Raw genomic sequence first — 144,179 nt, 5'->3', positions numbered from 1 at the left:
TCAGCTTTGAAGTTAACAAACAGCCCATTAAGATGCAACCGGGGAGTTGCGGGTTCTTTGGGTGCCATTGTTTCAGTCTGGCTGGCTGCAGACTCAACAAAACAACAGGCATGGGATTTACATAGCGAAGACTATTTTTGCAATTGGAAGGGCTAGAAGTTTTTTTTTCTTTTAGTGAAAGCTCGTATTATTGAGAAAACAGCATGTGGGAAAAGCCTAAATCTACTCATTTCTTCTGAGTCCTGGGATTTCTATTGTCCCTGCTGACTGCTTAAATACAAATCACTCGGTTCCCAAGCAATGGCTCTGTACAGTGATCATCCTATTGCAGCCATCCAAACTCTACCAGATTGTTGACTCCTAGGTGGTATTGCTGGGTACTTGCAAGGGTTAATATAAAAATGCACTCCTGTCAGTGAAAGTTAAAGGTGCTTCAATGATGAAAATTGCATCACATCATAATGAAAAATCCTCATAGTAGTGGCTACTTACAGGACAGGAATAATTAAGAGATAATTGTCGATGGAACAGAATATTCTTCAGGATAATGGGCTCCAGCAGATGCAAGAATAGCACTGCAAAGCCAAAGCATTTATGGAAAATAAATGGCATGGTGCAGCTCAGGTTCTTTCTTCTTCAAAGCCCACAACACTGATCCTGTGACAATGGTCTGTTATTCAAAATCATTGATGTAGACTTAATTATTTTACCTAATGGCGATTGATGTGGGAGTTACTTACTGTGCCACTGTAGACCTATTGCATTTTGCCTCTGAAGAGAAAGGCACTGTGGATTTCAGTGCCTGGATTTCATCAAACATTTTGTTATCCCTACTGTGACTGCTATTCCCTGTACTTACCATGTGGTGTTAACCAAGGAGAGCTAGTTTTGCATTTTCAAAAGGGGAATGCTGTGACAGTTTGATGTTTCTTGGTGGCAACTGTAAATATTGACATTTTAGTGACTACCACAGTGGGAACTTGATGCAAGTCATTAAAGGTAATGGGGCTTTTTTACTGAATTTAAAGTGAATAATTTCAGGCCCTGTTTGGTACATTAGGAGGAGGAGAAATATTCTTAAATTGGCTTTGTTTTCTGCTATCTTCTACAGGACATATAAATGCCGGAACAGTCTCCTCGTAAAACTACCTTCTTGCTGGTTTTGATCCTTTGTGGTCTGCTAAAGGATTTATTAAAAATACCACAAAATATGTACTGCTAGATTTCACATCTTAATTGAAGAAATAAGTGATCAGGATATTTAAAAAAGCCTTCTTCGTGCCAAAAATGTGAAATAGTGAAATAGTTCTTAGTTAGAAATATAAATCAGTTGCATTAAAACAATTTCTTTCAGTTATTCACTTGCTATCTTCATTCTTGTGATGTCATTTCTGTAATTTATTAGAGGGTTTTTTCTCAGAAATATTAGATAGAACTTATCTATTTATTTTGGTGTTCCATCCTGTGTTGACTTAGGGAGAATACCCTTTAAGGGATATTTCCACATCTTACCACCCACACATGGCACAACCAGAAAAATGATGGCTGTTTTAATGCTGCGTGGGCTGTCTGTAGCTGTACAAAAGGGCATAGACTTGGCCCTCTGTATTTCATGCAAAGGCTGGATGTAATAACTTAGCAGGTTGTGCAAAAAAAACCCACAGGAAAAAAGTGAATCCAAAATACAATAATGACATAGATAAAGGGAGATCAATAGTATGATTAAAGTACTAGAATCACACTGGATTTTTTCCAACTGTCTACAGCTGTTAGAGTGAATGTCTGATGATTTTTTAACTAGCCCAGTTTTAATTGGGTAGGTGGCTGAGAAAGTCACGTGAAGCCTGCCTTTCCTTCTGACTCCATTTTTGTTACAAGGACGTTAACAGCATATGATCAGCTGTATAACCTGATGCATCTCTCTTGCTTTAAACTTAACAAAAGCAAGGACAGTCAGTAAAATACCCTCCCCCTCTGCCAAACCTTTCTAGCTGTCTAGTTCAAACAAATTATCTTCTTCACCAATATTCCCATCCTGACTGTCAGGTCATTAGCTAGGAGATCACTACAAATCATGGGGGATTCTTAAGATAAACACACCTCTTTTTGTTACAGTTTGATCTTTCTGTTACTGTAATAACAATGCCTATAAACATTAGTTAGGAGCACACAGAAAAGTTTGCTATGCCTAGCTTAAGCCCTATATGTGAATTTGCCTATTGGCCTTAGTGAAGATTATGCCATCTGCACCTTGGATTTAGCCTGGATTGCTCCTAGAGAGGCTGATGGCCACTTTTTAGTGCAATATATCTATTTCCTTCTTACCATATATGATGTTTTTATCTATGTCTGAGAGTTAAGAATATGTGGATGTTAATTCTGAACAACTTGGCAAACCTGTTTTCTTTACTACAATTTCTCTGGCCTTGTTAAGTGGGTGTTGTATGGATGACACAAGTAGTATGGATTACTGCAGTTTTTCTGGGCTTAAGATTTATTATTGTGTGTTGCAGCATTTTAGAATGGCAGTCACAATCTGGGATCTGCTCCGAGTGCCAAGAATGGCCGGTTACAAACTAGCCCGGTCTGTCTGTCTGCCTGCCTGCTAAAACCACGTGATGTATTTCATGTTGAGGCTGGAAACAACTGCACTGGTTTCTGTAACCTTTTCTTCTGAGCATACTTCATTCTCGAGTCCATATCCCAAAGATGCAACTTCTTTGTTTTGCAGCATCTTGACAAGGGGATTGAAGAGCTTTGTGAAGAACAGCAGACCACCTGAGTAGCTCTATTTTTTTTACGACTCTTCCCAGACAGATAATTTTCAATACGCTCCACTGCTGACACATTTATCCACTGAATGACTAGTGTGCTCCACACCGCCTCTTCTTCTGTCCTTTCTCCTGTGCTGGAACATCAGACTGTAGGATTTACACAGCTGCTGGGAGGAAGTGATAAAACAACACTCCAAAGAGCAGCTTTCAGGTGGGAAGGTATAAGCAGTCTGTAAGAGTGTGGCTGCATGGCATGCAGAAGCTTCTCTTGCTAAATTTGCTGTTGAACACACTCTTAGATGTACTTAGTTGACAATGTTGCCACACTATATCTAGAGAATCTACAGTACTTTTCAGAAAAGAGACCCTATCATCCTTCCTATGCCTGAAAGTCCTGCTTTGAGCATGTCCCAGGCTCTCTCCAAGGTTAGTCCTTGATTTCTGGTTTTATATGATTAGGGGCTAATTTGCACACAGTATGTGAAGGGGCTTCAGAGCTCCCTGTCAGCTGACAGACTCTCCGTGCCACTATTTCTGCATGCTGCACTTACTTGGCCACCTGAGGTTGCCACTCTCCATCACAAGTGGCAGTGGTCCCTAACTCCTTCCTTGTGGAATTTTAGCTGTGCTCAAGAAAGGATGGATCCTGCATTGCAAGGCTTCAGTCTATTATCTCCAAGCCAAGAAAGAGTCGATCTAGGATAGTATGGCTCTGCACTGATCCCATTACCAAGCTGTTAAAAATTCAGACCTTGGAGAACAACCAGCACTGCTTATGGTGGATACAGAGAAATTGCTTCCAGGAGAACAGTTAACATTTGTCATATAAATATAACCAAACTATTTTCTATGGCAGCTATTGACTGTCCATCATCACCAGCTATAGATAAAAACTATATATAGCCATCTCTTCATTTGCCTTATACTACCCAAGGCAGTGCAAAACAATCCATATACAGTCAGAACTTGCCAAAAATGTTGCCACCAAACCTGCAGTAAGCATGATTTTCAAATAAAAAAAAAGCATATTTTAAAAATATTCATTTCTATGTTTTCTGTTTTATTCAAGGCAGAAAATTGATACCAAAATTTTCCTGATGTTTTCCAGTTAACCTAAAAAGAAGGTAGTCATGGACTCTTATCAGAATACTACCAGTGCTTCAGTTTCAGACACTTGCAACCCAAAGAGATGCAAATAAAGACTGTTCATCCACAAAATACACCTTTTAAAATAAAAATTAAGTGCTTCAAAATGTTACTTTCTAGGGTAAGGGTACTCAATGTCCACCCAGCTGTATTCTCACTAGAGGCAATGGAATGGTTGGCATTGACGTCAGTGGAAATGGTTTAGCAGGTCTAACAGTTGCTGCACTGGATATAACAGGTTAAGATCAGCTCAGAAAGCAGAAGATTGGAATTTCCCATGCCTATCCCACTGCTCTGCTTCTGCAGATGAATAACTCTGCAGCACTTTCCATGTGGACGTCATTCAGTGCCTTCACCTCTTTGGCCAGGTCTCTCCTGGTTCCACCATTGCTCTTTACTTACCCTTACCATTGATAGATTTGCACCTTCTTCCTTCAAAAGGGCTAGTTAGAATCATAGAATCATAGAATAGTTAAGGTTGGAAAAGACCCTTAGGATCATCGAGTCCAGCTGTTGACCTATCACTGCCAAGTCCACCACTAAACCATGTCCTCAAGCAGCACGTCTACCCATCTTTTAAATACCTCCAGGGATGGAGACTCAAGCACTTCCCTGGGCAGCCTGTTCCAATGCCTGACTACCCTTTCGGTGAAGAAATTTTTCCTAATGTCTAGTCTAAATCTTCCCTGGTGCAACCTGAGGCCATTTCCTCTCATCCTATCCCTTGTTACTTGGGAGGATAGACCAACCCCCACCTCGCCACAGCCTCCTTTCAGGTAGTTGCAGAGAGCAATAACGTCTCCCCTCCGTCTCCTCTTCTCCAAACTAAACAACCCCAAGGTTTTATTTGTTTGGAATCACCAGTTGCTGGAAGTTAGTCACTAAGTTTAAAAAAGAAACCTTAAGAACAGTTTATTTACCATCTCAGTAAGACAGAGGTAAAATTGTGAGAGGCCATGGGCCCACAGGAAAAGCTGTGGCCTTTGGAAGACCTGTAGTACTGATGTTAGAGGCACCTGCAGTGGAGGAGAGCCCCCCACTGTTGTGTGTGATAGCTGAGTGGGAAACCAGCTGTGCCTGTGACATTAGGGCCCCTCTACAATTGAACAAACATATCAAAGGGCTGCATCAGATTCTGCAAAGCAGAACTACTTGAAGCAAATTCACTCCGCTGCTGCCACTCTGTTTTGATTGATATGAACAAGTCTTATCTTCAAAAATATATATATAGCTAACATGAGTATTTCTATAATCACTTCAGATTGCATCTTAGAAAGGAAAGCAATTTTGCCTCCTCCCTGCCCCTCCTCCTCCTCTCTTGTTCCCTCCACCCTGGAAAAGTCTTACACATGGTTAAAGCATATGCTAAATGTTGGTGGTAAAAAAAGGACCTTCCAAATGTTCATGTCTTTGACAGCCAAAGCAGCTGTATATATCCCTCTTCTTTAAAGGTATGAATTAGAACTGAAGAACTACTATTCCAAAATCTCTTACCTTTTGACAGATCTTTTTTGTGTGTGGTGGCTATGGTTGTCAGCAGCAGTTTGTTAAGGATCTCAGAATATTTGATATTGGAGGGAAAGACCATCTTTTTTTCTTTTAAAAAGGGGGAAATCCAGGAAGAGAATGACTGCGCTGGCCATGCACAGCTATGCCTGCGTTTTCAGTTTGACTCATATGATCTTGCAATCCTTATTCAACAGTACAGATTTGCAGGCTCTAAAAGGCAGAGTTGCACATTCAGGGATGAAATCCCTTATGTCTACCGATCTTGGTATAATACTCAACTCTTGGACCAGATACAGCAGCAGTGCTAGGGGATGACACTTACAATATAAAAAAATTTCTTCCCCAAGGTACATTGAATGTGACTGTGGCTATACAGGGAGTGAATCCAGTCCTGCGTTTTTTCAATAAGTATTAGACCAGTTTTTAGGAGAGCCAGCAAAGATTTGGGTTTTAAAAGCTGATTCACACAAAGAAAAAAACCTCTAAATATCAGGAGCTGGCTACAAAAGTTTTGGGGAGAACAAAACAAGAGACCAATAGCCACAGGAGGGTAGAAAAATGCAGTAGGGAAAAAAAAGCAACCTAAAAGAATAACTATATTTAAAAATAAGGAGGAAGAAAGTAGGCAAGGAAATAAAGAGAACTGACTCTAGGTTAGAGCCAATTCACATAGGTTGACCAACCATAATCAATTGCCCTGTTGGTGGTCTTTAAATAAAGGTCAAACAAAATTGTACTGAAATCCACATGGGGATTATTTAAGTGCTTATTTAAGACAGTGGGTTGCTTGTGGGAGGCAGTGCTCAGTGCTAGTTTCACTGTATTTCTAATAGTGCTTAATTAGTTTATGATTGTATTTGGAATTACTCCTTTCTTAGAGACTTTAAAGTCTTTTTGCACTGTTCAAAACTCTCTTCCATCCACATATCTCCGCAGAGCTGCAACAGAAACATAAGTTTTTGAGTTCAAATTCTATATCATCTTTGCATCTTACCAAAGTTCTCAGGCCTCACCAATAAGTTCCTATGCAAATGATCAATCAAAATATCACCCTCTGCTCCATTTGCCAATGCTCATCTTCTTCCCCTATCATTGAAGCAGCATGCCATGAGTTCCATGCACTTGAGAACCTTGTCATTCCAAAATTGATGATGAAATCATGGCTGTTTACCGTTTGGCAAGCTTAGTTATCACACACAAGGTGACAAAAATATTTATCTAGAATGGTCTGCTGACCTGTTCCCACAGAAGTTGGATAATTGGAAAACATGTGCAGTAACATAGTCTGTATGGTTGCACAGGCAACAGAAGTGTGTGAAGCTTCTGAATGTAACCTACACAGATTGAAAAAAACTTTTGGAGCAGCGACAGCATTGCTGTATATTCTCCTTGTTTCTGCAACACACAACAATGCTTTAAATCAAGTATACAAGCTTGCAGACAGTTTCCCAGTGGTTGAGAATGCATAGCATCGCTTTGCTAAAATACTTCATCTCCTTACCCATGCAAGGGAGAAGCTGAAATCTTCCAAAAGATAGTCCTGTATGTGACTTTAGCAAATCCAAAATACGTTTTCTTTTTTTCCCGAACTTGCAATTCAGACCTGTCCAAGACTTTGCAGCTGGATCATTTAAAGCCTCTAGATACAATACGTGAGCGTAATCGCCCTGTGAAATGCTTAGGTTGAAAATGCTGTACTCCTTAGAGCAAGTGGCTTAAGACCATTTTTTTTTTGAGTAGTCGACGCAGGTCTCTTTCAGAAACTTGTTGTTCTCATGTTTGTTAGGTAGCCTTCAGCTCAGCACATTCAGCACCTAAGAGCACCTCATCCCTGACACCCGGCACCATCAGCCAGCTCTATGCTGCAGGAGACAAGGGGGTTGGAAGGCACTGTTGAGCAGCTGTTGTCACTGCCAATCTGACACGATAAGATATGGAGGGAAGGAGCACTACATGAGAAACATGGAGCCAGCTGCTGCTTGGCTGATTGCCACCCTGCTATCCCATTGTGGTGTCCAGCGTCAGGTTGTGTACACGATTTGGGCTCATGGAATGAAGCACGCTGTTTCAGACAGCTCATCTTTTTCTCTTGGCAATAAAGTTGTCACTCCCTGGGAATGAATTCTTCCTAAAAGTGCCGAAGCTAAGCTTGCTTTCAGGAAAGACTGTGGTTCTACAGAGGAGAAGATATCTTTTAGGAGTATTAGTGTGGAAAGAGAGCCTTGCTTTGTGGAACCAGAAAGCAGATCGACCAAAGAGGCAGTACCTTGACCTAGTGAAAGAGTTAGATGCCTGGCTTAAGCTGGTGCATGTATTACAGGGTCTAACTAGAACTTTCAAGACAAAAATTCTCTGGATTTGAACAATTCAGTCTCCATTATCATTTCTGTGAGTTTAAGCCTAATTTTACACAGGGCCTGAAATGGGAGCACTGTTGGGTCCTTGCACTGCTCACTGTGATATAAATATATAAGGAGCACAGCAACATACAGACCTACTTTAGATTGAAACTACTCTGAAAAGTGTCCTTTAAGGCAAAATTGATTTCATAATATGTGAGTACTTTAGGGAACATTTTCCACTCTTTTTTACAGGGAGTGTGCAAGTTGGTCTCTATTTTTTACAAAATGGTATTTGATATGAACTATTATTAGCTGAAAAAGATAATCTGTTCAGTGAAACATGCTCATTTTCTGGTCCTAAACTGTTTCTGCTCCCTAAAAGCACCAATCCCACAGTAATTCAGAACATAGGCTCTGCTAATGTTATGCTTGATGCACATATTTATCAATCTGATAATTATGCTTAAAATAAGGGAGGGTAACAAAAAAAGGCTGACTGAGAAATAATTCTGATCAAATGCTAGAGGCAGACACTGTTCATGTCTGCTAGCACAGAGGTTTACAAGAAAACAGAAAGATAAAATGCAATTTTACATTTTATTCAGTGCTGTTTATTCAGCTCTTTTACCCTAAGAATCATTATCAGTATTCTGTAGTTATTTATGCTTCAATTTCTGATGGAGCTTGGGCTTGGTCAGCAAATCTTTTCTAGAATAAAGCATTCTTTCTTTTTTATATCTGCTCACAGATGTTTTAGGATGAGATATTGATTATCCTGTAAATGGACAAGAAAGCAGTTGCTTTTGAACCAGAGGCTTGTTTTCCTCCTTACAGCTCTAGACCACTTGCTGTTTTTTTAAACCTATTCAATCCCCTGGTTCTGTTTCAACCACTTCCCTTCAGTGTTTTTTTTTTTTCTGGGCCTCTCCTCTCTCAGGTCCTTGAGGCTGCAAAATTCCTAGGGTATTTCCCTATTCATGCTGCACAGAGCTGAGAAAACTAAGGGGCAAGTGTGTGTGTGTTTCTATATATGCTTTAAAAACTTAGTGATGCTGCCACTCAAATACTATTGGTTAGATACTTTTGTGGTGGGTTGACCTTGGCTGGTCAGCAGGTGCCCACCCAGCTGCTCTCTCACTCTCCCTCCTCAACAGATGAGGGAGAAAATAAGACAAAAACACTTGTGGGTTGAGATACAGAGAGGGAGATCACTCACCATTTACTGTCATGGGCAAAACAGATTCATCTTGGGGAAAATTAATTTAATTTATTGCCAATTAAAAACAGAGTAGGACAGTGAGAAACAAAGACAAAACTAAAACACCTTCCCTTACCCCGCCTTCTTCCCAGGCTCATCTTCACTCCATCAGTCCCGACTCTTCTGCTGGAGGAGGGGGGAGGGAGGAATGGGGAATGCGGGTTGCGGTCAGTCCGTAACCCATAACACTTTGTCTCTGCCACTCCTTTCTCCTCATTCTCTTCCCCTACTCCAGCGTGGGGTCCTTCCCACGGGCTGTGGTTCTTCAAGAACTGCTCCAGCATGGGTCTCCTGTGGGACACAGACCCTGCCAGAAAACCTGATCCTGTGAGGGCTCTTCTCCATGGGCCGCAGCTTCCTTCAGGCTATGTTCACCTGCTCCAGCATGGTCATCCATGGGCTGCAGGGGGACAATCTCCTTCACCATGGTCTTCTCCAGGGGCTTCAGGGCAATCTCTACTCCGGCACCTGGAGACCCTCCGTCCTCTCCTTCCTCTCTCACCTTGGTGTCTGCAGGGCTGTTTCTCTCATTTTCTCACTCCTTTCTCACAGCTGCTGCACAATGGTTTTTACCCTTTCTTAAATATGTTATCGCAGAGGCACCAACAGCATCACTGAGGGGCTCAGCTTTGGATAGCAGCAGGTCTGTTTTGGACACCAGCTGGGACTGGCTCTGTGTGACATGTGGGCAGCTCCTGGTCTCTGCTTACAGAGGCCACCCCTGCAGCCCCTCCACTACCAAAACCCTGCCACATAAATCCAATACTTTTTTTTTTTAAAGCTACAAAAGAGTATTTAACTTGGAATGTAGTGGCCATCAAGGACACCTCTGAAAATCTTAGAAATCTGATTTCTTATCATTAGTATCAAAATACGTGAGCTGAATCTTAAGAGATAATTAGCAGGCTGAGAACAAGAGCCAGTTCATGAGCATCGTTTTCTTGCTAAACCAAGAAGGACTGGCCTCCTGAATAAGTAATTCACAGCCCTACCAGCTTCCTAAAGACTCGTTTGTACTGGATGCATCAGATAAAGCTGGAAGTTCACGATTATGAAAAACAAAGAAATCCCAGGAGTCAGAGAAGTGAGGGCTGAAATATCAGAAGAGTAAATAGGTGTCAGAAGTGAATGGAGGTAGTAACCGGTGTTTATTTGTGCATCTTTGGCCTTACAAGAAGATCTGTCTGGGTGGCCACAGAGCACATATGGGGCAGCGGTAAATTTCTGAAGTTTCTGAACTAGAAAGTTCATCATAAGCATACTCTTATTTGATTTTTACAGTCAAACATTTTTGTCTCCCAAGTGCTGCAAACTTTTGCAATAGACACCCATATTTTTAAGTGAAAATGTGTGAATGAAAAAAAATCTTAGCGCCTTCAGGCTGAAGGGCAATTTGGAGGGTGAGGCAAGCACTGCTTCTAGTAGAAAAAATGCTTGAGCTAGGAAGAGACTTAATATCCAGAAGCTGGTGTTAGAATAACCCACAAGTGTTGTAACACAATATCACATACCATCTAAGTCTTGGGTCACCACCATTCTCTTACATGGACAGTCACGTGCTCAACTTTTGCCTTACAGTAATGAGCATGAATATCAAGGTCTGTGAAGTTACACTTGTGTAAAAACTGTGTGGCTAGAGGTCATCATTTAGAAAAGTGATGAATGGAATCACAATAATCTTTAGAAGTATTCTTGAAGGGAGCTTAAGGCGTAGCATCTCCTAGAAGTCAGTGCTTCCTAAAATGACACCGTTAATGAATGCATGACAAAAGCATTTCATATCACCCACATTAAAGGGAAAGCATTTTGCATCTGCTTGCCTCTTCCATGAGTTAGACTAATAGTTTTCCATCGCAATATCCTACCACATACTTCCAGTCGGTGAGAATAAAGCACATTACAACTCACACGTTGAAATAAAGCAGCTCACCAGGGTGCAGCATGGAGAGCTGCTTCCTCTCCTGGCAAGTGCTATCTAAAAGGCAGCACCCTGCCTTGCTATACGCCCATCAATGTGTGTAGCTTTACACCTCTTCTCTTTCCTTTTCTCTGTTTACAGTGGGGCTGTAATTGACCCCTACTACTTCACACCTCCCTTCCCTTCCTGAAAGCAGCTGAACAGCTTCCAGGCTATGGCAGGACCCAGTCTCCCCGCCAGGCTGACACTCATGCATCAAATTCTTTGACAGAACACTTCATACACACAACTGTTGGAAGAATTTGAAGAATTTGACCAGCAACAAATGATTGGTTTGGTTAAGCTGGGAATCATGGTCCACTAATGTGCTGCTTCGGAGCTTTAAGGCTAATCCACGCCCAGTGCAAGCCAAAAAAAGGATTCACACCCATTTCGCTTTTGTTTCTTGAGGTATATTCCAGGCTGAGCTGTCAATGTAAGACAAAGACCCCTCAGTGAAAGTAATACAGTGCAGTAGGGATTACTTTGCTCTTTGAGGGAAGGACATTCTCAGCTAAAGAAGAGCCATCAGGTGAAAATTCTGTTTTGCCTGGAGTGTTTTGAAGGTCTGGAAAGCACTTTGTGTATTGGGGTGCCCATGAGAGTCTGGAGGGGCAGTCCACCTTGGGAATGCTGACTCCATGGGTAGCCATCATTCTGGGGCTGGACTCAGTTACCATGACAGCCCTTTTACATCCTACATCACTAAAACCACACACTCAGAACTACTAATTGATTGATACCTGTAAATATGAAGCAAGTGAAATAAATCAAATTCTCAGCTAGGGTAAATTAGCCTCGCCTGAATGGTTTCAGTAGTTACGCAAAACTGAATCAAGAGACAGGGGAATCTGCCCAAATGTATGAAATGTTGAACAGTAGAATATATTACATGTATGTGTGTATGTATTCACATTCATATAACCAGAATACTATCACAGCATTCTGTTCTAATCTTTTTTAAACTCACCCTTAAAATGGCCCAAGTTGATGATATTTTGAGGATATCAGGTTTTGTAAAAAAAAAAAAAAAACACCAACAGGGAAAAGCTTGTAATTAATGCATGAAGCTATATCTCAGCAATACTGTTTCCTAATTATTGCCAGAAGTCCATGGGGCTACTATTCAGAGCTGAACTGGAACAGATCTGAGATTGGATGACACCAACATGCCTCTCACAAGATGAGCCATTCAGAGGTGGTGTCATTAAAAAGAATGTACCATTTTCAGACACAACTAAATACAGTACTTTGCCTACCAAAAGACAGAAATATAGTGTTTTACCTAGAACTTTTCTCATTTCTCTCAGAACGCCAATAAAAAAACCCATGATTCCTTCCAGCTACCGAATTATTCTTGCTTTTAAAACCTTCCTTTTCGCTTTAGCATCTGATGATTGACTGTCCCTGTAAACTGCTTTGTAATACTCTGTATGAAGGACAGTATATAAAAATAAATTGCATTGAGTTTGATCCAAACATCATTTGACTCAAAACTACACTGAGGTTTTGGGTTGTTTTTTTCCCCCTCCCCATTTCTAGCTCTGACTTGCAAGCCAAATTATTTCTATTTGCTATCATAAAGGCTAAATAAAAGGGTGAACAACTCATTGCTGTTTCAATAAAATTCATGTTGTTATTTCAAAATGTAGTTCTCCTTTGTCAGCCCCTACTCCCATATACTCATTCATACACAGTGCCACTTGGATCACTGATGTGTTTGCATATTACAGAGTCTGCAGAAATTATGGGATCAGGTTATACCTCTTTTGGTAAACCTGATCACTGGAGAAAGAGTGAGTCCGTTGGAAAATTAGCCTTTATTTACAACATTGACAACAGTGAAAAGATGTAGCTTCTTGCTATCGTACTGCGGTTATTATCTTCCTTGTAGTAAATCTCAGGACACCCAATTAAAGTTAACTTGCAGCTTGGAACAAGCAGCCTGTAAAGTTTGCTAGGAAGAGCTGCCATATTGTCATTCAAAGTACTTTATACTAAATAGTGCAAGACAGTGACAAAACATCTAATTATCTGATTATGCTGCAAGAATAGTTTCTTATATGTACTGAATTTTGCATACCATCAATGAATACAGACTGTGTTCATCACTGACTCATATAAACAAAAAAAAAGAAAATAAGAGAGAACAATGGATTTCAGCTACTATTGTTCCCAAACAACAGAGATATTTTGCTAGTACTTTGAAATAACAAACCTCTCCAGCAAAGTGGGAATTCTGGGGATGTCCAGCTCAGGAGCAGAATTTTCTGTTTCGGATCTGACCCTGCACGAGGTGTGTGGCGGCCAGAGACTGGCCGTCTGCATGGCCAAAACCAGGGCACCACAATGAGAGCTGTGCACTGGCTGTTTGGCAGAGGTGGTGCTTCTTGGAGTAAAGAGACTTTCTATGAGAGGGCAAAAAAAAAAATGTACCCTTAAGCTTACTATTTCACATTTGCCTGCCCCTGGCACTGTGGGGCCAATAAACATTTGTATGGTGTGAACTAGGGTTAGGATTAGCAGCTGCTTCATGAGAAGGGCTTGAATATTTTCTCTTACCCTGGAGAGATCCCATCATAACCATCCAGGATCTGCAGTGGAAGCTCAGACCCAGACAGTTAAAGAAAATGGACACATTTCAGTTTTGTGCCAAGGTTTATTCCACAGATGCTCATTTGTCTGAGCAATACAACCAGTGACAAAGGCCGAAGAGCATCAGTAAGGAAGCTGCAGTATTTTCCCATCAGCTTTTCTTTTTTGCTCATTAGGCTTACCATGGCTGGCCTGACAGCTGATCGCACAGGCAATAGATCTGATACTCCATATGCAAAACTAAACGCGGGTAAGGTGCTCTAATTTCTTTTACTACACTTTGGGGCAAGACAGAGGGAGAAAAAGGGTTTTTTGGATATCTTATGACAATAACAATTTCTGTAGAAGCAGTTTTTTAGTGTGCCGCTACTGCACCGTATCTTCACATCAGCCATAACATAGTCCTGCTTATTCACAGTCCCAACCGTCACACCACTAAACATAAATCACAGCCTCAAGGGACCCTCTTTTCCAGAAGGGAGAAGCAATTCAGCCTCCATAACGTATCAGTCTCCAGCTTGTCCTGAAAAGGCTGTCAATTGTGCTGAATTATGTATAAAATCAATGCGGGGTGCTGTCTGCCAGAGATGGGTTGACATTAGCAATTTCATTTTCACCAAGGGGGGTCACAAGTCTCAAATCTTCGTGACCACATAATAAGTGCCCATTCCTTCCCTGCTTCTCTAGTTCCAAAATTATACCCATTTTGTTGCATTTTTAGAATTAAAAAAAGGTTTCACAACAAGATGATGCTGTCCTGAAACACCTCTTTAATTGTCTGCAACGGGCAAATTTATATACTGTTGTCAATGGGGTACTATTATCATCTGCCCTTTTCTACTCTAATTTCATTATACTCTTCATTAAATTGACATTTGCAAACATGTTTCTTTTGTGGGGGATCCCACACAGTGTTATATTCAAGTAACAAAAAATAGCACTCAAGACTCGGAAGGATTTTCAATGGTGCAGAAAAATCTCCCCTGTAATAAGATGCGCAAATATGCGTAAGTACCGCATATCCATGTGAGTTGGGAGGACAAATAAGTTTGTGATGATCTTCAGGGAAGTCTGATGTTTTATTTGACACTGATTATGAATCCTGTCCTTGTAAAATCACCATTACTATGCTAGTGTATTGAACGAACAGGGACTGAGGCCCACAGACCTACAATAAATATATATGCAGCATATAGCTCATGACCCAGCACTTTACTGTATGCTTTTTTACTACTGTATGTATGACTGGAGCAGTGTTGAAATCTAATTTCACGGAGTGATCTTTTCCCTCTCCTCTAGAATGGCAGGTGCTCTGATATCCCTGTGGCAGCTACTAAAGATCTGAGTGTCTAGTGGTGTTTGACACCATCAACCAACAAAATTGCCATCAACATGCTCTGCCAAATACTCAGTTCTGAAATAGATTTCTGTAAAAGCTCATTTAAACAGGGTCACCTGTCATCACAGCATGGTCCAGAGTTCAGCAAACATAGCGCCTTAGTGAACACAATGAGTTGCAATAAACATAAAGCCATTAAAGAACATTTTTCAAAAAGAAGTCAACTGACAATTCATAACAACTTGGAATTGTTATGCCAGTCTCTATTTTCTGAAACAAACGTATTCATGCTTATATTACTGGTTATTCAAGGTTGGTTAGCTATTATATATGGCTGCAGGAATATTACAGGCATAAATGTTTTCTCTGGGCTAAATGCTGCTTTGAGGGCATCCACAATGGGAGCATCTCCACTGACTCAGGAGCTTTGTATCTGAACCCATTTTTGAAGGGCTGTATTCTGCCACTCTCACTTACGTTCTCGAATTCCTTGCTCCAGTAGATGTTGACACTACTGAGTTTCAAAGCAGCAAAGTTTTTCATGAGAACTTGACCTGATGGACTGCTATTCAGCAAAGGATTGCCATCCAGTCTCTGAAGGACAAGCCTGAAGACTTGCGCTCAAAAAGTTTCTTTGTGGTCCTCGTCCCATATGAAAACTTTACTGCTGTTGGAGTCTTGCCTTCAAAGAGCTGCAGGCTGAGTGGGAATGTCCAGAAAGCAATTTCTTTTGTGAATAAATGCAAAGGATTTGCAACCTGTTTCCTTCAGAATAAAATCTAGAGCTTTCCAGAGATTCTCATGGCAAAACTCAAAAGACTGTTTTCAAAATAACAGTTAGGGCATTCACTCAGCAGATAAAACACCAGGGCACAATTCCCTTTTCCTGAACATGGACTGGAACTTTTTACAACCCAAACGGTAGTTTAGGCTTTAAAGTTTTTTCTCAGGAACAGCAAATATTTAATTAGTCATACCAACAGGGAACAGGAAACACCAAAGCAATTAACTCAAAGTTAGAGCTTGGACTTAGACGTTCTGCAGTCAGATTATTTGGGCTCTAGTCAGTGTGAATTCTTGCCACACAAAAAATGGGAAGATCAAAAAAACTCAGCAATAGCCCGGAATTCTTCTGTTATGAGACATGACAGCAGAGCAGGTCTTTGAAGTTGCCTCTCCCAATCCATGATGAGTTTTTAAGGGTTGGGTTTACTTTTTTTGGTTGTTTTTCTTGGTTGCCTTCATTCTGCCTAAATGAGGAAAAATGAGTTCTCAGAAAGATAGGGCACTGAATATTGCTTCCTGACTAGGTCAGGCTAAAAGATTCATTTTTGTTCATTTTGCAGTTTATCTTAAAATAACCTTGCCGAGCAAAGTGCTCTTTATTAACTTCAAGTCAAAACACACCAGTAATGATTCTACGTTTTTAGTGTAATTCCCTCTAATCATCCTAGCATAAAAACTCTGCTTGTTTTTATATCTGCTTTATACAATGCCACCAGTAATGAATGTTCTAGAATTGGAACATAATTTTGATTATCTGGCCATTACTTTTGATTTATGGAGCACAGAGACAGCTGGGTTTTTATAAGCTCGCCCTGCAGTACTGCAGATAACAAATGTAATGTAATAATCAAACTTCTGTAACATGGAACACAGAAGGGGTGGGCCCACAGATCTGTCTATCTGTATATACCCATACCACATCAACAAATTTTATCTTCAGTAGCAGGAGTATAAAAATAATTTGCACAATGCTACTATTCATTATTCATACCCAGAGCAAAATCTGTTGCTTGCAGAACCAGTATTTAGGCTCTGCAGGCGGGGGTGAACCACCTGAAGGTGGTTTCATGAAATTACATAAACGTATACCACCATGAGGTTTACGACTGTATTAGTGTTAAAAAAAAAGCCTCTTAAAAGAAATAAATTTTAGGAAATAGTAATCAATATAAGCCATTGTGAATGATGCAAAATCTAATTTTTTTTCTGGGTGCCACACAGGAAAATATGAATTCAACAAGAATGTTCCCCATTAGAAGGAAAAAAAAAAACCAACAGCCACTTCAAGGAAGAAGAGGGTGACCATTTAGTTCACTTACAGGTTGATCAAAGGTCTGAAAACAACAGCAAAAGCGCTGGTTACAGAAACTGAAAATGGGGAAGGGGAAACCAGAAACATTCTCTCAGGCTTGCCAAGAGAACTAGGAAAGTAGAATTTGTTAATGCAAACCAAAAGGGCTTTAAAATATACATACTAGGAGTGGGAAATGCAGCAAGCAACAACAGTAATTCATAAAGCAGAGAGCATTCCCTTCCTTAATAAGAGACAAACGGTCCCAAATACTTTCTAAAAATTAGTCTCTCACAAGGTGGGAGGAGGAGAAGAAAGATGGAAGCAATGAGAAAATAATGACCATCTCATCCAGGTAGTGGCTGATTGTAAAGGTGACAAGGGAACAGTGGGGAGGAATGAGATGAGACATGCAGGTGCCTATGAACTCCAGCTTTTGCGTTCCAGGGGTCATAATGTGGGTGGCTTTTGTGTGCTCAGGGAAGACAGGCAAGAGAGCTGCGACTACACTTAAATCCTCTGAGTGCCAACAGTTTATTACACACAGATGCATTCTCTACAGCCAGAGCTCCATGGAGAGCAGTTCAGAGAGCACATGCCCACCACCTCACCCTGATTGATCTTTCCAAAGAGCTCTACGGGGGTTGCAACTTCACATTGTCACCACATTAATGTATGCTCTCTGTGACAGAAAAATCAAAAGAGCAAATACGAAATCTGATTATAAGTAGCTACTGTATTACTGGCAATTGCTGCATTTTTAGATGTTCTAGTAATCCACAAAGGTTGCAGCGGAAAAAATACTAATTGAGGCACTAAAGTTTGAAAAGGAAGAGAAGTCTTCTTCCCAGCGATTACTATGTTGAGAATACATCCTCAAGTCTACAGCAAAACAACCAAACCAAAACAAGACTGACACCTTGATTCTCTGAGGCTGTAAACTGAAGAATATGTAAAGCCTGATTTGAGATTTGGCACTGTTCAGCTATGTAGGTAAACTGAGGGGGAAAATTGGGAAAGCTCAATGGTGGAATTACACCAGGAGCTCCAGAGAAGAGACATCTCCCAAGTTTTCCACTACACCAAAAAAGCTGTTCGGCCAGTACAGAAGCAGCAGGTTGGCTAGAGAGCGCCTTGCATTGATCGGTCGAAGGGTCCCTAACAAATGGGATGCTCTTTCTCTGTCTGTATGACGGAAGGCACCTTGAGTCCCTGTGGGAAGCGCTTAGCCTTTTTTTCTTAGCCATTCTTCTCCTCTTCTATTTCCCAGCTGGGCTTTGTGGCTGAAGTGAAAATTTTTCATTATTGCTGTGACATATATTAAGTAAAGGGCAACTATCCTATGCTTCTTTAGAGAAACTCCTAGGAAAGATCCTTGCCTACAGTAAGAATAAAAAGTAAAGCTTATGTAAAGAAATGTAAAGGAAATGAAAAAAAGTAAGGACATCATACAAATCTAGACCATCTCTGGCTGAATGAGGAAAACTGTGTATAAAATACACCATTGTGGATTAGGTATTAAGGCATTTGAGTGACTTTTCTGCATTTTATTTGAATAACTAATATCGACTGAGGTAAAAGCAGGGACTTTGCTTTCATATTCGTGATCCACAGAGATAACTCTGCCCAAACCATGCTACTTCTGTTAGAAGGAAGGCTCCTTACGAAGGTGGGAGTAGTTGTGTAAGGTAAGAATTGGCAGCGACTTACCTGAGACATCTTGAATGACTACAGACAGGTTGGAGAGACCTTTCTGGGGACGTGTGTCCCATCCCCTGTCAGAAGACATTTTCCCTTGTGTGTTAGGTGAACAGGACCATAGCAGAGTAGATATAAATGTTCTTCAGGGTAAGGAATTTGGTAGGGTTCCAAAAAATACTACATACCAAGAAACAGAACTCCAAAGAAGCAGACTTCATGTGGCTTTTAGCATCAGAGCAACTTTGCTACTTTGGCACCAGAAGAAAGTAAGTGGCTATTGAAAATATTTTTGTTCACAACTGAGAAACATCTTCTGTCTGCAAACGAGTGCATGACAGACACAAACATCTTCCATTTAAAATTTACATGAATTTATAAACATTTTATAAAGCAGAGTCAAGCAAGACAGACTAACTTGAAGCAAGGGGAAGAAGTCAGTGCTCATTGTCTGCCCTATCAAACTGATTTATGTGGGGTTTTTGTATTCGGAAAGATCACAGTGAGCTTTATAGCCAGCTTGTAACAGTGCTACAGCACAGCCGAGAGCACATCACCACCAGTAAATTACCAGGTGAGAACTCAAACATCTGTTGGTTTAACTACTTGGAGGAAGCATGGCAAGTATGTTTTAGACCGTTGTGGGATGAGTATTAACATCCTTCACCCATACTTCACAATCCCAGAGGAAACACAGGAAGCTAGATCCATCCGCGTGTAAGGCCTTATGTATCCATTAGGATGTTTATTCCCTTCTCCTCCTCATCTGCTTAGCCCCTGAAGTTCAGAAGGACATAGGCTATGAAGGACTATCCTTGAAAGGAAATACAAATTGTAGAAAGGCTGAGATGGGAAAGTTCCTAAGGCCATATTTCTTGCTAGTGACTTCCCTTGGATACAGTGTCTGGAAGGCAGAGATAATATAGATCACTGCCAAATCCCATTTCCAAAATAGGCTGCCAGAATTTCCCAAGACAACTGTAGGGTCTAAAGGTCAGCCATCCTCTTCCTCTCAATGCAGTCCTCTGATGGGGATTTAAGCATATATCATGGGTACAAAACCTGGTTGCACCTTTCTAGAGTAAGAACCAACTTGAAGCTTGATGAAAGAGGATCAGTTCAAACATTTTTTTTTCTTGTAAAAACATTTAAGACGCATAAAAATGATTTACCCTTTGTTCTGTTCAGTAGACCTAATGCTGACCTAATGCTAGGTTTGAGAACTATTGCTACAACTTCAAAGCAGCTGTAGATAGAGCTGGAAGATTGTCTGAGCAAGATAAAGCTCCTATTGCTGTGCAGAAGAGCTGAGTGCTCATAAAAGATGACCTCTGCTTCATTCTAACAAAAACATGTGCTATAGCCAGAACTGGAAATCTTTCACAAATCTTTCCCCCTCTCCGTATCTTTTAGCATTCAATGTCAATAGAATAAAATTCACCTAGCATTTCCAATAGGTTGGTTCCAAATAACAATAACAGAATTATTATGCTTAAAATACATTTTTGCATAAATTACAGAAAACAGAAATGTGCTAAAAGTGGCCTTTTGCTTATTTAACATGCATTTCCAGTTTATAAAAGTTTTCCTTACTTAACTACGAATAGCCAGATTTTCATTTTTATGTCCTGCTCTACATCTTTTTTCCCCACACTGATAATTAATATGGAAATAGCTTAAAGAAGCTGAAAAATCAGGGCTTTGTTACAGCATCAACCTATAGTTACGAAGGCACAAGCTAAAGAACAGCCAGGTATGCAGACACGGAAATGCTATATCCCAGTCTGAGGGGACTGCTACCTCTCAACTTTCACAGGCATCATCAGGAACAAGAGGAAAAAAGGAGACATGCTCATGAAAAGCACAGTGAAGAGGAGACACCTCACATGCAGTGTTTAATGCTCTCCAACTCAAGATTTCAGGATTTACCTCTGGAAGCCACAGACAAATTATGTAAATTACTGTTTGAGTGCTGACAAGGCACTGAAGTGGCACCATGCTGAAAAGCATCACCCACAGACTAACTCCCTGCCCACCGAGCCTTCCCAGCGCAGAAGGCTGCTACGCCAGTCCCAGCGCCCGGATCCCCTCCCGCTGCTCCAACTCTCTCAACAGACTGTGGAAATGTGGCCTTTCTGCTGAGTTTGAGCTGTTCACAATTAGGTCCTTAATGAGTGCAAATGTAGACATTAAACCTGAGCAGATTGTTGCAAATCAAAGAAGGCAGAACTGCTGTACTTACTATGTTTGCTTTGTTTGCAAATAAATCATCGTAACAGGCTAGAAACATGTTTAGTAATGACTAATCTCCTAATGGGACTTTTTGATAAAGCTCCATGACCCTAAGCGCCTCCTTGAAGGACACAATCTGATGTGCACTGAAGTTAACAGGGGCTTGTCTTTACTTCAGCGTAAGGAAGTCCAGGTGGCAGATGACTGCCAGGATCTGCAATTTATTTTATTTATGCAACCCGCAGCATAATCACGCAATCATTAAACTGTCAGTCTAGAAATGAGCCAAAAATGATGCAAGCTCTTATTTAGATAATGTACATTAAACCAAAGAGCTAGCCATCGATGTGGCATTGAAAATTTGGAATTCCCCGAAATGGCACAGATCACTCTGCTTTCAGCTGGGAACTTGCCTTCCAAATTTACGCCAAATTCTATATGCAGCTTATTTTCAGTCCAGCAGTACCAAATGCTAAAGAAGTGCACATAACTTCTCCTAAACTCAAATGCACTTTGTGTACTTTTATTTACTATAGTCAGGGCTGCCCAGCTAGGACAAAAAAAAATGCCAAACCAAGCACCAGATCCAAAATTAGCATTTTATTCAGAACGTTGGGGTCAGAGGTGTATCATTCATATTCTGGTACACAATACAGAGGCAAAGCTGTTCTCAGAAGTCTCTCCAGTTTGAAAGCTCCTTCCCCCTTCCCTCCCCGCCCCCAAAACATACTGTATATTTACTCGTGCCACCAGTATCAGGCCAACTCCCCTCCCCCCTCCCCCTTTTTTTGGTACAAATTATGTAAAACTTTTGTGCTAAGAACTTTTCTCCCTCCCCAAACCAAAAAAAATAATAAAAATAAAAATAAAAAAAATATTGAGTACTCTAACTACAGTTCAACAATTGAATCAATGTCACTTGTTTGCAACCTGTTTTGTAAATACTTTATCCATAACGAAAGATATAAACATGCAAAAACCTGAATCCATAGTCCAAATAATACATACACGTGTTCTGAAGTTTCTGCACTTCTCCACAGACTATGCCAATAAAACATTATGTACACATACCATTTTTTACAGTGAAGTGGGAAAAAATACTAGAAATTAAAAAAAGAAAAAAAAGAAAAGTGTACATGGATTAAGACCAAAATGTGTCTAACATTCTAGCATAAGAAAAAAAAAAAAAATCAATTCTGCTACAAACTGGTGATATGAAAACTCCCTTTATTTGCAACCAGCTGCATAAGTTTTAGAATTTTAGTGAAAAAAATCCCCTAACATCTAAAACTAGAAGTAATGTACATTGTTCCACCTCATGGTCTTCTCTCCCAGATAATAAAATTGTTCCATGAGGATTTTTTTTTGTTTATTTTTAACCTCCTTATTTTAATAAAAGCAATGCAATGTAACAAAAGCATGTTGAAGCATATTGTGTTTCACCTTACTCCTCCCCACCCCAACATATTTTGTCTCTTTAATGCATCATTTCATAAATCAGTACCATTAAAGCCTTAAACATAAAACTAATTCCGATCTGAAAAAGGTACAAAAAGGCACATAAAATCCCAGTGCTTCTGTACTGTAAAATTCAAGTGTAACTGAGCTCAATATTTTTTTTCCAAACAGCATTGGATCACTGATATTCCACGGAGCCCAAATTGGTTTGCAGCCTAAGCCAAAGCCTTCAGCAAGCACTTGTGCTAGTAGACTACAAAGTTAAAGCCTAGCTTCTGTATGCTTTTGGGGAATATCAGTTGAAATGTTTGTACTTGTCCAAAAACAAAGTTCACTTTGAAGTTCAGTCATCACCTCCACCATACATATCAGCAAGTTTCTTGAAACGTGGGCCCCAGTCATTTAGGTAGTCATAGTCTTGCTCACCACCACTACTTGAGGAGTTAAGAGAGCTCAAGGATCCAGCAGTGGAGCCGCTTCCTTCATAGTCAAAGACTAAGAGGGAGTCATATGGCGGGGCTGTAGGGTCATTGTCGGCTGCTTTAAGTCCCTGCAAGAAGGAGAGGGAGAAGAAAAGATAAAGTTCTGTATCTGAGAGAGAGGCAAAACATAACTGGAATATCGCAGTGCAGTTATCCATCAATCGCCACTTAAGAAAACCAAGATCTAGTTCTTCTGCAATCCAATTCAAAACAGGATTCAGGTTCTTGTAACTCCAGCAAGAACTTATTTCAATTCCTTTTAAAATGGCTAGGTTTCCAGCATTACAGCACTGGACATTTTGAACGTAGCTGCAAATACAGCTCTAACAAAACCTTAAAAGAACACCACAGCACTGGGACTGATGCTTATAAATACACAGTTTCAGAGCTACACAGCTCAGAACCTGCAGCATGAGCAATATGGGACTGGTTAAACAGACAGATGGGGAAGGAGAAATAGGCGTGTTTGCAAAGATTCACTTTAACAGCCGTCTCACATGGCCAATAACATAGCCACTGACTTTGCTGGCCTGCAGTCCATCTGCGTGTGCCAAAAGCCATATTTAGTTGTGTAAAATTCATGTACCTCTGTAGGCTGCTGTGAGAAAAAGATACAGTATATTGGCTTAAGGCTTATGTGCTTTGCCATAACCACCCATAGGATTCCACCTGCTCTTTAGAAAACACACACAATGACATCAAAACTAAATACATGATTATAACCATTTTTGTTTCCTCAAAGTATTCAAGTTATCAACATACAAATAGTGGGTCTTCAGCAATTTTAAATTTCTGCTCTCTAGAGCTGAATAACCCAAATTAAAACCAAAAGAAATTGAACAAGAGGAAAGTAGGGAAAGAACCACACTTCTTCCACAAAAAAGTTTCTTCCCTCCCTGTTTTCTTACACAGGTCCAAACCTAAACAGTAAGTTTAATTTTAGAATATGAGATAATTGCTCTGTGCTTATCCTGAGAAGATTTACAAGTTGAATATAAAAGGCTGAAGCCTGAAGTTAAAAGCCCTCTTGTGTGTTTTGGATTTTTCAACCTCACAGTTTCTTCCATGGGATTAGCAACGCTTTTTCCAATATCTTCCACTTTGAATAGGATCTACTCTGGCAGCCACTGACAAGGGATAATATATCTTCCAGAATTCTATAAGGCTGAGCTAAGATTTTAAATTGCTCACTGTTAATTTTAACCAGAGCTATTTGTGCTGTTTTTAATTTTTAATGTTTATTTATTTAAAGAATGGCTTTTATTATATTCCCAATTATTTGAAGGCTCGAATGTGCCTCCTTCAAATTATTTAACATATTCTGTTTTTAGAAAAGTATGTTTTACTCTCAATTGTGTGTAGTCTAAATGTGACATAATGGAAACAGATGTTGATTTTTCTTCTAGAAATACGTATATAGCTAAACCCATTAATTAAAGCATATGGCACTGATAAGGTAGAAGAGAATTCTGGTTCTTTATTGCCTATGTAAAAATCATTCAGAAGTGTGCAAAATGTCCCTAAAATAATTTTGCATATCAGTGGTGGAAAGGCCCAGCATATTTATCCAACTAATGACCTCTAATCAAGAACACATTTTGGACTTAAAATGATCATTTCATGTAGTACAACAACATCAACCAGTTTATTAATAGCGTGCATTAGAAGTGCAATTTTGAATTATCTGATAAGAATAATTGGTGATGCTTGTTATCTTTCTCTTTGGAGTTTTCCATCCTGATAGCCATAATAAGGACAAAAGATTTGAGATTCTGAAAGGGCAATTGCAAGTGTTGGAAGACTCCCCTTATGCAGTTTCAAAGCTGGAAACAGTTCTAAGGCTTTCTCTCAATTTCTGCTGCTGAAGCAGAAACACAACTTTACTTCTGAGGCAGTAACTGGGCTTATAGTATTTACATTTTCCCTTAAGACTGCTTGGAGTGACAGACACCCATGCTTTTTGAACACAGGTGACAGGGAAGGAGAATAAATACCACTTGAGCTTAAGGAGTGCTGAGGTATGAATCCCAGGTATCAGTGTGTAAAAGTAATTTAGAAAGACGGTTTGGAGAAGAAATGCTATTTCCCTGCAGTTCTGCCTAGTAACAGCCAGCCAACCATGGGATACTAATTTATTAAAAATCAGTGAACAAAACGTTTTCCTACATCACTGCAGAAATTCTGATACCTATCAGCCATCCATGGCAAGGCAGCAGGCAGCCTCTTTCCATCTTTTTTTCCAAAGGGGAAGTTGTTTTTTTTGCAATTTGCTACTGGTATCATGATAGCATTTAAAAAGAAAACTGGTTTTGAGTTACTGACTTACAGGATAGCATCTCACTAACAAATTCACTGTTTCAAAGGTTGTGCTTACTGTATAATCCATTTCATTCAGAGAATGTAGCTACAGGCCATGTTGTGGAGGTATTGACTCAACTGCACAGCCCAAGTTACGCTGACATTTGCACCTACCTTCTGGTTAAAAATTCCTCAGATTCATAGTGTAATGACTTAGTCTCTAACTCTTCAAACACCAACCAAATTTTGTGCTATATTTGTGTGGCAAGTTACTTATTAAAATGACAAATACTACATTTTTTTCACTTTCCCTTTGCTAAGCATATTCTCTGAACCTACCCAGTGCACTGCTCCACTTTGCTGTTGGGTTCTACAGTATGTCCAAAGCTGGAGTTACCGGATGTCAGCTTTGGCAGTAAAATTGGCTTATGAAGTTCCCTTTGGTTTCAGTATTACCACCTTTTTTGCTTATTATGCCATCCCTTTCAGCGGGTGGTACCACAACCTGCTGTATTGGCACAACTGAAAAGGCAACAAATGGCTGCCAAGAACTGCTTCTACTGATTTTGCTGCCATGGTATTGCCAATTGCTTCTGAAGAGATCTCTCAGTTTTTCCCAGATGTGTTCAAGAATCTCAGAGCAGCATAGTTGTTACAGTTATTTGGTTTACAGTTTCCTGATCTGAAAACCCGAAGTTTTTACTAGACAGAGAAGCTTACTCAACAACAGAATTGCTGGAGCACACACTTAGGACCAGGTGATCCTGCTGGGAGATAGCGAACTATGTCACGTTTCCTTGCATTTGCTATGCCACCAATGCGCAAGGAGCAGTCACAAGAGAGCCATGGCAATACAAAGGTCAGCTTGAGATCTAGGACACACTGAGCAGCAATCTCACTTTTTTCATCTTGCTCTTTTATATGTGTCATGGCAACTTTCACTAAGAAGGAGATGAGGGGCAGAAGAGGAGAAACTACAGTGCCTTGACTAAGGAACAATGGTAACCTTAAGTTACACTTTCCTTAGTATGTGTAGCATTCTCAATTTGTCTCTAATCAAGGGAAAGCAAACATCTCAAAACTTTGAACTAACATGAAACATTATAAAATCTTATGATTTTATTTTCATTAATCCTACTACTTAATCAGATTAATCATACTTTTGATGAGAGGGAAGAACAGAGCCCTATAGGAAAATATGAAAAATTGTTTAAATCTGGAATCTTTTTCTTACTTGACAAGAGAAAAGAGAAAAAAAATCGAGGGACCCTATTCTGCTTGGGGGTGCACTGTATCGATAACCATTTACTAAGAATGAATTGAGGGTACTCCATGTCCTCATGGGATGAGCCCTTTAGTTTGTAATTTAAATTTAATTTACCTCAGGCTATGTCCTCTATTGATTAGAAATATATTCTTAGCCACAATCTCTCCACCACAGTACAATTTGTTTAAGATTTCTAGGGACAGTATAGGTGTCTCCTGAAAACAGGGTTAACAAAGCTACCTCAAACAGGCCTAATTTATGCTGTCCTGCAAATCCTGACTATTTATTCTATGTTAATTATGTTCCACACTCTGCAGGTTATGTTTTAAAAGGCTCAAAATGGAAAACAAGGTCTACAGAGGATTCTTAATAACACATGACTCATTTCACTGACTTGTTTGTACACTGGACTGGAAGAAAAGGAGGTTTTTCCCTTCCCTCCTTAAATTAGAGATTCATCTATCCATTGAAACAGACAAAACAAGAAAGTCCCCAAGGTCATTTAGCTTATGCCTGCAAAACATATTTTGATTACAAGGCACCTCTGGAACCTTCTTATTTTATAAAGTTCATAACTCTGTATGTGTTATCTTAACTTTCTAAGAGTTATAAAAATATTTGAAGTTTTTATCATACTTGTAACTTGTTTTTCAACTAAGAAGTCATTACAACACTACAAAACACTCATACTTATTTATGTCTCTGAGTTAGCAGATTTAATACAACTGATGACAGCTACGTAAAGAAACAGACTACTGCCAAAAGGGAAGAAACACAATGACCCACTAGGTCTTTTTCACATTTTGTTTCTATGGCTCTGTAATAAAAGAAAGAATAAACCACCCCATGCTTGCTCAGTGATGGTAGCTACATCCTCCAATATCTAAAATCAATGACCTATAGTTCTTTTTTGACAAAAGTTGGGAGTAATTCAGAGGCTAATAGGAACAATGCTGGCTGTGCATCTGAGGTGCTGGTGAGCATTCAACAGACTAAATTCCCACACATGGGCTAGTATCCCAAAGGATCATGCTGATCAGCACCTCTGAGAATAGGGCCAAGTCCTTCAAAAGACCAGACTGGTCTCCAAAAGTGCTGCATCTTTTCCAACCAATGGGGTAATGCAGACTTTGCTACCGAGGTACTGAGGACTCAAAGGCAGCCTCTCCCTCCTCAGCTAGTGACTGGGCTAGTTTTGCAGGTGGTTTGGGTTAGGGCTGCCCAAGGGAAAAGTTACGGTATGACTTGTAGTTACAGTGGAAGACAGTTCTTTCCTCATTGATGTTGAAGCTGGATGCAAAGAGATAGAAACTTTGCCCTTTCTTATCTTGCTATGTTGTTTTCACAGCTCAGCATATCTGCTGTATGAAAAGCCCTACGAAAGGTCTGGTATGGGTTTTAACCAAGATGTTTCTTCCATTTACTCCAAGTAAAACTGAGAGGAACTTAAACAGTTTGTTTGGGTATAATCTTGCCAGGACTGCAGGTAAAATTCTCTGAAGAGAGTCTGAAAACCTGTGCAGCCTGAATGTTTATGCTCTAGACACTGATAATTTGGAAATTTAATGGTAATAGTGAGTACACTACTGTGAAAGACTGTTACACCCCCCCCCCCCCCCCCCCGACTTTTTAGAATCACATTTGCCATGGGAAGTTTTAACATAAAACACAAATTAAGATGAAACTGTTTTGGAGAAACAATCTTCATTTTGCTCAGACTTCTGACAAAAACAGACAGAGCATGGACAACCTCTGGGTGGCTACTGTCTGCTAGAGAGAGGGTTAGGTGGAATGCCCCATAGTATAATGATACATTGCTGTGAAATCCTAAGAAAGAAATACCTTATGAAAAAAAAAGCTAAATATATAATGCTTGAAACATAGAAACTACCTCATATAGTTCCTTTCAATCAGAGGATATAATTATTTCTGAGCTAACTTGCAGACAAGAAAATTGCCATGTTTTCTTTAATTTCAGAGTCAATGACGTTATTGACATTATTTTACTGTGTAAGAACAGCTGGGAGAAGCTTTCTCTTTTGGTGGATGGCAAGGGGAAGCATGAAGGGAAGTATTGATCTAATACAATAGACGACAGTAAGAAAATGACTCCATGCTTGTCTGTACTGCAATATAAACATAAAGACAGCACATACTGTTTCTACAGCTGCATGTGTACACATTGATGCTATAATCTTCAAGAGCAATAACCTACTGAAAAATAGTATTGCAAGAACAGATTGGTAAGTAATTAAAAATTGTAGGAGGCTGGCCAAACTCTGGCCCCTTTTTGGCTCTTCAGGAGAATCACACTCATTCCTTGTCTTGGCTCTGTAAGAGAGCTTGATAGCTGCTTTGAGGACAAGAAAAATCAGGGTATTGAGGATCATGGGTTCTTCCCGACCGCCTGCCAGGTGGGTAGTGTCTGGTCACAGCTGTGTGAAAATAGGATGGGAATCTCTGATTGTCTGGAAGAAGATGAGGAAGCACAAGGAAGTTCTTGTATGCATGCTGCCTTGGCCAACAATGTAGGCCTTTTATTGTCCCATGTCTCCACTATTCTCCAGAAACCGATTACAACTGTAATATTTAGAAGTGCAAGGCATTAAAAAATCCTCTTTGTTGAGACATCTCTTTCTAATACAACTCTTCCCCAAACCTGGAGTCTCTTAAAGTACAATGTCTTATAAGAATATTTGTATGTTTCCCGCTAGTCATCTCCCTGTAGGTTTTTTTACAATTGTATCACTGTATACTGTAAAAGGAGCAAACTCAATTTTCTGCAGCTTGCTAACACAAAAGACTTCAGTATATTAGCCTGACTTCTCTTTAAAGCAAACAAGAATAAACACGTTTGTAAAAACAGTTCTGCAATACTCTGCAATACTCGTCCAGCTCTAGCTGCCAAGTAAGATATGGGAAAATGAGAGAAAATAATTAACTACTACTATTCATCTACAGAATATAGCTTATTTTTAAGTAGTAATTTTTGGGTTAGTATTTGTTTTCCTATAACTAGCAAGTACAAGAAGCACATTCTATCTTAAGTACCACAAAACCAATGATTTAAGACTGACCAGTGATAGAAATAATGAAACAAATATCTGTAGGGGCATTTCTTTCAGAACTGTGAGTAATCTGGTATAGTCTGAATCTTACTTACATTTATCTTTATTAGATTGAAGAATCAAAGATAATGCAAAGACTTTTAAAGGTCTATGACAAGACAACTATTAAAAGCACTTACATAACATTTAATTTAGCTGCCCTGCTCACTAATCGTATTGGATGGAATTCTTTTGGTCTTATTGAAGGTACTGAATTTCCACTATTATCTGGATTCAAAGGGTAATGTACGAGGAAAATGAAAATGAACTTCCATTATTAAATTACTATGAACTAATAAATGAATTTAGGCTAAACTATAATTTTGTTAGTCTATTTATTACTTGGAACCCATAGAAAAATCCTGCTTGGAGATACTGTGGTTGCAGCTGATAACATATTATGAATGTAATTAATATAAACGTACAGAAGTTAATTGATATATCTTCCCCTTCTGTTTGAATGAGTTAATTAAATTTGTCTGCACTTTAAAAGAACCTATTTACTTCTATCTAGCAAGAGAATTTTAATTGTCTAAGTAAGTTTTAAAAAGTTATTATGTTCAAACATAACACCTACTCATGCAGAGTACAATAAACAAAAGATAAAAGCTTATCAGATCTTAGGAGAAAACTCTTTTTTCTCTCCTTTACCTCATTAATGAAGTCCCCAATGTCCCCAGGATGAGGAGCAGCTGATCTGACTGGGTACTGAGGTTCTGCATGGATTGGCCTTTCATCAAGACGTCTGATTCCAACAGGTTTGATGGCATCTGGTTCCACAGTGTCAGGCTGCTGGAGCTGGCTCAAGTCATAATCCTGCAAAATATGAAACAAAGACAGTACGTTAGGAGAATTTCAAACAATATCTGTCAGGAGGAAACATGAGGCGGACAAAAGGGAAAATGCAAAGTATCATTTCACCAGAAGTCGTATTTTCAGGATTGTAATGCTTACTGAGAATAAGTCAATAACATTGTTATTTGCATATCAACAGGACCTTATTTGATATACTCCCTGAATCTACCATTTTGATTCTATCCCATCAGATTTATAGAGCTTCTCGTAAGTTTTCCATTGAGAAGCAAGGATTTGAGTAGTGCTATTAAGAGACTAAACACTTTGCCTAGTAATGATGATTTACTGCATAGAGCAAAGATGCCAAATCCAACTCTTATTTTTCTAAGCAAATAAATGCCAGACATTCTCATTCTGAGAAAGAGGCAAGCGCACTGCTCTGCAGCATTTTATAATACCTTCAAAGAATGAATTTAAGACTCCTTGCTGATTTCATGTGGCTTCCATAATATGAAAGCCAAAGGGGGAAAAATGTCATAAGAAGTACAAAGCTCCTCAGATTTGGCCTTAATTCTAAGCACTTTTTAGAGATTACTCGTGGATCTGTTCATTAAGTACTTGATGCCGCAGTTTCAAACTCTGGCAGACTGATGCAGCTAGCATAGCACTCTGAATTCCAATAAGCAGTATGTATGTATATAAAAATTTTAATTAGATGAATGTTTATGCATTTAAGATAGATATGCCTGAATACTATTTGTACAGTGTGATGCGTTTCAGCATTGTCATTCACCTCACTGTTCTCATGTCTAGAAGGTAGTCATGCTCCAGGATGCCTCTGCACTAGGCACTGGTAAAAATGCAGAACAAAGAACCGGGCTTAAAGGCTTAAACTAAAGCCATTCACGAACTACCAGTAGACTGGGGTTCATGCCAACTCTACTGTATGCCAGATCCTGCCCCACAAATAATCCAAGCAGCTGAGGAGCATCCTAAATAAGCTGCTTTATCATCAGTCTCTATTTTGCAACAGTGGTGTTCTGGTAAAAATCTTATTTATAATCTCAACTTGCTGGAAGTCATCTGTGCAGACAATTACATTTTCATCGGTTCCTTACTGGCTCCTAAAGGAAGGAATGCAAGCATTTACTTCTGCTGTCACCTCACGGGATGTAGGTCCTTTTTGAGAGTATGACCTACTGTGACCCCAAACCCAGACTTTTCAACAGGACGTCTGTTGACAGCAGTGAAGGTAGTTTCTTGGGAGAGTTGTAACTATGAAATCCACTATACCTTCTAATTTGTTACTCGGGTCCTCAGCTGACTGCACACAAATATATAGTCAAAAAAGGTGGAACAGCTCCACTGAGATCTGAGAATGCAGTTTCATATCCTCTAATTAGATTACAAGTTCCTTGGGGCAGAGCTGTAACTTCTACCCTTCGGTTCTTCATGTACCAAACAGAATAATAAGTGATCTCCATGAAGCAGTATGAATTGGAGAAAAGTAAACAGAACAGAACTTTTTATCCTTTCCCTTTTTATTACATAAAATAAATCAAAATAGTTTAGAGACATGCTATCAGAAAATCCTATCAAACAGAGAAGAATGTACTGTTTAGAATTTATAAATATATAACACAAGAGTGCTTTTCATACCCACCCAAAAGATAAAGGTGGAAAACACCAACAGGGAGAAATGAAAAAGACTGGGTTTTTTATACTAAGCATTTCATTATGGAGGAATTCAAACAGGTATGGTTAAATAACAATGTATCAAAACCAGGAAAGCCTCTCTGGTCATTTCAGTTTAATAAAGACAAAATGTTTTTTCCACCCACTCATATATGCATACAATTCTTTTTCTGATTAGCAGTCATACAGAAATGCAATATGAATCAAGTCAGTCAGTCTAGTATCTTCACATCTAAGGCCATCCTCTTTTACGTAGGTATAGTTTGAGACATCTCCAGGCTCTATAGCTAAAAAGACAGCAAAGATTGCCATGTGCAAGGCAACAGCAGTGCAGAATGTGTCCTTACGTGGACTGCCACTTTGGTTTTCTTTTCTAGGGTAATTTATGACACTGCCATCTAGCCTTGTATCAGAGGAAATTTATTTTGCAGGCATATGAGTGTGTGGACAGCAAGAGAAGATCCATTGTGCTTATTACCACGGACTCTCAAATCTCTGGTTATTATTAAAATCAATACTAACATCAGCCAGGTATGGGCAAGCCATCCACCATCTCCCCAAACTGGCTTAGTGTCATACAAACACAACATGATGCAATGCCTCCAGCTGTTTCAGCATTCTGTCTAAAGTCAACTCCACTCAATTCTTGCAAAGTAAAAGAAGGAAAAATGTTTTAAAGAGACAGGGTGTAAGCTGTTTAGGGGCTGCTGAAATCCCATCTCTTCACTCAATGCTGCATTCACAGATAGAAAAAATGGGAAAACTTTTCATGTATTACCTAAAGCTCCTGAACAGACTTTAAGGTTAGTCTCAAGCAGAGTTTGTTAAGATAGTTAACTGCAGAAATGTCAGCTAAATGGAAAACTGTGGCACATCAGAGAGAGAACAAGACATGCTGGTGCAGGTTGGGACAGCGAGCTTTGAGCAACATTCTGGGTCATTATTTCTACTCTTAATTTCAGGACCACAAGACAACAATGTTTTGTCTTTGCTCCAGTCTTTTTCCATATAACCTGTTCAGAATTACAGTCTGCTGAGGGACTAATGAGGAACAAGACTAGGCCCTCCATTGGAAACATACTTGAGCAAAGGTTGTGAGCATCTAATTCATATGGCTGACAATTTTTTGTCAGAGGTATTTATTCACTTATTTATGCTGTTTAGCCCTAACTCCAGCAATTTCAGAACAAATACCTCTTTCCCTTCCTTCAGTTTGGATTTAAGCAAATCCAGAGGGTTTGTCTGAGTTTTTCTCCTCAAACTTCTGGACAAGCTTAGATTGTTGATGGAAGGGAGAATATAGTATTAGTTTTTCTCTATTGGAAGGTCGCTAGAACACGTTAGTTTGCTCCCATTTTGCATCTAGCAAAAACTCAGGCCTTTAGAAACCAGAAATTTAAACTAGTCTGTTCAAGTCTACAGTCAACAGGGAAACAGAAACCTTGCAATCTACAACAGGGATCTAGGTGAAGCAACCTGAACGATCACTTATAGATAAGTGATTCCTTGTTTATAAAGGGATCTTATACCACTGGAAGAGGCAATACAGCTCTTTAACCACCAGTTATCTAAAAGGTAGATGACATCCTTAATGCTTTATGCTCTCTTGATATAACCACCAGCACTTATGTCTCTTTGGTTAGCGTCTCCAACATCACTATTTGGTCTTGCTAAAAAAAAACAAAAAACAAAAAGCAAACAAACAAACAAACAACAAAAAAACCCCCACCCACAACAAAAAAACCCAAACAAACTGACATCTGTATTGAAGTAGGAAAACCTCTGGTTTTGATTTGCCTTTGTTTTAAGAAAGAAAATAAAATCATGATGTACTAAAAGGGCATTTTATCAGAAGTTGTATCTTGTGAAATTAAACCATCTCAAGAAAACCCTGCAAAGCCCAACCAACCCCCTCCCCTCCAAGCTGATTACAAACTTTGACCTTATTAGCTATTCACTTAGTTCTAGACAACTTTAAGCAAAGACTTAGACCATTACTAGCTCCCACTTCACATTCCTGAAACATGAGATCCCAGTGAGACAGTGCTGAATGTCAAAAACAGCTAGCCAAGCCCTACAAATTAACCATCTTACTAGATGTGTACACAGAAGGGTCCAAAACCCCAAAAAGCACTTCTTTAAAAACATCTACACAGTAGTTCAAAGCACAGCCCAAGTATCTCAACTTGAATAGAAGAAACATCCAGAATAGAATAAAGGCCATTTTATATTCCCCAGTAACCCCTGACTTACAGAGAAACAAGATAATGCAGCCTTTAAAATCTCTTCCCTTAAACAACTTTGTCTTGTGCAAGGCAGCTATTCATTTAACAGCACTTGAGCAATAATCCCTCATACAGCAGTCATCAGTTACGGCAGTAGGAGAGATTTTTTTAAGAACTACCTTGCTTTCTAACTGACAGTTACCAGATTCTACAATCCCTGAAAAAAGCGGGGATAGGCCAGGAAATAAAGTTTCTCAGAAGCTTCTAGTTTTATAATGCTAACTCCCCCCCCCCCCCCCCCCGATTAGCTGTTCTGGTTGTGTTTGTATTTTAGAAGATTTACTTAAGTTCTTGGCAAAAACTTAACAAAGCAAAATTTTATAAAGCAGAACTGCAAACAACAGAATCAAACCACAAGTTACTAAAACTAGAAATTGCTATGCATAGACGGGACTGACTTTTTTCCAGATAGGAAAACTCTGAAAAATACTGGAATACATTACATCTAAATTGAACTTTCCACTACCAAGAAGTTTTCTCTAACACTAGGAGTGATACCTCCTAGTACATGCAACCTGACTGACATATCCATTAATGATTTATGAATCTGTCTTCTCTGTTATCTCAGGGCTCTCAGTTTATTTCCTGGCCATTCACTGGACTGTGTTATACTCTTTTAGGGATGACTTTTTTTTTTTTTTTTTTTACTTTGTACAGAACTAAAGCTTTGGCTATGCATGAATACAGGCCTGGACAGATGACTAATATAACAAAAACACTACACCTGTTTCCCATTTTCAAAGGATGCAGCCTTTGCAAAGAAATATGAAAGTTCAGATCTATCCCCATGCAAGAAATAATCAATTTAATTGTCACTTAATTTGACGGTGAGAGCTGTAAGCATCAGTTCACTGAACAAAATCAGCTGCAGTGGTCTAAGTGCATGTGAAGCAACGCTGGCAGAAGTCTGCATTTCACCCACCTCTTTTACAGGATGGTGCCTTAGTGTAAACCCAATTTTATTGTTGGCTTAAGAGAACAGAGCAAACTATGACTTGAAGTACCTATGGATAAAACACATGTTCTGCTTTGCCTTTATGTTTCAAAGACTATTATTGCCTACTCCAATAGAGAAATGGGATGGGGAAGCAAGGGAAAAAAAAATTTTTGCACAGCTGAATGTTCCCATCCGCCAAGGTCTTTTAAAAACAAAGAAAAAGGAAGTGAAAACCAATCCTGCTGTATCTTACCACTCTATCCTCAAACCCACCAAACATCACCCTAAAAAACTATGAGAAATTTGCACATAAAATATTGCCCTGAGTTCTGCAAAATGCTCCAACCCACCCTAAATCTTACATCTGCTGAAATAATGGGACTCCAAAAAAAGCAAAGCGAGAAGACTGACTAGATATAGGCTGCAGGTGGGAGGCTAGTTAAAACACCTTCGCTCACAGTTGCTCTTTATTTGCCATTCACTTTTTGATTACTTTCTGCCATATTGCTTTTCCCATTTGTTTTTATTATAGATGCATCTGGAGTATTACAAGTAAATCATTTTTAAGATAACCAAGAAGCTAGCTTATCTTTTTTAATAATAAAAAAGGTGAAAGTTAAACTCCAGCTGCAGATAAAACACAGTAACAGGCGTAGATTCTAGATAGGATAAAATAAAACACAAAACAATTTTGTAATGGAATTATGGAAACATTACTTTTCGTATGATGAGATAAAGATTCACCAAGGAATGACAGTAATTCCTCCACAGGAGCACTGCACGAGTTGCTCATTCAAAAAAATGAAGTTAATGTCTTAGTAAGCAAACACAATCCCAAAAATAACTACCTTCTAATTATAATATTGTATATTCCTAGGGATATCTTAGTAACAGTTATTTCATTATCATTAATATTTCTAAACATAAAACATGTTCCAACCTTAATGCAATGCAAAATAAAGGTTAGAAAGTGAGAGTAAATGATCTGAATAACAGTCAGATAGGGTGGTGAAAATAAAATCAAATGGTTTTATAAAGTTCATTGAGTAGGTAAGGACCACTGTCATGTTTACAACAGAGGTTATGACAAGATCCAAAAGAGAAGACCAATCTTAAGACGTAGGCATACAGAAAGTTATCACAATAAGAGGAAAAAAAAAAAAAAAAAAAAAGCACGATTCGTTTTTATCAATGACACACAAATGCTGGAACAATGTTACCCTTTCTATAAAAGAACAATTTCTGCTTAGAATTTAGATCCTGTACATATAAAAATAAACCATTATGTTTTTATTTTTAATGCTATTATCACCTTTAAAATAAATGCTACTAATTTTCTTTCTATATATAAACATGTAATAAAACATGACAAAAAGCAAGCTATTGACTAATGCCTGAATAGACTTCTAAGAAAAGGTGACGTAGGAACACACAGAATCCTTAGGAAGAAAACTACTTTGAATAATTGTAAAATCACTGCGTTGGAAACTCTTGTGCTGAAGAGCTCTGAGGGCTAAATTAAAATACAGGTTCAAAAGAGCTAATCTGCAATACTTTCAAAGCATACCACTCACTTGCTCAGGAAACTTGCTTCAACAGGACCACCTGCATGAGCAAGTACTACTAAAATTCAGAAAACACTCTAGAAATGGGCTCAAAGGAGATGAGAGGATCATCTTGTGCAATGAGATGTATACAAAGGCAATTAAATAGAAAAAAATGTATCACAGTTATCAGGTTGACATATGCTGCACGTATCCCAGTCGAGCACCCACTGCCTCGATGTAGATCACACAAATGGCCTGAGATGAAATTGAGTTAGTGACGCTTACGGGTTGTGATCTGCTATGTGCGTGAACTATGCTGCAGACATGTGCTAAGTGCTTTAACACTCAGCCAACATGAGGTTTTGGTATTTAGAACTGACAATAGCGTTACAAGTTGAGAGCACATCATGCCAGGGGAGAGTATTCGTCATTTGTATCTCACACCTCCTGTTTGCTAAACAACTACAAGCTCTAGATCACGCAGTCCATTAATAAACAAGACAGTCCCTACCAGCTTCATAATTTGTACCTAAACTAGGCATGTCTATTTCAGAATATAGCAAACTGTAGTGTCCCCCACCCCTCATCCCAATTGCTGGGTTAAAGATTCAGATGCAATTAAAAAAAAAAACAAAACCAAAACCCCAAACAAACAAAAACCAAAGCAAAACAAAAGACGCCACAACACTTCCCTCCTCCTCAAACCAGTAACCAAACCAGTCCCACTGACTTCTGTGGAATCAATGCTGACTCAAAGCCTCTCGTGGCCCAGTTCCTGTAGTCAGGTAGCCAAATTGTTAAAACTAGAAAATATTAAACAAAATCCTGAGAAGAATCCCAGACTTTCTATCTGGAATACCTCTGCTTCTGGCTTCTTCCTCCCTGGTCCCCAGCTTCTGCTAGTACAGTGATCTTTCCCGATACCAGGAAAAAATGTTTCTGCCTGGAATGACAGGAGTGCTGTACAGCTTTCACAGCTAGTTTTTCAGCCCACATTTCTGAGAAACAGAATTTTAGGTGAAAAAAGTCAGAACATTTCCGGTGTTGACAACGCTCTTCAGTGGGGAGCAGGCTGACTTCAGCTGTAACCCACAACTCAAGAGATTTTTCTGGCTTAGGGAATTAAAAGCATTTTTCTCAACTGCTGTGGAGATCACATGACCCTGTGTACATCATGCCGGGCTAGTGGAAGACTATGAATCATTCAAGAACCTCAATTTTCTTTACAAGCATTCAGTCTGTCAGACTGAACAAAGCAGGCCAAGATGGCCTTAAATGGGATTAACAGGAGACCTTCATGATGGAATAAACTGCTCTTTTATGACAGACTTCACATCATAATTCCTTGGAAATGCTAGCACGGGGGGTGGGGAGAAAACCAAGCAGGAATCCCACCTTATTGTTGACAGTTACTATGACTCAGAGAAACTAGCTGGAACTTGGAACTCATCAAATTTGTTGCGGGAGACATTACTCTGATAGCATGTACAAAGAGTTTGAAAGGAACATGCTGAGAACGCTTTAGGAGTTTCTGGGTCTGCCGTGACAGCTAAGAAACCCAACTGCATAGCTTCCAAATAAATAAATAAACCTTCTTAAATAAATAAATTACTCCAAGAGCAAAACCACAAGTCTAAAAGTAGTTTGGTTCAGGATGCAGAGTCCTAAGTTCTACCACTTATCTTCAAGCCCTACCAGCCATATCTTCAAGTCATGTAAACATCTGGGATAAACAAGAAAAATTATGAGGCCACACAGGGTAAATCTTCAAGTATTCATCCACAAAAACAGGTGATTTTAAAAAGGCCTAAGTAATTTGCTTGCTATAAACAGAAGTAAGTAATTTTCAAAGGTATGGATTATGAAAATATCTGAAGCTTTTAAAATACTGTTTTCACTGAGATTCAAGTGAAGCTTTGAGCATCCTCTTCTATTTTGCTGCATGAGATGCACCCTGGGTTGGATGGTTCTGCATTTCTGAGTCACCTTGTGCACTGCCTTCTACCACAGCTGCTTGTTCAATCAATCCTGATGGTTTTGGGGAGAGTGCACCATAAAAAGTTAATATTGATGTACAGCATTTTCCTCTGACATTTTGCTGATGACTTGTGGATGCAAGGTTGACATGAAATAATTTTTCTTGATTTTAATAGAACAGTGGCAGTCTTACCCTATGAGGCCTCATTCTAAAAATAGATTTTTGATGGCAGTCTCATGCTTTTTTAGAACACTAACTTTGACACTTTAACACTTACTTTAACTTTGACAAAAATGCAAAGATCTTTATGGCCAATGCCTTTTGCCCACAATGTTCTGCACACAGCTTTGCTTGTACAGTATTTGGCTAAGCCATGGTTTGCAAAAATAAGATTACTACTTGCAGGGAACTTGTTGGGACATTTCAAAAGCTGAGCATTCCAAGTTCTTAAATCTTGCATAAAATGTGTGCAAAACCAAATAAAGGAGAGAACCAAGAACAAATGAACCTAGGAACTATTATCACCTAGTTAAGCACAGGCAGAAATTAAATTTTACAAAACGTCAAACCAAAACAAAGTAAAATAATCTCCCTGAAAAGCAAGACAGAACTTATTTCCATCATCTATTGTAGACAGAAAATGAAGTGCCTACATGAAAAGTTTGTGCTCTCTAGTCAGCCATTCTGGACAGCAACAAATTCCTAACTTTGGAGCTGTGGGAGAACCTACCCCCTTTTTGGGGGGGTCTACAACTCTTGCTACAGAAGTGGTTATAAAAGCATACTATACTTTGCATGAGCTTTTATTTTCATTTCCTGCAATGTTTGTTACATTTGGAGTGTATAAAGACCTTTTAGACCCTCAGACACTATGGTCTACTGCACAATGGATCAGGAAAGGGACCAGTGTACCTGCACTATGTGGCTGGCAGCTAATACAATTAATTTGCAACAGTGGCCTTAAAATTTGTCTCAAGAAAGCAAGCAGGGGTTTTGTGGCTAAACATAATTCAATTTTCTATAAAGCCCTTAAACCTCTCTGCGTCTAGATGCTTCCTCTGCTCACTGTGAGATGAAATGATCCTAATTTCACATTTCTTACCACTCTACCGCTACTCCACCCATCGACAGTTTTTCCTTTCATTGTGTGCACTATGTGCATTCACTGCTGGTGAAAGGCTGCATTTATGGATGGTTTACATCGTACTAATCTCTACGGCATTCACACAATGTTACCTCCTGCCACGTTACCCTGACTATACCTCTCACAAAGACAGCACTTTCAGTGGAGAGAAGCACAATACAAGATGGACAGAGGAGAGACTTCAGCACCATTTCTAAATTATTAAGTATTTTACTCTCATTGTACGCTGTTACAACAATACTTAAAGTTTCTGATCTGCAGCACCACCTCTCCCAACACTACTCTAGCATCACCTATGACTTCCCAATGAACAGTATACACTCTGAGAACCTTACTGCCTCTGTCCTGAGGGGTTGTGTGGACAGTAATTAAAAATCAAAACCACATGAAAATTGCTGAACAGGTCCTCCAGAGAATTACGGGTGAACAAGAGCTGGGGATATGTGAACTGGAAAATTAGTTCTCACAGGACTGAGTTTTCTTGACGTTTTTTAAGCTTGTAACTCTTCTGTGCAATAACAGATGGACAAACAGGATGCAATTCTTGTACTCAAACTATCTGTGCATAAACATCTGGAATACATACACAGACTCAAAGGGTTGTCTTCAATTCATTTAGTAACATAAGCAATTTTCCAGAACTGCATAAACTGAAGTTTCCTTTTGCAAATTGCTTAAAAGGAAGTTATGCAGAAAAGCCAGGAAGTAGGAACAGTACTTGGGGAAATGCAGGAAGCATGGAAATTACTAAGGGGAACACAAATTTCAGACAAACAAACAAACAAGCAGAGGGAAGCTATTAATGTATGTACCAGTGAAGGGAGACACTTTTCAGATAGCTCAAGTGCCGGATGACTGTGACTGGGGATGTGTGGAAGAATTACACTTAATTTTTCAAGGCTTTTTGCTGGAAAATTTCTTAGGCTCTATTATATGCACTGCTCCGTTCGTAATTAATACACTTACCACTAACAATGTGCATAAATCTACTATTTGTCATGTTCATAAAGCACTTAACAAACCTCCTCTGAAGGAAGGAAATCACACTGCTTGGAAATTCACTAACTTGGAGAGAGAGGGAAAAAGAAGCTATTCTTAGCATATACACATCACTCCTAGTCCTCTGACTATCAGCAGTGGTTCAACCAGAGGTGATGTGAGAGTAAATGCATATGGCACCTGCCTGAAAAGGCATTTGAATAAACACAGATGTGCCCTGACAGCTACTTGAAACATAAATACTTTCCAAGCTGAAGTGGCCAATCTGTCAATAGCCAGCATTACCGTATATCTAGAAAGGCATTTACCCACCACTAAAAAAGGGTCATATTTGGAATAGACTCTTAGTCTATTAGGCACCCTGCACTGGTGATTCTGTACAACAGGATCTCAGACAAGGAATGAAGAAGGTTTACAGACTGCAATGAGAGTGGATGTTAATTCTCACTTAAATATAACAGCCTTAATTGGAATATGGTCAGAATGCTGTGACTGTAAGTGGACAAGATACTGGTTTTACATCTCATCCCAAAGGCAAGCAATTGGTATTTCTGGAACTACAAAAAACAACATGAGAAAGCAATGTTATATTTCAGGTTTTTAAAACATTACTTACTGCCTTCTGTATTTAATGCAAGAATTAGCTATCTATCATAATGTGCCAATGGAAACAAAATAGATAAAGTGCAGAGTGAAGTGCAAATCTATACGTAAAAACCATTACTTATTCCTCACCTGATCTTCTTCTCCACCGCCTTCTTCATCGTATTTCAGAATGTTGTCTCTCACATCATCTTCTGGATCAATCAAGAGCTGCTTTGCCTGACGCTCTTTATCACGGCGTTTCATCCATACCACGAACATTAAAACTAAAACTACATTGCAAAAAAGGAAGACACAAAACAACATCTTGATTCTGACGTACAGTCACAGAAAATTGTAGAAATTTAACACCAAGATTAAAAGAAAAAAAAAAAAAGCCAAATAAGTTGGTTTTGACTGTTTTGGGTGAGGTTTCTTTTTTTTTTTTTAAATAAAAAGTTTCATAGAAGGCAGCTTAAGCAAGAGATGTTTAAACTCAGGCTACTATAGGCAATTTGATTTGGAAATCAGTCACATATTCAAGGTCATAAGTCACAAATCCATTCCATGTCTGCAACATAAACTTGTCATGAAAAGAAGTAAGAAAGACCAAGCTTCATAAACAACTGGATTCAGAAGGGAATCTCTCCAGTAGTGGCAAGAATTCTAAAAAATTATATTATTTATATTTTTTTCTGCTATGTCCCAAGAATGTATAGCAATTTATACAGTTCAAGTAATTCCGATGTTTGAACATCACCAAGCTTAGGCCATTTTGGCATACAGCTCAGCAGTCCACGAGAACAGACCATATTGTTGCCTAAGTTTAGATTTATGTTTAGAAGCAAGAGGAATTAAGGTTGAGGAAAATGCCGTGCCATTTAAAGCTATATATTTTTAATCTTTAATCTCACCAATTTCAAGTTATACTGTTTATTTACAAACTAAAGCTTGTTAAAGAAAACCAAAAGAGAAACAAAATAGAATAAATGTGAGTAAATTAATTTCTTATACAACAGGCATGCTTCCAGTTACAACCATCTTCACGGAAAGAAATTCCAGCATATCTAGAATGTCAATATATGAAGAGTATCTTAAAGGATTTGATAGTTTCAGTAAGGCTCTGTTAATTCAATACCTAACATTTTTAAGAGTGTCCTGTATAAGAAAAATAATTGTATTGTGCTTTTGTACAGCCATGGGCTTAGCCAGACTCAAATTTTTTTTTTTTTTTTTTTTTTTAAAATTACCCCTTTCCATCATTTCATGTGTTCCGGACTGGTGCACAGTATACTCTGAACAGATTAATCCCTTCCTTGTGTTCCACCACAATCAGAAATCAGTTAACCATAATGTGTAGGAGAGCTAGCATTTAATTTACTACACTGGACAGACACTTAGTCATGATGTTTAGTCATCTCCCTTATTGAACGCACTTGACAAAAATAAAATACTAGCACAGCTTTATGTAATGCTTAAACACACATACACATTGCTGTTCCTGCATGGCTGCCCGCTTGTCAGGCCTTATATGAAGGGCTGTGATGTATTACTTTCCAAAATCATCAAACAGCCTACTTATATTAACCTGAAGCACAATAATAGTAACACCAGAGCACTCCCTCAAAAGGCACTGTTACCTGCTGTGGGTGGCGTCAAATCACACAGTACCAGCAGCACAAGAGAGACAAGATGTCTAGGGGCTTAATCACATCTTTAACCTGGTCAGTCACTGACGTAACTTAACAAGTGCCCATGGACATAGATGGAAAGCCTCTTTCACAAACCCACTGTGGGGCTTGACTGCCATGCAAGTGCTAATTATGATCCGTCTCATAGACTCCTAACCCTTTACCATCAGAAAGTTTTCATACTTGTCCGAGACATTAAAATGAGCAGCAACAATTCTTGGACTTGAGTCTTTAATCACTCCCCCGTCTTTGTCAAGGTACATGGGACTAAAACATAAGATGGTACTTGCAAAACAAAAGAGTTAGGATTAAGAGATCTATCTACTCACTGAGCAAGATGATGATACAAAGCAGAATTGCAATGATGGCACCAGTGCCCAGCCCTGCGCCAACGATCCGGTCAACGTCAGTGCAGTCTCCATTAATGTCACATTGGCAAACTTTCACTTTCAGCACGGAAGTGCTAGATGCATGTGGATTTCCAGAATCTGTAATTACTATGGGCACGTCATAGATACCAGCCTCCAGGAACCTGATCCTTAAAGAGAGCTGGGCGTGATCACCTGTGTGTGAAAATATGGCACTTGTTAAAAAGTAACATACTGTTCATGTGGGTTTAAAACAATATTGGCAAAAATGGCTCATCTTTGAGCTCTGTGTTAACTTATTGTTCAACCCACTACATGACACTCAGGATAACAGACTTCTTTGTTACTGTGAACATCTTTTTTTTGTAAAATTTCTTGTTCTTTGGGGAACTTACACGAAGGTGCTTCCCCATTCATATTAATCAAACTCACGTATGTTGCAGAATAACAGCAAAGTAAAATACAGAAAAGTATATGCAATAGTTTCTTTAAAATAATTAAGATTGCTATAATGTTAATTACCACTAATTCGAACAATAGTCCAATTCCTCTTAATACTAGCAGGTGTGTCAGGCAGTTCAAAGGCAAATGGGCCTGCATTTGGATCTATGTCAGGGTCTACAGCAGTGATGTTAATAGCATTAGGCTGTAGTGTTTCACAAGTTGTGGCTTCTTTCGGATTCACTTGGGGGGCATTATCGTTGATGTCCAGCAGGTGTATCTGAAGTGTGCCAGTTCCGCTCATCGGGGGGATTCCTTCAAGAAAAGAAAATGGTATTGAGCCTGCTTCCAATTGGAAAGTTACTTAACTGAAGCTATACCAACACTTTTCAATTACCACATACATGCGTTCACTTCAGTTTTGGGATTGTGTCTTTACCAAGCCAATCTAACACTGACACTGCTCCTGCTAACACACAAATTCTTATATAGTCTGTCCTCAGAAAAACTGCCCTACTTAGCAAAAATCAGTAAATAACTGCAGATCCACAGATTAGAGACTCAACTACTTTACTGACTAGACAGCCAGTTCCTCTCCAAAGACAGTCCACATCAAATACTTCAGAGAAAAAGGTGCAAAACTGGGATAGTTTATCCTCTGGAGAAATTATTTTTTAACTTTGAAGACTTATGATAACCCTTTACCACAAGTGTGCTATTTAAATTCTTTCTAATACTGACTTTCAGCACGCTACTTCTAGACATTCTTGCTATCCATATTGAATGTGTGATGCTTCCATAAACCTTGCTAAAGTCACACATTTATGTGAACATGTGGCACTGAATTTCTCAGTATAATTAGCAATGGTTCTCATTCCACCCCCACCCCCCCATAATCTTCCAGTTCCATTTAATTTTGTTCTCCAGAACAGAGCCAAAAGGATAGAAGTAGCTGATCTAGCTTTGTTATACTATATCAATTCGCAAAATTTCACTGTTTGTCTTCTCTCCAAGGTAAATAGCCCCAGTGTTTCAGTTTCCCCCTCTAATGCGAAAGCATTCCTAACTGCACCTGTCCATCTTTCTGGTATCAGCTATTAACAGTACAGCACTCCAGCTGAACTCAAAGGACTCGTTTCTGAGCAGAGACTGTTAATTGTCATTAACACACTGACAATGAAAAGACACTTTTCCCTCTGCAGTGCTGTAGCCTGAATGTGGAAAAACACAATACCCCTCCCTCAACACGTTACTCCTCATAAAGTCCACTCATGCTGTGCATTCACTCAGCCTATTGCACTCCTGTGCAGGTTTTTTCAGTTTTCTGTAAACTTGACTAATGTAACTAAGGCAGTGCCTTTCTCCAAACTCATAGAATTATTTTTCAGCCCATTTCCCAAGCAGCTGGGAAATATACAAATCTGATACTAATACAGACTTCCGACTGGATGTATTCTAAGCATATCTTGTTTTCTGCCCCAGGTAAAACTGAATGCCATTCAACTACACAGAAGAAAGCCTTTTGAAAACATATACAGTGTTGACACATACCATTATCAGAAGCAAGAAACGTTGCATTATACATATTGTTTTGCACATATATTGACTCTCTGTCCAAAACAGCTGTAGTAGTTATTTGTCCATTAACAGGGTCAATTTTCAGCCAGTTTGCAGGATCTGAAAGTTTTGAGTACCTGTGTATTTGATCACAAGATGTGTTATTTATCTGCCAACGTAAATATTGACAACAAAGACAATATTAATATTTTAATTAGTATTCTGAACACATTTTTGGAATTTGGAGACAATATTTCACGAATTTCCATTTATTAAGCTTTGTTGCTAAAATTCTTAAAAACACGTATTAAAAACAGTCCTACATTTAGATTCTTGAAGTGCCCATGTAAGTTATCAAATAAATCATACAATTACTATAAACTATATAACATTCATATTCAAACTAAAGTAAAATAATTTATTAAGGACCCCTCTTGCTTGTTCTATACCTACAGAGCTGGTCATACTAACTTTTACCTTACCAGAGCGCTAAGAGCAGGAGAAAGGTAACACTGGATAAAGAGTGTTAGAGCAGCACTAACTCACGTTATTCTAGCGCTTCCAATATCACTTAAAGTTATTTTTTTTAGAGGCCCTGGTTTTACTGCATGCTTCTCATCTTAATTTGAAAGAGGAGTGTCTTTCAAAAACATCCTTCTATCTGATAAATTTGCCCTCGGACATTAATCAAGTGCAAGCTATCTTAGGTCATTAAAAATGCATATACCCTTAAGTCCTCTTGCTATCATGTCTATGATGGTTATGTCCAGAAATGAGCAAAATATCAGCAACAGCTAACCAAAATAAAGAGAAAATAAAATTGTAAGAACCTTGATTTTGAAAGGAAAGACAGAAAGTAAGTTCTGGAGTTTCCTCCACGTGAGCTAAAAAAGCTGTTGGATAAGCTAGGAACCTGAGTCCTGCCCCAAGGCTAGTCGCTGTGCCTTAGCTTTGCAGTCAATGACCATGTTTTAAATGAGGTATGCGAAAGTACGCTTTAAGATTTCCATGTTTTATCCTCTTTACTTTTCTCATTTAGCATAGTTTTACGTATTAGACAAATTATGATCAAATTATGATCATAGCTATCAGCACAAGAGTTCGCAGATGGACAACAACAGCACTTTGCATTGCTGGAGAATAAATGAGAAGAAAACCCTTACGGTTTGGTCAACAATCTGACATGGTTTTGCTGCCTTGTCAAAATTATTCGTTAATTTAAATTGCAAATGATCTTAGTTCACACAAGCATGTGTCTGCTCTGACTGAACTTGTTGGGATGTCACGTATACTTTAACACAGGTGCATAACTTCATTCTACCTTGATGGAGTGGGACTTAGCATTAGAAGATGACCCAGTTTACACATCTATGAATGCTGGTCAGGTCACCTTCTCTACAGCCAAAACTCCCTTTAGAAAGATCTGCACAAAAGCAACAGGAGGCATCGGTATAACTGTGCTATGGTAAATGCAGTCATTTCATATGCAGTCTCTTTGCTCCCCACCCATTCTGTAACACGGATATTGCATTCCATTTGTAAAATAACTGCAAAATGTTTATATAGACCTTAGAGAGGTTTGCTGCATGTAACGATCTGGGTCCTGTGCAGTGAAAGTTGTCAACATGCTACCAGCAAGCAGTCCTTCTTCTTGACGTATGAGCTTAGGGTTTGGAACAAAATATGGGCTCTCATTCACATCAATGACCGTAATGGACACGGTTGCTGTTGACTGAGGAGGATGCTGAATCCCCTTAGCCAAAGGCACTTGATTTTCCGCAGCTACAGTAAGTACGAACATCCTGTTGGTCTCGAAGTCAATAGGCTAGGAAAAGCAAAGAGCAGGAAGTGTTAACATTTACTTACAATAGTGATGGACACACAAAACCATTTTTACTTTAAAGCACATTTTTAAATATCACTTGTACTGGTTTTCTTAAAAATGAGCACAGAACCTAAAGAGAACACAATCAAACACCTCAACATGACACTGGGTTGGGGCTTTGCTTAGCAGCAGGAGCACTCGAAGTCAAAACAGCTAGAAACCTTGTTATTATTGGATTTAACTTACTCTGGTACTGCCATTAGTGGTAACTGAGGAAACAAGTAGTTTTCATCAGATGATGATGCAGAAACTCCCACCCTTGTGCCAGGCACTCATATGAGCAGATGTGCCTCCTGAGGAGCTCTCCTGGGGAGAGAAACCTGCCTCTCTCTATTATGAGGAAGGTTTCCTTCAAACAAGATCATGACCATACCTAGCGCCGTAGATGAGAGATTCCCATGCCCTTAACGTTTCACTAGGAAGACACTGTAATCCCAGCTAATCCCACTGCTGGTATACCTATAGCTGCCACCTTCACAGTCTGGACAACCTTCAATTTGGGGACTTCCTCGCTGAGCCAGAAGTCCAATTTAAGGAGGAGTAAAACCAGTTTGAGTTCCTCTGTCATGCTGCACAGGGGTGAAGCATTCCCCGAGACCCGATTCACTTTAATACTATGCACTGTACTACTCGCAGTGATTCTACGCTTGAAGGAACCCCGTACCGTACAGGGGCAGTTGGCACGTGGCAGTATGAAGTCAATGACAAGAGACAATCCAACCTTCATTACAGGTTTACAGATCAACTCATTGCACTGCCAATAAAAACTGTAGGCAGGCTTCCAACTCTTCCCATGTCTGGGTGCTTGAAGGAGTGCTGCTGGCCAGACTGCAGAACTGCCATTACCATCTCAGGCTGATTTTCCTATGCTGTTTAAGAGCCTCTGATTTCAGATGGTATAGCTGGCCCCCTTCCGAACAGGTCCATCCTTCCCTTGCATTTGTAGGAAAAAGTTCCTCTTCCAATGAGGCTCCCACATGCTGCTACTCTGTTGTTAAACCAGGTCAGATGTAGCAAAGCACTGAGATACTCTGGCAGTAGAGGGGATAGAATTTGTTAATAATAAATTTTTAAGTGAGCAAAGCTATATGGAATATATGGAGATGTGGAATCTTAGGCTTGCTTCTCTTTACAATAGTTTAGTTTAATCTAAGCATTTTTAAAATTCACTTTTCCAGACATTTCTAGATTGATACCATTCCTAGATCTGAAAAAAATGCTTATGGGGCTTATTACAAAGCCCACTCACGTAATTCTTGCTAGAAGACTGCAATATAACAATTGGTACCTCTGGGGAAGTGCAGTTATAAAACAGTTAGTTCTTAAAAAAAAACAAAAAACAAAAACCCAAACAAACAAAAAAACCCAAACAAACAAAAAAACCCAAACAAACAAAAAAACCCAAACAAACAAAAAAACCCAACAAAAAACCCAAACAAAAAAAACCCCAAAAACCCACCAAACCAAAACACCCTAGTGTGAATTACCACTATAGCTGTACAAAAATTCTATCTTTTTCTCAACTACATACTGAGAAGATAAAAAACAAAACAAAAAAAAAAAGGGGGGGGGGGGAGTCCGGGGGGGTAAGTGAATGCTTTAATTTCCAAATGGGAACACTGGCATCTCACACTTGACTTCGTAAGTGGATCAGCCAAAACTAGAACAGTCCAGCTCAGAGACGACACACTTATCAGAGGGCTGTGAGGAAAGGTGGCTACTGCCTGGCAGGTTTAATTATAGAACCACATTGTTATTATCACTTGAAATAAGTCATCCCTCAACACAGAGCTGTGTTGGCTAGAGAATGAAGATATTTATTCCATAAAAGGTATTTAAATGAGGTTTTAAAAATAGCCAGTCTTTAAAAGCCTCTTGTAGAAGTAGCCTCCCACCTACCACTTTTTCCTCTCTGATTGTGCCTTGACTGCCTATCTCAGTTCTGTAATGGGCACATGTTGACATAAAACCCACAGACAACAAGCATGACTACTCATGGAGGTCAGAAGGTAGGAAGCTGTTCCTTTACACTAGCAATAAATACTAAGCAAATGCTTTTTCAGAGCCTAATTCCTATCTTTTGGCAAATAAGGCTTCAAAATCTGTCATTTTCAACAACCTAGCCCGATTTTTAAAACTGATCAGCTGGAATAGTCCTGATGGCATAAGCAAGGAAACGCTCCAAGAGACTGATTGCTTACTCCCACAAGAGAGACGGTGCCCATCCATTTTACTTTCCAGACTCGTGCTCGTCTCAGGAGTTCACATCTTTCCCTCTCGATGCTCTCCCCCTTCTTCCATCTCTGCTTAATTCTCTGAAGCGCAAGTATCTCTTACCTTCACAACAGTCACCAGCCCATCGTTGCTATTGGGATCGGTCAGGATGGTAAATCGACCTGTCGGGTCTCCTCCGGTCATTCGGTACATCGCATTCCACGCAGGCGTGTGGGGCTGATCTTTATCCGTTACCGTCAGATTCGCTACGATCACATCCACCCTGTTTTCCGGTACTTCCCCATAGAACTGCAAAAACCAAGAAAGCTTTTTACCTCGGCTGCAGAAGCACACAAGAGCCATGCCATACTGAACATTCATCAACGTTAGGGAGCGCGTGTCTCTTCACTGGAGCTCTAACAATTTATCTAATGAAGTTTACCTGAGGCCACCTAGAAAAACGATGGTTTGATTCCCTTGTCAGCTTTTGCCTTTTGGCCTAAGCAGACTACTGTATCTAAGGAATATATATCCTGCACGTATTTCAATTCTGCCTAACAGTACACTATTTAATAAGTAATAAATATTTACTGTCTGTGAATTTAATGAGAAAAGCGGAGAAGGGTTATAAATATGCACATCCTTCAGTTCCTCCCACCCTGTACTTACAGTCATGGCGGTGAACTCTGGAGGATTGTCATTGACATCTGTCACAGTGATGACAGCAGTTGCTGTGTTTGAAAGACCATATGTTGGGTTTCCTTCCATGTCCGTAGCTTGAATTATTAATGTATATTGTTGTACTTTCTAAAACACAAAATGACACCAACATAAGTTTTAGACAAAACTAACATTACCATAGGACAGCAGGTGTTTCCAAAATTGCATTTTGCTAAGCAATGGAGCCTATCACACTGTTTATTCTAGTTAGCATCACCTGAAATGACAGGAGCAAAGTTTGTGCCACAGGAATACAGCACCGGGTTGCATCTCACTACATCGAACTACGGCTCGATTTTCTTCAAATATCACTGAGACAAGAGCAGACTGCCTGTTTCCTACTCTCAAAATCAAAAACACTTTATACAGTTAATGCTATTATCACGGATTTAACAACGCTTTTCAAATGGGGAAAAAACAAGAGTGCAGTTTATACTAAACCAGGCTAAGTCCTCAAAAGCATTTAAGAGAACTGAGCCAAGGTACGTTTGTTGGCCAAACGGCCGCAACTGCCAAGGTTTTGTTTCAGCTGAGCCCAAGTATAAAACCGCTGTTGCAACTTGTGGCGATCGCTATGGAAACCGAAGATGTCAAGGCTAACAGAGACGAGTAAGGGCACTGGGAGAAGGGGGGGGAAACAACCACATGGGCTATTTCCATAAATGTTAAACACCCCGGCCAAAGATGGCTGCCGCCGCCTCCTCCTCCCACCCCACCGCCACACCTGCCAACACTAACGGCCCTCGGAGCCAGCTCTTCCCTCACGGTGGGAACGGGGCCAGGGCTCCCTCAAGCACAAGAAATGCCCAACTGAGACCTGACCTCAGACCGGTTAGATGTTTAAAACAAAGCGACAAGGTTGTGCTAAAAAAAAAAAAATTAAAAATTAGAATGATGTTTTTTGTGTAGAGTTGCCGAGAAGCTGATTTTAACTCATCAACGGTTTCTACTGTGAACTGCAAATATTGTGTATACTTTTTCATTTGCCAGTTCAGTTTCCCAGTTCAGAGAGACCTAGGTGTTATCATTCAGTTCTTTCCAAAAAAAACCGCACAAACGTAAGAAGCTGCTATTACTTGGAAAAATGGTTTACTAACACTGGCAAAAAAAACTCCTGGCAAAATAAAAACGCTTAAAGAATCGCACAGTTTTTCTACTCAGTACCTTATTTTCTCCCACTACTTAAAGACTGACGTATATGACAGATGACTTCTCATGGAAACTGTTTACAAAAAGGGACTACGGATATCAATAAAAAAAAAAATAAGCAAGGACAATTCCACTCATAATGTCTAACTTTCTTTCAAATTTTGGCCAGACACCACAACAGACATTAGAGATCTAATGGTTATGCACACTTCCAAGCAGCAAATGAGCCACTGAATAAAAAAAAAAAAAAAAAAAAAAAAAAGTTTTTAAAATGAGCTGTATGAATCCTTATCTCCCACTGAAGATAATGTATGCTCATGTCCCCTTTCACAAAGGAACCCTCACAACACACCTCAAACGTGTATATGCATCCCACAGTTCTTTAGAAAAGCAAGACTAGTACCATTTATACAGAAATGCAATATATATGTTTAATAATGTATAAATACGTATACGAATTCTGGCTTGGAAAAAATACTTGCAAAGTGACCTTCAAAAGGCTTAAATAAACATCCTAAAGGTCTCCTTCATGACACCAACAAGAGAAGCAATCACAAGGGAATCAAAGAAATATTTTTACTACTTTCACCCAGGAAAAAAAAATATACTTTACTTATTGTGAAGCAATAAAATCTAGAGCAGTATTGAAACAAATCCTGCAGCCAGATGATTCTACGTTATTGAAACAGCAGGTGCTTCTGATTCATCTGGGTCTTAACACATCGATCCCAAGAAGCAAATTTCATTAAGGAAACTCCATTATTATTACATGGAGACTCAACTTCCATACAGTCTTCTTATTTAATTCCAGCTGAAGCAGTACTCTAGAAACTGCCCCCAAAAGTGTCCCAAAAGACAGCATATATGTGTTTTTGTTTGTTTTCCTCCCCTTCGAGCGCTCACATACAGAAGATCAACTGCTGGGAATGTAATTTCAGAAATCAACAAGTGCACAACTTTCCAAGCATGGCAAAACTGGGGGAGGTGGCTCTCCTCTTTTAACTGCGGGTTGAGAAGGAGCCAGGAATAAGCCGTGGAGCCTCTGTCAGCAGCCTGCCCGGAGACTTTGCAGCAACACATCTGAAAACGAACTGGCAGCTTCAAGAAAGAATGCAGACCTCATCAGATCACATCTTTCCACTTCAACACAGGCCAAATAAAAGAGCACTTCGCTGAATTAACCTCACGTGAGGCAGGAATGTCAGTGTGTAAATTTAAAGTACCCTGCCTGACTTCTTCGGCACCTCCAGCAGTAAGGCAGATGTTTTAATGCCGAAGTGAATTCCACAGCAATAGCGGAAGAAATAAGAACAGCTGGATCTCATAAAAGAGCATCTTTTGGGATAGCAAGTGAAAGACTTCTTCTGCCTTTAGCTGAGTCCCCTACCTAAGCAACTCTCCTCCCGTGCGTGTTAGCATAGATAGTGCATTGTGCGTGTTAACCTAAAATACTAGCAGATGAGGAATGCTATCGGAGGAATCACTTTTTTTTTTTTTTGAGTGCCTACAACACTTACGATCCCATAAATAACGGGTCACAAAATTTAAGAATTTAAAATTGTGTCTGGTACTTTATGAGCCTAATTAGAGCTTTACAAAGAGAGTCAAGACTTAGAGAAAGGGAAGAAAGGCAGAAGTGGGTAGCCCCGCCGAGGTTCCTGGACAACAAGGAACCTCGTGCAACAAGGCACTCCCCAGCCCTGTCAGAAGACCTGCTTGATTCAGATCTGGCTTTCTAGGCTCCTGGTCATTTTAATTTAATTGACTTCCACAAAATGACTCAGGAAATGAAGGAAGCAGAGCAATGGCTTGGGAAGGAAACTATTTTATCTCATATTAGTCTAATTTAATATTTGAATGATTTAACATTAATCATTAATATTCAACATGTGCAAGAAATGTTTATAAATACTCATTTGGGTATCAGTACAGTGATCCATCAGGAAAACTGATGGCAAATGACAAGGCTTTTCCAACTGTTAATGCGAGGGCCTAAGCTCCGCAGACAGCTGGCGTCTTCCAAGTTAAATCGCTCCGGTACAGATAGTCACTAAGTAATAAAACTCAGAGTTATCACTATGTCCTTCTGAAAGTTCACCTGTCAAAGGTGACCAGGGGATTTTAAAAACAAGGGCAAAGCTGCCCATCGTTCTTTTAATTTAATAGGGCAATACTGTAAAGTTCAGGGTTTTCCTTTCCTCAAATACATCTTCTTCAAAACCAACTTAAAATAGAATGAATGTTAATAAAACTTTAAAAATTAATTGCAATATCTAACAGTCTGTTTAGCTTTTCAAATCTTCTGATTGCCCCTTTCAAACTGAAATGCATCAGAATATTAATAGCCAACCCAGAGCATCAGAAAGAATTTTTGTTCTCCATTTTAAGTAAGTATAAGCAAACAGCTAAAAGCTGAACAGCAAATCCAGTTCAAAAACCCTTCAGATTTAATTAGCTAAAATGAGGTTAGTAAAACAGAAGCTGAAACAAGATGTGTTGAAATAAGATTTGTTTGGATTTTAGTTTGTTTATAAAATAATGCTTATCTCTTCCAAAGTTTTCAAGTGGTTCAAAAGCACAGTTAGTCCATGTGACAGATCTGGAGTTGGGAGAGAAATATTTTTATTCCCACCTCACAGATGGGTGAACCAGATGAGAGGATCTGGCACCCTCCTTCTCTGGTGGTGGGCACAGTGAAGAACTGTCTAGGCAGAATGGGACTTGCCCGGCATGTAGCAGGGAATTACTGATAGTTATTTTTTTTTTTTTTTTTTTTTAAAAAGGTTTTGAATGTGTGTCCAGGCCTTGAGACAAGTCTCTATCTATGCAGTTTATAATACCGACTGGTTTATTTCTTAGAAACATGCTTTTCAGATTTTAAAAGTGGTAATATTTTTCCTGGTTTACTTCAATAAGCAAATTACTGCAAATTTAGCAACAGAGCATCCAGAAGATTTCAAGTATTTACCACCTCTCTGTGAAGAGCAAGGAAGAGGACAGAGGGAGCACAGCAGCTCTCCTGGAGCTTTCAAAATAAATAAAACATATAGCCAATTCCATTTTCCATCTACTGTTTCTTTTCCTCAGCAAGAGGAAACAGCTGGAGCTGAGGAACACCTCCCATCTCAGCACCCAGGCCAAGAATCCGAGGTCCTTATCTGCATCACTCTGCTTCAGTGTGTACCTTACAAACAGGCTTTTGAGACAAGATCCCTTCCACAACCCCATGGAACCAAGACTAACACATGTACAGAACACGTGGGTCCAATTTTCACCCTCATCCTAATTTCCTCTTTTCCAGGGAGAAAGTTCTGACTGGGGAGGGAGAGAAGTATTTGTAAGTTACTAGCAAAAAATTTGCTTCTTCACAATATTAAGTACAACCCAGCCTATGGGATTAGGACCTGCCGTACCTCTCTGTCAAGCCCAGCTGCTACGGTGATAATGTCACCAGTCTCGTTGTTGATTGTAAACATGTTTGGAGAGGGGCTGCTCGGGGCCTGTGACAAGATTCTGTATCTCAGCATCCCATTCTGTGCATTGGGATCATCAGCATCGATGGCAGTAACAGTCATCACGTAGGTTCCTAGCAGCAGGATAAATAATTGATGTTATAGGAACAGTTTACTCAGATTACATAAGATGACTTACAAGCAATGGTCAAAGCATGTATTTCTTTTGGTAAACTCTGCACATTCCTTCTCTTACTTAAAACAAACTGGTTAAATCCAAGACTCACAAACAGAGTAATTAAAATACATAAGAGGAGATAAAAATACTTTGTGTTTATAAAATATCAGATTTGCTTAGAATTGAAGAAGCTCCATAAACAATGAAATCCTACAATTCTGCCACAAATAACATTTCTGTAACAACACAGCTCCTCAGTTTAGATAAAAAAGTTACTAATTGGGCCAAAGGAGATATATTTAATTTTCAGAATTGGTGCACAAACTAATAATGATTGAAAATCAATGTAAATAACACTCTTTCAAAGGTCTTTGAGATGCATGTTCTTTTCATTTCAAATGCCAAGTCAACACTGCAAAGTGAGAAAATACATTTCTTGTGCTAACCTTTCTAAAAAATTCATTTTGCACTACTGACAAATTAAGAAAGTGGTTTCAGCCATAGTGCAAACTTTAGTCTGAGCCAATTAGAATTTTAAGGAGATGTGAACAACATTTAGGGTTTTCTTGAGAATTCAGATGAAACTGTTTGATTTCAAATCCTAGTATTTCCAAAGCCTCTGAGATTCAGAACTAGAACTCGATCTGCTGATATTTCAGAAGCCTTTTATACCCTGAGCTGTCAACTAAATGAATGTCAACGGCTATCATGAACATAACTGTAAGAACTGTGACACTATAAATAGGGTTTTCAAAAACAGGAACCTAAAAGTCATATTCTTAAAGATTTCTCTGTTTTAGTTTATGAACATAATGCTTTATTCTTTTGGAAATTAATCCTGGCATGCTAAAAAGTTAATTAAAAATAAGGTGAAATAGTAAGACAGTATCTGAGATTTTGCTCATCACATTAATAAGACACCTTTAAAAGTGTTACAAGGCCTGAAAGCACCCCCTTCATCACCATCAAAATGTTATTGCATACACTTTGAAAGCCCATGTATTACCTGGCTTTGATCCTTCAGGGACTGTCCCATTCCAAACCTGGTGTAAGAATTCAGGTCTATTGTCATTCATATCAATGACATTAATAACAATATCAATAGGATTTTCCACCTGGTTTCCATTTACATCCACTGCGTGTGCTCTCAGCTGCAAAAAAAATGATTAAAAGTATTAGAATTTGCACAACATACAGGCACAAATAGATATAATAATGGTGGCAGGAAGTTTCAGGCCAGACATTTTCAGCTCAATGTATTTTGTTATCTGCCACTGCTCCCTCATATCGACCATTTGAGCTTTCAAGTTGCTAATGGAACTGCTGTTCAGACTTCTAAACTACTCTAAGCTGCAGATTTACTACTTTGATTTGCTGAAAATGATTCTGAATCATGTAATTTCCATTAATACCAATGCCTACTGTCATATATAAATTTGTTTTTAATAATGACCATTAGAAAACAGACTCTAGAAATATGCAGATTTATATCAAACAGATAGCAACTTATTAACAATCCACAGGGAATGAACACTGGCATCACTTTCAAAAATTCGTAACTCATATTATGGATATTGAATAGACATGAACTCGTAGGAAAAGCATACAGAACAGATTTGTGTTACCTGAAACACTAAGGTAAGGTTTGTGATAAATCACTGCCAGTAAACATACTGAAATTCCAGGCTAAAATTAAGCTAAAGTTTATGGACTGAGTTTCAAAGATACTGAGACACTTAAATTTAATTCCCTGATTGTCAAAAAGGACTGAGTAATGACCTTTGACAGTCAAGTTTACCTAAATCATCTTAAATTGGACAGCCAAAAAAAAGGAACACAGTACTTTCTGCAAATTTAAACCTATGTATCCAGGCCAGTGCCTGGCAATTGCTAAGCAAAAAAGCAACTTTCTCCTATAGCAGTCCTGCTGAAGCCCATTATATATATATATACACACGCTCACAAACACACATACATCTTCTGGCCACAAACCTACTAGAAAGGAGCAAGCAGGCGTTATTAACTCACCACTCCGGAAATGACTCATGTAAATTCCTAAGTCAGTAAATCTCAACTTGCCAATGCCAAATTCTCAGTAAAAATCTTACGGATGCCAGAGCTGTTGTGCTCTTGTCAGAGCCATTCCCCCCGCCTCCCCCTCCCACCGATGCCTCCTGCTGCCTCCTCTGTTCGGGAGCAACACTCAAAGGGCTTCCCGGAGCACGAGGCAAGCAGTGTTTTAATCCACGACATGCTGGAAACTCTCTCTAGGAGCTGAGCGACTTCTGTAACGATTTCAGCATGGTCTCTCAGAAGCAGAGACAACTTCAGGCCACAGCCTGGTCTCTCGCCTTCCTTCAAACCCTTCTTTTCCACTAATACTGGAATCCGTGGTCTACTTTGTCAATTTCTTTAGAGCAAAGAATATCATTTTCATAAGTTGACAGACCTAATTTACAATTCCATTAAAATGCTTAGATTTGCCCCTGAAAATGAAAATTGGTAGGCTATTCTTCCCATCCATTTCTCAAATCACAGCTGCTGCAATTCTACTAGCAGTCATGTCCTAATTTAAGTTGCTGAATTAAAAGTAAACTTTTGAAAAAATATACAATACAGTGGAGACTGTGATCAATGGTCTGTATTTGAAATATAAGCTACAGTATCCGTATTTCAATCTTTTAAAATTACTTTATCTAAATACATTTAATCACTGTTTACGTATGTTAATATATTTAAGCTGCTTACACATAGTAAGAGTTAGCCTTAATAAGTACAATAAATACAAATCTGCCACAAACTCTTCAAATTATTTCTCATAGAAAACTAAATGCCGGCTGCTCAAGTCATATTTGAAGCAGATGTTAATCTTCAATTTGATAATCTGATTTATGGTAAATTAAACTCTTACATGAAAAGAAGCAATCTGCTCCCGGTCTAAAGGCTTTGTCACAGACAGCTGTCCTGAGATGGGGTTGATGATGAAGATGCCTGTTGGAGGTTGGTCAGCTCCTGGGCCAGTCACACTGTACCGTAGCGAGAGGCTTTTATCACGATCGGACCTAATCTATGTGTAAAAAAAGATAATGTTTACATTAGCTACAATCAGTGGATGGGACTGTTGCTGAGACAAGCAGCAGCTCTTTTTTCTTTTTTTCCCATCTTTAAGCTAAACTTGTAAAAATAATTATTCTAGAAATTATATATAGTTAGTATAAAGCTTGAGGTTTTCAACTGCACTCTATGTTTGTCAGAAAGCTGGTCAATGAATTTTCAGGAACATAAAAATATCCCCTCCTTATTTCTCATAACAGGACAAATTGTATTAAACAAACACAAATAAGTATTCTTACCTTAAACAAAATTTAGATCCTAGAGAAAACATATACTACCATAAAACTACATAAGAAAGATAAAGTCTGCTTTGGGTTTTTTCCTTCTTCCTGCATCTTTCCAGACCAAAGCTACCAACTCTCTTCTGCTGCTGCCAGTAGCCCTTTAGAAACTCACCGTTTTTGTTTAAAGACTGAACTTTGGTCTCATCTTCCAAGGAAAAAATTAAAGGTCAGTGCATCTGTGAGGGGCAGGTGAATCACCAGCGTGCCCATCAGCAAAGCAGAGCAAAACTATATCCTATCACCTTGGGCTAATGCTCCCACCCGAACCAAGGTCACCTTACACCAGTACAGGAGCATGGGGACAACTTAAAAAAAAGCTAGTCAATACAGCCCAGCCCAATATGCACAGAGGTAGCAACATAAACCAGCCCAAAAGACTCTGATAAACGTTTGGACTATGAACAAGACATCATTCACAGAGAATCTCTTCAAGAGGTCTCCAAGGGACACCGAAACCACATTCCTATTAACTTTCTTACCCTAACTAATTCCTGAGGAAAAGGTCCTCTGGAATTTTCTGGTAGGTTGATTGGAGGAATAACCCAGTCTCTCTTCTGCCTCTTCAGAGGGCTGCTGTGCTTGTATTGTTGCCATGGAAATATGATGTCTTCAATTTTCTTTTGGTCCTTTCCCAGGTACAAGATAAAATTAAGCACATGTTAGAAGGAGAATTGCTAGTAGATGTTAAAAAATAACTCAGATACAATTACATAATTGACTGAAAGGCTGTTTTTGTGTTCATAGAACTGTTTTATTTGCATTCACAGAGCAGTATGAAAATAACCAATAGTATTTACAATTGCACTGCAAAATTTTAAGAACTCCTTTTCTTCCTTCCTTATTCAAGTTGGAGGAGAAATGGAATTATAAACCATTTATAACATGGCACTACTGTGTAAACTATTCTGCACTTTCTGAAAAGTAGTTAATATTTTGCAGAATTTAATATTATGCCTTTATGTATTTCTCATTAGCCAGAACTTCAGTTCAGGTAATGTGCTACTGTACATTAAATTTAGATCTGGGTGTGCTAAAGTATAATTTGAATTCCAAGAGAAGTTTAATACATACTGGTAAGGAATGTCTCAAATATTTATGACCCTATTAAATCCCATAGAATTAATGCTGTAATTATTTTAAACCTATGTCAGCCATGATGGATGCAGTAGATGACCCACTTTACACATTGGGCATTAATCTCTGCTGGGTGTCAACATTCCCTTCCTATTCCCTTCTATATTTGCACTCATTTCAGCCTTTGGATGCCAGCACACACACAGCCATGCTGGCTCGCTTAAGGGCGGAGACAGGGCGACAAAAACTTTTTCCAAATCTTTCAAGAGAAAAACTTTTTTAAAAAATCTAATCAAATATGCCACAGAGTAAAAACACATGCCCAGCTGAAGACCAGATTCCACTACTCTACATTCTGCTGATGGCAAGGATGCCTGAACTGGATCTTTGGAAAGAACAGGGCACGCCCTGGCATACCTAAGCATCTGCTCTTTTACTAGACTTTTACAGACAAAATGACATTTCCTTTGTTAAAAACATGCCTTAGAAGATTTAAAACAATCATCAAGTAAGCAAACAAAAAATTGAGGATTACACAGCTTTGGTCTCCAGTGTGTTCTCAGGAAAAATGTCTTGCATAACCACACCGTTTATTTTGACATTATGCTTAAATCTTTAATGTGTGCCTATTATAGGTATGTTAATCTATGAATAAATTTTATTCGTTATTTCTGAACTAAGCACTTTGTAAGAGAAGGTAAGAAACAGCAGGCAGCAAGTAATATAACAGAAAACGATAGTAGACCTAATGCTGTTTTCCTAAAGGAAATGCATTGTTATTTGTACATCGCTAGGTTTGATTTTTGTTACAGTATGTGGTTTATCCTATGGCAGCTTCCAGCAGAGGGAGACTATCTTCCTTACCAAGTAGTGCTGGAATCATGAATAATTTACCATCTCCATTTGATTATGAAGGGACAAGACAAAGCCAATATTCCCTGCCAGAAATGCTTTCCTACTACTGCTGTAAATCTACAGCTCCCATCTAATAAACGTGACTGATGCATTCTAGCACAAATTTGTTTGTTTTGCCGTTATATTTAACTGCTTGAATAAATACTGTAATACTTTCAAGCAATTTAAAATAAAGAAATGACCGTGTCCGACTTCAATTCAGGTATAAATCTCAAACTAAACAAACAAAAAGCTCAAACATAAATGAATCCTATATACTTAAACAGGCATGCCTTTCCATGCCTTAGCAAAACTCCAGAACAGGCTATAAAAACGTTCTTCCTGAGGCTCCAGCTATGCATGCGCTAGTTGTCCCTTAATAAAATGCCTCATGGAGAGGTACATGACAGACAGAATCAAATCCCCATTTTTAGGCTTGTTTGTGGAGATACATGTATACAGGCTGCGTTTAGTTGTTGTTTTACCTTTTCCGAAGCCCCTGCGAAGGCTGGTTCAGGGGTTAGCTTCACCCTCATTTGCCATTCTTCCTGGGTTTCCTTGTCTTGAGCAGACACGACGAACTCTGTGGGCTCTGCTGAAAGTTGAAAGCTTCGCTCTGCATAGACCACACCATCTTCACCTACTCTGAAATCTTCTGGCTCACTGCTTCCAAAGTGTATTTTTTTGTTTCCATCACAGCTTCGAAACCTCACTGTAAAACAGACACAAAATGAAGAACAAAAAATGAAAAAGCAGCCCACTTGAACTCAGTGTGACATAAAATGCATTAACAACAAATATTCAAAAGCAGAAAGACTTAACTTGTTGCTGCTGTTATCACATGCAATTATAAGTTAAGACTTGTAATTTAGGGGTCACTCCACGTAACAGCGATATCCTTCTGTGTATTGCTAGGGAAGAGTTTTTAACCCTAGTAGACTGCCTCCCTCCCAAAGACCCACCCCCCCCAGTAAGAAAACCATTTCCCTCCACATCCTACGCTACATTTCAGTCTGTTTCCAGTGGAAAGGCTGCAAGCATTTTCACCTCAAGCCTCACCAATATCCAGTCAAGTCAATTCATTAAAAACACTCAACAAATCTAATTACACTGCAACCATAATCGCAAACACAACTGTGCTTCCAGCGCTTTCTCTGCCAATGGGGGTAAGGCAGAAACCCAGAAGTCCATTAAGTGATTAACTTCTGTGCCCAGCTCAGCCTGCAATTCAGCTGTATCATCTCAGGTAGGTCACTTATGGGCTCTGGGCCCGAGTTTCCTCATCCTTCATCTCCAAGACAGAGGCAGCATAAATACTTACCTCACAGAGAAAGTCTAAGTTAAAGACTTCACTTTTTTTAAAAGCTATTTCAGGTACCCCACATGTCCATTCATCTACTTTGGAGTTACTCATTCTTGTTTAATCCCCCCCTCGCTCCTTCCTTTTATCCTGTCTGAAATATGCACATTGGAACAAGAAGTCAGTAAACCTGATTGTATAGATAATGATGTGAAGTGCACGAAGTAGAACTGATAACTGGTTGCTGCTTTCTTTACCCAATTGCTTTCACTACCACATATCTTCTGGGTTACTGCAAATAATAGTAGGTAAAAAATGAAAGTGTGCTTTTATAACCAATGATTGTTCTTTAATGTTTCCAAAATATTATGAAATATTTTGATTGTATGGGCAATAGAAGTGCAAAACATCATTATGAAGGTTGTACTGAAATGCACATAGTTAGATGAAGATGAAATGAGGCTTTATGCCTCATTTCAGTTATTGGACTTTTTCTACTGTGCTAAACCATGCACAAACTATTTAGCTTCAAAAGCTAAAGGTCCCTCTCAAGAAAAATCACTACTAAATGCCATGCATCATATGCTTTCTTCTGTAATGCACTGTTTCCAGGAAGGTATAGAGAAGAATCATACCTTTTTGTATTTGAACTTCAAGGACCAAGATGATGTTCAGATGACATATAAGATTTCTTTCTTTACTGCACCCTTTCAGTTATCCCAAATCCTCCCTCTGCCCTCTCCTGACACAAAGACTGTACAAAATACTTCTTTGAAAGGGTCCATCATGTACAAAAATAAGACAAAGCACAGCACTCCTCAAAATAAATTATAAAATGTGAACCTTCTTAATACTGATCTTGCTGGGCTTGGCAGGGATGCTGCTCTTTCTTTTGCAAAGTTTGAAGGTCTCCCTCCATGAAACGCCAGCCTCACCTCAGGGAGAAGAGCATGCCAAGTCCCACAAAGCACTGAACCCGGGAAGAACAAATCTGCTTGGGTAAAAGGCTGAAGCCTCACTGCTAGGGCTCCTCCTGTGGTCCTCCTTGTAGATGTTGTCTCAGGTCTTCCTCATTAGCAGTGAGAGTGCTTCACTGAAATGCTAATAAATACTCAGCCTCTTGCATAAGTTTTCATATATGTTACTCTCTAGGCAATCCCTATTGCTCCTCAAGTCCATCCTACCTGGTCCATAAAGTACAACTGACTTCCTTTCCTATGGATCTACAGATCACAGGTCTGCAAGATTTGGAGAAGGTGACAGAACCTCTGGCTTGCTGTTCACGTGGGAGCAGAAAATTGAAGGCAGAAGGTCCAGTTCCCAGGTGTTGACCATCCCAGTGATCTCCCACTCTTTTCAACACTGAGCATCGCAGCTTGAGTCTGCTTACCATGATAGTATGCTGAAATGCAACAGCCAACTGACAAAATGCACGACTCTAAGCCAAGGATATAAAACTACCAGTTAAAACAACTATACCAGTACCCAAAAAATCATTACCACAGTCCCAATTCTGTAAATCTGATTAGCCAACCTTCAGAGCTGGATATTCTGCATTGTTTAGCACACAAATAAAGAGGTGTCCAAGAAGAGATTACTCAAAAGTCACTACATCTAATGACTTCAGAACTTAATGACTGGACTAACAAATAGCGCTGTTTAGAGGCACAGACCACCCATACCCCAGGCAGGGAGAAAGGTGGGCCTCCTCCAAGCATCATCTCCGTCCACAAAAACAACTCTCAGTTACAAACAGTTCACATTAAGAGATTAATGAAAAAAACAGCCAGCAATATATCCCATAGCTCAGTGCCTCTGCTGACCTCTCATCTCAGCTACAGCTGCTCTCTAAATCTGCTCTTCAAAAGAGTGTCTTGACCGAAAGGACAAAGAACAAGCCAGATTCACCTTTGGCTCTTCTCAGATTTACTTCTACAAAGTACGGAGTGGGAAAGAGAATTAATATTAATCTAAACTTTGATCATTACTGTTTTTCAAAAAGGTGAAATTTAAAATCAGTATTACAGCCATTATGGTCCAAAAGACTAAGATATCACAACAGTATTTTATAAAAAATTATTTCTCAACTGTTGCACAGTAACATAATATATTCATTTTTTATATATTCAAATTCATAAAGAAGAGCATTTCTTTCCCCCCATCGTCTTACATATAAACTCCAGTAGCCAAAAAAAAACCCCAAGAAAAAACCACCCTGCTAGCCACTTCATTGATATTCCTCCTCCAGGCAACTGTATATTATGAAATTCAATGAAAATCCCTTTCCTTTGACAGTATCCTGGTAAAAACGTACAAAGTTGCCAATGCTTTGTGAGAATTATTCTCCCTTTGCAAGGAGCACACATTAACAAATTATACTCAAGTATAACCAACCATAATTAAATTGCCTTGAGAGAGTACAGGTTATGCAGCAGCTACTCTCCCCCCAGCTGCATGGTTATCAGTCTTGTAAATTCGATTTAGATCACTTTGCTTCATTTTTCAGTGTTCAACTGGTATGAACAAAGAGTGATTTCTGACTGCAGGTTTTTAGGCAAAGATTTTTGCAAAAATGCGTCAGGAAACTTTTTTTCACTGAGAATAATGACTGTTTATACCAGTCGTGTTCTTTCTAACAACCACACGGAAGGGAGGCATGCTTTCCAAAAGTCATTTTGTGTTGACAGATCAATCGTATGGATTCTTTTCATTTTAAAAAGGGTTAACCAGATATACTGTACAGCATCTAGTCACTTTATATGCAACAGAAAGAGTAATCAAGTATCTTAATTTTACTGCCTTTTAGTAACATTCTCCACATAAATGATCAGATACGAGTATCTCACAATCTGTAAAAACAACTCACTGATTTTTAAGTATTTCTCTTTTGAGTATCTTCTGCACCTTCAGAAAAGTATCTGCTTTTTAAAAGATTAAGTATATTATTTGAAAGTGCTGGGAAGTATTCAATCATGATCTGAAATATAACTATTCTGGTTTTAAAGAGAATACCTTTGGTCCTCTCAGAACAATACCATGCACACCAGCTTTGACGCATGGGAGTAAATGCAATTAGTTCACATGCTCAAAATAAGGCCATGCACAAGGATTTACAAAAACCAAGGTATTTAAACAGAAGAAAAATTGTATTTAGTATTAGCATATGATTATTATTATTAAACATTAGACCTTAAGACAAAAGACCATTAGTATCCTAATTTAGGACTCTTTTCTTGTCCTAAAACCAAGACAAGTATAATCTATCAAAAAAGAAAAACAGAGAACCTCTGTGACTACAACATTCTAAAACAAAAATCTGCAGCTCTGTGGTGTTAAAGCAAGCTTTCAAGTCAACACTCTTGCATGGAAGTAATTACAACATATGCATACATGTGTAGTGTACGAAACATTAAGAACTAAACATGCAAATTCATTTAAAGTGCACTAGAGAGCTATACCACTCATACTCGGGTCTAATGAGATAAGTGATTCATAGTATCTATAAAAGACATGTCTAACCTCATGTACCTTACTAGTAATCTTCAATTAACGAGAACCATTTCTCAGACAATAAAAACCCTTTTTCAGTTACTCATGTTGGTTTGCACTCTTTGACAACTTGCTTCTGCTCTTTTTATCTCAGGCAAATAACACCAGAATTACTTGACCCAAGGACTGAGCACAGAATTATATAATAGGCTATACTATTAACAGCATTTTTTTGTGAAAATATTCATTTACAATACAGAATATTAATACAGAATTTTCAATACTCGCTTTGCTCCCATGACAGTTGTGTTGAGTTTGTCATCTGGATTTCTGCACTTTGAAAATATCCAATTCACTTCTAGATAACATCCACATACACACAAACAAAAAAGTGTATTTCCTTCTGTAAATTTGCTGGAATGGTATTACTCCTCTTGAATGCTATTCTCAACGCCTAAGCGTCAACCTCAAGGCTAAGACTCACTTAGAAGACATTATGGAAATTGCAACAAATTCCAAGTGCTAACAACATATGCACTCCAGCAATACAGTTAAGAGCGCGTATCATAAAATGGAAAACCCAAGTATATTTAATCCACTCAGGATCACTCCGCAACAGATAAAATAAATAGAATAAGAGAGTAGCTTACATACAACTACCTGCCAGATACCACTTTTACCTTTCACAGAATGAGAAATTATATGGAAACATTCTGCTTGAACTGTCTAGCTATCTGCATACTTAATATCTGAACACTACCTTCCCTAAGAACACTCTGTATTTAACAAGTCTTCCTACTTTTCAGACAGAGAAACTGTTGAAACCTACACTGAAACGCCTGAAAAAAAATTTAACTGCTTCATAAATTAGTCATTTGTTCGGACTGGTTATTTCTGTAAGGTGATCTGTTAGTCCTACTAACACAGAGCACACGCTCATATTTCAGCTCATGGCTTGTTAGAGTGGCACGTGAAATGCCCATGAGACATCCTTTACTACAATTATAGATAACCTTCAAGAGAATTGGGGTTTTGACATCACGGTGGACCGTTATAATCACAAAGAACTGAACTACATTCTAACTTGTCTTTTCCATTACCAGCAGCACTTTTAAAGTGGGTCTGATTTTAGAACTTCCTGAGACCAGCTTAAGTGTGTTATTTAATTTTTGATTTTTTGATACATGGGTGGTCTACAGCAACCAGGAAAATGTCGTCTTCTGATCCGTAAGCTGAGAAAATTAGCTACAGAAATTGCTGATGCAAAATAAATATAGACTATAATAAGGTTATTTTAGACAACGGCATTTTCCTACGTGTATAATTCAATTTGTCATTAGATCCTTTAGAGATACTTCAGTACAACAGTGTTGTTTCTAATGGGCTCTTCTAGTCTTTTTTCTAATCCCCTTTTCTACTTTTATATTCGTGCACTGTCCTTTATCCCATACTCCAGACCATCCAGAAAAATCTCCAAGTGCTACTCATTTTGAGCCTTTTTGCAGTAACCAACCTGCAACTCTTTAAAAGAAAGCCTGGCTGTCAAAAGGCAGCGGCTTACCATTTTCTGAAAAGCAAGCCTGCTAATTCAGTAATAGCTTTTGAAAACCTCTGCCTCTGTGCTGAGCACTGCGTTCCGCCACCCCAGCCCACACCGAGCAGAAGGCTGCTTCAGTGGGTCACACGAAACCAACTGGAGTTTTGCCACTTACTAAGGGCCAAATATGGCCACTTGCTTCTAATTCCTGTTTTCACTTGAATTCACAAGCTTTACAACCTGGTGCCAAGTGAAAGCCAGGCTATGAAGCTCAAAAAAAGGGGGGGGGGGGGGGGGGGGACCAGTCACACCAAAAATTTCAACTGAGATAAAACTGGGGATACATTCAAGCTATTTACCAACTTTAGTTGTTTCATGATCTGACTCACAGCAGCTTAACTTTCCACATTTCCATGCTGTGCTGTTTGCTTAATCATTTGTCTATTCGGTTAGGAAAACAATAATTAAAAGGAAAAGTGATTTGCAAGAGTTATAGTTTAATTCATACTGTACACTTATTTCATTAACTGAAAGCAGTTCCAGAGTGATCTGCAGCAGGCATTAGGTAAAACTTAGTACTAACATATGACTTTGTGGAATTAAGATGCTAAGTGAGTAGTCTACTGCTAAAAAGCTATCGAGTTGTATGAAAAGTTGTGTAACACGCTGGTAAAAATAATTCGTGCTAGTTACTGCAACTAACGCTCATTCAATGCAACTCTCTTCCCTGCCTCACTCCCCAGACTGCTTGTTCTCGAGAGACGAATATGCACGTTTCCTAAAATAACATACTTTCAAAGCAATCTGGCAGCCTACACAACAGCAGGTCAGTGGACATAGACCTCCCTCTCCCTATTTCTGCAGCATATATTTTTCATTCTTTTGTACAGTTTGTACAAAATTTGTACAGTTGCATTTTGAGATTTTTTTTTTTTTTTTATTTTCAGGAATGTTGTTGCAGGTGCAAATGGGAAGTATTTAAAGCCTAGCCCATACTCTGTCTACATTAGAGGACTGCCTCCTCATAAACCCTACTAACTCAAACACTAAGGTCTGTTTTTAAAGTATTTTCTTTTACAGGTAGCTATCACCAGACTGTCCGATTCCTGCATTCACAGTGAAAGACTCGCACAGTTCTTTAATAAAATGCCATCTAGTTTCCAGTTCCCATAATCCTCTTTGTTTACAGAACAAAGTCGTAACAGGCATGCCAGAATGAAAATGGGGATAATGTTCTTTCTATTCGATAGAAATGCCTCTGCAGCTTTTCAGAACAGGAATACCAGCCATCAGCAAAACACAGGACTGGTATCTCAAACAGAGTCCAAATTATATCTGATTCACTGATCCTTTTCAGTCCTTGCCTCTACCACTCACTGACACAAAGATCTTTTGCGCTTTGACACCCCCTTTGTCTTTATTTTAGAAAAAATAAAATGCAGAAAAAGAGAATAAGCATCTTGGAGAAGGGGAAGTACTTATATTTCGACAACTGCTTTTGTTTTAAAACACAAAAAGGTTTCTTTCCCTCTGCTCTGTATTGTTTAAGGCAGTTTCACTATAGATGAGCCTATAGGCCCCTGCAGAGTTCTGTGTCAGCTTTTTTCCTAAATGATGCTAGCTGAAAGAAAACTCCGTAATAAATGTCATTTCTGTACTCTGGACTATGCAGTGCGCCTTTAATACTTTCCCAAGTATACCAATCTACACAGTAATAAAAAGAAGGATTAAACACTAATCTCTTATACCCATAATGCATCAACTGACTACACCTGCTAAAATCCAATTTGGTAATTAAAAAATATATCTACTGAACAGCCAAACCAGGAAACTAAAGGGAAAGTACTGTCTCTGCAGATAGCTAGCAGAAAATAGTTTCAAAATTCAGGCACTTAACACAAACCTATTTTTACTTCTATTCATTTTTATGTGACCTTAAGCAGTGTAAGAAACAAATACCTACAATTATGGTGCAGCAATTAAAGGGCAGTTTTATTGCTACAGTAATGACTTAAATATCTAGTAAAAACTAGATAAGCAGCTTTGCCTTTTAGTCTATCTTTAGAAAATGCAAAAAAAAAAAAGAGTTAGCTTCTTTTTTCCTTCTAATCTTCACGCCCCCCCCCCCCCCCCCCCCCCCCCGTTGGCAATAAGGAGAGCAAGAAGAGAATAGATGCTTTTATATGTTCTCTTTGCTAACTGTTAGTGGCCCAAAGTCCTTCTAGGCTTCAGGTTTCACATTTTTTTTTCCTAGCTCTTCTTTCTTTCTTTCTTCTTTATTCCTCCTCCTCCCTCTCTCTCTAGGTGTTCTGTTTTCTAGATTTTTTTTAAACTTACTTTATTGCCTGATGCTCCCGTTTTTCCTGCCTCCTCTTTCAACTGTGTTCCTGACCAAGGCGCAGAGGTGCTGAAGCGTTACTAATTTCAGGCTGACAACCCAGACTGAAGCTCAAGGCTTCAAGCACACCTAGGCAGAAATAGCCTATCACTGGAGGGCTGTCTTTAAAAAAATAAACAAATTAACTAACTAAATAAAAATGCAGGCTCCTGGAGTTTCTGTAAAGAGCCGGGACTTGCTGAAATACCAAACGGGCAAGTACTTTCAAATAAGCTGATAATCTGTTTCACCAATTCAGCTGGTCAGCAGTTTTCCATGGTGGCTTAAGCCCCGCCACTAAGAGGGGTTTAGGAACAACAACAGAACATAGGGGAGAAGCATGCATATATCATGGTTAGGCTGTAGGTTACTTTTTACCATGAAAAGAAATAAAATAAAATTAGGGATTTTTCTCATTAAATTACAGGACTGCTCAGGCAGAAGAGTGTTGTATTTGCATTGCATTGCAACAAACAAAAATTCCCAGCTCTGACAAAACGGCAGTGATCCTGCCAACACTCCTGCTTCCCATTTAAACAAAAGATGTGGGACCATTTAATATTCTGTATTCTGCTGCATACCCTAGGATACCACCCATTGCTTGTGAGCACGTTTGGCAGTCCCTCCCAGGTGGTTATGGATGCAGCAAGGGGAAAGGGGGCAGTTTTCCCTAAAGTTGCTCTTCAGCTTCATGAACCAGTGCACATTTGAGCGTGATGACCCTCCACAAACATCAGCGCTGCTTCTCTTCTCTCCTCTCCTCCCTTCCTCTCTCTGGTCTGTCCAACACTGGTCGCTTTTGTCACTCCCCTACAGGTCATTCCTCTGGGCACACCACGGTCTAATTCTCCAAAGCTGCAATTATTTTTAATGATTTTTAAAAAGGTCCTTTAGTCATCCACAAGTTACCACGGCAGCTCTGCGTGACGCTTCTTTCCTAAAAAAGGACTTCTGATATCTCTGGGGGGAACCTGGAGAACCTCCCAGCCAGCAGAGCTGGACATGGACACTCAGACACAACTGCACCAGCATCCCCACATAAACAGTGGGCACAGCTGATCTCAAAGCAGAACCACCCTATAATACAGAGGTGCTCATCACCTTAGCAAACGGATAATGATTAAAAAAATATCCTATTTGCTTCAACACTGTGCTTTTGGATCAAAAAAGGCCAAGAAACCTACCAGTTGCTGAACACGGTGGAAGAAGAGCAGAGACAGCCTAGCAGTATTCACACTGATGTGTTAGATAGCAATAAGAATCATAAATCCCAGGGATTATACCATCACTGGATCATGTCCAGTAGGCCTCAGGCAGAAAACTTAATTGCTATGGCAGCTCAATGTTATCTAGTCAGACCTCAGGTTTTTATTATTATTAAACACAGATAACTGACCTTAAAAATCAAAAAAAGCACTTGGTGACTGGTGCAGGCTAGCACAGCGTATTTCACAGCCGGGCAACAGCGGTACTTCCCATAACAAAGCAGAGGACTTGAAAAGCTAGGGTGATATGTCTATCTCATTATAAGGAAGTACCTGGGGGTGAAAGTAACCTCTAAATAGGTATTCTCACCCTCTATGTATCACTTTCATCATTTAAAATGGCAAAGGTACCGTGCTAATTAATCATTAATTAATTAATCATTAAAGAAGGGGAAATGCCAAGAGAACTGGCAGGAAAATGCCTTATTTCATATATTTGAAGGCACCTCTATCACCTGGGTTGTTCATTCAGTAGCTTATTACAGCATCTCTCCAAATACACCTCACATTACCCCCAGATGCAATAAATGTGTGTAGATACCTTAAAAATAAATGAAGGACCACTAGTACTAGCCATCCTGTTTAAATGAATTAGAAATATATAGGGAATCATTTGACACTGCTGACCATGGAAGTTCACCTGAAACATTGCAACACCATAATGAAACCTTAAAGTTGTTTTCAGTCCTACACATAGCAGCAAAGAGTAATTAGTACATATTTTACATGTTTTTCCTCTTGAGCCCAAATAAGTACAATGATCAGAAAAAAAATAATCCAGTGCTGGAAAACGTTTGTAGTTACTGGCACTTAGTGAATGGTCCCAGATGATTATTAATTACTTTTATCTTCTTGGTTGATTACTTAAACCATATTGTCAATGAGATGAAAACCATCCATCGTTGCGCTGTTACCAAATCTCAACAGCACAAAAGGAAAAACCAAAGAGGAAGAGGTCTTTGGGTCTGAGCTACGGACTCAGGACCTCAGACTTGATTCTTTTCAAATCACTGTTTTATTTCATTTAAGGTACACCTGGCTATAGGTAAATTAGAAAAACACTGGCTGCAAGCAGAAGTAGTATCACTGCCTCATGTCTGACTGCACCATATAGTGCAAACTCTTTAAAATGACCAGCATGAGGTCGCTTGCGTACAGCTGACACAGTTTAAGTCAAAATTCAAGTGATGCTACTTTCCTTCAAGAACGCTTACCATTCTTTGCATATGTTGTCTAGGGATTACAAAATTACGAGGCTCAAATAATCCACTTAAATTCAAATTGACAGTAATAAAATTGACAGGAGTAAAAAAGGTGTTATGCTAGGAAAAAACACTGATAAAAACTGTTTTCTTCACAAAATGCAGACAAGTGTGACAGCAGCACAACATGGTACCCGGATTAATACAAGAAGGGGAAAAAAAAAATAGTCCTCAGATACAATATGCAGGCAAATGAGAAGGATACAGACAGACTTCATTCAAGAGGCAACTTTCAATACAGCCACTGCAAAATTAAGACATACTTTAGGATCCTATGCCAAGACAATGCTGTGCAAATTAATGCAATTTATTCCAGGTGGGAACAGACAGAGACAGACCTGGCTGAGCAGCATCTCGTTTAACAATCATGATTCAGTCCAGTCACAGAAGAACAGAAAAGAAAACGAACAGACCTTCTGATATATTTGAAGATATGCTTCTTATGATAAACGCAATGTATTTCTTTTCGTCTAGACTTTCCTGTGGGCCTTGTGAGCGCAAAACGCAAGACACTTGACATTCAAATTGTGTTAGAGTGGAATAATGCCTGAAAATGGCAGGGGCTTGACTGATTGAACTAGAACTAAAAATTCTACTTTTAGCAAAGCCTAAGGACGGGATCAGGATATTACCTTTCTGAACCCTTTTGCTGGGTTGAACAGTTACATGAGCTTCGAGACCAAAGATTAGAGTTATAAATATCGCAATGAAAACCCTACATGTGATAATGGCTCCTAAAGGGAATCATTAGGATTTGTTTCTGGATGTGGCAATTAACTATTACTGTCTGAGTCAAGATTATTTTGCTGAGAAGCAGTGAGGTATTGTACTCTATTCAGTCTTGATTTTTCAATTATTAGTCATGACATCCCAAGTTTCTTAGTAAAGATTACGCAGCATCACCCTCCAAATGCCTAGACCGCAAAGTGTCTGGGGATTATCCCTACAGCGATCGGTATAATGGGAGTGTGATCTTTGACTGAGAGTCTTAGGTACTAGATGAAAATGGTAATAACTTCTAACACTTAAATGAATCAAACACAGTCCAAGCACCTGGATAATGGAAACACTCAGTGGTAACCTGCAGAATCAATGCATCACAAAAACAAAACTAAATTTGCCTTTAGAAACCCAAGTAATGTCTTATTCCAATAGGAAGGCATTCCTCACTTTGCTTACCAGAACACTAAATATTCATTTCCAAAAGGAATCTGAGTGGAAAAGCCCCATTGTAACAAACATTTCAACTCTTCAATGGCTATTTCAACTGCCATCTGTATTCCTCTCAATGTTCCTCAAATGTTTGAATTCCCTGAAAAGACACCTGTGGCATTCACTCATGAGAACAAACATCTCTTTTCACTCCCTCTCCGCCAAAACAATGCCAGTTTGCAACGGGAATAAAGAAAGCCATGCTACACTTGCTATGCACTTCAGAAATACTACCCAGTGTGTCCTACAGTAATGACCACTGATGCAGAGATATTTTTCCTTAGGAGAAGCATTATCATGAACATCTTGTATAAAGATCACCGGAATGCTGTACTTTGGTAGCTAATATAAGCAGATTCATGATCTATCTAAATGATTGTTAAATTTACCTATGGCAAAATTCTTTGCTTTCCTGCTACACGATGTGCGGTTCCTCTCCAATAAATCTCAGACACTTACTATAACCGAGACGTGTCTTTGTATGCATATGAAAATGCTTTTGGTCCATAAATGCAATAGTTTCACCTATCGAGAGAAGACAAAGTCATTCAGCGAGACAACATACTGAATTTCTGTTGAAACAAAACTGTAGACCATGAAATAGCAACCTGTCATCAGATGTTGGGAGTCTGATGATCAGCAACAGCAGCTAAAACCACCCTCTCCTCCCACCTATGTCTGAAGGAATTGACAGCCATCTGCATGCAGGTCTGGCCAGTCTACATCCTGCAGGCGAGGACTAGAATCAAACTCTGCAACGCTGTTTAGGATCTATTTCGCTAGGGTTTAAGGCTATGTTCTAGGAAGCATAAAACAAACAAAACCCCCAAACAAACAAACAAAAACCCACCCCCAAAAAACACAAACAAAACCCCAAAACAAACCAACACAAAAAGCAACAAAACCACCTCCTCTCACAACACGCACACCCTGAAAACCAAACCAAAAGAAAACCAAGGCTCAATGTCTTCTATTCATTTCAACTAACTTCAGTGCAGGTGTTCTCCACTACAATATACTGTCTATTAAAATGCGCACACTGTAATTGGAGAACGGACCCATATCCACATCACCCTACCTCATTTTACACTAAAGGCGAGGAATTCAGTTGCCCTCAGGAGGAGGCTCCCAATGAATACAGCCTGAGAGCCTGCAAACACAGGCTCGGTAGTCGTCCGAAAGGCACTATCCAGAACACATGGCATCACGAGCCTTCAGCTTTGTTTGGACAGGCTGCTCACAGGGACGGTACTGCGGACCTTCCTGCCCAGTGGAGAGAGTCCACATGGCTGGTACATAACACTGACAAGGTAATCAGACAGGTTTAGCAAGCAATATAACCAATTTCAGCAGCTGTCTCAGCCAAGAGCTCCGAGTCCAGAGTAACTCTTAAGTTGGGCAATGCCTATGGTAAATGAGTGATGCGTTGTTTTGATTTGCCTCTCAGGGCTGAGATCGTGGTATCTAAAGCTCACCTTCCCATGAGAAAGGGACTTCTGCAAACTAAAAGCAGCCTCTGCAGCAGCAGGAGGACGCAGCAAGTGAAATGGAACAGATCTGACCTTACACTAAACATCTGAGCTACATTTTAAAACACTGGCACTGAGACATTATTACTTTGCTTTGATATGCTGCCAAGGGAAAGCAAAGAGCCATTGAAAATTGAACTCAATTTAGAAGTCGCGTCCATTTTTCAATAACCCTTGTAATACTGTGTACATAACTTAAGGATGTTACAAAAGACAACAAGACTCTGATGTCATAAAATAATAATATTCATGTGAAGGTCTTAACAGATTCATGCTTAGCAGTGTCATAAATCAGAAAAATTACGAAGGAACATACAAGTGATACCATGAATTAATGATGTACAGTAACTTGGGTATAAAGAAAGGCATTTGGGTAAAATTAACAAGACTTCTGGCTCACAAGCACACGACATGGCTGCTGTTCTTCATTAGAAGTTAACGTTTTGATACAAGTTCACTACAGTGCTTCTTTCTTAAAAATGCAGAGATGTCACTTTTAATGTGCAACTGTTGGCATTTTTCCCATTATAGACCCAATCTACATGCTTTTTCCTTAACTCCTTTGTTGCTGGATGTCTCTAATACTACAACTCAACTTTTTCTTTGAGGACCAAGGAAACAGAATAACTTGAGACATCTCACATTTTAGTCATGCAACTGTGATTTATCTGTGGTACTCAAAAAGCCCTCAGGATAAAAATCAGTAACTGCATTCAGTCTATTTACAAATCACATTCAACTGTCTCATGTACAGCTGCATAGCTTTGTTTTTACTTTAGCTTACCTTCAGATCCGCTGGATTTCTCTCTTTTGCCCAGTATTGCAATGTTAACTTGTTTTAGTATTAATTAATCTCCCTTTCCTTAACATACCTTGTCTCCGCCATGCCTTTTCTTAACCTGCCTTCTACATATGACATAACCTGATCCTCTGCCTTCACATTTTTCAACTAGATGTCTCCCAAGAGGTGTTTGCCATAAAATGTGTCCATGTTGTTCAGGGCAATACTATTGCTGTGTAGGTCCTTGTCTGTTAGGTGCCAGTGAGTTCTCTTCTATTATTCTCCCAAATGGGAAAGATGGGGACAGAATATAAAAATCCTCAGCTCCAAAGGTGGCAGACACAATGGTCTTCCCAAAATCTTGATGTAGGGTGGCAGAGCCAAGACAAACAGCAATGCCTGAAAAAATGGATCTCCCTCACCTGGGATGGCTTACCGCACGGTATTTTAGGAGGCAACAACATAGGACACATCACTTCTTTCCACTATTCCGCCAAATGCTTTCTCCCCATCACAACTAGAGATGCTCTTATCTAATGATGGATGAAGAGTGAACGTAACTCATGCTATCTTCACAAAAGATTCAGAAACAATTCTTAAAGCCATTCTAACAGACAGGCAAGACCCAAATTCAGAAGACTTCCACAAAAGAATCAGAAATCAGCACAAAGGTCTGTAAAGAAAAATTGGAAAGTAATACTGAGTAATCAAAAAATGAATGAGGAAAACCAAAACACGACTCCCAAAACACTGTCCTGAAAACCTGTCACGACCTAAACTATGTATAGAAATCTTTGTCTTCTTATTTAAAAAAAAAAATAAAGAGTATGATTCATATAAGTGTTTCCTGTCTTGTCAAATAGGACCACTCTCTCTTTGTAGCCTCATCAGGTCAAAAGCATAGTTGAGCCTATGGTGCTCATTGACCTGATGGGAAAACTGAATGTTTAAGAGTAAAAAAGCTATGTCATTGCTCTAGATGAAAATGGAAAGGATTTATCTTTCCCTAAATGTCTTTTCAGTCAGGAAGCACTTTTTTATTTTAAAAATATTTATTAATAATATTTGATACTTTTCCTGGTTGCAGTCATCAACTGCAGAAGGCTGAGATGTGGTGGTTTTTTATTAATGTAAGAAAGGCGGCTTTCCCCTTTACTTTTTTCATCCAAGCCTGAAATACATTTAGAAGGCCTAGTCAACAAACGTGTGTAACTTTGAATTAGAAGACTAGCTTATCAAAACTGAATACAGTTTTGATACTGTTTGATGCTGTGCTGTAAAATATTGCTGCTTTCCAAAATTAAATTTACCAAGTTTTTAAAAGGTGTATTTATGTTTCCTGACACAGTACTTTATTACATTTACTGGACTAATAGCCAAGTCTACATTTCTCATCCGCTCATAAACATCGTGCACATGTAGTAAGGATTTGACTATTTCTTTTCCTTACCATCGATGACAAAATCAAAGAACAACAAACAACAAACTTCTTGGGGGCTTCAAATGCGGCTACTACAGAACATGATCTGTAAATAAAAACTGTCCAGTAAAGGAGGCAGGGAATGGGGCATAAGGTCTATCCCTGCCCCTATTAATGCTGCTTTACTGGGTGACCCCAAGGAACATCCCTCCCTGATCAAACAGGAGGAGTTTCCCTGCAGAAGCAAAATGGAGGTTCAGAGATGAGAGGTGAGGAGGATCCTCTGCTACTGCTGCCAGGGCTGAGCCGGGCAGTTTCACACAGCGCAGGGCAAGCAGCACCTGAGCCTGACCACACGCAGTTTCTACTCCTCCTGTAATCACTGTAGGCCTCTGTTTTTCCAAACAAGAGAAGCCATCTCAGCCTCTCCTCGGATGAAGAATTTATGCTCTGACACACAAACACACAGCTCGAGAATACAACATCAAACAACACAGAAATGCCCTAGCCCTGAGTTTTGCAGTGACGCCGCTGCAGGGGCAGCTCTGCCATGCAGGCAGGACAAGGGGTCACGCAGGGCAGCAAAATATCAAGGGCAGCAAATTGTTTAGTGACTATTTTGTTTACTGTGCAAGTGGCTTTTGACTAGGAGGGGCGATAATTCTTTCCAGCTTGCCTTGGGCAGTGAAAGCTATAAAAGCATTTGTACTTGACTGGTGTCTAGGGAAATCAGACCACGTCCTAGGTCTGTTTCTTATCAAGTTTGCCAAGTGGTAAGCTACGTGTGGCACACTTTCGCATTTTTCTTCTCCTTCTCCCCACCCCAATTATTCCACATAACGTGTCCAGAAAGAGTATTAAGCATGCCAGTCTGAAAGCAAACAAAAAGCAAGTAAACAAATCCCTCCAACACTCAAAGTATTTAGCAAGCTACTTTTGCAAAGGTTTACAATTTGAGCAAGAATTTGTCCTCATCTCCATAGGAAAACACAATGCCATGCAGATCACAGTGAGAAAAATCTCTCTCGGGCTAAAGATTTGCGTGGCAAGTTGAAGGAAGCAATAAATGGCTGAAAAAGAGTTTTATTTACAGTTTGGCAGAAGTTAAAGTGGCAGCGCCCACTAGCAGGCATTACCAACGATAAAAACAGAAATATGGATTTTTTAAGTTAATTTATAGGCCATTATGTAGTTTATGCTGCACCACTATCACATGTTAAATGTGAAATTACAACACAACTGGTGACAACAGGGAATTTCAGTAATAAACTTGAACAATCATTTTCTCTCCCCCTGCCCCTGCCCCCCCCAGCCTCTATCGAGGTGAAAGTGCAATTTTTGTCAAAACTCCTAAAACTGAAGTCAACTGTAAAATATTACATTCTTGGAAGAACAAGAAGGTGACTTTGGTTAATACTGATCTACTTACAGAAAGGAACAATCCACCTTTCAAAACAAAAATGTTCATTTAACATGAAACGCTGAAATAATTAAAAATTTAACAGATTATAAATTATGATTAAGTGCAACTACCAACAATAACTCAGAGAAAAGTGCTTTGTCTTTTACATTATTTTGATAGCCCACAGTAGATTAAAACTAATTATAGTTTCAAGGTCTTCATCATTACGTAACTCAATGACTACCATCAGCCAATTTACTAAAAATGTTACATACACATGAAACAAATGATTTATGGTGCAACTGAACAACTAAAGCAGGGCAGCCACAATATTAAGGTGAATTTAAGCAAGACATGAAAAGCCTGAACCAACCAGCCATAGCCTGTTAATGTAGCAAGTCCAATCAAATCAACCTTAAGTTCTTACAAGTCCATATAAAATTCTAAAACCTGAAAAAAAATTAAATAAGCCCACCCCCCAACTTCTAGGTATTATTTACTGCACTGTTCTGTTAAAATTGTTGGATGGCATCTACCGGAAATTTGAGTTCACGTTGTTTTCCACAAAACCCCAAAGATTGAAAGCATTCAAGTAATCTTGCTATTATTTATACTTCCTTTATATGAGACAAGAGAGGAGAAAATGAAGAGACTGCTACAGAAAAGAGAAATGCGTGAGTTCTCAGTTGTGATTTCATTTGAAAGTTAAACAAAAGCCTTCCTGGACAGGCATCTCAAATTGATACTTAATAAATAAATAAAACATCAACAACCAAAGACCAGCTTTTCCAGAGTAAAGTCACTGTGTTTGCAAAGAAAGCTCTAAAGGGAAACAAGTAGATACCAGAAACCTCTCTGTACTACACACTGGTATTGATCTGGAAGAGTTTGGTATGCATGAGAACTGCAAGACTGCATCCTAGGGAAATGAAAAGGAGCCACGACACGGTTTCTGCTGCCTGGAATCCTTCCACCGAATGGAGGATTTGCTCCTGTGGCTTTTCAAAAAATTTCTCATGGCTAACAGAAAAAGGGGGGGGGGGGGGAATCAAGGCTGACAAAGCATGAAGCATGTCCCAGTCTCCCCCCTTCTTGATAGTGTATCCCCTTGCCCCTCCATTAGGCCGCTCTGCCCAGACCCCAGTACAATCAGCAGAAAATGAAAGGAAATGTTTCTGATCAGATAGGGCTAAGGGAATACACGACTGGTCTCAACAACCGCATGCAGGCAAGGGGGAAATGCTTCTGTAAGTTAGTTATGGCCCTGGTCATACCCATCACAGGTTGCTCTCATTCGTTCCACTGCAGACTACAGCTCCACTAATACTGTCTTACTCCCAGTCTTTTCTCACTGTCTACAGGCAAGTCCTTACTATCTTTTCACCTGTACCAACACAATGCTTGCAGAAATCAATTTATCTTTACGATGCTGGATTCTGACATATAAATAAATTAATGGTCTACAACAAACACTAAATGGATACAGCATCTTCAGGATCCAAGATGGATTTGAAGCATATATAATACAAGCAGAATTGACAAATGATTTTTAATAAAGATTTCACAACGTACTTAAATATGTTGTCTATCTGTATGTTTATCTATATATTTTTACAGTACATTGGGGTTGCCAATAGAACAAAATTGCAACCACTCAGGTTGGAATTTGCTGTGAGATAATTTTATTTCTTTTTCTTTTGTCTCAGCACATGGGTCTTGGCCATATCTGAAAGTGACAGTAGGAAAAACAGTTACTTTACTCCTACAGGTGCCCATGCTAACTACCTTGACAAGGCCCATCATAGGGATGGGGTGCTGTTCTTGACTGTTGCAGCTATAAACTACAAATAATTACGTATCTTTAACTATTCTTCACTTTAGCTAAAAGATCCAGCTTCTCCTGAACAACTGTAAGGAAGCAGAACAACTGTAATTCCCAAAGCCCCTGCCCTCATAGGAGACAACATGCGCTGCCCTTGAAACCACTTTTCATCACCCATTTTCTCTAAGCAAGTGGCAGAGAAGTAGCTTACAGAGAAGGGGCCATAGAAGCCACAGTTCTAGGGCAGATGAGCACTGGAAAAGCCTTGTGAGGTTGCTGCTCAGAGAACACGTACCATGAGTGATTCCCCCCACCTCCAAATTCTTCACATTTGCAAATCTGCAAGCTGACAAGACAACTATACAGAAATCCTAAAACTCTAAGTATTTTGACTATCTGAACTTAAATTTGAAACCAGCAACCATTCAAGAAGGCAGGACACATGGGCAACAAAGAGCACGCAGAACACAAGATTCAGTACATCTCTATTCAGTGGCAGGAAAGCATCTATTATCAGATGCAGAATGGGCCTGAAATGCAAAGAAAGCCAGCATTGTTGCAGACATTACCAGGAACAACATCCTAACTGCTCGTTACAATTATTCAAAGAAAGATGAGCTGGGACAACCCCAAAATAATACCTTTAAAACTGAAAAACCAAAGCTTAATTCTTGCAATAAAACTGAAACTGAAGTAAGCATGTAAAATACTTAGGTAGTACCCAGAAAACTCATGGATAAAAACAGCTAGAGGTTGGCCTTCACAGCCCATCTCGGCAAGCTCACTATAGAGCAGCAGTGAAAGATGCAGTCAGCCTTTTAGACATGGTTGTCTTGGAGACACCAGAACACACTGTATTGATGACAAAGGAAACAAAAAGCTGGATGCACTTTCTAAGGCTTTTTAGTCTGCTCTCTTTCATGTGGAGTTTACGGAGGAGGGCCTCCCTGGGATGGGTATGCGGAGAATGCTGGCAGCAGGACCAGCTCATTGAGGTAGAAATCTGCACTTGCTTCAGACAGACAGCGTTTCATGCAGCCCCAGAGCACCCTTTACCCCCGAGAACGGGCGACATGGCAGCTCCAGCAAATAAGACTCACGTTTGCTCACTTTGAAGGTTTAGCTCTGCATGAGCTTTAAACCCTTCCACCTAAGGATCTTTAAGAGAAATAAAGCAAGCAGTGTCTCCTGGTTTGTGCAAGGGCCCTAGAGCTGCGCTGGGGACTCTCTCCATTTATCCAAGTGGTCTTCTGCTAGGCTTCGTTCAAATTACAGGCAGAAATCCAGCAACGTACTTTGAGATAACGGAGACACAGAGTTTCCAGCAGCTGGCAGAGGAACGGCTAGTGGCATTTAGGCTTAACTATGAAAACAGCAATTTCTGTCTCACTGCAATTGAGATACACACAGAAAAGAAGTTCAATGGAAGTTTACTTTTTAAAGAGGCCATGAACAGTGAATCCTTCCTATTCCAATTACTGAGTAACTATTCTAACTCTGTAACGGGTAACTTCCATACCAAACTCTGTCAGATCCTAGGTTTGTGAGGAGATAGGCCAAGCATGTCATTTTTGTCCCCCTTTAACCTGCTTGGAGAGGAAGGCTATCACCATGAAGCAGCACTCAGTCTGAATGGACCTATTCTATGATGTGCTGTAATATGTACATCGTGTACAAGGATCTTTTCAATTTGCAGTATTTTTCACTGATAATGTAATTCAGACCTACATCAGAGGATGCCATGACAAAAATAGTAACTACTGGCTTTAGACATATGCTGTCACATGCACCTATCAGTCCTTGAATTAAGTGCCAACACTTAGGTCTAGCTAGACAGTGTGACAACACAACCCTAAATACATATACGCTGCAAGGGTTCTGGCTCCCTGTCTCCACATCTAAACCTCTTGTAGGACAGGCATGATACTGCCTGCTACTTGCAAAGACAGCGCAGGGGTTGTAGCTATTTCTCACAAAAAAAAAAAAAAAAAAAAAAGATGGAAGGTCTCACCCTGCCACAGGTCGTCTGCTTGCATGAATGTTTATAAATTTCCTGATTTCACAGGCTGCTGACTTTTATATGCCCACTTTAAATTCTGTGAATACACCAAAAATTGTGCATGATATATCAACATTTAGTTCTGACTGACAGTAGGATGGGTGAAGATGAGATGAACAGGGAAAAATTGATAATTTTTTCCACATCATAACCTCTTCTTCCTTCATGCTGCTCCTCTCCTTTGTCTGTACAGTTGATTGAAAAAGAGGGAAGGAGTGAGGCTACACAAAGATAGGTGTTAACTCCTTGCCTTCCCAGTCTGTTCTGAAGAGTTATAAAATGGAAGAGATATTATCTGACCTGACAAAGGTATATTGGAATAATCACAGTACCACCACCATCACACCTTAGAAGACCTCTCAACACCTTTACTTAAAACTACATATCTGTAGTAGATGATTGCTGCCCTCTCAGAAGTATGACTGGCAATAGCAGAAAACCTGGATCAAATGATGCAAAAGACACTCAACCTGATGGGATCAACTGCTGCTGGTGTCTTTCTGAATCAGATCTGCCTATGCAATAAAGCAGAGTTAAGATCACCATCTCTCTGAATTTTGGCCCATTTCTCTTGCCACTAAATGCAAAACAGTATATTGTATTAACTGAACTGCTGACAGCAGCTGTGTTTTTTGGTACCACTAAAAATCAAACTATTCATAGATACCACAATATAGATTTTGGAATCTCATTTCGGGCATCATATAGCTTAGGCATATCCAGACCAGGCCAAACATCATCAAGGCAGAATACCTCACAGTTGGAGAGCCTGTGATTTCAGCAAGGTTAAAAAAAATCCAGAAATCCTGTCCCCCTGTAAAGTGTACCTCAAACACCACCCAGGACACCAGCTGACTGTACCCTTTCCAGGGCTCAGTCTGTGGTGCTTGCTTTTCTGCTAAGGCTTCAGTATCCTGCAGCAATGTCTTCTTGCAGAGGCATGCCACAAATAGGGCATACTGCTGTCCATATTGGCTATACCACTTTACACTCACAGCGCGAAGCTTACTTAACTGGTTGACACTGACAAGTCCCTTTTTTGTATGTCTGTAATGTCATGGGTCGGTACTTGAAACAAACAAGATCAACCCAGCATCCCAGCTTTCTTGGGTACAAACCAAAAATCCAAGGAATTTGGACTGACTACTTATGGCTGCAGCATCCTAATGACCTAATGAGTGCTTGGTCGTTCTTTCTGAAGTGCATTCTTTGACTTGTCAAACATCCAGACGTGGAAGTGGTGCACAGAGTGTACACCTGTTACATATAATGCAAATCTGCCACTATTGCCTTAAAAAAAAATTCAGCAGGGCAAGTACAAATCTGAAAACTGTGTTAGTTTTCCAGACTGAGCCAATCTGGCAGAATAAAAATGCCTCTTTGATGCATCATTTAGAGTTTCTTTGATGATGAATAAATCAATAAACTCCGTGTATAGATGGCCTGTTCCTTGGTGTAGCTACCTTGTGTACCTGAAACATCCATGACAGTACAATTCAGTAAGATTTACAAGGAAAAAATATTCTATTCCCTCAGTTAGGAAAATTAAAACCCAAACTATCCAAGATCATTAGGGAACACCACTGGTACAGTGAAAGATCCTGCCTCCCACAAAGGGGTCCTCTAAGATGGATACAGGTGAGTTCCATACTCTTGATATCATGATTCCTGCTGTGAAGTTTATACTAAGTTTATAGGAATCAAGCTGCGCTATGACCATTTTGTATGTTGATCCCAACAGTAAAGACCAGGCTCACAAACATAGGAGTATGTTTTGATGATGACGCATGAGGCAGCACGCAATATATAACGTTCCTTATCCATCTGCTTCCATTTTGTAAATAAATGAAAGAAATATTACGGGAGATTCATATAGACAGCAATTGCACCTATTTTGCAATGTTCCATTAGAGACACATTCTAACACGCAGGCAGAGCAACTGGAGGATGAACAAGCTAGACACTTGCATACACTTCTGCATCAAAACCACTTTTCAGATTTGATGCCCATCCGCAGCCTACCTCATTCTTTTAGAGGATGCTCTCAAAGGCAGCTTATAATTGGGGCATGAGGTGTTTTTACACATCGAATCCATGGACCTTTGGTAAAATAAGTAAATGATCATGATGTACAGCCATGGTAAGGAAATTTTTAGCAAGCCCTTTAATCTTTCCCTACATCCAATTTAAAAACCAAAAACCACACAATAAAGTCTCCTCTTGACTCCCAGGGGAAAAAAAAAAAAAAAAAAAAAAAAAAAAACCCAACCAAAACTGAAAGCTCTAATCCTACTTTTAAGACAAACTATAATTAAGATCTTCTACCACATCTATTTATAGCCAGGTGCAGTTGAAAAGATAACATACTTTTACTGATAGCTGAATTGTTCCATTGTGCCCTTGGCATACCAGATATTTATTAAAATTATTTCACCATAGCAAAGCTGGGAAACAGCAAATTAGAGGTTAGTTCCTTAGAGAGCATTCCCCTCTGCCCCAGCTCAAATCTAGAGTATCACTGCAGCTCAGTTTCCCAGACCTTTTGTAAGGGTCTGTGCTCCATGTGGCTGATGTACACAGGCTGCCAAATTACAAAGTTACCACTGACCCACCTACTAGGTCCTGGTACAACAAAATCTAAAACCAACAAAAAGGGACATAACTGCAAAAACTAGAACCTGGAACATTTTCTTCCTTCCTTTTCTCATAGAAGAGAATGAAACTCTGCACACCTGTTACCATCTGGGTAATAAACCTCTATGTTTTCTTTATCATCAATAATCAGCCAATGGACTAAATTTTCACAAGATTGATGCCCAAAATAAATACTTGCAAACTAATATACTGAAATTTTTATTACTAAGTGGAACAGGTCTTCTCATTCTTTGCAGCAGGAGCCACTTGCTTCCATTAGTCTGTTTTATGTGAATTCTGTTCCCTTATTTAGACTTCATGCATGGTTTATGGATACAATTCTAAACCCAGTTCTGTTTCCCATTTTCCAAAGCCAAACCTGCACCTTAACAGACACAGTCAGAATCACAGGAACAAAGGGTGATCATGAAGGAACAGCATGTTTGTAATGTAAACACACACAGTATTATACCACACAAGCAAAAATCGTATTTTGCAGCCCTAGCTAATACATAACACCATAAGGTCATTTGTAGGATTTACCTGATTGACTGGAAAGAAAAGCCTGAACCAGCAAAATCATTTTTGTATTAATATAAATACTCTCAGTCAATAGGACTACTTATGTGCTTCAAACTGGACATATGTAAATTCCTTGTGGAGATGCAGTCCTGGACTGTTAACACATCTCTGTATTCATACAGTAGATGAAGTACTGAAGTTTTACACTCCTGCTGCTAAGATCACTTTTACAGCTCCAGCTGGTATTTACATCCATGCTGTTCCTGTGGTAGAAACTAGCAGGATAAAAAATTTGGTAGGAGATGCGAGTAAAAAGGTACCTATGACTGATTGCTTTATTTAGTTATCCGCTTCCAAAATAGCAAAAAATCACTTCAAACCCATCAGAGCAGGCTCTTAATACCATATTTTAACATTATTTCCTCTAGCTCATTTTCCCCTTACTTTTTTAAATCTGTGTATTATATCCCTTCCCCATTTTCTCCAGCTAAATCCCTTTTCTATTGTGCAGATGCAAAAAAAATGCAAAACGAGCCTGTATGCCTGCTGTGGGATTGTGTCACCGAAGCAGAGGGAAGTTCACTAGAATTATATACTGTCAGCTCTGCTCTACTCCCACCGATGCTCACAGAGAGTCTTACTGTACAGGAAGGAATGGAGATGCAAAGCTCTAGTATACAGAAAATATGTATGGGGGGAGAAAAGCAAAATGGGAAGCTTGGCATGTAATAAATATTACAGACACCGACTGTGTGCATAACAGCTTGCTAAGCAGAAGCAACAGGAATGCTAGTTCTATAATCAACAGTCTTCCGATCTGCTTCTAAATTATAGGTGTGGATAACTCATGGAGTTGGGGGTAAATCATTGCTTAAACTCAGTAATGTCAAATAAACTATACATTAACAATTAAATGTTTTTCCCCTCTAGTGCAATATTCATAACATCAAGTCTGACAAGTTCCTTTTCAGCTAAAGACACAACTAAGTACACTTCACAGAAAAGATATGGTTGCCTATGAAGTTGTTAAATAGACTCGGAACCAGTTCAGTTCTCACAGGAGAGTCATTCAAGTTTCTGATGGATGGGAATATTATTTTCAAAATCCTTTCAACATTTAAGTCTCCAAAAATATATAGGTTATTGCTACACTGATTTTAAAGTGGTCACATTCCTCTATCAGAAATTCTCTGGTAAAGAGTCAAAGTTTGCTAATAACACTGATGAAAAACTTTGATTTTTTCTTTTTTTTAAGACAATATCAGTAATTGATATTAAAAGCTCAGTTTCCATTTTGAGAGCAGAACAAAAGAATAAAAGAGCAACAGTGAATTGAAACTTTTGTATTAACTTGCTTCCATTAAAAAATGTTTTCTTTGTCCTTTATCCAAAGACAAGTACTCGACACATAAGAGAACCTCACATACATTCAGAAGGTCCATCAGAAGCATATTTTCAGAATTACAGCTTACCCCTAACAAGATTGATATTGTTAGTAGCTAGGGATACAGAAAAATGCAGAATGTACTCAGAATGTAAAACAAGTTTTTTGGTATCTTAGGACATTTGCATGGTCTGTATACACATGCATACTCTATGCACACATACTAATAAAGATATATAGATGCATATCAATGCCTTAGGACAGTGAGTGCTATTTATCCCAGCCCTAAGTGAACTATATATTTAAATCCTTGATATGGGGATGCTGTTGATGTTGTAGTATTCATGTAAAGGCTCTTGTCTTCAGCTGATCCTCCAAAGAACCAGACTTCTAGAAAGTATCTGGCATTATTTTTTAGCCCATTTTCCACTCAATTTATCAAATAAATATAAACATTTTAAAGATGGCAATGACTGGCTGAAGACGGTGGAATTCATTTCAACCAACTGCAGTGAGTCCAAACATCTCATCGTCTGGAAGCTTTCTGTACTCAACTGAAAGACAAATGGCTTTCCTAAAGGGTTAAGACAGGCTGGGCAAACTGCCATCTAAAAATAACTCTTTCTCCACTGGAGAGGCCAGAAGCCCAGACAACATACACTAGATGCTTAACAATGAAGGACAAGTTTTATATGAAGAAGTATATTTCATTAGGCTAACTCGTATAGTTCAAAAAAAATGACTTAAGATTTGGGGCATACAAACCCTTTTTTGTTTTAAAATCCTCCCAATGTTATTCTCAGCTGGGCAAGTATTCTCATTCTGGAACTAAGGAAAGGCGACCATACAAAGTCGAAAGATTTGCCTAGGGCTACTGTGCAAACCACCAGCAAACTAAGATTAAAGATCAAGTGGTTCTGGACGTACATTGGGGGGTGGGGGTGTGCTCCTTCTCCAGCTAACACCACTTCTCTGATACTTCTGGAGTGCTTGCACTGAACAAAGAGAGACTTGTGAAAATGCCTTAAGTGAGTTTTTGCAGGGCACATTCAAATCATGAAGGTACTTTGGTGTCATCCACCAAATGAATACATTGGCTACTGATGGTAAAACAAACCAGTTCAAGTCACAAGAAAACCCCATGCCCCACTAATACGGTGTAAGGTTTTAAAATGGTCTAATCCACCTATGCAAGTATTTCCACAATGTCAAATAACAGCCACCTGCAAAGAGGAAGAAGGTTTTTTTGTTGGGTTTTGTTTTTTGGGGTTTTGTTTTGTTTTCTTTTTTAATGATAACCTTATACTGAAACAGATTCATTCTTAATAAGATTAACTGGACTGAAACGAGAGCCTGTTTTTAGGCAGTGTTTCTGAAAAGGAGAGAGTGAGTCAGTACAGATCAGAAGTGGTTTATACATACAGATACCCACAGGGAAAAATTACTGAAAAATTTGTTTACAGTTCGGAGGTTGAAATTGCCTACAGGTAAATAGTCTAGATGAAAATTAGTGTCTGAGGGTGACCGGTCTTTCAAAAGTCCCTGATCTGATATAACCCTTCCAGTGAGCTATAGCTAGACGTCTGGGTACTTGCCCCTCGGGGACTTGTACACGAGTCCTGACCTTGAATGGATACCAGCTGGCCTGGCAAAGGCTCCTACCACCGGGTCCGAAATAGCCTTGACAATATACCCAGTGTGGGTCGCAATTAGCGCTGCCACTTGACAAGGAGTAACGACTTCTCTAGTTTGTGTTGCAGCTGACGGGCGCAAACAAAACGCTTCCCATAAATTGTTGAGCCGTACCCAACTGAGCAGGAAGAATCCAGAGAGAAGCTTTAATAGGCCATTGAAGAAAGCTGTGATGAGCTAAGTATGAAACAGCAATAGAAATAATAGTAGAAGATTGCAAAACAAGGGCATAAGGCCTAATATATGAGAAAATGTGCCAGTTGGAAGCAGGAAGGAGCTAATGCTGGAAAGGAGAGATCACAATACAATTCCTAGAGCAATGAGTCAGATAAAAATACCAGGTTCCCATTGTGTTTAGCCTGCAATGCGTTTAGCTTCACTGCTTATGCTGCCCCGATATCTCACCACGCTCCTTGCCTCGTTCTCAGCAGACAGCAAGCAGCACGCTGTGCCACCAGCTCCCGCTTCCCTCCCAACGAAGGGGCCCCACAAACCTGCACTCAGACTTGCAAGAGGCTCACCCAGAAACAGACTGCTGATTGCTTTACCTTCTTCTCCTCTTTCCATAACCTGTAAGATATACCTGTAAAACGTAAGTCTGAAGTTTAAGAACTGGACATCGTGCCACTAAGCACTGCAGACAGGCTGGGAAGCAACACCTCCCCAAAGAGCACTGACTACACTTCGTAGAGGCTCTGCTTCATGCTTGGTACAACCTCGCAGTGCTACGGTAGCAGTGAAGCTACTCAGCCTAAAGAACATTGAACACAACTCAGTTAGAAAACAGTGCAAAGTTTCCAATTCATACATTTACCATTTATGGAAAAAAATGACTTGTGATTACAGAGGGAAGTCAAATATGACGTGGAAGACACGCCATAAACTTTTTTCTAATTGTCTGAACCTTTGGATATATTTCTTCCCTCTGCGTTGTTAAGATCTTGCGTAACCATTGAAGCTAGTGAAAACACAGCATTTCTCTCAAAATGCCCAAGCAGCCAACCAAAAGATAAATTTGGACAACTATGACAAGGCACTTGCCAATCAGGACCCGTCCAGGTTTAAGAGTACCAGCTACTGAATACTGGCTAATGAAGATACACTATCTAGCACTCCTAGACTTAGAGAAGCCAGCCTTAGAGAAAGACATTTCCTTCTTTAGAGAAGGAGCCTTTATTCTCTTTGAAAATTTCTGAGATTTGAGGTAAGAAATGCACACAGACAGAAGGGAGCAAAATTAGCAGCTGGAAGCTGAGCCCTTCAGACAAGCTGGCAGAAGAGATCATGTACTTACTCCTAACAAATATCTAACTGCAGAAGGTCCATGCAAGTTATGTATGAGAGAGGCATCCCTGCTATTTGTGTTTCAAGATTAAGAAAGAAATCGTGTATGTTTGAATACCTCCTCATTTATTCTATTCACATTTTTAATTACTTCGACACAACCTCTTCAAAAGTCATTCTTCCACTGACTAACAGGAGGGAGATAAACACATGCCAGGACACAGAAGTACCACCCCGGTCCTTCCACAGACACAGACCTGATAACTACAGACTTAACTAGGCTCATATTTTATGTACTTCAGTATATTAGATTAGCATCAGATGATGCAGAAGGTGGGACGTGAGGGACATAGGCTGTTACAGCAAGGCTCCTAGGTCTGCTCCAGGATTTGCTTCTCAAATGATTTATATAGTTCATAAGAGTTCTTATTTAATAAGCATTTCACTAAATGGCCTACATGGTAAATTGATTGACCAGAAAGAATCAGTGCAGAATTCTGTCCTGCATAAAACAAGAATTACATCAATAACATCTACAAGGCTATTCTCAGCTGTCAGCATTGCAATGAGAAAAAAAATGGGCTTTGTATCTGTAGAAAACATTCTCACAATCTGGATATATGAAACATTTAACACTGGTCATGCAAAACTGTTATTGAAATAAATATCCACTATTCCTTCTGCATTCAGAAACTACCTTTAGCGGTAACAGTTATGCCCTTCCAGCTGCATGGACAAACATGGTCTCTTCCATCCTGTCAGTAACACATGATCACTGTGACGATGATTTACAGTGACCACACTTAATGAATACGATTGCATAGCAAAGAATGCAATGTTTCCCTATCAACCTGCTGAAGTAACTGATGAAGCTAAAACAAGCCAAACAGTTTGAGATAAGAACAAAAGAATTCACTTTGTTCAAAGAAATCACTTTGCTTTTTCTAGGACACCTCAGAACAAGTTACGGTTTTATAGTTCTACAATAGCATAGACGGAAGACAGCTGCTTTCAGAGTCACCCTTAGCATTTCCAGTAGCAAATATGCCTGCAGGTAAGTATGTGCCTGAGGGTTTGATTTGCCTCTCGAGTATGAAAGTTGGCGAAACTGTTTCTGTCCTTTTTCGGTTGTTACTTCAAACATAGTTTAAGGGTTAGAATATGAGTATCAATTAAAAATAAACCCAAAAGTAATTCTTAAGAGCAGAGCAGATCATACTTTTGCTTTAACAGCAGCCCTCACAGACATGCAACATTTGTTTCTCCTGCATTTCAAACAGTGATATTCCAACTCATAAACCCTTTTTACGTATTCTGTAACACATTAGGTGTCAGTTGCCCAAACTGACCATTTCATTATATGTTTTAAACTCGGTACCATTTTTTTTCAAGGAAGCCTGAAAATTTACATTTCATTAATATTTACTCACAAGTCCTTCTGTGTCCTCCCCTTTCTTCCCCCTGCTATACTGCCTTCTGAATGGTGCTGAGCAACCTGCTGTTTTGTTTCTTTATTAATACTTCAATGGCTTTTTGCTGGAGAAAGTCGAAAAATAAGGAGGCAAGACCACAAATCCAGTCTCTCTATGTATATCCAGCCTTGTTACTTACCAACATTATTATCCGAAGAACAGAAAACTATTCTTAAGAGAAACAGTATCAAAGTTACGGAAAGATTTACTGTTTGGCCCTAAAAAGTATTCATTTAACAGTCAGATAGATAACAATGCAGGAAAAAAAAAAAAAAAAATTCACCATGGCCATCTCCTAGCAATAAACCTGCCCCACCATTTTGTATTCTTTACAACTAGCTTTTCCTCATTAGATACCAACATTCAAAAACAAATCAAATGCTGCTTTAAGTAGTCCCATTTCTTTTAGTCTCTCAAAAACAACTACTCCATTGTCTTTCCTCTGATCATTCAGATGTTACACTAATATGTTACTTCTGAAATCAACTCAAGAGAGGGAGGACAAAACTACAAAGACTGTTTAGTGCGCAAGGCAGAAGCTTGTTAGTGCTACCACTGGACAAAATCCTAGCAGAAGAAGGAAGATTGTGCCTATCGTTATTCATTATTGGGGTGGACAAAAAACATGCCCATGTTCACACTATGGAAAACAATCCTTTCAGCTCTGAATGTGAAGCAAGCAACAAGCAAAACTGCAAAATGTTTTTTAGAAATCCTTTTCAGTAGATTAAAGCATCTTTTAAGTCATACATTTTATATATGGTTAATTTTGCAAGCAATGGAAAAAACCCAGCATTTAATGAAGGATTGTCAGCTTCAACTCAAATTATTACCTCTTCTTGAACAGATACGGGTATATTCATTTATTTCCTTAATGCTTTTACATTTCTGCTTCTAAAACAGAATTTTCAGGACAAGGTATGCTACACAATATGTAATAGGCCTAATATTTTTAGCCTATACATGATAAAGACATGCTAAATACTATGAGAAGCCCAGGGCTATCCCAGGACCATGACAAGTCAGGAAATATTTTGGTTCTCTCTTTGAACTTCTAAGAATTAAAGGCTAATCTCCTTTTTAAAAGGGAGATTGCTTAAAGCTTTCTGCAGTAGATGAAATCTTTACTAGATGAACTACATCTGTTCATCACATCATTTAGAGTCAGCCACACCGATCATCTTGGAATAAAGCATAACAAATCTGGGTGGAGGTTAAAAAGTGATTATTCCGACTTCAGTCCTTGCACACGCACACTTCAGTGTGAGCTCCCCGAGTTCAATGGGGGATTGTGCTCAGCCACCCTTTCCCAGCCCATGCCCTCATCTAATTACAATTTCTGCATCCTCTGGTCCTGCAGAAGTCCCCTTACCTTCCTTTGTGTTAAGGCACTAAGGACAGTAATTTACGTCTAATTAACGGAACTGAGTCATAACGAGCTTCTTTCTTTTACAGGACTTGAATGCTAAATATCCAAAATAACCAGTGAAACTCGGCTTTTAGTCCTGCTCCACGCGTTAAGTTTCTGCAGCACAAAGCTGTTATTCAGGCCTCCTTGCTTTGCATACAGACAGAGGGTCGGGGGTTATTCACACTGTCAAATTCTTAAGATGGCATGCACAGAGGGGTTTCGCCGCCCGCCACCAGCTTTAATATTTCAGCTAAGCAGCCATGTTGTCAGGCTCATCCTTCGGGACCTCTCAATTTTTCTCCTCCAGCTTTGAGATGGCATCCTTTTACCACCGGCTGAATTTGATGGCGCTCTTTATGAAGGATCCATTTCCACGCCGAAGAGACAAAGGCAGGATGAAAGGTGGAAGGCAGGCACACAAAGGGCTGCGCATCTGCCCAAAGAAAAGAATGATAAAGCAGTTCTGCTGCTGATCCGAGATGAACTGCCAAGATGTCACGAGGTAAATCAAGGCTATCAAAGAAACCAACTAAAGCGGGAACAAAAGTATGCACGAAAACATAACAAGAAAAGAAACTGAGCTTCTCACTCCAGGAAAGAGGAAACTGTTGGCCGATTCAGTGAATCGAACCACAATAATACAAAACAAATAAACAACATGTTTAAAGATACTGACCAGTCACCCCAAAAGTCACCCCAAAGACAGGCCAAATTCTTCTTCTGAATTACCCTATTCTTATCATTGTGTTTTAAGTTATATAGACAATTATGACAGTGCATATATTCTGCAAATACTAGTACGTTACTATAAGCATGAAGATGAAAAGCAGCCTAAGCAGGACCAGGTAGACCAGCAATCCTTCACTGGGAGGACCAACGTCCTTCTTCCATGTCCATGTAAGGTACCAGAACTTTGGAAGAGAAGTCGTCAAATGGGCCCTTCCACCTGCACAGTACAGATGCCTCCACACATGCACTCAACTACGAATGGATGCATGAAAGAAGAGATCCCTATGCTACTTTGTAGGCTTGAACCTCCCTGCTTAATTTTATAGAAAATAATAAATACAGATGCTTTTGTGGGCTACTAAATGCAATAAAGACTTAGAATTGGCTTTTTAATAATTCTGTATTAAAGTAATTCTATGTGTCAGTTATAACATTAGATTTAAAAACTATTTTTCCCAAACTAATTTTAAGAAGAGTATCATCTTTAATGTTAAACTATCACGCCTGATGTCAAGCGACATGTAAATAGTTACACATCCACCTACTCATTTTTATCTGTACTCTACCAGAAGTGCAAAGTTGTGACAGCAAAACAAATTCTCAGACTAAAGTTATTAATATTGAAATCAAGTCAGTATGGAAACATTCAGAGATTAGACTTCGCGTCAGTATGGTCACCTTACCTGCAGCAACCTGCGTTTTTACATATATGCATCTAACTTTGCAGCCACCCTGTCCAAATATGTCATGGAGCAAAGAACAGCTTACACAGTCATGGCGTTTAGTTTTCAGCTGATATGACTCACCTCCCGACTCCCTCTACATCATTCTTTTTATGTAAACTTGTGCTAGTAAGACAAAATGATAAGTTTTTATACTATGAAATTAATGCAATATGATTTACTGCATAAACTTTTAGGGTTTTTTGGTTACAACAGATTGACTATATTAAGAACTACACAGCTTTCCCGTCCTCCTCCATGCTGGTCAAAATAACTGATGCATATTATGCTAATAATCTAGTTGCTTGCTAAAAATATTTAAATTGCTTAATAGAAAGAAAAAGTTATTATTTTTCAATTGGTTAAAAGCACCATTTGGTGAAACTGAATTACACTAAAAGCGCTTTCAATTTTACAACCATATGAAAAGAAAAAAAAACAAGGTACATTTAAAAAATCATGCTTGTCAAATGTTTATTTTGTTAATGTGCTATTCTAGTCTTCCATGTTAATAGCTTATTAAATGTAGTTTTCAAAGAAATTTACCATATAAAGAAAACAATTTAAGTGCATCACACTATATTAAAACTAATCCTCATTTGAAAAAATACTGGTAATGAAGTAAGTTCATAAGTGGAATTGCTTTCAGAAGCAATACGACGTTTCAATCAATTAAAGAATTTGTTAATCAAATATTAATATTCTTAGTGAAATTACTCTAGCCTCTTTAAACCCAAGCACAAAAAGCAAGATATGTAGTTTTCCTTTTTCCCGCCACATATTATTTTTCTTTATATGAAAACATAGAAAAAGATGCCATATCAAGAACTGCATATCATGAGTTCCTCTTTCTTCAGTCAATCCAGTTCTGCTCCTTTAAAACTGAGTCAAACGGATTTGCAAAGGTTGATTAACATCATTCGCATGTAAAATGCATTTTTACTGGCGTAGTACACAGTGCAGATAAGAGGACAAGGGGGAGGACAACTGCTGATAAAAACATACACCAAACATGAAAAACTATTTCCATAATCATCTTCCCCCAATAATCCAGGTGAGCACACAACTAAAGCACACACCACTAAAGCACAGAATTGGCGATTTGCCAATGAGACCACTTTGTGAAGAGCATAAGATTCAGGCTGATGTGTACCATTTCTCAGAAGTTCCCAGAGTACAGTTGCCCGGAAAAAGTATTTTTGAAATAGTACACACAGTGTTTCTACCCACAGAGCACAATGCAAGGTGCATCACAGATTACACGAATCTTTCCCTGAAAGAACAAATAAAAAGCCTGACAAACAAAGCTACGCATAATTTTCTACTTCAATATTTGCAAAGGACTTCAATAATATCAAATCTGGTTTCTTTAACGTTCATTTTATTCGCGTTGTTTTCTACTCTTCCATTTTAACAATTTTTTAACACCATTTATGCAAGTAAACTCAATTACGAAGAAAACCTTGGCTGACTGACAATACATCAATGGATGACATCGTTGTGCTAAACTCAGATTGCTTCAACATGTGCTGTGCTAGCCCTGAGAGCATCTTACCTTCTCCTCCACTATGAAAACTGAATGTAAAAGCCTACTTCCTCACATAGATAAAAGTTTAAGTGGGTATAATAAGAATTTACTTCTAAAATTTAGCAGTGGTGGTCAATGAAATTTTAATGCTAGACAAAGACGCCAGACAGGATTCATTTCTGCAATTTTAAGTCTCAAATTTGTTTAATTTATGGGCAATGTAGTCATCCATTTAACAGTCTGCCAAAGCAAAACTTGCAATTCTATGGGAAATTCAATTTCGAGACAGGGAGAAAGATGGCTGGAACACTGCTAATAAAGTGTGTGTGTATGTCCGTGTCCGTGTGTGTGTTTTGTTTTGTTAGTAGATGCCTCCCAATGGGAAGCTCCCCTTCTTCTGGCTCTTCCAAATACCAGGTCCTTAATTCTCAGTTATTGGTTCTACCTTGTTAGAAACTCTATTCTTTAGTTGGATATAAAAGCCCTTTTGTTCCTATTTTTAGAGAATGACCAACAAGAACAATGACAGCGACAAACATTCAGGCTGGAAAGAACTAGTTTTAGGCCTCATCTCTATGGAGGGTCTTTTTAATTGCTCGGTCAGGTTTTTCTTTTCTTTTGTATTTGTCCACCAATGCAGCTGCACTGATGCCAAGCTCACACAACGTAATGGGTGCAACATTTTATAGCAGGGCAAAACGTGTGCATCACTATTTCTACAACATTACAGGGGGACAGGATTTGCAATGAAACATCAGCATTGTTTCCCACCCCCTGAAGTTTTTGCCTTTGTAAGACTTCTGTTTAGGAAATGCAAATCATTTCAAGTAGATTAAATTAAGTGTTTGACAAAGGCTATCTGTATGGGGGTTTTTTTGTGGTATTAGTTTATTTCTGCATAATACAGTTTCAGCAGAAAATGTGCAAATGTTCTCAAGAGCAAAGCTGTGGCCGATGCATTTTTCCATTTCTGGGAACAAGGAAATATGCACTTTTCCTACACACAGCAAGATAATACCTTGCAGCTGTTTACATAGTCATAATAAAAAGCCAATATCCAAGAGCTGGATATCAGATCCAACTTTAAAACATTACCTCTCAGTTCAAGGATAGTTAAACAGTAATAAATTTTGATCAAAAGAAGTTCACCATCAAGGTTACATTTAAAAAAATTAAATAAATATGGACTTTTTGCCAATATCAACCCCAAATATTGCTTTAAAGGCACTCATCTCAGGCTTTTTTTAGATCATAATGATGACCACCGAGTCATCCAATCTTCTCTACTTTGGAAGGGACTCCAACTTAAAACTGGAAAAAGTCTGAAATATAACACTAAAGCCATTTAAAAATACATTACTTCAACAGCTTGGGACATGGTGAATCGAAGGGTTGACTTTTTGTTCTTTTTTTCGTTTCTGAATAATTATATGAACAGAAACAAGCAAAACTTCTTTTCAGAAAGGCAACGTTTTGTTCGCTTCAGAGCAGAATTCACATGCCAGCACACATTTCTTTATGAGTATAGGACTCTGAGTAACATTTTCACAGTATTGCAGATCACAGTATAAATCCTGGGTCACAATTAAAGTGTCCCCTAGGTCCATCACAATAGCTAAATATTCCTCATGTGACCTAGCACTGTACAGTGTTGGTATGTGCTGAAGGGACAGCTAGGGCAGAAACATCGCGTGTGTGACTGAGGCGGAGAAATATACTGCATAATACATGGTTCTCTCTGGTGCTCATTTCAGAAGCAGGGAAGACTACCTGTCAATGATTATACATTCTCAAATACCTCTTTTGAGTCACAAGAAAGGAAACACAAGATTTGGAAAGGGGCACTAATTTCAGGAGGGAATTAAAAATTCATAAGGAATATCCAGAATGATGACTTTTTTTTCCTTCTTTTTTTCCACTCCCCAATCCAAAAGCAAGTTTCCATAGCAGGTGGTGGCGGGAAATGGGCAGTCATCATATCTCTTCCCTCAGAACATTCAAAAAGAGCTAGGAACACATGGAAGCGAGCAGTTGTTGGAAATGTTTTTTCCTTTCATGGAGGCCTACAACATTTTCCACTGGACATGTACATCTCCATGTAACAAACAAGCCTACTGATAGCGGAACTTCTTTTCTTAACACCACTCTAGCAGACCTTCCAAGATCTACAAACAACAGACAGAAAACATAGTAATTAAATAGCTATCTTCATTACAAGTGAGATCTAGAACTGACACAAGGCAGCTGGCTGTAGAGACAAGGAAGTCACGGTTGTTCAATGCATTTCAAATCCTATTTGTTGCTTTGCTCTGACATAAGATGTTTTTTGGAAAAAAATCTGCTATGCCAGAAAAAAAAAAAAAAATCTGAGATTGAGAGATTTTTATCTATTAGGTAACACTTCCGGAGGGTAATGATCCTTTTATTTGCTTCAGTTTGGAGATCAGTCTTTCCTCACTGGTGCTTACTTGCACCCAGTGGGGGCAATGAAATTCAAAACACGTATTTCTTAAAAGTCTGCTGTTAAATTTGGAAAAGCATATATTATTTGGGGGATATAAAAGATCATTCTTGCTTGCAGTGATCTCTTGCAGACAGCTGCCAGATGGGACAATTCCCCAGACTGATCTGCTTTCCCATTCTGTTTCAGATACCCAGCTTTCCTAAATAATTTTAATTGTCTGACATAAAATGTCTGGCAGTAAGTCATACATATTTCTGCTGTAACTTGCTGTAAAAAGTCTACTAGTTCTCACTAGAATAAGAGTTATCATCATTTACACATTTGTAACAACCTCCACCTGTCAACCGCTCCTTGATCTTTGTTTTAAAAACACCATTCAAACCTATAAAGTGACTAAGGGTTACCAGGTCAAGAAAATATACCTACAAAAGACTACAAATCCACAGCCTCTCTCATAACCAGAATATGGCTAAGTTGCTATGCTTCTTTAAATCATTTTCCCCTCCACCAAAAGAAAACTTAAATTCATTGCATCTGCTTGATGCTGATGCTCCCTTGTAAGTCAACACAATAATACTGGCGATGATTTTCTTCTAATGACCTACAGGAGAAAAAGAACATGGCATACGCTGTTTGTGACTACATCGCCCAGGAAGCCTAGAGGCAGGATAATTAGTGATAAGGGCTCAGTCTACCCTATTATCTTCTCTTACTAGTCCTCCAAATCCTTTGTTTGTCCAAGTCTACCAAAGAGAAGAATAAAGACAAACCAAAGGAAGTTAAGCAACAAATCTAAGAAGGAGCCTGGCAAGAGCAATTCATATTGGAAGATTAAAGAGCTGAACATACTGTATATCTTGGCTAAGCAACAAATGAGGGAGTCATAATAATTATCTGCAAAGTATTTGAAGGACACAGACTAGGGAGGAGGAGAAGGAGGAGAAAATCTGTAAGGCTGCATAACCCATGAGGGTACCACAAGAGCACCAGCCTGTGTAGGTAAGGACAATGGAAGCAGAGTATCAGGAAAAGTCTTGAATAAGAATCACTTACCACGCAGTTGTGTTTAAAGAAGTAACCCTTCCCCTGACTCTCTCAACTTCCAAAACCCTGCACCATCTCTGTAGAAAAACGTCCTTTCAGGTGGGAACAGCTCTTAGCAAGCTACGTGACAGCAGCCAGTCTGTGTCGTTCACCTGCAGAATTTGTTTTCTTCTCTGCAATTTCAATGTTTTCCCACATGGGCTTTGCTGGTACAGCAGGAATTATAAAACATGGATTTGGAAAGCACTATCACTGGGCAGATGAATAAGAGAGGATATATATATATATATATATATATATATATTTTAAATTAAAACCACGAAAAGGAATCGCAAAGTAAGAAATCCCTTAGAGAATCCTTCTCAATCATGAAAAACCCCAAACCTTAGAATAAAAAACCCCACCAAAACCACAAAACAACAACAAAACCCCCACCTACTTCCAGAGAAGAATCTGGAGGTAATACTCTGACATGCTTCAGGAATTAACACCTTACCACAGACAAAGGGGTGAGAGAAATAAGAAGCACGTCCCTTTTTCAGGTGTCGAGTAAGATTTAGTAAATCTTAGTCCATCTTTTTTTCAGTTACATCAACATCTGAAAAGCATCCATAAAGCCGTTTTATGAACCACCTTCCAGAGACAGCACTGAACAGGGCAGAGGCAAAACAGTAGGGTTGCTGAACCTGCATATTCATGCACATGTCAAAACAGCGTAAGATAGAGCAGATGACAGAATTGTTTAAAATCCAGCAGTTCACGTACTTCTACATAGGAATTTCCTCACATCGGCTTTCTAACTGGCATTGGTTTAGAAAAAACTATCATGAGAAAGGAAAAAGACAATGTTTTTGGCTACATCTCACTCATGAAAGCCTGTACACGACTCCACAAGATCAAGGTGGAGATGTCTGCTGAGGCTCAGGGACAGCAAATTTACACCTAGTCTTTGAAAGGGTCTGTGGTTCTCAGATTTACTATACTGGAGAGGGAGATGCAAAAATAAATCTAACAAAAATATCTGGCAATAACAAAAGTTACCTAATTGTCCAGGGAAAAAACCCAGCCCCTAACAACTAAACAAACAAATGCATCACTGGATACATACTTCATAGGTTCATAGGGACAAAGGAGACACTTATATATATATAGAAAAGGAAAGGCAAAGAATGGCATTATAGCATCCTTTCTAGAAAGATCCTTTCCTGAACAAAGTAATACATTGATTATAAACTGTGAGCCAAATGCAAAAAGCGTACACCTAGGAGAGCACAAGTAAAATTATTTTTGGAGGGTGATGGAGTGCTTTGATGAAGTACCAGGCGAAAGCAGGTTTTTTTATTTATAAGTATATAAACAATATAACTGCACCAGTATCACTGGACAAACTTGCCAGAACTACAGCTACAAAAATAAAGGCTTATCTGAATCCACCTTTTTTTAATATTGAAGATGATAAAGAAAAATGCACTTTAAACTCAGGTTCCAGACTGAAAATACAAGGCTAGCAATTAGAGGGAACATAATTAAAGTTCTACAGTAAGCATATTTTATGTAAATCCCACTGATGAACAACACACTGAGAAGTACAATGCCATTTTTACAGACACGCTTTCCAGAACACACAGATTTTAGGGTGAGAACAGAATATAGCATCCTATGTTGACTTTTTAAGTTTGCTGTCTGAATCCTGTACATACCACAGCTTTCAATTCAACTTCTAGAATGAGTTCCATTCTATGAAAAGTTACTATGCTTATAAGAGCCTCCAATTTTAGACAAAAGGCCATTACAATACCTTTTATAAGGTTTCCCTCCACCCTAAGGGGCTGTATTTAAAAAACTCACCCCTTAGGTATGGGATATAGCCTCCTAATTGGTAACAGCTTGTTCAGATATCCTAAAGAGTTTTCTGGTAACACTGACCTTTGATGTTTGCTGCTTACAGTAATTATCTTTTAGAAGGAGAAAAGCATCATTACTTTCCTCTAAACGTGATAGCTATCTGTTAATAGCTGTAAATACAAATAATGTCATAATTGTATGATGCTTTTCCCTCAAAAAACAAGAGAGATTTATTTCTAAGGTCAATTTTATTTTAACAACGTAACATCATCATTTTTGCCTACTGCTTTTACAACGGGGTGCCGTCCCAAAGAGCAGCCCCCACAGCCACACAGCCCCCACAGCGCCCCCCGTCAGCCTGCCCAGACTTTGCTCCCTCTGATTTTTCCCTGTAACTTAGGCACAGTTCACAGAATTTACATTTCCCTTCTTGTAGTCTGATTTTAAATCTTTATGCAATATAGTGCCCCTTGGCTCCATACACTAGATAGCAATTAGATTTTACCCTGTTTGAGGGATGGCACTCAGACTACCATGTGACCACTCCTTAATTTGACTGCTGCCCCCTTTAATAACCAAGTTCTTAAGCCAAAACCACATTATTTTACTTTTCTTTCTATTACTCAAGCAATGTTTGTTTGCAGTCTCCAAAACAAACACAAAACTAAGAGAAAGAACTGCACCCAAGTTAGCTGATCCCCAAATCCTGGGCAGGCTGTCAAGTAAGATGCTTACTTACAGCTTGTCCTTTTAGAAAGTACCAGGATTACATTTCATCCTTTTACTACCCTCCCTCCTCTCGCAAAAGTACCTTTGGCAGAGGCTGTCAAGTACAAGTGTCTTAAATGGGCCGTCTGAATGGAGTGAATTTCATCCACAAATCCCATTTACTGCTGCTCAGTATTTGTATATTTTGTGCATGAATCTTCTACTATATAATTTATGCAGTCAGTTCAAAAGTACACAGAAGTCATTAGATGAAGCCGAACATTTAGTCTACTCAGAATTATGTTATGGAACTCTGAGCAGCATCAGAAATGAGATTATCTGAGTCGCAATGGAAAAGGGAAGAGAGCATAGAGGGTCTTCGGTCAAACAGACCCAGGCCTTCCTTAGCTAACATTATGCACTTCAAGTTTGCTCTTTGAGAAAGAAATTTTAAAAATAGTAATTGTAATACCACATAGCACAGCATTTTGGCCACTTCCTTTTTGGATTACTAAGCTGCTCCTTAAAATGATCGACATCTCAAAACTTCATGGAAAGCAAGAAGCTTTAACCTATGCCCAAACAGCTGACGTAGATGTTGGGGAAAGCATGGTTTGGTGTCAAAATGACCATAACAGAATCCATATAAACTTCAACTAAAAAAAAGCCTCTTGAACAGTTTTGCATATACAAGCCATTAAAGAAATTATAACCTTTTATCATTTTTCAAGTTAATATACCTATGAAAAAATAATTTATAAAAGAAACCCAACAAGAATGCTTTTTTTTGGTCATTGTATGTTTTACGAGTATAAAGAAATTAATTTTAAGAAAATAATCTTTTGCTGTATTAGAAATCATACTTGTTTGTAAATTTCTAGTTCTTGTATGCATATAAACATGTGCCACAGACAATTATGTATGTACATTGATTAATTTATGTTCCCAAAACTGCACACAACCTACAGCTTGCTTCTTTAGCCCACCTGCACACAGAAAAAAATTAGTGTTTGCAAATGCCTCATTCTGAGGCAATGCTTTCTTGAAAAGGATAAGCAAAAACTTTCTTCATACATTTTGGTTAGCCAGCCTGCAAACCAGAAAGGAGATGAAGACAAACCATTACCATCTTCTGTAGCTCACCCTTTGCTGTCTACCAAAAGAAAATCCTCCCACGTTGGGCCTTAAAGAGTGGTTTTCCTTTAGTATCATTCTTGTAGCTACTGACAAGATTTATCTTGAAAGAACTCCTTGCTTACAATACAGATATTATTCTTCCATGCGTTATCCAGATTTCTTTTTTAATTGAAACTGTTTAAAAATCCACTAACGCCGTTTTGGTCAACAAACAAAACAATAACCTGCAACTAGCAGGGAGGGGCCGGGGGGGATTGGGAAGTGAGAAATATGGGGTGGGAGGGGGCTTGCAAGGCAGTTAATTAAAAAAAAAAAAAAAAAAAAAAAAAAGAATCTAGATGTTCAGTGAGCATGACAAATGGTGAAGAGATAAACAGACTCATTTTCTAACACTTTATAGTCTTGGCATTTGACCAAGAGGTCCCTTCCCAGCAAGGAAATAAAGCCCTGCAAGCTACCAACCACTCAGAACATCTGTAAGTATAAACTTCTTTTGGACATTTATTCATTCTTAACATATGCCCTCGTTAACTTTTTCTTCTAATTTTTATTTTTTTCAGCCAGTGCTGAAGGACAGAGGGGAAGTGCCCAGCTAGACAGGTCCAGCTGCTGCGACAGCGAGCAGCTGAAATGAACTGCCCACACTTGGGGCTCTGCCAGTGCCAGTGCACCCCGATGGGCCGGTGCTTGGGGTCTCACCAAGCGGCTGCTGCCCAACTCTTTCCAGACCGTTAGGAGAGACCTCAGCAGCAAAGACAAATGCAGGGCTACTGAAAATCGGGTTTGCTCTGAGCAGAAAGGTGGTTGGACTTCTGTGCTTTGCTTGTACTTGAAAAAGGTATGGCGTTTATCTAGAAACTTTTCAAAACTTGTAATATCCTGGTCATCTCAGACACCTAACTCTAGTTAGCCTTATCATTGTTAGAAAGAAAATTAAAAGGGGGAGTGAATTTCCCTCCCTATTTTTAAGCCGACACCACCTCTCCCCACCCTGTAATCTCGCTTGGAGAATGAACCCAGCCCTTTAGTACAGCATCTCGTGGAAAGGCTTCCTACAAAGCAAAACCGCAAACATTTAAGTAACTTGACAGATTATGGGTTTTATGAAAAAATAAGTTAACTTTGGTCTTGCACCACATCCCAAGAGAGCAGGAGACAACTGCAGCATAACTTCTCACCATTCCTGCACAACTATTTATGCCTCCTCACTGTGGAACCCCTGCACTTCTGGTCTTTCATTACCCTCTCAACAATGCACACCATCTCTTAAGAACAATTCTACCATTTGGCATATTATTTACATACTACTATTGAGGAAGAGCAAGAAAACAATCCCTACTCCACTGTGGGAGTGGGATGCCTAATGAGATGATCTGTTCTTAGCACACAAACTGCATGTGGGCCTGATGTCTTAACTCCCAACAGCACACATCTCACAGGGCTGTCTCATACAGGAGATGAGGAGGCTGTACAAGAAAGGAAAGGTACATTTGCAGCATGATCTAGTTAGAACCAATAGCACTAGAAATATCTACCTTACCGCCTACAATGTTTTTGGCATATGCTAGCAATGGATGGTACCTTTTGCTTTCCACCATCTGGATGTGCCATAACTTAAACATACGCACAAGGAGGTTGCCAACTGCTAGATGACAACGGTAACCTGTTCCCGTAGGAGAGTACCACTCCTATAATGCTAAAGCAATGGTGCATTTGGCTTTTGGGGTACACACTGAAAAGATGAGGACTTTCTGGTTTGGCAGGTTGAGGATACAGAGGAGGAGGAGGACGGCAAGAACACTAGCGAGAGCAATGCTGGACTCTGCATCTAGGAAAGCAGGATGAAAACGTGCAGAGGGGCAGGGCTGGGTCCTTCTTTCAGGAAGGTATGAATATAGTGGGAGTATAGGGAAGACAGATTTGGGAGTCCTTCAAGTAACTCCAGAGCCTCTTGATGCATGGCGCAAACTTAAGTCAAAAAGGTCAATTTAGCCTACGTGCAACTACTCTGAAAACAAGTGAAGAGCGGAGCAAGCCTCAATCAAAGAAGTTTGGGGCTATTTTTGTAACACTGTCATTAGTTCTTACATACAGAAAACCCTAGAGAATGTCTTCCAAGGTTTGCCACGAAGCAAAACCAGCTTTTTGAAGATAATTTAGCTAACTAGTAAAAAGGATGGAATGAACTTTACGTGGCATTTCAACAGCCCTGTCCTGTGAGAAGATTATAGACATCACAAAATACGCGTACTGTGCAATGGTTAGACCACGGATAGCGATAATGATAGCCTGCGCTACACAGGGCTTTTCATTGTCAGTGAGCTTTGCGAACAAAAAAAGCATCACCACAAAGGTCCTTCCTAACAAAATTTTGCCTGAAAAAATATGAAAGAGCCTTAAACCCCTGACACCTTCCTCCCAACTTTCCTTCTTGACCACATCCCTCTTTAGACTTCAGCTGGCAAATAAGCATGCCAACTCAAGTCTCTTTGCTCTCAGGGAGTGTAAAAGATGACAGAAGACCATCTTGATTTAATGCAATGGCGCATTAATTCTCTCATGCATTAATTCTGTATCAAACCTCTGAACCACACTTGCCAGTGGTTCACAGGCCTAACACTGGCAAATGGAAGGTTTCAGCAGGGAACATCAAGGCAGATTCTACAGAATTGTACAGCTGCTATAAGCAGCAACTTGGTAAAACCCATCCCCTCCAAGTCAATATATTTCAGCAGTAATCTGGACCTGTAAAAATAATAAAACAAAAAACCCTGCACCCACAAAAACTTCAGTTGTAACCAAGTGCTAAAAACTTCAATCCCCCTACCAGAACTGTCACAATTTCTATTTTCTGTTCTTTCTACATCAAAAAATAACTTCCAGGGTGCTGTACCGCAGTGTAGTACTCTCTTCCTCTTAAATATTTTCCTTGGGCATCTTAAAAGCTGGGTTAATTTAGTAGGCAAAGGGTACAGACAGCTGGGTTGTATGTCAGGTCTACCTACCTAAGGACCAAAGATTCTTCGTATTACTGTCTGGTAACTTGAAATTACTAGATCTACATGATTTTACATAGCCAGACAGACAAACAAATGAGAAGCACAAGACTTTTTCTCACATTGTTATGATTTTTCTTTTTTCTGCCCCACCTTAAGGTTATGTTTTTCTTTTAACAGTATTTTTTGTGTCACCTTTGCATGTTTGATTGTCATACCTTACAGACTGTGCCAGTGGAGAAACAAATGACTTCTCCATCAACGTATGGCAGGATTTGACCCCAATTCTTCCTCTTTTAGCTGTAAAGGATGCCCACAGAAACACACTCAGCTACTCACTATGCTATTAAAAGTATTCAGCACTTCAATCTGCACTGGTTGTTTCCCTTGATGTCTTAAATTTTGCTTCAATTTTGACTGAAAATCTCCCTTTTACATTTTAACTTTACTTAATGCACAAAACCATAATGACTACCAATTAATAACAGATCTAGTGGAAAGGACAGCCAATATCCACATGCTGAAGTTTATGGAAAACCTTGTCACCTGCAGATAATTTCTTAAATCACACCCACTACACGCTCCTGGAGGCACGCAGTCCTTTTTATTTCATATCTCTGCTTTGTGGCCAGAATCAAAGTCACTGGACCAAAATAAACCACAGCCGCTTTCTGCTGTTACCATCCTGGGAGCTGCCTGGAGATGACCAGAGATGCCTTCAGCATCTGACCTCCATGCAGCTGCGGCAGGACAGCGGCTGGGCGTACGGCACTCGTGCCTGCGCGCCCAGGCCCCGTCGGATCCGACACTGAGGTGACGGCTACAGATAAGGGCCACCAACTCTCTGCCACACCTCTTATGTCATTTACTTTAAATAGCCTTGGTATCTGTAGCGCTCAAAGAGAAGTTTGATGCACGTGCACTTTCTGGTCTCACTCTGAATTCACTCAGTCGATACTTTTTTATTTGTCTTTATTTTCTGTGACTTAAAAGAAGTAAGAACTGTATTAAAGAACAGACACTAACTGGTAGCAACAAAAAACTTCCTTCTCCAATATACAACACTAGATTAACAGAGGCTGAAAAACTAGAGAGGAAAAAAAAAAGAAAAGAAAAAAAAAAGTTAAACCATCATCCTCAGCTTTCTACATGCTAACAATACAGACAGCAAAACGTCAGCAGTTACTGAAATTTGTCTTCTATCAGGAGTTCAACTCTGAGTCTCTGTTGAGGTGAGGGGGGGTTTCCCCATTTTTCTCAGTTTTCTTTACAAAAGACTATTTCAGCTGAACATGTAAGAAGACTTTATGTTAGGGTTTCTTACATTGTCTCTTATGCTCCAAGGAGCGAAACAGAGAGCTGCTCTTTGAGAAGACTTATTTTTCTCTCTAAAGGCTATTCTACTCAAGATGGTCTCTGGGAGCTTATTCTATAGCTAGACCCTTCTTAAATAGGAAGATTATCTTCTTTGAGACTTTGCCTTTTTTTCTGTTTTTAAATGCACTTTTAAGAAATGCACCTCAAGTCACCCAAGACTTTGAAGATTGCAATTGAGCCTTCATTCCCAGTGCAAGGGTGGAGCACACGTCTAATCTCCTTAGACAGAGATTAGCTTTGCTTGGTAGAACTGGTGGCACACTGTGCCTCAGTAAGCCCAGCTGCCCACTGCCCTCCCTCCCACAGCACACAAATGCCACCATGCCTGGGGGCTGCCCGTGCCTCTGCCTCCAGTATCATGCCTGTCACTGGGCAGCAAGACCTCACTAGTACGTGTGGCTCTGTTCAGAGCGATCTAGTCCCAGAGCTTTCCTTCCCAGGTGCACAACACAAAGGTTTCTACGTCAGCCCACCACACTCATAGTAAACTCAGATGGGCCACTGCTGAAATAAATCTTGCTATGAGCTACAGTAGTGCTGCAGTGCTGGTAAGACAGAGAACCAATATGGTACAGAAGCAGCAATAGGACACAAGCTACCTTGACCAGTAACACACACAAAGCCAAGCAGTATGACAGACTGTGACAAATTACGATATTTAAGGAGACAAAGTTTTGTTTCAGTAAAGGCAACCAAATGACTTCCAAATAGCCTTACACTTACTTTGAGCTAGATACTTTTCATCCATGTGGTAGTCTGCTGGATGCATGACTATATCCTTTTAAGAGCAAAGGTTTCAGTTTGGAAGATGACAAACTGAAGTGGGTGTCAAAAACTGGTATTACATACTGAGCTGTTCCACGAAGAATGGCAGGAAACGAAGACAAAGGCCGAACAGCAGATTACATAAAACCAAAGTTTTTGGTTTTGTTTTAAAAAAAAAAAAAAAAATTCAAAGCCTTTAGTACACAGCACATTTATTGCATTATTGAAAAGTCCATCTGTGTCTCAACATTTTCAATAGGAAGCTTTCAGGCATAACTGCTCTAAACTGTGAACGCTGCTCTGAGTTTTTGAAACCATTCTTAGCATTTCATGCTAGAAATCCTGTTCTTCAGACTTTTCCAAAGTTGTGCTTATCTTCTAAGTCAAAGTCATACAGCTATATGTGTTCCCAAATACCAAACACCACTGCTTTTGAAATTTAGGTAGTGATCAATTTAAGCCCGCACCCAAGTATAAAGACAGACAGCACTAATACCTGTGCTGAATTTGTGACAGGGGGAAAAAATATGAATACTTGCACTAGTTTACCTTTTTTTCTTACACAGTTATGAACGACATACATCTTGACAGTTAAGTGAACTCTGAGAAGAAAAGGAAAGTAGTAGTACCAGTCCTACGTACGTGCTCTGCAAAACCCTCAGATCATTTATAGACTCGGTGAGATGCTTAAATTGTCAGGGCCTGGCCTTCCAGTGCTCCTCACTCCTACAAGACTTTACCTCGCTAAGCAGAAAGCAATGAAGTAGGTAGGGAAAAAACAAAAAAAGAAGGGAAGGGGAGAGAGAAAAAAAAAAAAAAAAAAAAAGAAGGGCAGTTCTTGGCCCTCCTTTTTGGGGAGATGGAGAAACCAGGCAGGAAACACTCCTGAGAGAGCAGGGGGGCTGAACAAAGGAGGAGACCTTTTTGGCAGCTGCCACCCCACAGCCAACCTCTCCTACAGCAAGCACAGCAAGCGCTCCACCTCCAAACCACCTCCAACCCTTTTACATTCCCTCTGACGCACCAAAGGATGTGGGCTCTAGCTCCCAACAGCGACCACGTTTTTCTGGAAAGTGAAGGGATTCCCGGAAAGTAGCATGATGTTCCCTGCAGAGTTCCCTGCAGCTCCTGCACTAAATCAGCTCACAAGGTGATCTGCTCTTCAGCACTGTATGGCAAGATGCATCTTCAGTGTTAAGCATGAACTTCTACGAAGTAAAATTAATTTTAAGCTTTGAACGCAACTTCTGTGCTGACTGTAAATGATGAAATTTTGCTATTTTCTGCTGCTTTGAGAACGTAAATGAGAAAAAACAAAATCCTGCATTTGATGAAAGCTGAGCATATATAACTTCATAGTCACTAATGTACTGCATTTATTGTTCGAGAAAAACAGACCTCCCTCGTTTTCAGATCTATTGCAGTTTGACTGAAATATGAAAACATTACAAAACTAATGTGTAACTATCAGTCTTAAATTGTAATGGTAAGTACACATGAAACTGCATATTTCCACACTTTGTCTCACTGTGAATTTCTCAGTTTGTGACTTGGAACAGAAGAAAAACCCATGGTAAAGTTAATCAAATCATTGAGACTTGTCACCCAAGTCTGTTTTTCCCCCGTGCTTTCCTCCTTCTTCTCCCAGAATACTTGCAATAAGACCAAGATGCACGTTAACTGTCATGAGCTATGTACTGATCTCTGCTCAATAGGTGCACAGACGCAGGTATATAGAAATTCTTTCTTTTAAAATGTAAGCTTTGATTTTTATCCTCTTTGAATATTCACATTCAGTGCCTTGTACAGGATTCCAGAAAACCTAAACATTATCAAGTTTCTAGCACTCCTTGAAATTGCTCTACTTTTTCCAGTATTACAGTCTACTTCTGAAGTTTTGGACCATGACAAGTATTCAACCATGCAAGGCAGGCAGTCACTGAATTCAGATGAGGAAATCATTCTGTAATACTTCTGTCTAAATAGCGCAGATTTATTTTCACAACATTCTCATAAAAGCACAAAATATTTCAAATCTTTGTAAAGGAAAAATAATAAAAAAGAAATGCCTCTCATTAATTTTTTAACTCAACAATGAAGGTCCGTGTCCCCCCCCACCCCCCCCTTAAAGTCTGCTTAGGAAATTAAAATTATTGGCAAAGCCACACTGTATTGCATTGAAAAAACCCCTCTGGCCACAGCTGTCAGCTTTTACTTTTAGTATCAGGATCTGCCCATGGGCACAGAGATAGCTTGTAGCTAATAGGCTCATTACAAGTCAAGGGCAAATAAAAAAAATAATCCATGTAAACCAGTATGAAACGCTAATGTAACTCTGGATCTTTAAATTATGCAGTTGCACATCAGTATTCTAATTAAAAAGAAAAGGTGCTATCAAACATCCAGCTTTACGTGAAAACCCATACATACGAGGAAAACATCAAGTCACAAGAAAAAGCAAGCAACAGAACTCCTGACCACTGCTTCAGATTAAAATAAAATCAGGTATCAAAAAAATCTTTAGCTGAAGAAACACACCTATGCCATCAGATACATTCTGTTCTTCATCATACAGAAAAGTGCACTAATTATTAGGCTCCGGAGACATACTTATTCCCATTCATCCCTGAACAGGAAACCAGCATCACTGTCATTCCCTGTAATATTGATATAACATATATAAAAATAACTTTCAAATATTTTCCAGAATATAAGATCTATAGAAGATTCTACAGCATCTCCCTTTTCCATTTGAGATATTCCAAAAAAGCAAAAAATCTAAATACTAGAAACTTACGAAGTTTGTGGTTGATTTTAGACTAGCCAGATTTGCCTCAAATTTCAAGTATTCTCAGAAACTCTGAAACTAATTTTCCTCTTTCTTATACCACATTTATACTTACGTAAATCCACCAGTTTTGATGAATTACTTTTATGCTGACCACTAATTTCAGGGGAGAAGTAGATTGTGCTATATAAAGATCTTTGGAGTAGATAATTTAAAAGGCTGCTTCTTTTTTTTTTTTTCTTAAAGGGAAGCTTTAAAAATGCTGTCCAAAACAAATCACAGTCTTCAGTTTAAAAGGAAGCATTCCTGTTGTTTTCAACCCAAACTTAATCAAACTGATTATTACAGGTCACAGGGAATGTTTCTGTTTTTTAACCCCAATTGCCACAGTAGAAATACCTGGAACAAGACTTCAGCCTTAGCTCTGGCTATTTTGTGCCTGAGGAGCAGCAAGCCCTGCCACCACAGGAACTTACTGCAGAAAAGACCTGTAGACCACTTCTGAAGACCGCTTTCCAAAGTCCCTGTGACAAAATGGGGAGCCCCAGGGTTCTTCTGCCTTCCCCCCACAAAACGCTACCACCCTCAGCCACCTATCTTGCCTCTCTGCTGCAAGAGCCGACGGAAAGGCACGTGCATCCTTGTCTTGCTGCTCTAGTTCTGCTGCTGCCTTGGCGTCAGCACATCTTTATTGGTAATTCACAGGAGGCTTTAACCCCCAGAGGTGAAGCCCAGGCAGGCAGCCTATGTGATGAGCCTTGCTGCAAGCTGGCAGCCTCCAGCAGAGAGCCAGCATGGATACATGGAGGCAGCGGCATCCTCAGCTACAGCAGGAGGCTCCAGCAGAGCTGTCCATCAAAGCTCTTCACGCAGAAGAGTTTGAGAAGCGAGCATGCCGTGGAAGCTCCAGGAGCTGCCTGGGTAGACTGTCATGTTTTACATGAACCCAGGTGACTAAATAAAAGAGTTCAAGAGGGGATGCATGCAAAAGTGGCTTGCAACTATGGTAGTCAGCTTTGCTTGCTTCACTTTGTCTTGCTGATTTGCAGTAAGACATACGACTCATCTTGTCTGAACAGACTGCTGCTTGTTTCAGGTTTTACTGCTGGATTGTCCCCGGGAGAGGGAGAGACTGGATGGACTGAAGAAAAGATTAAAATGCTGCACATCGTTCTCATATTTCACAGAAGGGTTTGAGTTAATGGTGAAATATCCATGATTTATACATTCATAAAAAAAGTAATCATAGCAAAAAGGTCATCTCATTTGCAGACTAGATGCTCAAATCAACGACTCTGGTTCTGCAGACCTAAAATGACAGTAAAGCAATACTGTTGGCCAGTCAGAGACACAGGATGAAGACCTCGGTAGAGCATGAGGGATATTTACAGATACAGCTAGGATGCACTTCTGGTATGACAAAGTGATTTAGGCAGAAGATGCTGCCAAAGGAGGTAGTCTTGCAGTCCGTGGTCCCATCTCCCTCCTCTCCCAGAAGCCACTGTGGCACAGCCACGGGACAAGTTGATTCATCTGGCTGATCCAAGGGAATATCATTCCTCTTTCGCTCCAGGGTAAGCCTGCCGTTTGATTAGCACAATGCATTGATTCATACTGAGGCTGCACAACCACTATATCCACTGCACAAGAAGAATTTGGACCGCCTGGTAGGGCTAGGAAGAGATGTGGGACTGCCCTCTCCAATGGTAATTTACCCTTAGATCCCTTTAATTGTAATACAGAACTTCAGCCTTAGATGTCAGAAGGCAAATCTGCCCAAGCTCCTCTATCACCAGTGAAGATGCACTGGGTTGCCTTCTTCTCTGAAGTGTGACTCGCAGGAAGAAAGCAGTACCATTCAGTCCTGCATCAAAACAGCTCTTTCCTCCCGCCCCCCACTCCACCACCCTTTGGTCCTGCTACCTTCTACACTACCAAAACAGAGACCAAGCTTTAATTTAGCCACCTCGTCCACAGCAATGCAAGTGCCTCTGCACCAAACCTCCCACTGCATTTGTGTCTGGGAGAGCGAGGCACAAGTAGGACTAGTATCAGCAAACCTTATTTTACTGCACATCTAGTTTGTTTGTCTCTCACTAGATATGCTTCTCCATTTGGGAGCTGCTGCTGCTGCTCTGCAATTCTTATATGCTCTAAATTGGGGAAACTGTACTCTTACTGTGAGGGAGCTTGGGGCAATCAATCTCCTAAATTGGCCTCCTAATCTTCCTGGCCATTGTCAATAACCCCACGTGCCAGCATCTTTTAAGTCTTTCAATCACAGACGAGTTAACTGTCTTTTTCTAAAAGCCACGATACTGCCTGGAACCTGCAACATCCATCTCGGAGGGCTTTGGACACCCGATGATTCAAGTCACGGAACGGCTAAAAATTCTGCAGCCTGCAGCAAAAACATTTTACAAGCTAAACTTTAATTTTCATATTCACTATAGTGAAGAAAATTTATTTTGAACATTTTTTAGGAGCATCAATTCAAAAGATGAGAAATACCACATTCATCTGCATGCACGTGAGTTCAGAAAGGCAGTAAAGAGACTGTATAAATGAGTATTAACCCCCCAATCATTTTATCAGAACTAAGTGGGTACATTCTGAAACAACCCAAAACCACTTGCCTGTCCCTTATGGAGTATGACAGACCTGACTGTCCCCTTGGCATCTCCAGCTCTTTCTGAAGACTCGTCTAATATTACCATTTCGTTAATAAAACATTTTCCCTTTTGTTGCTGGTAAAATTAGTGAAGTTAACATAAAGTATGAGATATAAAATGAGTAATGGTATCAACACAGTTTGTATTTATCGCACAAAGGTGACCTTGTTCCCTCTCTTGGTTTATGGCACAGTACACTCAGAATTCAATTTGTCCTGTGGCAGATCAGTGCATGGCTAGCAAAAATTTTAAAGTGAAAGACAGTAAGATTCTTACTAAAGCAATAATACAAACAGAGACTTGAGAAGTTTAGCACCAAATAAAAACAAAGACCTCTACACAAACAAACCATGTTTTGACCTTCAGTGACATTTTGACACTATGTATAGCCTGGAAAAGTCTCTGCATCATAAATACATGTGGCTGACAGACATTATCAAAACACTTGTGTAACAGCTTATCAAACCATTTATCTATCTCTACACCTCCTACAAAACTACGCTTTACAAGAAGGTACTGCAATTTAAAAATATGTATAGGGAACTACATAAAACCCTTACCAGACTCTGCTCATCTGCTAGGCTCACATTCACAATATTTTAATTGTTTGCAAATTAAAAACATCAAGTCTGACCCAGAGGAATAAACACAGACCACTTCCAACAACAATCAGGAAACAAATCAACAACAAAGTATTCCAAAACTCTTTCAAATTTCTAACTAAAAGCAGTTATCAATTTATTTCACAGTATTTTCAAAAAGAAGTCATCATGAAAAATATGTAACATCCAGTTCACAGATAACCTAGGAGTTCATATTACAGGATTTTCAGAGTTTGTGAAGGAAACCAAGAAAGGTTATCCAATCCCTACATGAGAGGAAAAAAAAAAAATCTGCAAACATAATTTTCATTTTGATTCATTCCAGAAAAATGGGCACCTTCCTATCCCCCCGCAGTAATCCTTACCAGGGAAGTGGAGCACCGAGTTCATTACAGCGTATTGATCTACCAAACAAAGGGGCCCGCGTCCATCGATCGGCTCCAGCTAAGCCCCGCGCTGCTTGGGAGGCCACGCGTGGTGCACAGCTGTGGGTCGCTCAGCAAGACAGCAACACAACATGTTTTCCTCCCCAAGTGGACCCAGGCAGGGCATTCTTCTACGGTATGCAACAGAAGTCACACAACGACCTTCTAGCAGACAGCAGGCAGCCTTCAAAAATAGCTTTTTCCAAGATCTTATTTGGTTACCCTACAAAAAGTTTAAGTACCATGTGAAAGCTGATATTCACTTACAGGAACAAACATTCAGAGCTTACTTCTTTAGTCTATTATTGATGTCCTACAACGCTACAGGCTTGGGGAGGAGTGGCTGGAGAGATGCCTAGCAGAAAAGGACCTGGGGGTGTTGGCTGACAGCCGCCTGACCATGAGCCAGCAGTGTGCTCAGGTGGCCAAGAAGGCCAATGGCATCCTGGCTTGTATCAGGAATAGTGAGGCCAGCAGGACCAGGGAGGTGATAGTGCCCCTGTATTCGGCACTGGTGAGGCTGCACCTCGAGTACTGTGTTCAGTTTTGGGCCCCTCACTACAAGAAGGACATTGAGGTGCTGGAGTGTGTCCAGAGGAGGACAACGAAGTTGGTGAAGGGTCTAGAGCACAAGTCTTATGAGGAGCGGCTGAGGGAGCTGGGGTTGTTTATAGTTTGGAGAAGAGGAGGCTGAGGGGAGACCTTATCACTCTCTACAACTACCTGAAAGGAGGCTGTAGTGAGGTGGGGGTCGGTCTCTTCTCCCTAGTAACAAGTGATAGGATGAGAGGAAACGGCCTCCAGCTGTGCCAGGGGAAGTTTAGGTTGGATATTAGGAAAAACTTCTTCACCGAAAGGGTAGTCAGGCATTGAAACAGGTTGCCCAGGGAAGTCGTTGAGTCTCCATCCCTGGAGGTATTTAAAAGAAGGGTAGACGTGGTGCTTGAGGACATGGTTTAGTGGTGGACTTGGTAGTGATAGGTCAATGGTTGGACTCGATGATCTTAAGGGTCTTTTCCAACCTTAGCGATTCTATGATTCTATAAAAGAGGCCTCAAACATTAAGTAGCATCTTTGTGTACTTTTATTATTTTTTAAGAGGAACAGACAACTCAATACTACTATGACTCAGTAACTTTCCTTTTCATTTGAAATCAGTTGGAATATAAAACCCACAGACTCTGAGACAGTGGCCACCTTAAGCCAAGCTTCATCCCTGTGCTATGACCTGCCCAGCAGACTGGAGCAGCCACGCAAAGCTTTGCTGGGATCACAACACGTATCTCTCTCTTGCAAAACTGGGTCCTAAAGCCAGGTGCACCTGTGCTTTTGCAGGCTTTGCTTCCTTTAAATAACAAACTCACTGAAGACTTAAAAAAAAAAAAAAAAAAAAAAATCTTTCATTTTAGTGACCACTGTGGCATTTCGGGGTTTTTTTGTTGTTGTTGTTCAGCATCTGTAAATTACAGAGCCTTTGTTGCAAAAATCAGAAGGAGGAAATAACTAACAGATCATTTGCAGTTGTAACAACTGATAAAATCACCTCCTCTGGAGAAAATGACCCATTTTTATAAATATCATGTATCATTCTTAAATATTTAATTTGCATACAGGCATAATGACAAGATTTTAATTAAATGAGACTTGACACAGGCAGAAGTGCAGATAGTGACATGCAGCGTAAGAACGAGAGGCATTTCTTTTGTTGTTTGTTTGTTTTTTAACTTTCAATGCAATATGGACTTCATTCCCGTTCTGGGAAACATGCTGAATCAATTACAGGTAGGCAAAAACACCTCCAACACCTGAAACGCTAGATGTGCTTTTTGCTCCAAGCTGTTAAAACTCCTGCCCTAATAATTCTCTGCATAAATGCACTCCAAGAGGTTAAAATGTCACCCCATTTCATTGCTTCTCTCTCCTCAACAGTCTGGAAAGCACTGTGATACTGACCTTCTCCAGCTACCTTCACACACATGAATGCCCCCTGCCTGTATGTGCTGCCCCAGTTTCCACTAATTTCAGCTGTATTTCTGCTTTTACGTAATAAGTACCTTTTCAACATAAACTCCTTCAGAAGAAGCTAAACCAACCAAAGCTCTTTTTGCATAACCTACCAAGCAGCTATCAGTTAGTGGCTACTGGATGCAGATGACAGACTGGATCTGAACCTGTGACCTCCAAGGGACCTACACTCCCCCATTAGCCATCCCCTGAGAACCGAATTAATCAATTATTTATAAAAGCACAAACATGCACTAAAGCACTGTAAAGGGAAAATTGCGGTTATTTGAACAGAAAAGCACATACTGAATTAGAAAGCCAAAAACTTTCACTGACGTATTATTTCTACAGTGTAAAGAGCATACTAGCTGCTTTACAGAAAACTCTTAACGCAAGTGTTTTGGGTTTTGGTCTTGTCTGGGTTTTTTTTTCCCCTTGAAGAACTCAGACAATAACCAGAACTGAAAGCTAAATCTATGCAAACAATAATTGGATTTAATGAATGCGCAGTGATAAGGAATTGATTTAGGGAAGTACGTTCCAAAAACTTCTAGCATAAAAGATTATGCTGACCAACAAACACAATGGACAGCTGATGGAAGGAGTATGTGGGGATGATAAAACCACAGTTAACCCACGGATGTAGTCACACTTCCATCTCTCAGCAAACAACACGCTTACAGAGGGTAGTTAGCACGTTATTAGTGTGTCAATGACAGAGATGTTTTATAGATTAAAGAGTTTACAAAGACCCTGAAATCCAAATTTTAAATGTATCATCTTTATTTACCTTTCCCTGAAACATTCTTATGCAACAGCTTTGTTGTGTGGTTCTCCTTTGTACAAAAACAAGTTTACAAACTACTTAAGCCTGGCATTAAGTTAAATTCAAGTTTAAGAACCTGCACTCTATGCAGCAGAAAACGCTACAACACTAACACCAATAATATTTTATGCATCCAGTTTCTGGCACAAGGCTTGAAAGTTAAATGGCTACACCATACAGCAATGATTTTAATAATGAACATAAACATGATCCAAATCCAGGAAAGTCAACAGAATAATTTCCACTGACTCAGCTACGCATCAAATCCTATGTACACAACTAGTTGACAAAACCTGAAAGAAATGAAGACAGGAAAAACCTCATATACACTCAGTATTATGTTACTGATGTTTAAAAGCCACTCACTTGTGGAAGAAAAGGAACATTTTTTTCCTCTTTTCATGTGCTTGAACCAAAATATTGACCTAATGTAACCAGTGAGCCACCATTAACAAAAGCTCCATGCTGAAAAACTTACTGCCACCCACACATAATTTTGATACAGGTATGCTAAATGCAGAAACGAAAGTCTATTTACATAGATGTTTTGCTTGTATTTGATTGCCAGTTTACTTGTATTTGAATATCAATTTGCAAGCTAATTAGAGAACATCGCTGAGCCCATTACAGAAAAATAGTGCTTCACCATTAACTGCAGTGCCATCTCACTAATTCCTTTAAAGACAGGCTTCAAACACCATCTTCATCTCCATTCAAAACAATTAGTGTACATTTATTTCACATTTTAAACTGCAGAAAATCAAATTTTTAAACACTTTAACAGATTGCACTGCTATTTTGATAGCCTTTATGTTACAAATTATGCTTTTAGGGATTCGTAACTTTCCTATTTAAGAGAATGTTAAACTGGAACTCACAGAGGGTCTTAAATAATTCCTCTTCTCTACAACCTGAGAGGCATGTGCCATTAACTTCCAAAACCAAACAAAACCTACTTCTTAAAAGGCAGCACAGTGCACAAGAAAGAGCTTGCTCCTGCAGGCAAGCAGACAAGATCATAATATCTGCCACTGCTCACAGGTCTGCCAAAATGCAGCAGACAGTAAGAGAGGAAAAATTCAAAACGGACCAGTTTCTGAAGCTCTGCGGGCAGCTCAGAGAAGGAGGAGATGCACCCGAGCTGTGCTGTGCTGCACCTCTGCCTGGAGCATCAGTGCCCACCAGCAAGCAGGGGCTGCAGCGGGGCGAGGGACAGCAGCCACAGGCATCGCTGGGTGCCCTGGTTCTCCGGGACGATCTGCAGCTGGGCTGGCGGGTTAATGGGATTGCTCGCTGTCATCTGCAACCCAGCTAAGAACCGCCGGCACAATTTGCCACTACGCCTGGACGGGGCTGGGACGCAGCAGGCAGCAAGGGACAGGCAGGGAGCTGATCCCCAGCTGCCTAATCCTGGAAAAAATTAAAACAGCAGGAAGAAAGCTCCCGGTTGCACTGCAGGGAGAAAAGGGAAAAAACAAAACAAAACAAAAAAGCCTAACAGAGAATGTAACATAGTGCAGTCCCACTCAGCTATAGCCTCCTTTTCTCTCATCACCCCTAACAGACCCCTTTTCTCATTTATTTATCTCCTTTTCTACAGCAGGTCCCAGTAAATCCACAAAGCAAGCTGACCGAGGGGAGAACTAGCCCACCACAAAAAGCAGGGATAGTCTTGTGTGAGATCGGCTTGCTGATCTAACTCACTCATCCTGCAGCCACATCAAGGAAAGTAAGTTGCATTTTTGGTATAGCCTCTCCTAGTTTTACTTAAGGCTGGTATTTTCACATGCATTTAAACTGCACATCTATAATCAAGGTGATAAACAATGAAAAAAGCATTATTAGTATCAATTCACTTGTAGCAAGAAGCAGCAGTGGGTTTCGAGACCACTCTAAAGACACTGATGGACTCTGAGCATTCAATCCCAATGCTGCCTCCAGAACAGTGAACAAGCCATGATGTACAGCTATAGGTACTTCTTTAGTGAACCTCATATCCTAGTTGTAAGACCAGTTTATCTCCAAAAGGCTCTTCTTTGTGCATGTTCTGATCTTGGCTGAATACTCAGAAAATTAAGTTTCTTGACATTAGCATAAATTGCAAAAAAATGGGAGATGTTGGCATCCTGTTGTCATTCTAATGTCGAAAATGCCTAGCAGTTTCTCTTAGAAAAGCTTCTCAGCACTATCTGCTTACTTAATTCACTTTGGTGAGCTCCACTGGGTCTCTGGCATTTCCCTCAGGACGGATGTCAGCTATCCATGACTAGCTCAAACTGGATGTCATAAGGAAATCTGAAAGTACTCCAAAATACTTTCCTTCCTACCTTAGGGTGCTTCTGCCCTCTTTCAACCAATGCCAAGTTTCTCTGTTCTTTCTAGAGCTGTGAAGAACCTGTGCTCTCCTTTCCCCCTTGAACTACACCAGGGTCTCTATTCATTCCTCCACCCATTCCAGCATCCTTCATCACCCGGATTCTTCTGCTTCTATCCTTTCCCCAGCTTCAGCCCCATTCTCCACTCCAGAGTTTCACTCCACTCATCCCCCAACATTGTTCTCCTTGCTCTCTGGAGGACAAATCACTCAGCTGGGGTATATGGAGAGGAGTGGAAAACTATCTGTGTTGTGTTAAACTGGAAAGATTTAAAGGGTGCCAAAGGCCAGTTACTCCTACAGCCTAATTAGAAGATAATAGCAACTCTAGTCATTTTCCTTACATCCACAATCTGACACTGTTCCCTTGCACCTTCCTTCTGCTCCTCCTGTCTTCTCAGTTCAGCAGGGCTGACTCTGATGCCTAGGACATGTCCTGAAAGTTTGGAATTGAACTATTCCAAAAGTTATAATTTCCAGGTTAAAAAATGCCCCCATGTTGAGTGTTAGAAGTTCAATCAAAAGCAATGAATCTGCCTCACTGCATTCAACCAAAATCAGAGCTGTTCAAACTGTACTTGGATTTGTTGATTGACATTCAAATCTTTGACACAGTAGTATTTGATTTAATGTAGTCATTAGGTGTTTAAATACTACTGGAATGTATCTCTATTTAGTATGGTAATATGTTCTGTAATAAAGGGCATTTTCCTAGAATATGGGTTCAATAGGATGCTCTAGTAAATTTGTCTTCTGGATTGCCAGAAAAATGACAAGTCAACAAAAGATGTACTGTAGTCTTAAGCGAGAATTTGAATGCGTAATTATACATACCATGTGTCTCACGTTATGCTAACACAGATGGCCCCACCCAAGTTTCTGCTCCATGTATTACATATACCGATCTACCCACATAAAGAATTTTTTTTTTTTTTTAAATGCAGCTGTTGCAAGCAACAGCAACTTTTCTTCTATCACTAAATAAATCTCCCATACCTAAGGGCACCTTTGTCTGCTGGGGAGACTTTCGGCACAGCTTTGCAACCGCCATTCCTCCCAGCCTCCCCGAGAGCACGGGTCAGCCTTGGAGAAGGCTCGAACTATAACGATTCCAGGTGAAATAATGGCCCCTGGGGAATCAAGGCCAGATGGCATAGTTTAAAACTGAGCTAAGGCTACACTCAACGGTGTTAGAAACAGTATAAAGCTAGAGCCAGCTTCAGAGGCAGAAACAAACACCTACTTTGCCATCCCCTGTTGAGCCATGCCCAGAGCTTACTGGAGCAGCTGACAACTCGGCTCTCGTAATTCATATTTCTGCACACAGAAAGGACATTACATTTGAGATCCTTGTAAGTAACCAGCTGAATATAGGAAAAGGGAATAAGTACTAATTAATTCAGTGCACTCCAAGTAAATGCACCATAAACAGAAATGACTATCAGAGCTGGACTAATTAACTAAGATAGTAATTTACACTTCCCAGAACACTGCAACCATTCAGAATTTCTATAATTTCTCTGTAAGTATATTTTTCTCTTTATCAAGATGTAGTTATAAGAGTCTACACTGGAAAAAAGCAGCATTCCTTTTGCAGGGAATAAAGGCGAGTCAAGTTTCTTCTCTGGAAAAAGTGGACAGCCCAGCTGAAGGGTCTCTACACCAATGCATGCATCATGGGCAAAAACCAGGAGGAGCTGGCAGCCACCGTGCTGCTCGAAAGCTACGACCTCATTGCCATTACTGAAACTTGGTGGGACAAATCCCATGACTGAAGTACGGCTATCAATGGCTACAGGCTGTTCAGAAAGGACAGGCAAGGAAGGAGGGGTGGAGGGGTTGCTCTCTACATCAAGAAATGGATAGAGTGTGAAGAGCTGTCTCTGAAGAACAGCCACGAGCAGGTAGAAAGCTTATGGGTAAGAATTAGAGACCAAAGCAACAAAGGGAACCTTGTAGTTGGTGCCTACTACAGGCCACCCCGTCAAGGGGAGCCTACTGACAAAGCCTTCTTACTCCAGCTACAGGAGGCATCACACTCACAGGCTCTCCTCCTGCTGGGGGACTTCAACCACCCCAACATCCGCTGGAAAAGTAGCACAGAGAGCTATAGGCAATCCAGGAGACTCCTGGAATGCATTGAGGATAACTTCTTAAGCCAAATAATAGACAACCCTACCAGAGGGGATGCAATACTGGACCTGTTGGTCACCAATGCAAGTGAGCTAATTGGTGACATCAAGATTGGAGGCAGCCTGGGCTGCAGTGATCATGCACTGGCGGAGTTCGCAGTCCTGAAGGATGTGGGTCAGGCAAAAAGTAAAGTCAGGACCCTGAATTTTAGGAAAGCAAACTTCCAGCTCTTCAAGGAATTAGTCAATAGGACCCCCTGGGAAACTGCCCTCAGGGACAAGGGAGCAGAGCAGAGCCAGCAGATCTTTAAGGACACTCTCCATAGAGCGCAAGAGCTCTCGATACCCAGGTGTAAGAAATCAGGCAAGGAAGGCAAGAGACTGGCATGGATGAGCCAAGACCTGCTGGTCAAACTAAAGGGCAAGAAGGAAATGCACAGGCAGTGGAAGCAGGGACAGGTATCCTGGGAAGAGTACAGGGATGCTGCCCCGTTGTGTAGGGATATGGTCAGGAAGACCAAGGCATAGATGGAGCTGAACTTGGCAAGGGATGCAAAGAATAATAAGGGCTTCTACAGGCATGTCAGCCAGAAAAGGAAGGTCAAAGAAAGTGAACCCCCTGATGAGCAAGACTGGCAAACTGGTAACAATGGACGGGGAGAAGGTCAAAGTACTCAATAACTTCTTTGCCTCAGTCTTCACTGGCAACCTCTCTTCCCACACCTCTTCAGTAGATGGACCACAAGGCAGGGACTGCGAGAACAAAGTCCACTGTAAGAGAAGATCAGGTTCATTACCACCTGGGCAACATGAACATACATAAGTCTATGGGACCTGATGACACGCATCCCAGCGTCCTGAGGGAACTGGCTGATGTACTTGCCAAGCCCCTCTCCATGATATTTGAAAAGTCACGGCAGTCAGGTGAAGTCCCTGTTGACTGGAAAAAGGGAAACATTGCACCCATTTTTAAAACGGGTAGAAAGGAGGGCCCCAGGAACTACCGACCTGTCAGCCTCACCTGTGAGGTGCCTAGGAAGATCATGGAACAGATCGTCCTAGAAGCTATGCTAAGGCGCATTGATAACAGGGAGGTGATTCGAGACAGCCAGAGTGGCTTCACCAAGGGCAAGTCCTGGACCTGTTGCAGTGGGTCCAAAGGAGGGCCACAAAAATGATCAGAGGGATGGAGCACCTCTCCTATGAGGAAAGGCTGAGAGAGTTGGGGTTGTCCAGCCTGGAGAAGAGAAGGCTGCAGGGACACCTTATTGCAGCCTTTCAATACTTAAAGGGGGCTTGTAAGAAAGATGGGGACAGACTTTTTAGTGGGGCCTGTTGTGGTAGGACAAGGGGTACTGGTTTTAAACTAAGAGAGGGTAGATTCAGAGTAGATATAAGGAAAAAGTTTTTTACAGTGAGGGTGGTGAAACACTGGAACAGGCTGCCCAGAGAGGTGGTAGACGCCCCGTCCCTGGAAACATTCAAGGACGGGCTGGACAGGGCTCTGAGCAACCTGATCTAGTTGTAGATGACCCTGCCAACTGCAGGGTGGCTGGACTAGATGACCTTTAAAGGTCTCTTCCAACGCAAACTTCTCTATGATAATAATGCATTTAGGATTTTTTTTAACTACAAAATATATTTCCACCTCTAATCCAAATATTCCATAAAAGAAAAACATTTTGTTTAGTACGTTTATAAGTTTCTTTTAGAATGACTTCTAGGACTCAAGTGATAAATTTTTTGATACTGGATATACAAACTGATCCAAATACCACAATTTCGTAACAGCTTTAGGGTCCACCGAGGGATAATGGGAGTTACATTTCTGAAATATCTGTCCCTAGCGCACATCCAAAACATTGCTGAATTTCATTATTTACATTCATTCTCTCTTTTTATGTATATGTAATGTTCTACGTACAAGCTTGCAATGAGAAAATAACATTAATCATTAGCATAATACTAAAGAGTAAAATTGGATATCACGTGCAAATCAGCCATAGACCTTTACAGAAACTGAAGTGAGACAAAAGGAGTCACCATTCAAATAGATATTTTACCACACCACCTTCAGTAAAGGGAACATACGTTATGTATACTCTAGGATATATTCTATGTCTAACTAAGGAGCAGGGAAAAAGGAATAAGGAAACCACATCTCAAGAAGAGAAGCAAGGTTGTCTTGCTTCAGCAAAAGAAAGCTCTGATTTTCAGGGGACAAGTATCTGGGAATAAACTAAGAACTTGGTACGTGAATAGACAACAGGCATCATAAAACAGGCACTGTGCTAATGTAGTTAAACAGAGGCAGCTCTTCCAATCCAGGATAGTAAGCTCAATACTGACACAGGACAATTTAGGATGCTGTGTGGTACAGAAAGAGGCCAAACAGGAAAGTTGTTTGAAAAAAGAAGAGGAAAAGGATTAAAAAGGCAAGAGACTGAGAACTGGAAAATAATATAGAATAACATGAAATAAATCAACAAGGCACGGCATCACCAGGTAATGGCATTAAAATTTACTCTGCTTCACATCGAAGAGGGCAAAACTACACCTACTAAATGTTAAGCAGGACTGGGGAAAAAAAATAAATATATTTCCAACATAAGCTTCTGAAAAAAAAAAATTTTCACTCCACTAAGGCTTAAAAGAATAACTAGAAGGATGGTGGTTTGTGTGGTTTTTTTTTGTTTGGTTGGTTTTTTTTTGGGGGGGGGCAGGGGGAAGGGTACAGGAAGAGAATTTCAGGAAAAAAAAAAATATACATTTGGGAAGAATTGAAACATTTTTTCCCAGCTTGCCAGCAGCTCAGAGAGAGACCCCATCCATCTGAGATTCTTTGGCTGTCTGCCTGGAAGGAACTTGTCAACTTGTCTCTTTGCTTAAGGCAAGGAGACTTCAAATAAAGTGCTTACCATTTTCATTTTTTTTCATGGGGAAAAAAAAAAGTCCAAAATTTTTTTTGCGGGGAAAGACTGATTTCCCACTTGGAAAATATGATTCTGCTAAAAATACTTTCCTTAGCTCTACCGTTAATGTGCACTGCGATATCAAACCCACCAGTGCATGCTACTATAGTAAGAATACAATTGTATGTAAGTTGTTTATAGAAAGAGATGAGACGTAAGCCTTAAAAGATACTCTCCTGACTTCAGTTTTAAGCGTGACGACTTTTAAAAAAGAAATTTTATTCTTAGCTGACAATGGGCATTTTTATACGTAGAATGATAAAACACCACTAGCAGCAAAAGAAGCCGAATGGCTTCACCTGGGACAGACAGCACCCATGTAACCTCCTACATCATGAAAAAACATTAGTTACTTTTAAATGCCAGGCAATTCCCAAGTACCGCATTCCCAGCAAAGCGTTTCTGGGTTGTTTCAGACCAACTGGTATTTTCAATAGTAAACTACAAAATAAGTCAGTGGGAATGCCAAAATCAAGTTTTGTCACTCAGTTTGAAAACATCGAAACAAATCTTATGTTCTAAGCATTTCACTGCTAGAAGAGAAAAGGCAGCAGGGACACCACAGCTCTGTTTAAGCATACAAAATCTTTCAGCAAAAGCCTAAGGAGTAGGAGTGTGAGTTTTATCCCACATAAACTGGTTAACCCCGTTCATTTTACGGTTTCACGAGCACTTGGTACCAGGCTCAAAGAGGAGGGAAGGCGTAAGCATGCCTCTCTTGGCAACGCTGTCAGCTCGCTCCAGCTTAAATGGCTCATGAAACTGCACTGCTACTCATCCATAATCACCGCTTATCTCGGTGATCAACACCAAAACATTTTTTTGCTTTACCATTGTGCAACTCTAAGAGCTTAGAAGTATTTTATAGCTACACAATGCTCAAAAGGATATATTTAAGAATCTTGTCTAGACAACGAATTTGCTTAGCAGAGAACAAAAAATAATGTGTTTAGTAACAGGACAGACTGTTAAAATAAAGTCTTTGAAAGGTAAGAAAGCACTAAAATAAACTATCGGAGTAAGAATCTCTAAGATATAATTCTGCAAATAACCGTTCAAGTAACCTTCCTAGGTGAATGATTTTAGTAGAAATGCATTATTTGTATCTTAAAACTTGCAGGATATAGAACAAAGATTAGATAAACAGGCTGGACATACATATGAAACTGCCACAACTACTTTTTCTTGGATGAACTACAAAACTGCGATAAAACCAGCACAAGCAAGGGCATTTAATATATTAAACATAACTCCCTCTAACTTAACCTCTTCTTCTCCAAATACTACATCTTGTGTATGGTCCTCCAGACAGTAATCGTATTTTATTTACGGAAACAATTCAGAAGTACTGTGCCTGTAAAATTGGGTTAGATATCTACTTCTACTAGGTGATGGCTGGTGAGTTGTTACCAGCATACAATTTATTTTCTTTTTTTTTTTTAAATGTTGGAACATTTAGTCCTAAAAAACTTAAAGGTATATTAAATTCTAAAAGATCTGGAGGCCCAAATAACTCCACGGTTTTATCACTAAGACACTTTCTAGAGATGCATGAAGTTTCTTTTAATTTTGTTTCAGAGATTATTATTTTCATTTTCCTTCCTTTACAGAAATTAAGGTACTAGTTCTGAGCTCACCCAGTTCCTTAGTAAAAATCACCATAATTTCCCTGAAGTGACTGGTATCAAGTGGAACAACATGTAAAACATTATAAATAAATTCAAAATTAGACCTATAGTATTTAGCTTACACGCATCTAGTGACCTGAGAGCATTGCATCTTTAAGTCAGACTTCCCAGGCTTTGTGCAAGACCAAGTGTAAGACATCAGCTTTGAAGAGTCTCCAAGGCCATAACCAGTGAAGTCTGTACTAGGGAACACAGGAGCACAGGACACGGGTGACACTATGCCAGAAGGAAGCAACAGGACATAACCCATACTGCAGGCTCTGTACTGCAGGCTCTGTACTGCAGGCTACCTCCTACACAGCTCAGTCAAGACCTACTAAAGGAGTAGTTTCCAGCTTCTTTTGCTGCGCCTTCCCAACTAACTGCATCTCTTCCCTACAAGAGAGTCTCTGTTTTCTCATCCTGAAACCAAGGGCAGCTATCTTTCTCTTTCCTTACCTCTACCCACATTAATAAAGGTGAGTTTTGTTCCCTCTTCCAATTTATGTTATTCTGAATGTATTGCTCCACCGATTTTTTTGCATATTATGACAACTGAACATATAGTGGCCTCTCATTCCCTCACGCACAGAAGAGAAATTAGTAGAGGCTGACACACTATCCTAGCCATATGAATGAAAAGACAAAGCCATCAGCAGAATGAAAAGACAAAGCCATCAGCAATTATAAAGACTTTTTTTTTTTTAAACGTAATAGGAACAAGTCTGACCCTCTCTCAAAAACAAGCACCACCTGAATACAGAACGAGAAAGAGAAACCTCTCCAGAAAATAGAGTACCCTGTAGTGCATGGTGGAACCCTGCCCCATACTCTCAGGTAAGTATTTCTTATAATAACACTTTAAAAACCAGATATCCTATGTTATTGTAACAACAGAAAGGCACAGAACAACAAGTCATAAAACTCTAATTTTATTTAAGTTTTGGTGAGTAAGATAGAAACTGAAGACCTTAAGAGAGGCTTGATTCCCACTGTGCAAGACAAAAGGAAATGAACAGGACAGATAATAAATACATGGTCATTTTCTTGGTCAGTATTTTAAGAAGTAACTTGCCAAGAAAGCACCAAGTCATGTTCAAATTATTCTGCAGCTGGTTGAGAGGACCATAAAGCCTCTGTGCTTGTGGTATCAATGCACAAAGAAAATTAAAGCTTTCACCTCTAAACCATATAGAAAACCCACAGTTACACGCCTTACTTCTGAATTCATACTAATATAAGCATGCAGTTAGGCAGGCGAGGCAGCCGAGATCAGAATCAGGCCCATGGTTATCCCCAAGAAGCAAATGTCATGCAACTATACTTAACTTGCAGCGTCATCTGAATCTAGTTTAATAACCAGAAAACAGGCTTTTGACAACAATAGTATCTCAAAATGACAGTGTAATTAAATTTAAGTCAAAGCTATGCAATGACGGACCATATGTTTATGTGTAACCAGCAAATTATATGCTTTTAAGCATGTCAGAATTTCAAAAGAATTAACCATTGCAGTAATTCAATTGAGGAAATAGTGGTAGGAAACAAACTCCCCCAGGTCATTTTTCAACCAGCTGATATGATGTGATACATACTGTATGCCTTGTACAGTTTTTCCAATTCCTATTTCCCTAAAATGCTATGCGTTTTAATACCATTCAAGGACAAAACAACAGTCATGCTTCACTTACTTCTGAGAAGCAAGGGAAGGGACTGTGTGAACGCGATGAGTAATGAGAAAGGAAGTCAGTCTGTCATCCTACATTACTAGTTCAAACTCAGTTAAGGCTGGTCAGTCATTATCATCAGATTTGCATGAGCAATGCCAACACAGAATGAGTGGGGAGTCCACTGTAGTTCCTAGCTGGTGGGAAAAAAGGAGGAGAAATTACAGAAAGGGTCTTGATTCCATGAAGAGTGAAGAGAACTTTCACAGGACAGGGTAGATCTCAAAACTTGTGTGATCTCCATTTTAAGATGAACTGGTGGCATGATAATTAACCAGTAGCAAAACATTTGGTGGTTTCAAGGCAGAACCTTTGGAAATCACTTGCCTGCTGTGCCCTCTGTCCGTTTCTGCCCCGGTCTCCGGGTTTGTGCATCACCTACCAAAGGAGTACTCAGTACTGACGGCTATTGCAGGAGTCTACAGTAGAGTCACCTATTAACTCCCGTTTGGTGGGAAAGCAAGGAAAATTCTCTTTCCTCTTTATTATTTTCTCAATTGGCAGAACATTTACTTTAATACATGAATTTCTAAGCTATTCTTTTATTGAAGTCTGTGGTGGTAGAATATACTTCCTTGAAACTGAGAGGGAAAAAGCTTTAATAACTCAAGTTTAAATACACTAAAGCTAATCAATTCATCCTGCATTCAAGTTTCCATTATACTTCTAAAAAAGCACAAAACAGGTCTGTAAAAATATAATTAAGGAGAGAGACTGCTACATACACCATGTAAAATCAAGACTACAGCTTTCACTTCATTTGTTTTGCAAACTCATTAGAATTTTTTTCATTTAAATGTCTTGATCTGTGTAACCATATTTTTATGTGAAAGAAACAACAAATTAAATTAAATTAGTCCTTATTTAAGATGTATTTGAAGCCATCTAAAACTGATGTTCCTAGTCAGTTCCACAATTTCCAAATTATATGGGGAAAAAAAAAGTTAGCAGTTTAGAAAACAGCCAAATCAATGCACATTTTTAAAAACGTTTTAATTTTACAAACCTATATACTGAACCTTAACTGGCTGGGAAATCTAGGAAGGATTCAGAGCATGTGCCTCTGTCCTACAGATGACTACTCTATCCCTAAAAAATAGAGACACAAAACCAGCAGAGAACTGAATTCCCAACCTGGATGACCCGTGGGCAGATGTACTGACTGCAGTGCATCCCCGGTGGAGGCAAGGGCTTGCACTTGCCGAGCATACTGTGAGCTCGGGAGCAGGTCATCCCCGGCCTGGGCACTGTGCCATTCAGACGCAGATAGGTGCCAGGGCGAGAGAGCAGCACGCTGTCCAAGAGACCGCACCGGCACTGTCCTGCCTCTCCTGGCACGGCTCCCTGAAGAGCCCACGGTGCTGCGGTCCCTGACCGAGAGCTCACGGGTAACCACTCTCTTGTGTTTCTGCCCGTCCCACATCTTGCTTTCCATAGGCGTCTCTCCTCGGGTTGCCAGGAAAAAGCAGTAAGGGAACTATCTCTGCATTAATGTGAGCGCTAGGACGGGATGTAAGTGCAGTACTTCTATGGGAGATGTAAAGCAGAATGGAAATCTTCTTTACCTCCTCGTCACTCATACATGGGCTCCAAGTATAGACTGATGGCATATGTATTGTTAGTGGTAATAAGAAACATCAACGTGAATGCTGTGCTGAGAAGCAGAATTACTGGACGAACATGGGAAGGTTCGCAACACTCAGTATTTTCAAATTGCGGTCAACAGAGGTGCGTGTGCTACCACTAATGCCAACAGATTTTACAAGTCCTATGAGAGTAATCAAAAAACAATCACAGAGCAGCTGACGTTCTTTCCTGCAAGAGCCTGTGCCCTATTTAAGGATGAAAACGCTCCAGAGTGATTTATGGTTAGGACTAAGGGGGGGGGCGCAGTGGGAAATCAAAACATCTTTTCTAACCATACCATTGAGAAGAGGCTGTCCTCCATGTACACTCCTTGACACCACTGCACTGTGAACATCTTCAGGAAATCCAGTCTTGCATGACATATCTTCACAGGTTGCTTTTATCGGTGCCTGAAATGCAAGACAAAATTTATGTAATACTCGCAATTCTCATTCACTGGAGAAACATTCCAGTTGGCACATACTCCATTTTGCTGCTGTCTTGTACAAGCAGCATCTTTGTTTCTGAACCACTGCAATTAGGACTGCAGGGGCAAAGGGTTAATCTTTCTGATAACTGGAATGGAAGGAACAAATCCCACTTGTCTGGTAAGATCTAAATAATACACAATCTTGATTCTTCTGACAACTGAACATTTCCACTAAGCCAGCCATCGAGACTGAAGGGGCATCATAAGGGGAACAAAAACATTCCTTCCTCTGGAAATAAATGTTGCACAAAACCCGTCGGCAACTTTTTCATAGCCAGATTACTTGAGAGGAATGACTTCAACCACTGATTTAAAATGCTTTATTTAGAGTATTTCTATGTGAGGTTGCACCAATACAAGTAAACTAAGATAAAATGCTACATTTGCAGTAACTTAGCAGAACTTATATTTGTGTTAGCATTCAAACAGATACCATATAAAGGCAAATGTTTCCAATGCAATCTCCTTCTATTTCAAAGGGACATTAAGTTGAAAGGAGAGCAGCTCATTATTAAATTTGCACAACAAGGGAAGAGCCGAGTCAGTGAAACCGTTTGTTCTCTCACTTAGTAAGAAAGTTTCCCCTCAAATCACACTCTTAAAGAGTTTCATAAATGCCTTTTTATTAAGAAATATAATACAGCATTTGGAAACTTGTTTGTTCTGTAGTGTTCCATGTTTAGAAGATACTTCTGATGGCTAAGCTGGTTTCCAGGACAGTTTGTTGCCTAGTTAAAAAAAAAAAAAAAAAAAATCCGATTTTCTGTGACAAAGGGCTAAGATTTTTTTTTCAGGGGATCGTTTTTGTCTCATTTTAGTGCTGCACAAAACAGCCCAGCTTACATGTGGCTAAATGACCGTACATGGCAAAACCCCTTTCACGCGGCACAAGGCAGAGAGGCCAGCTCCCACACCAGCTCAGGCTGAGACGCATCCTAGAAATTGTGAGAGCCCTCGCACAATCTCAAACAGGCCTACGTGCCAACTAAGGGCCTATCCATGTGCTTGCCCAGATGTAGTATATGGTCTTTGGCAGCACGAGCAACTGTGCTGCTATATCATACCTAAATCTGATCAAGACTTAAATTAGATTTTCCTTTTTATTTTCCCAGATGGGCTTCCATCAAGTAGACCCACTCAAGGCCATGTAAGCATGTCTGTGTACACTTGGCAAAGAAAACCCCACAGGAAAAAGAAAAAAAGGGATGGAGAAAGAGGAGGTGATGGTGTTATAACTGTTTACCAACCTCCGGGAAAGAGAGCATGAGAGCGGAGGTGGGACAGGAGCATCTCAAACCACAAGGGTTTCCTCAGGGAAGAGAGACTGGGCAGCACTGTAATCTCTTCACTGATGGTCATGGCCCAGCTCAGCATGCCAACCCCTATTAGAATAACTTTATCACTAATACAAGGAGGGATTCATAACACATTGTGTTACACTTACACTGACATGGTCCTAACTAAACAGCTCAACACTGACACTAGCAAGAAAAAAAAAAAATTAAAATTAAAATTTACTATCTAACTCCAAGTTAATGAACTATCTAGTTAAGCACCCAGTAAGAGAACTTGTAATTATCAAGCGTCCAGTTAAGTTAAACTGTGGCATGGGTTTAATTGTGACTTAAGTACTACACAGGTATCTCATCTAAAATTACTTTTGTACTTTAAAATGTTTACATGGGGACCCTAAAGAGAAAGCAAACACAAAGCAACAGTTTAAGCTGCCAGGGGACTATGTTACCTGCAAAGCTGGAACTTGGATCTGTAGCTAAGCTCCAACAGTCCATTTACACGTTGAGTTTTTAACGTAAAAAGATGGTAACTCAAAAATAATTACAATTCCAACAGCCAGTTTCCTCGGCTTTAGAACTCAAATCACCAGTTTGATAAGGTTTCCATAATTTGAAAGAAAAAATAGTAAGACTTGTTTAAACTACTGTAGAAAAGGTGACCTTAAAGCAAATGTGATTGAGAAGAGGGAAAAAAAAAAAAAAATAGCCTTTCATGGTATCCTTGAAACAAAAAGGTCCTGGGTGGGCAGCTGAGGAGATAGCAGGATTTTTACCAAGTCCGCACTGATGCGCCTGGGAATCTTTCAGCCTTTCCAGCAATCTATATGTACTAAACAGCTCTTATAAACTGAAACAATGCCCACTGAAACAAAGGCTGGGGGACATGAATAGAGAGCCTTCTTTATTCTTTCATTTGCAGCCATCAATTTCATCCGGAAACAAAAGACTGTACTCTGCTCTCCAAAAACAGCCCTTTGTAAAGATTGTTTAGGAATAAAAACACAAGGGAAGGAAGAATTCAAATTTTCAGCAATTCTTAATCGCCCTATGTTAAGCATTTTGAATTAAGTAGAAGTTGTAGCTTCAGACACACTGGGTCATATCAAGTTCAGCCTGAGAGTACTGCAAGACTTAAACCATTTTAACTCTAAGCAAAGGAGGATGCTGAAATATTTTTATCCCCTTATCTGGGGCAAAAGGGGAAAGCTAGTGAAGATTATGGGGCATATTATTGTAATTTACAGGATTTTGTGTGATTAGTACAATTCCCAAGACTATTTCAAACATAAGATAATATTACTTGTACGTTCATCTACAGAAGGACACTACTTAAAAAACTATCATCTTTTAAGATGGAAAGCAATTACCTTAGCTTGTACCCATATAAAACCTACTTAATGGAGTTACAAAGCTTTGAACGAGCTCAGCACTTGGAAAATTCTCCTCTCAAGTACTAACAGACTTTGCTAAAGCAAAATAGGGTTACTACTGAAAAATTATTCTGCTTTCCTGATCCCTTATGGTTTATTTAGTCATTTTTAACTGCAAAATGAGTAACAAGCATTACTATCTCCAGATGCTAAAGAGCTAACACCTAGTCAAATGTGGTGTCAGATCATGTGTATAAACTCAGTAGTGTAGATCTCTCATTAAATGCAATAGGCAAACTGCAATTATGAAGCAACATGATGTAAATTAGAAGTCCTCTGTCAAAGTTATTATTCAATCAATTAAAAGAATTGGCCATTTCGATATACTTATGGCATTTAAGCCTGCAGTTTTCATACTCTGCTCCTCAGTTACTTTAGTTTCATATCTAGATATCTGAGTATCTTAGAAACCTGTGGTTTAATGTCAAGGTTGTATTCCAGCTCAATTTAAAACAAACAAACAAACAAACAAACCTGTTGACAATCTCAACTTCGTAATTCTAAAGGATTCCTGTTTACATCTTTTTCTAAACACCACCAGTAAGTGTCTTCCAACAATACAGGCTTCATACTTGTGAAAAGATTCTAAATTAAAACAAGAATAAAGCCAGACACGATTGCTTCACTGGTGTTGACAGTTCTGGACTAATACCGCTTTCCAATTTCCATACTTTCTAAAAACTAGTCACATTTAGAATGCAATTCTGTAAAGAAACATCTATTTTAAAAATGCAAGCTCACCACACAACTGTTGAAGCAATTTCATATCACAACACGCATCCTAAATTTGCAGAATTGAGCTCTTAAACACAGCTTTCAAACAGGGCTGATCTTGTTCTCTCTGCATACGCCATACACCCTTGGAGTTCACGAGGAGCTATTAATCTGAAATATCAAAGTCTCTGTTTTTCCACTGTTTGCATCTGCACGTACTACAACATTAGATTTCTTAATATTGATTGTACCAAAATGCAAGGGAAGTTGTTTTTGAAAGACTGCTTTCTTTTATGCTCAATGTAACTTACGCCTATAGAAAAATAAGCCTAGGTAGTAAAGTGAGAAATGGAGGGGTATGCATCAGAGAAAATATCATACTATACAGTTATAATTGGACATAGTACAGCTGCTAGTTGCCAAATCCAGCCAATTCACAGGGCATTATTGTGCGACGCTCAAAACAACGTCTGATATAATTATATGTCTGACAGAGCAGGAATGGGGTATTTGAGCTCTCCCTCCTTAATAACCAACATTAATTTGCAACTGTGACAGTAATATTCAACCTAAGCACAGATCACAGAAACATTTGTGACTGTGTTTAAAGACTGGGTGTTTCCTCATTAATTTAAAGGCCAAGATGGTATCCAATACTCATTCACAACTTTGGTAACTCTAGGGATTGTTCCATCCATTTTTAGTTTTGCATACATACATCACCTGACACAGTGAGATGCTCTACAAGGTGGGTCTTATTTTATGATGAGCTTCTACTTACTACCATAAGGCATATGAAAGATACTCTGCAGGATGATAGACACATCTCTGAAATGCTTTAGATGCTAAACTTGAAAACATTCAGCAACTCCTTCTTAATCTCTGACTTGCTGCAAAAAAGAGCTGCAACAGTTTATACCCTCATGGTACTCAGTACTCCAGTGAATGTAGTCAAGTACAATTTGTTTTCAACCATAGATTGCAACTGAAGAAAAAGAAAAGTGCCTTTCATTCAAATTGTTCTGGAAGCCAAAAGCTTCCAAAGTGGGTGCCAGGCTACGTCCTCCCAGAGGTCATTCAGTTACACCAGAAAGGGCTTTCGTTATGCCATCTTCACTTCTAATTAGTGCTCCACCTCATGAACCAGGAGATTTTAGATCAGAAAATGCGTCTTCTTAAACCAACACTTAAGGCTCTCAAACACTTTCCCGAAATAACAGGATCTGCAACTTTTACGCTACCATCTGGTTTAAAAAGAGTTGCCTTAAGCCACTGCTGGTTCCCACAGGTTACCGTAGCTTTACAAATTAGAGTCTCACAAATCATGTTCGTAGCCTATTCTGTTAACCCCAACTGAGAGACAACGTTCATTTGCTTATTAAACACGTAGATGTTTATTTGGTGCATCTCACATAGCACAAAGCCATAACCCGATTCGGACTTTCCCCTTCTCCCAACTAGGAGAACATGGAGTGCTGCGCCTTCCAAGACACGGCTTCTCCAGACAAGCCACAGCTCCTATCAGAGAAGAACGTCTTAAAATTTCAACTGCAATAACAAAACCAAACGGAATTTCTGTAAGTCACATTTTTTAATTAAAAAAAAAAAAAATAAAACAACAAAACCAACCAAAAAAACAGCCCTGTGTTTGACTATATATCCTCATTTCTTTAAGAGAGGAAACCTCCTCTCTCTGATTTGATAATAGCCATTGCACTGCTCATGCTGAACATCTCCGCTCACAAAAACTGCTGCCAACGCTTACAGGAGGATGCTGCATTTTCCTGACCCTCAGGGGAGGCCTTGCAAGGCCTATCTGGAAGAACTCTTTTGGGGGATCACAAAATTTTAACTATGTCTTCAGCTGCTGGGTGATAATTATATGCTAATTATAAAGAATGGAGGAGTTCCTAGAGGAGTCTGTTGGTAAAAATATATTTTTTAAATATGTCAAGGAGCGCCTAGAGGAGAGGATAAATGCGCCTTTTGGAAACATATTTAATTAAATACATGAATACTGACTAAAACCAAATAGTTTAAGTTAAACGTTGAAACAATTTGGCAGCAATATACCTTCCATCTTGGAAGCTGCTCATCCCATATCTGTTTTCATAAGCTATTTAAAAATAGAAAGCCTAATTTCCCCTCTTTACTCAGACGGTGCTCCCATGATCTTTCAGTGAGAACTGCAGGATCAAATCAAATGATGAATCACGCAGATTTGGTTATATATCTCTCAAGGTGAACAGCAGCACGGCCCGACACCCAGGTGAAAAAGGTCCCTTCTCAGATCACTCACAAACTACAAACGCACTTTGGCAAAACATAAATCCTCCCTAAACTCATCCTGCAATAACATACACCACCTCCACCTTTTGTCCTCTCAAGACTCACCTCTACGTACGCCAGTATTAACTTGGCCAACCACTGAGTCTCGGTTCAGTGGCAGGTGAGGAGAAGTGCTATCATAATTACCATTGCTATTGCAAAAGACGTCAAGTATTCCTTCTGCTTTCATCACTCTGCACCCCTGATACGCCTCATTGCATCTTACGCACAACTAGTGCCGCTGGGTTAGTGGAAGTACACAGGCTATTCAGTAAGGACGCTAGTGGTTCCTCCTGTGCTTTATAACAAAAAGTGATTTAAAATAAAAACGCCAGGGAACATCAGAGGTTGCAGAGCCTTTGGGGACCAGACTTGTGTTTTGTATGTGTACATTGTTGAAATAAATTAAATTCTCATCCTAATGGGAACACTGCTGAACTACTGAAACTATTGCAAGTTTTCTAAACTTTTTTTTTTTGTTAACCTAAAAAAGCATTTACAAAAACAGTGGGAGACATAAAGAGAGTTTAACTGGTAAATGATCTGCTTACTCAGGCAAGAAAAGCCATTCAACAACTCCTGCTCCTTACCACATGACAAAAAGTCCCTTACGCAAGACTGTCTGTATTGAGTAAAAATAACTTTACTCACAACTTCCTCAAGCTATTTTTAAATATACACATGCACTTCTGTCACAACGGAATTGTATTATGTGTTACAGTGTTCAGTTATTAAAAAAAACCTAATAAATGAAATCATTGACATAAAAGCGTCATTGAAACTAATTAAGATGGGACATGACAGGGTTCTTCCAGTGACGTTTCTAGGAGTTTCTCCAATTTCTGGGAGCAGAAAGAAAAACAATAGATGGGAAGTTTTTGAATTACACACTCTTAAGTAGATGTAGTTCAAACATACAACCATTTTGGGCAATATTTTAAAAACTTGTATCATAAAAACTATACTTTCACCTTTCTAGCACATTAAGCCGCATGCCTAGGTAGCAATACTACCCACAAAGAGAGCAAGCAGTAGAAGGCTTTCTAGAAAACACATAACATTTATTAAAAATACATAAATTGACAATACAAGAGAATATATACTTTGTTACATCAGCAGCATATGTATTTCTGAGCTTGCTAAAATATCTGCTCAGATAATCAGAACTTGTTTAATACACAGAATTATCTCCGGTTTTGTCAACCAATGATTTAAATTCAAAAAAATCATCATCAATTTACGTGACCTTATCTATCCTATAACAGATGTAAAAAGTAGTTTTAAAAAAGCCTTTTCACAAAATAAATATTTAAATAATATATCAGTTTAATATCCAAAGAGATACTTGTATTTTTTTTTTCTTCAGTCCTGCAATTATCTGAATTTTGAGGATGTGTCAGTGGTATCACTATCACCTAGACCAGACAGACAAGGATTAGAGAGCTCTTTGCTGCAATATCCTGCCACATTTAACTTTTCAGAGAGATTCTTTGAAGACAAAGCAAAACCAGAACAGAAGGATCTACATCCAAAAAGGCTAAGCCACTCACGTAACTATCCTGTTCTGGAACTTACGAAATGCATTATAAAATACATTGTTCACTTTGAAAGAAGTTAATGATGTTGGAGTCCAATTTGTTAAAAAGAGACACCCTGAAACTCATTTTTGTGCTTATACAATCACATATTAACTATACTGCTTAAAATACACTGATTAAAAAAAAAAAATGTAAGACACAGGTGTACTATGAGAGACGGAAGATGCACCCACAGAAGGAGATCTCGCTGCCACTTTTGCACAAAACTGCGTTAATATGCCTCACCCCAATTCTGCCAGCGACTGCTGCTAGGGGTGATTACGAGAGGGGTGCAATTGGCAAGAAATGCCATCACCGGATTCTCAGCAGAGGCAGCTTAGCGAGAGTGTCATTTAGGGTAGTAGCTTTATCACCTGGATACATTCACTAAGACCTGGAATAAGACCAAAACTGCCTGCAGAGAGTAATAACTTACGTCCTCAGTCATCGCAATTCAAATTCAAACCAGTCACCTAGGCACGAAAGGCTCCAAAACTGCATTATCCTTTACTTGTTTCTGACTTAGAAATGAATAATATCCACGGAGTGATCCAATCACCTTATACATGAAAAAAAAATAGAATTTCCTTATTGATCACTTAATTTCTACTCCCCTTTCCAGTTCATTTCTAACTAACAGTAGTTTTATTCCTGTAAATGTAACTCTCATGCTGGCTTTCCCATTGCTTCTTCAGTCCTGTAGTTCTAAAAACTGGAAGTGTTGTTTTGACCAGAAAAGCAAGCTTCGCTCCTTTTATCCTTTCTTCTGTCAGGTTTTTCGCAGACAGTACTTCCAGACTCATACTGATCTGTTAACCAGTAAAATAAAGTGCAGTTTTCATTCTCTTATGTCTCATGCAGGTTATACTGCCGAAAATCTAAAGCCCTATTTCCTGAACATAAACAGCACCGACAGATCTGCCTTAAAACATGCTTCCAGTTATGATCTTCCAAGTAATTCCATAATGACAGCTTTTCTACATCACTGCCAAATAATGAAGTGATCAATAACTCCAGAAAATAAAGGTATATAGGTCTTGTGTTGCAGAGAGAAAAAAAGTAGGTAGAAAGGTTCAACATTTCAAAACACCCTGATACAGATAACCTACAAACTAAAAGTAGTAGGTATGATGATGGGGGGGGAAGGGGGAGGGTGTTAGCACTGCATCTAGATTCTGAGGGTTCTTTGCAGTACACATGAAAGAAGAAGGGGGGGGGAAGCTTTTAAAATGAAAGTGTTGTACAGACACAGGTCTATAAATCTGATTTCATACCGAAGTTCCAATTTTGTTACACACTATTAAAAATCAACACTAACCTGATTTAATGGATACCCAAACAAGGGGGAAATTGGATTCCCCAACCGTAACGTGCCACTGACACTGAGTGATACATAAAAGCAATACCGCTAGTTCCTGTCCCTAATTCATAGCTGGTGCTTTAATTTCAAACCTGCCCTGGGTAGAAAAAAAGATGGAATAAAAGCTTACTGCAGAATTTGTGCTTTAAAGATTTATTGAGATAGAAAGACTGAACAGAACTGAAAGCACATACAATAAACAGCACATAAGGACTTGCAAAAAAAAAAAAAAAGCTGCATGTACAGATCTGCCAAGATACTAGGATATAGAGGAGAGAAAAAAAAAGGCAAAACCAAAACCCAATAAAAAAAAACCCCAAACAACCAGTACAAAAAAAAAAAAAAAAAACCATCAAAAACCAACCCACCCAAAAACCAACACAACACAACAACAGTCTGTAAGTGGCACATCACAAGTTTCGGAGCAGGGTGGCTGCTTTCACACGGAAGGCGCTCCTGCCCAGCCGGACACTCCTGTGTCACGCCAGCCAGCCAGCCCCGTGTCCTCTTAGGACTCAAGGGAAAAAAATAAATCCCAGCTGCCGTGGAGCAGCGTTTCAGCACTTCGCTCGCCTGGTGCAAGTCATCAGCCCCCGAGAGCGGCTTAGAAACGGCGGGGAAGGACTCAACCGCCCGGGGACGCCGTGAGGGGACGGGGGTGTCGGAGCGAGGGGAAGGGGAGCCGGGAGGCGGAGCGGGCTCCTCCTGCCCCCGTTGCGGCGGAGGCGGCGGGCGGGCGGGGGCAGCGGGTGCGCTGCACCATGGACAGTGGCTGCCGCCGCCACCTCCCCTGCCCTGCGCCAGCCGCTGCGGGCGCGGCGGGAGGGCGCCGCGGCCGCCCCGGCACCCCGGCCCCGCCGCCGGCCCCGCCTCGACCCGCTCCCCCGGCCCGCTAGAAATGCCCCAACCGTAAATACCATTAAGAGGCGATGATCTGCGCCATCTGTCCCTCCGACTTACCGCCCTCTCCACCCCCGGCGCCGCGCCGGGTACGAGCTCAGCGAGCACAAAGCGAGGGGGGAACCCACCGCCACCCTCCCCAGCTCCGCTCGGGGTCCCCCCGGCTCCGCGCTCGCTCCGGACACCCCCCGCCGCCGGAGGGGAGCCCAGCCCAACCACCGCCCCGCAGGCACTGCCCTCGCTGCCCCAACCGGGATCCATTTTGTCGTCCCCGTCCTCCCCCCCCAGCGTCCCCTCAGTCCCATCTCGCCCCAGAAGGCGCCTGCAGGGGCGCCGGCCCGCAGACCCCTACTTTCTGCACGGAGAAACCCCCCCGCGGAGCATCCCGGCCGGCGGTGCCCGGCGCTGCCCCCCGTCCCGACACTGCCTGCCCGGGACCCCGCCACTCGGGGCGAGCGAGGAGCCCGCCGGGGGGAGGCAGCAGCAGGACTTTGATAATAATAAAGGAAACACTCCGGAGCCCGAGCCCGTCCCAGCGGACATTCCCGTTAACGGCAGGGGGTGGGGAAGTCCGTCGGCCAGGCGGAGGCTGATTAAATTCTTCCCGGGAAGGGATTAGCGGGCACGGGAGCCGGGGGCAGCCGAGGCGAGGCGCGGCCCGCAGGGGCCCCCAGCCGCCCGAGGAGGGGCGCGGGGGCTGCCCTCCGCCCCGCACCCCCGCCCTCCTTCCCCCACGCGGGGCGGAGGGGCCGATGTCCGCTCCGGTACTTTGTCCCCCGCGCTCACGGCGGGGCCGAGGTCCCGTCCTCCTGCCGGCCGAGCGCATACCGCACACCCCGCACCCCCCCGGCCGCCGGCACCTGCTCTCCCAGGAGCGAGGGGGGAGAGCCCGCGTCCCCTCAGCGGCGGCGCCGCCGCAGCCCCTCGCGTCCCGGGGACCCCCTCGCCCTCTCTGCCGGCCCCGAGCGCAAGCTCCCCCCTCCCCGGAGCGCGGCGCCCGGCGGCGGGGCTGCCCCCGAGCAGGTGGCTCCGAGCGAGCGGCCACAAGCCACCCCGGGGCACCCCGGCCGCGGGGGCAGCGGCGGCTGCCGCCTTCCCCTACCCCCTCCCCGAGACCCCCACCCCGGCGGCGCAGGATTCCCCCCCCCCCCCGCCCCCGGCTCTCCCGCCTTCCCCGGGCACCGCCGCCCGCAGGGGAACAAAGAGACGCAGCCCGGCCCCGCTCCCCGCCGGCGGTGCTTACCTGCTGCAGGGCCGCCAGCAGCATCAGCGCCAGCGGCGGCAGGATCCGCGGCGGCGCTCCCGCTACCCGGCACATGGAGGCGAGGAGGGGCGGCGGCGGGGCGGCCCCCAGCAGTCCCGGAGCGCGGCTGGAGCCCACGGAGCGGGGCGAGGGGAGCGGCGGGGAGGGTCGGGCAGCGGCAGCTGCCGGGGGCTGCGGACGGCGTCTGCCCCCGCCTGCCGGAGCCGGCTGCCGCGGCGCTGGCTGCCGGCTGCCGCTCTAGCTCATGGGCAGCGATGCAGCGGGGGAAGAGAGAGAGACGGAGAGAGAGAGGGGCGGAGGATGCGTGAAACTCAGCTCTGGGTCAGGCTGATTTTCTCTCTGCCGAGCCCCCTCCGCGGTGCAGAGGGTGGGCAGGGAAGAGGAGGAGGAGGAGGAGGATGGGCGAACAAAAGGCTGAGAGATAAGAAAGAAGTAGTCGCTGCTGCTGCTGCGAGGCCGGTGCGGCGGCGGCTCCCCTCGGCTGGCTGCCTTCCCCACGCCTGGATCGTGCCCGCCTGGCTCCTCCCGCCGCTGCCCCCCGGCGAGCTCGGGCAGGCGGCTCCTCTCAGCGCCTCAGCCCGGGCGCGCCAGCACCGCCGCTGCTCCGGCCCCAGCCCTGCTGCATGCTCGCCCCGCACTTTCTCTCTCCCTCTTTCTTCTCCTCCCTCCACCCCTCCCCCTGCACGCAAACCCCTCCGCTGAAGCACAATGATAACAATACCCCAGCAGCCTCTGCCTGCCGTGCGTGCCTGTCTGTATGCGCTCGCCCGGTGCCTGCCTGCCTCCCTGCCTGCTGCTGGCAGCTCCCCCTCCGCCTCCCGTCGCTCCCTGTCGGCCGCACGGCCAATGGGAACGGCACGGCCCGGCACGGCACGGCACGGCAAGCGCCGGGGATCGCTGCTGCCTGCGAATAGCGCTGCCCCTCCGCGGTCCCCCGAGAGCCGGCGCTGGGGGCAGCGGGGCAGGCGGCAACGCCAACAGCTGGGGGGGGGGAAATAAATCCCAACCCGCCAACTTGGTGCGCTGCAGTTGTTTGCGGGGGCCGAGGAGAGAACTTGCTGGGGAAGGAAGGACCCGTCCCCGCCGTGCTCGGTAGGGGACGGTCGATGCAGCGAGAAGCTGCGGGGCCGCCGGCGCTGCCCGGCCCGGGGGCTCGGGGACGCCCCTGCCCGTCCCTGCCCGCCTCCCGGGTGCTGGCGGAGCGGCAAGTTTCGCTCAACTATTAACTGCTTAGCGGGTTAGCTTTTTTTTTTTTAGCTTCTCCCTTCAGTTTTTACCCCCCACCCCCACCCGCTCTCACTCCGGTTTTTTTTTTTTTCCTAAACTACCTGCTGAATTTTATCAGCAAATGTTTTCAAAGGCTTGGCCCGGGCTGCAATCCGCGGGTGCAAAAATGTCAGCGTGCATAACGGAACGAGGGAGTGTTGCTGAGTGAACAGTTACAGAAGCAAGTATCAGTGCTGGGTCATTTGCAGAGCTGGCAAGGATTTTCTCTCGCCCACAGGTCACTGAGCAAAGTTGTTTTGTGTCCATGCATCAGAGCTCCCATCCTGGAACATAATAAGGGGAGGATTTGTAGGCATTGGCCCCTAGACAATCTCATGAAGCGTTGATTCAAAATGGTGCGTTATTTATTTTAAAGGATCTTATTTTACATTTGAACTCGCAAGAAAAATACTCCCAGTTTCTGCCTTTTTTTCCCCCTGCTTTAGAAAATAACGCAAAACGCCATGCTTATGTTTTGAAAGGAAACAGCGGCTTTGCTTTTATATTAAGGCGGGGTAAGTACATGCTTGTGCGATGCTGATTTCATGAGCTTCGAAATTGAAAATACCGGTCACTTGCGAGCTGCGATGCAGCTGTTTACCCAAGTCAGGGAGAGGGAGAAGACGCCAGAAGCGGCGGGGGAAGGTGCGGGCTGGCCCGGGACCGGGGCCCGGGCCGGGGCCGCCTCCGCGGGCAGGGCAGGGCCGGGCCGGGCCGGGCCCGGGCAGCGGGCAAGCCGGGAACCACCTGCAAGCATGAAAAGCCAAAAGAAACTCAGCTGAAGCGAGGCAGCCTCAACTAGAAAAACAGCCCCCCCCCCCCCCCCCCCCCGCCCTCTTTAAAGTTGTAGCCCATGAAATTGTACGAAGCCAACAGTTGTGAAGAACAATAAAGGAGGGAAACAACGCCTGGTAATGAGTTTCTGCAGTAAAATTTAGCCCAGGACTGACGGAAAGTAAGCAAGAAAGGCACAGCTGATGTTTGTATCCCGTTAGAAGGAAGAGTTTCCCGGGCTTGCAGCTGACAGAGCATGTGTTCGGTCTCTTAGCAATTCTAACGTCTTTGCTTGGATTGGCTTATGAAATGGTGTCTTCCCTGAGTAACAGGCTTCTATCTGTGTTTTCTGGTAGGTAGACGTAATATTAACATTTACTAATGACGGTATTTGAGCATTTATTCACTTTTACAAGTGTTCTACAAAATGTAAAGCACACAGTATAAACAACTCCATAACCCAACTGACTAATTAAAGTAATTAGCTATCATCTAAATGAGCCTGGCCCCTCATATCCCTCAACCCATCCATCCCTAAAGGCCTGAAAAAATAAAAGGCTCTGCAGCATATCTGGAAGGTTACCAGATCTGAGCTCTGGCTGATGCTTCTTACCGGTCTGCTGCTGCCTTTAAATTTACTTAGCAGAAATAGTAACACTGGCAGAAAAATTGCTCTCGCCAACAGAGTTTTACTGAATCTTTTAGCCTTGAACAAGTTTCTATCGAGCAGTTGGCTTCCCTCATTTACACAGTCGTAACCAAAAGTTTCCTCCAGCTCATAGAGTTTCCTAATTCTGGGTACCGTGATAAAGAGAAACTAAGAGAGCAGGGGTGGGTTATACCTTTTGAGGTATAATCTCTGCACCACATCTCTTGATGAGTGGGAGGCATATGTTTGGGACAGCAGAGCAGAGGAGAAACTTGTGCGTTGCTTCCAGACATGGATGACTCCTCAGGGCTTATGCTATTCGTCTGTAGCATAAACCCAAGAGAACACCTTTCTCCCCCCCCCAAAAAAAAAAAACATCTAGCAATAAGAAGGCATAGCTGGAGATTCAGAGTTAGAACTGATACTAGATTGAGATCATCGACCCTTTTCACATATATCATGCAGCAGCCAGCAAATGGTGGCAATTTCTGGCCAAGATTCAAACAAGTGATTTAGAACTCAAAGGGTTTATTTCCTAACTCCACCACCACAGATTGCATTTATGAGTGTGTTTTAAGTAGTAGAAAAATAACGGACACACATAAGTTAATGTTCAACCTAGGAGA

At 40.3% G+C, this 144,179-nt stretch overlaps 1 protein-coding gene across 1 annotated transcript; it reads right to left on the bottom strand.

The window, feature by feature from the left end:
- Positions 1–22,728: 22,728 nt before the first annotated feature.
- On the bottom strand, positions 22,729–140,918 carry CDH2 (cadherin 2; the record flags this gene model as incomplete). Its single annotated transcript, XM_082327355.1, has 16 exons — positions 22,729–22,935; positions 30,191–30,355; positions 41,655–41,794; positions 43,522–43,755; positions 44,083–44,316; positions 45,553–45,695; positions 47,127–47,383; positions 49,781–49,966; positions 50,327–50,464; positions 54,940–55,112; positions 56,163–56,307; positions 58,068–58,223; positions 59,034–59,180; positions 61,008–61,234; positions 129,805–129,916; positions 140,844–140,918. The coding sequence occupies 16 exons, from the start codon at positions 140,916–140,918 to the stop codon at positions 22,729–22,731; spliced, it is 2,739 nt and encodes a 912-aa protein (XP_082183481.1).
- Positions 140,919–144,179: the final 3,261 nt, after the last annotated feature.

The sequence above is a fragment of the Platalea leucorodia genome, assembly GCF_965183815.1.
Source record: "Platalea leucorodia genome assembly, chromosome: 1".
Lineage (NCBI taxonomy): Eukaryota > Metazoa > Chordata > Aves > Pelecaniformes > Threskiornithidae > Platalea > Platalea leucorodia.
The sequence above is the reverse complement of the archived record's forward strand: the minus strand, read 5'-3'. Positions and strand labels throughout refer to the sequence as shown.